Source organism: Mus caroli, unplaced genomic scaffold, assembly GCF_978045245.1.
Source record: "Mus caroli unplaced genomic scaffold, Mus_caroli_1 scaffold_3, whole genome shotgun sequence".
NCBI classification, from domain to species: domain Eukaryota; kingdom Metazoa; phylum Chordata; class Mammalia; order Rodentia; family Muridae; genus Mus; species Mus caroli.
Window position 1 is genome coordinate 103,851,725 of NW_028227258.1, and position 144,179 is coordinate 103,995,903.

General features: G+C 39.0%; 1 protein-coding gene and 1 pseudogene across 3 annotated transcripts; both read right to left on the reverse strand.

The window, feature by feature from the left end:
* Positions 1-49,672: 49,672 nt before the first annotated feature.
* On the reverse strand, positions 49,673-96,379 carry Tsc22d2 (TSC22 domain family member 2). 3 transcript variants are annotated; one of them, XM_021158908.3, is made up of 4 exons: positions 93,516-96,373; positions 82,743-82,814; positions 51,912-51,963; positions 49,673-51,267 (listed from the first exon to the last, which is right to left on the reverse strand). In XM_021158908.3, the coding sequence occupies exons 1-4, from the start codon at positions 95,438-95,440 to the stop codon at positions 51,007-51,009; spliced, it is 2,310 nt and encodes a 769-aa protein (XP_021014567.1). In that variant the 5' UTR covers positions 95,441-96,373; the 3' UTR covers positions 49,673-51,006. The 3 variants fall into 3 exon arrangements, 2 of the variants coding, with proteins under 2 accessions (XP_021014567.1, XP_021014565.1); XR_015046742.1 differs by lacking the exon at positions 82,743-82,814 and adding an exon at positions 73,418-73,576 and having other exon boundaries at positions 51,124-51,267; positions 93,516-96,379; XM_021158906.3 differs by lacking the exon at positions 82,743-82,814 and having other exon boundaries at positions 93,516-96,369.
* Positions 96,380-105,563: 9,184 nt separating this feature from the next.
* Positions 105,564-106,060, reverse strand: LOC147005635 (small ribosomal subunit protein uS15 pseudogene; annotated as a pseudogene).
* Between the last annotated feature and the right edge of the window lie 38,119 nt (positions 106,061-144,179).

The following is a 144,179-nucleotide window of genomic DNA, read 5'->3' on the forward strand; positions in this document are numbered from 1 at the left end:
GGCTGCCCTTCCAGAGGATCTGAGTTCAGTTTCCAGCAACCACATGGTGGTTTACAACCATCTGTGACTCTAGTCCCAGCAGATTCTGGTGCAATGAACACATGATGCACATATACATGTAGGCAAAATACCCAAACACATAAAATAAAAATGTCTAAAACGCTTTTTGAGTTTGAATCACCTGAAATTTCTGCATGGCTATGTATTGACTTCATACATAGTAAGGTTTATTTGTTTCATTTAAATTTTGCTTTGAGATTATTTTTCTATGATCCTAAAGAAGAAACATAGTTTTTGTAGCACATGCGCTCTCCCTTTAAGGCTCCTCTCAAGTATTTTCAGTGTATGGTTTGAGGTAAGAGTCTGTTTTTATTCTTCTGTGCGTCAATATCTAGTTTATCCAGTTCAGTTTGTTAAATGATATTTTCCCACACTGAATTGTCTTGGCAATCTTTTGGGACATGAGTTGACCACATATCCATTGATTTGTCTCTAGATTTACATGTCTAACCATTGATCTGTATGTCTGGGTGAATTTTAGTCCACGGTGCCGGATTGCTATGCTTTGTGGTAGGTTTTGAAATCAGGAAGTATACAGAAGGCGTGCAACCCTGTTCTCTTTTTCAAGGTTGTTTTAGCTATTTTGGTTCTCTCGAGTTTCCCTATGAATTTTCAGAACAGCTTTGCCACCTTCTACCAGGAAGCCAACTAGCATGGACACTGTGACTTCTGTAAAGCAATCTGGACTGTGTTGCAATCTTTGCAACATTGTTTCCCAATCAACAAACAAGGCCTTTCTTTTAGTTTATTGAGGTATTCTTTCAACAATGCAGTTTTCCTGAGTTTGCACTTTGGTGAAATTTGCTGTAAAGCACTTTATTCTCTTAAATTTTATTGTAAGTAGTTTTCTTGGTTTCTGCCTGCTCTGAACTAGTGTTCAGATAAGTACACTGTGCCCTGCATCATTGCTTGTCTCTTGCATCTGTCTGCTGGGTACCAGTGTGTAGATAAACATGGTGTGTTGTGTCTCCCTCCTACAGCCTTGCTGAGCTTGTTTGTAAATTTGTTTGTTTTAGTAGATTCTATTTCACATATAAGATTATGTCATTTACAAATAAGGATAACCTGGATTCTTTCACTCCCAATTTGAGTAGCTTTTATTTCATTTCCCTGTCTACTCTCTCTGACTTGTGCAATGTCGGATACAAGTGGCAGCACCAGGCGCCTGTGCTAGGTTCCTCTACTACATGAGATAAGGTGTCTGTTAGCTACTTCTCTAGCCACACCAGTACTAACTCCCCCCACGCCCCCCACTCGCCCCCCACCCCAGTCCCTAGCAACCACTAATATACGTTTTCTTTTGCTCATTTTGACATTTTCATAGAAAGAGAATGATACAATGTGTTGCCTTCTGTGCCTGACCACTTTTCTTGGGAGAATTGTTTCAAGGTTCATTTATTTTACAGTTAGAATCAGCACTGTTTCTTGTTGTTTTTCTACTGTCAGCTGATGGACATCTGGGTTGTTTCTACTTCCAGCTATCATGAGTAATGATACTCCAAGCATCCAAGTACAAGTCTATGTTGAGTGTATGTGCTTCCTTCTCCTGGGTATGCACCATGCAGAGGAACTAAAGGGTTTTAGAGAAATGTCAGCAAGAGTTTCTTTCATTCTCTCTTCATGAGACAGATGGGGAGACAGAACAGATATGGATGTGAATACATAACTATTCATTTTAGAGACAAATGGTAGACTTACACAGATCCTCTTTTTTTCCCATTTGCTTTTCACTGAAAATAGATCCAGATGAGGAAACAAAAGCAAAGCATGCTTATCCTGGTACCAGCCCACACTGGCCACACAGATAGACCACAGACAGACCTCTGGTGGTTTTATACTACATGAGCAGGATGTTTCCTGATTTACTAAACTACCAAGGGTATTTCAGTGACATTTGGGTCACATGTATTACAATAAAACCTAAAAAGTCATCTACATATTATAACTTTATATATATGTGTGTGTGTGTGTATATATACATGTGGATATGTGTATACATATATGTATATATGTATATATGTGTATATATGTGTATTCATATATACATATCTACATACACACATGCAGGTCTCACTGTACTATGTATCCCTGGATGACCTGGAAAACGATATGTATACCAAGCTGACCTTGAATTCACAGAGATGCCTTTCTCTGCCTTCAGAGTGCTGGAATTAAAGGTATGCATAACCATGCCTCTGAATACATTTCTGCTTCTCTATTTGGTATATCCAAGTTCCTAGATACCTTTCTGTCAGGTCCAATGTGTGTGCTATTCTTCGTTGTCAACCTAACTACATCTGGAATTAACTAAAACCCAAAAAATGTAGTGGCACCCCTGTGAAAGATTTTTGCTTAATTTGAAGTGGGAATATCTGCATCTAATCCAGATCTTTGAGGTAGGCAGACACACCGTTAATTCAGATCTTTGGAGCCAAGAAAACCCACCTCTAATCTGGGCCATACCTCCCTCATATACTGAAGTCTAGCTGAGACATTTAGCCTCCTGGACTGTGTAATTACTGAATGGTAGGACCTTCCATTCATAGCAGCAATTATTGTACTAGCTTGATCAAAACGTGTAAATCCCCCTAATAAACCCCCTTTACATATATGTAAATATATGTATTATATGTAAACATACATTATGCATATATACAAATACATATGTGAATATATACATTTGTTCTATAATTTTGTTGCTCTAGAGCACTCCAACTAATACACCCAAATTCCAAAATGCAGAAGAGATATATGAATAACTGTGGTGCCTATTAATATACCAAGGAACATGCTGGCCTTCACCTTCCCTCAATACCACAAACACCTGTTCCACATTTCAAAGTTCACGCTAGCATCCTAGCCCTTCGAACCCTAAAGTCCCTCCAGCTCACAGTCTTCCCTCCCACCAAGCTACTCAAAACCCCACTGTGTTGCAGTAAATCTCCAACCCCATTAAGCCAGTGCAAAGAACACACAACGCAGTTATAATGTTTATAAATGGCATGCCTAGATTGGGCAGATATAACACCACACTACTCTCTTCCCCGCTATGAAATCCCTTGCTACTTGTGGTTCCTCCAGGCCATGTGCTTCTGCTTCATCTTCCTTCTACCTCTTCTTCCTCTGTCCTCCTTTCTCTCCTCAGTCTCCCTTCCTCCTCCCTCTCTTCTTTCTAAGAAAGAAATAGCAGCAGTCACTAAAAGTCTCTCAATCAAAAAAAGCCCAGGACCAGATGGGTTTAGTGCAGAATTCTATCAGACCTACAAAGAAGACCTAATACCAATACTCTTCAAACTGTTCCACAAAATAGAAACAGAAGAAACACTACCCAATTCGTTCTATGAAGCCACAATTACACTTATACCTAAATCACACAAGGATCCAACAAGAAAGAGAACTCAATAAAATTCTTGTAAACCAAATCCAAGAACACATCAAAATGATCATTCACCACAATCAAGTAGGCTTCATCCCAGGGTTGCAGAATATACGTTCAATATATGGAAATCCATAAACATAATTCGCTACATAAACAAACTCAAAGAAAAAAAACTCCACATGATCATTTCATTAGATGCTGAAAAAGCATTTGACAAAATTCAACATCCTTTCGTGTTAAAAGTCTTGGAAAGATCAGGAATTCAAGGCTGTCTTAGTCAGGGTTTCTATTCCTGCACAGACATCATGACCAAGAAGCAAGTTGGGGAGGAAAGGGTTTATTCGGCTTACACTTCCATACTGCTGTTCATCACCAAAGGAAGTCAGGACTGGAACTCAAGCAGGTCAGAAAGCAGGAGCTGATGCAGAAGCCATGGAGGGATATTCTTTACTGGCTTGCTTCCCCTGGCTTGCTCAGCCTGCTCTCTTATAGAACCCAAGACTACCAGCCAGGGATGTCCCACCTACAAGGGGCCTTTCCCCCTTGACCACTAATTGAGAAAATGCCTTACAGTTGGATCTCATGGAGGCATTTCCTCAACTGAAGCTCCTTTTTCTGTGATAACTCCAGCTGTGTCAAGTTGACACAAAACTAGCCAGTACAAAGGCCCATACCTAAACATAGTAAAAGCAAAATACAGCAAACCAGTAGCCAACATCAAACTAAATGGAGAGAAACTTGAAGCAATCCTACTAAAATCAGGGACTAGACAAGGCTGACCCTTCTCTCCCTATCTATTCAATATTATACATGAAGTTCTAGCTAGAGCAATTAGACAAAAAAGGAGGTCAAAGGGGTACAAACTGGAAAGGAAGAAGTCAAGGCAGCCCCTCTTGAGGAAGCCCCTCTCCCTCTCCCTCTCCCTCTCCCTCTCCCTCTCCCTCTCCCTCCCCCTCTCCCTCTCCCTCTCCCTCTCCCTCTCCCTCCCCCTCCCCCTCTCCCTCCCCCTCCCCCTCCCTCTCTCCCTTCCCTCCCTCTCCTTCTCCTCCCCTCCCCTCCTCCTCCCCTCTCTCTCCCCTCTCCCCTCTCCTCCCTCTCCCCTCCCCTCCCTCTCCCCCTCCCTCTCTGCTTGGCTTCTCTCTGCTTCTCCTGCTGGCCATGTTTAGTTTAGTTCTTTCTCTCTTTGCTATGGACTATTCCAGATGCCTTTAACTCTTTCTCATATCTACAGTAAAAACCTTCCCCTTAACTATACCATTGAGTAGTCATGTTGTCAGTTTATATATACTTTCCTTATATAATATTCATTCCAACCTCTAGCAATTCTTTTTTTTATATGTATTTTATTATTATTATTGATATTCAGATTATGGATATTTAATTTTAGAAACATTCTCAAAGGTAAATACTCAAATATATTTATTGAAATATATTTGTACATATATTCATACATAGCGAAAAACACATATTCATCTTGTTTTGGATGAAATATCTTTATGAAATATCTTTTTCTTTCCTGTATGATCAGCTTTTTTGCATCCTTACATTTTAAAAGTTCTAGTTGATTTATGTATAATTAGTAATGTATTGTAGCTGGATTTATTTCTATAATTTTTATTTTCATGTTTATCACATCTTTTAACTATTACTATTGTTACTTTGCTTATTTTAACTTATTTCCACTGGATTGACTGGGATTCAGAACTTCTAGATTTGGCTTGCTTATTGGTTTTGTTTTGTTTCTTGCAATGCTGGGACTTGAGCCCAGACTTTGCACATGCTAGGCAAGCATCCTACCATGGGTAAAATCCCCATTCTGGTTGGTTGTTTAGAGTAGATATATCTCAGCAGCATACGGTTTTCTGTATAGCTTTTAGTTCAGGAACTGAAGATTATATTTTTATTATATCTACTTCCCTCCCCATCTGCAGTTGAGGAATAATTTGGGGAAAGCCTAAAATACCTTAATTTGTAAAAATAGATATGAAGGTTTTTTTGTTTTTAAAAGAGCAGAATCACTTTATTAAAATCTTTTGTTCTCTTAATCCCACCCCTTTGGAGGCAGGGGCAGGTGAATCTCTGTGAAACTTAAGGCCAGCCTGGTCTTCCTAGAGAGCTCCAGGACATCCAAAGGTATTCAGAGACGCAGTCTCAAACCACCACCACAACAAATGAAATAGTTTTATGATACTAATCACTTTTTCTTCCTTTTAATGTACAATTTTTATTAATTCTATGGAAATTTTATGCATGTGTACTTTGGTCATATTCTCCCCATTCCTTTCCTAAGTTCTCCCAGGTCTACCCCACCCCCTTCAAAGAAGATCTGTATATAAGATTATATGTTGCTTTATTGGAAAATACTAAGACGGGAGAGTCAAGGCAGAAAGCTCCTATTGATTCTATTTTTTTTCCTATCATTTAATAAATTTGAAACTGTTTCCAAATAAAAAGCTTTAAAAGTCCATTTGTATCACTGAATTAAAAACTTAAAAACATAATCTCCTAGCTGGGCACTGGGCCACGTGTCTTCAACACTAGCACGTGGGAGGCAGAATTTGCATTACAAATTTTAGGCCAGCCTGGTTTACACAGTGAATTCCTATCCCTCCAGAGCCACACAGTGAGACCTTGTCTCAAACCAAACAAATAAAATAAAAAGATAATCTCTGTGTGTGTAAATTTTCACTTATGCTGCTTCTCAGAAAGTGAATAACTACATTAATATTTTTAATAATGACACATTGCCACCCTGTGTTCAGTTTCTGCAAATACTAATCTTACAGAGCCATCTGTTAGTTACACCTGGAAACAGCAGCAGCAGAAAGGACACACAGCTGAGAATATTCTGAGGAGCAGCCACTCTTTGGAGCTATTCTCAGGGAAAGACATAGAAAAGAATTTCAGGATAAACTAGTGTACTGGCTGGCTTTATGAATCAACCAGACACAAAGTAGAGTCATCAGAGAGGAAGGAGCCTCAGCTGAGAAAAATGCCTTTATGAGATCCAGCTATAAGGCATTTTCACAATTAGTGATCAATGGGGAGAACTCAACCCTCTGTGGTGTCATCCCTGGTTGGTGATCTTCTGTTCTGTAGAAAGCAGGCTAAGCAATCCAAGGAGAACAAGGCAGTAAGCAGCACCCCCTCCATGGCCTCTGCATCTGTTCTTGCCTCCAGATTCCAGACCTGCTTGAGTTCCTGTTCTGACTCTCTTTGATGATTGTGATGGGTTGTATATGTTTGGCCCAGGGAGTGGCACTATTAGAAGTTGTGGCCTTGTTGGAGTAGGTGTGTCACTATGTGTCACTATGGGCATGGACTTTAATACCTTCATCCTAGCAGCCTGGAAGCCAGTCTTCTGCTAGCAGCCTTCAGATGAAGATGTAGAACTCTCAGCTCCTCCAGCTCCATGCCTGCTTGGAAGCTGCTATGCACCCTCTTTGATGAATGGGCCGAACCTCTGAACCGGTAATCCAGCCCCTGTAAACAAATAAATGTTGTCCTTATAAAAGTTGCCTTGGGGGTGGGGAGACTGGAGATATGGCCCAGCATTTAAGAGCACTGACTGCCCTTCCAGAGGTCCTGAGTTCAATTCCCAGCAACTACATGGTGGCTCACAACCATCTGTAATGGGATATGATGCCTTCTTCTGGAGTGTGTCTGAAGACAGCGACAGTGTATTCACATATATAAAATGAATAAAATCTTCAAAAAAAAAAAAGAGTTGCCTTGGTTGTAGTGTCTGTTCACAGCAGTAAAACCCTAGCTAAGACAATGATGACCAACAATATGGAGGTGTAAGCCAAATAAAGCCTTTCTTCCCAACTTGAGTTTTGGTCATGATGTTTTGTTGCACCAGTAGAAAGCCTAAGGCAGCCAGAGTCAAGCAAAGACAAGCAGTTTATTAAGCAAAACTTAGGGACAGTGCATGTTTCAGATTTAAATACGGAAATACACACATGTACATACATGGAAGGGGAGGAGGAAGAGGAGGGGAGAAGGGGGGAATTAACTAACTTGGGAAACAGACATCATACCAGGGCAGGTGCAGACTTCTCAAGAAAATCACTCTTCGGTGTTGTTACTATGGTTATGTATGCCATGAGTCTGTGGCTCTCAAGCTGCAGTCCTCAAAGGAGGTAATTTCCACCAATATTTAAAGATTAAGCAAAGTACAAGTAAAATTTGAAAATTAAATGAAAACATAGGAACCCATATATTTTTTTCTTTTATCTTAAACAATTTCTTTTTGTAAATGAACTTGTAAGGTGGTTTTGGTTTTTGTTAGGCCACAGAGTCCCTACGTGCCTTCCTCTAACTCCCCCAAAATCAAGCCAGACCCTACATCTCTCCCACTCCCCTTCCCCCTTTCTTCATCCCTCCTTCCCTCTCCCTCTATCTCTTTCATTTCTTCCTCTCCTCCTCTTCATCTCCCCCTCCCCACTCTCTCAGGTCCCTGCCTCCCCACCCTCAGAGTTGATAAGAAAAGAGCACAGAGCACAGCTGTGCAGACGCTTTGCAGCCAGGCCAGGCTAGCTCTTGTGGTTTGAAGCTTATCCACCCCCTGAAACTTAGAAGAGTCAGAAGTGCACTTCCTTCCCTGTATTTAAAGGGAAGTCTCTCTCCCTTCAGTGCCCCACCATGCTGCCTTTGGTAGAAGAGACAACCCTTCTATTTCTCTCATCTCTCTAATGCTCTCTCCCACTGAGGCCTGGAGACCCTCCCAATGAAGATCGTTCTGAAGGGTTACATCCAGTCAGCTCTTTTTCACGGCTCTGCTGTTCTGCTCTTTGTTTTGAGTTGTACATTTCATGAAGTGCACTGTTTAGATTTAGGGGTGATGGGGAAGCACTCATATGCTTCAACTCAAGACCCCAAGCAGTCTTGTCCCAGGAAGGCAGAGTTTAGTTGTTGCTTGAGATTTATTAATTAAGGGAAACAAAGATTATCTCTTAGATATAAGAGATAATGTGTGTACATATATGTGTGTACATATGTGTGTATGTGTTTATATGTGTGTACATATGTGTGTGTTTATCTGTGTGTACATATGTATCAGTTGTGTTATTTCACATCTCTCAGTCAGTAGGAAATGCAGACCAGATCCAAGGGGAGGAAATTCCTTGTGTCCCATTTCCCCCTTAATTTTTTCTGTCACTTTATGCTGCCTCAGAAATATCTTTGTGTTGATTTTTTTAGAGTTACAATATGAGATTATGAGGGGCTGGAGAGATGGCTCAGTGGTTAAGAGCACTGACTGCTCTTCTGAAGATCCTGAGTTCAAATCCCAGCAACCACATGGTGGCTCACAACCATCCTTATGAGATTTGATGCCCTCTTCTGATGTGTCTGAAGACAGCTACACTATACTTACATATACTTAATAAATCTTAAAAAAAATATGAGATTATGAGAAGAAGCATGCGATGTCAAAATCAGTTAAAAATAACCATAAAACACTAAATGCTGAAAGTAGACCTGCACACTGTAGTATGAAATACATTTTCTCCTTCCTTCAATTTCATAAACATCTTACAGAGGTGTGGAAGTAGCATAGAGAAACAGCCGTCATCAGCACCAGTTAAGTCAACGTTGACTGTTTCCTTTCTCTCTAAAATGACTGTACACAAATGTGTTTGTGCATGTAGCCATGTGCGCATGTGTGTGTACATATGTGTGTATATGTGTTTATATGTGTACATATGTGTGTGTTTATCTGTGTGTACATATGTATGAGTATGTGTGCTTGTGTATATGTTTATGTGTGTATTGTGTGTGTTTATGTGTGTGTTTATGTGTGTATGTGTATTGTGTGTGTTTATGTGTGTTTGTGTGTGTATTGTGTGTGTATTGTGTGTATGTGTGTGTTTATGTGTGTTTGTATGTGTATGTGTATTGTGTGTATGTGTGTGTTTATGTGTGTTTGTGTGTGTATTGTGAGTATGTGTATGTGTGTTTATGTATGTTTGTGTGTATGTGTTTATGTGTGAGTGTTTGTGTGTGTGTTTATGTATGTGTGTTTATATGTGTCTATGTGTATATTTGTGTATGGGTTTATGTGTGTGTATGTGTGTGTATGTATGTATGAATGAGTGTATGTGTGTATGTATGTGTGCGTTTGTGTTTATGTGTGTGTGTATGTGTGTTTGTGCATATGTGTATGCTTAATCCAGTCAACTCCATTACAACAAAAAAAGAAAGTTGGACTTAACATTTGGCTTAAAATAAAAACTTTGAAAAGACATAATAATTGGAAACAAATGTCTTAAAGCAATGCCTTTAACATATTTTACTCATTCTGATAATCATTTAGTGTCCCCACAGATTACAGACATGATCCAAATTGTACAGCAATCCTCAAAAACGTAGAAAATGTCAAGTTCAGTGATGACTTCCTCAGTTATCTCTAACCCAGTCAGTTCTGGGGTTTGGAACCATCTTCAGGAACAATGCAACCTGCTTCTGATTGCCCAGATGTTTGGTACTGACCTTAAGGAGGCCAGCTTTATAAGCAATACAATACTGTATAGAATTATGTGAGAATTGCTTACAAGTCATCTCAAGTGTTAAGCTAAATCCATTTCCAGTTCGTTTTGAATATTTCAAAATATTGTTACTCCTAGTTTTCCATTCCCCAACAAGGGATCACCTGAAATTGACCCTCACACACTAAGAATGGGCGACTTCAATATGCCACTCTCACAATAGACAGGTCATCCAATAAAAACAAAACAGAAATGGTGGGGTAAACAGAATAAGTCAAATGGACCTAACAGATATTTACAGAACATTTTACTCAGACACAAAATGATAGACCTGCTGCTCTGCACCTCATGGAACTTCCCCCCAACCAACCACATATTCAGAACAAAGCAAATCCCAACAGATACAAGAAAATTGAAATAATACTCCACATCCTATCAGACCCTTATGGTTTAAAGCTAGATGTCAACAAGAACAGAAACCTTACAAACTCATGAAAACTGAACAACACTCTATAGAATGAAGAGTGAGCCAAGACACAAATTAAGGAAAAAAAAAAAACAAAAAACAAAAAACAGACTGTCTAGAATTGAACAAAAATGAACACACACACCCAAACTTCTGAGACACAATGAAAGTGGCTCTCAGAGGCAAGTTCATAGAGCTCTAAGTGCCTACATAATGACATTGGAGAGATCTCATGCTAGCTGCTTAACATGTGGCACACCTGAAAGTTCTAGAACAAAAAGAAGAAATCACACCCAGAAGGAGTAGATGGCAAAAAAATAATCAAATCTAGGACTGAAGTTGATAAAGTAGAAAAAATTATAATACAAAGAATCAATGAAATAAAGAGTTGGTTCTTTGAGAAAATCAATAGGATTGACAAACCCTTATCCAAGTTAACTAAAAGGCAGAGAGAGAAAATCCAAATTAGCAAAATTAGAAATGAAAGGGGAATACAAAAATAGATATCTAGGAAATCTGGAGGATCATAAGGGTATACCTTAAAAATCTGTACTCCCCCAAACTGGAAAATCTAAAAGAAATGGATTATTTTATAGGGAGGTACCACTTACCAAACCTAAATCAAAATCAGATAAGCATTTTTTTATAAGGTTTTTCGAGGCAGGGTTTTTCTGTATAGCTCTGGCTGTCCTGGAACTCACTTTGTAGACCAGGCTGGCCTCAAACTCAGAAATCCACCTGCCTCTGCCTCCCAAGTGCTGGGATTAAAGTCGTGCGCCACCACGCCCGGCCTTCAGATAAGCATTTTTAGGCAGACCATAATGCCCAATGAAATGAAACAGTCATTAAAAGACTCACAACAACAACAAAAAAGCCCAGGGTCAGATGGCTTTAGCACCAAATTCTACTAGACTTTCAAAGAAGAGTTAATACCAACGCTCAATTATTCCACAAAACAGAGACAGAAGGAACATTGCCCAATTAATTTTATGAGGCCATAGTTACCCTGATACAGTTCAGAAAGATTCAACAAAGAAAGAGAATTACAGACCAGTTACCCTTATGAACATAGATGCGAAAATACTCAATAAGCAACTGCAAACCAAATTCAAGAACACCACCATGGTCAAGTAGGCTTCATCGCAGAGATGCAGGGATGGTTCAAAAACCACAAAAATCAATACATCCAATCTACCATGTAAACAAACAAACACAAAAACCACATGATGATATCATCAGATATGGAAAAGGCTGTTGCCAAAATCCAACAACCCTTCATGATAAAAGTCCTACAGAAAGTAGATATGCAATGGGCATACCTCAATATAATCAAGGCAGCTTACAGAAAACCCATGTCCAGTATCAACTTAAATGGAGAAAAACCCAAAGCAATTTCACTAAAATCAGAAAGAAGACAAGGCTGTTCACTCTCTCCATACCAACTCAACCTAGCACTTTAGCTCTTAGCTAGAACAATAAGACAACCTAAGAAGATGAAGGGGATATAAATCAGACAGGAAGATGTTCAAGTATCTTTATTTGCAGATGGTACAATAGTATCATAAATGACCTAAAAATTTCTACCAGGAAACTCCTACAGCTAATAAACCTTTCAGCAAAGTAAATGGATACAAAATTGACTCACAAAAATTAGTAGCTTTCATAAGTATAAATGAAAATGGACTGAGAAAGAAATCAGGGAAACAATACCTATCACAATAGAATTAAATAATATAAAATACTTTGGGGATACTGCTAATCAAACATAAAAGTCTTTTTTTAAAGATTTATTTATTTACTTACTTATTTATGTAAGTTCTCTCTCTCTCTCTCTCTCTGTCTCTGTCTTTCTGTCTCTCTCTCTCAGATTTATTTATTTATTTATTTCATATATGTGGATACACTGTCGCTGCTTCAGACACACCAGAAGAGGGCATCGGATCCCATTACAGATGGTTGTGAGCCATCATGTGGTTGCTGGGATTGAACTCAGGACCTCTGGAAGAGCAGTCAGTGCTCTTAACTGCTGAGCCATCTCGCCAGCCCTCAAATAAAAGATTTATATGATAGAAACTTAAAGTCTTTGAAGAAGTAAACTAAAGAAGATATCAGAAGATCAAAAGATCTCCCACGCTCAGAGATTGGTGTGATTAACAGGAAAAATGGCCACCCTACCAAAAGCAATCTACAGATTCAATAAAATCACAATCAGAATGCCAATACAATTCTTCACAGATCCTGAAAGGAGAATTCCTGGATTTACATGGAAACACACACACACAAAATTGAGATTAGCTAAAACAACCCTGAACAATAAAAGAAATGCTGGAGATATCACTACATCTGACACCAAGTTGTACTACAAAAGTATAGTAATAAAAACCAGCCAGCATGGTACTGTCATAAAATCAGACATTTTGATCAATGGAATCAAATTGAAGACTCAGATATAAACCAATTTACTCATTGACACCTGATTTTTGATAAAGAAGTCAGAAATGTTACACTGGATAAAAGATAGCATCTTCAGTTAATGCGGTTGGTCACACTGGAGGTCTGAATGTAGGAGAATGCAAATAATCAATCCATGCTTGTCACACTGTACAAAACTCAACTCCAAATGAATCAAAGACCAACATAACACTAGGTGCATTCAACGTGATAGAAGAGAAAGTGGGGGATAGGCTTGAAATCAATGGCACAGTGGAAGACATTCTGAACAGAACACTATTAGGCTCTGAGATCAACAACTAATAAATGGGACCCCATAAAACAGAGAAGCTTCTGCATGGCAAGGGGCACAGTCATCCAGGAAGAGTAGCAGCCTACAAAATGAGAAAAGATTTCTATCACCTACACATTCGACCCAGGGCTAACATCCAAAATATATAAAGAGCTCACAAAACTATATCTATATCTATATCTATATCTATATCTATATCTATATCTATATCTATATCTATATCTATATCTATATCTATACAATCCAATTAAAAATGGGGTACAGACCTAAACAGAGAATTCTCAGTAGAGGAAACTGAGATCACTTAAAGTAATATTTGACATCCTTAACTCTCAGCAGACTGAAAATCAAATCATTTTGAGAGTCCATCTTGTACCTGTCAGAATGGCTAAGATCAATAATACAAGTGACAGCTCATGCTGGCAAGGGTGTGGAATAACAGGAACACTTATCCATTGAGGATGGGAGCACAAACTCGTAGAGTCCCTAAGGAAATAAGTGTGGTGGTTCCTGAGAGATGGAAATTGTCTACCTCTAGATCCAGCTATACCTCTCATGGGCATATACCTAAAGGATGCTTTATAAAATGACAAGGACACTTGCTGAAGCATGTTCATTGCTGCTCTACTCATAATAGCTAGGAATTGAAAACAACTGAGATGTCCTTCAACAGAAGAATGGATACAGAAAATGTGGCACATTAACACAATGGAGTATTACTCAGATGTTAAAAAAAAATCACGGGGGTGGAGGGGGAGGGTATGGGGGACTTTTGGGATAGCATTGGAAATGTAAATGAGGAAAATACCTATAAAAAATTTTTAAAAATCACATCATGAAACTAGCAGGTAAACAGATGGACGTAGAGAAAAAAATCATCCTAAGTGAGGTACCCTGACCCAGAAAGATAACTATGGTATGTATCCACTTATATGTGGATATTAGCCACTAAGTAAATGATAGCAAGCTACGATTTGTAGGGTCAGAGGGGATGGCACTAGGAGGAGACACATGGATCTTTCTGGGAGAGGAAATAGGGTAGATTTTATGGATGGACTGGGACCAGGGTTGAAGTAATCTGAAGTGAGAGGATGAGGTGGGAGGGCACAGAGGGCTGAGAAAGGGAATATGGGGAGAAGCAGCTAGACCTGAAGAGCATGTGATGGGTATATGGAAACCTCATTCAGCCAAAGTTTCCCAAAATACATGAAGGTAACCCTAATGAAGTGGCCAAATAATGAGGATGACAAAGTCACAACTGGTCACCTCTTCTCACCCAGTGACGCTTCCAGTACTGTGACTGGGCTACATCCGCTTGAGTTGCTGGCCAAAGAGGTTTCATGGAAATCCCCAAACAACCCAGGTTGTTGCCAGCACTGTAGGTTTTTCTCCACAAACTGACAGCAAGGACCCATGGCTGAAGAAAAAACCTGCACAACCCATTGAGCATGGAGGAGTCAAGCTACGACCTACATGGAGCCTTTACCCCTCTGTTCTAGTGTCTTTGGTATAGGAAGATACTTTGTAAGCTACCAAAAAAAAAAAAACCAAAAAAACCAAAAAACAAAACAAAACAAAAAAAAACCATAAACACCAACCCAGCCTCTGATCTACAATGTTGTCCTGCCTGCAAAATGTGGCACAAAGCTTGTGGGAGTGACCAACCCACGTCTGATTTGACTTAGGGCCACTACAGAGATGGAACTCATACCTGACACTGCTTGGGTGACCTAAAACCAGAGACTAGATAGCCTAGACTAGGGTAATACCAAATACTACTGGTGCTGAAAAAAAAAGTTGTTATAAACGACTCCTACTAATATTCTGCTATACTCATAGATGAGTGCCTTACTCAGCCATCATCAGAGAAGTTTCTTCCTGACATAGATGGAAAAAATAAAGACCCACAGCCAGACATTTACACACACACACACACACACACACACACACACACACACACACAGAGAGAGAGAGAGAGAGAGAGAGAGAGAGAGAGAGAGAGAGAGAGAGAGAGAAAGAGAGAGAGAGAGAGGAGACAGAGAGTGTAGGAGCCAAGGGTGTTGAAGGACACCAGGAGAACAAGCCCCTCTATAAGCTGAGCAAAGCTCGTATGAACTCACAGAGATTGACACACCATGCACAGAGCCTACACAGGCCTGCACCAGGTGGGGTGTGTGTGTGTGTATAGGCTTTCAGTGTAGTGTTTTTGTGTGTCTCCTGGGTGTATGAATGAGAGGGTCTCTGATTCTTGAGTCTTCTCTTTGGCTCTTTTCCTTTTGTCTGTTTACTTTATTCAATTTTGATATGTAATGTTTTTCTTTATCTTATGATATGATGTGATGTGATATTATTATCCCATAGAAGCCTGTTCATTTTTCTAATGAGGCAGAAAGGAACTGGATGGAAAGTGGAAGGGAGGGGAGGAGTATGGTAAGGGAAAACTGTAATCAGGGTATAATATATGAGAAAAGTATCTATTTTCAACAAAAGGGGAAACAAATTTGTACAGATTTTTTAAAATAATACATTTCATTTGGGATTTAAAAATTTTTAAATATATTCATTTATTTTTATCATATGTTTATGCATGCACACCTAGTGTCTGTATGTGTAACAAGTAAATAGCTGGTGACTTCAGAGAGCAGAAGATGGCATTGAGTCCCCCAGAACTGGAATTACAGATGGTTGTGAACCTCTATGTAGGTTTTGGAAATTAAACATAGGTCTTCTGCAAGAACTGCAAGTGCTCTTAACCACTGAGACATACTTTCTTCTTTTCATTCAGTCTGAGGCCCCAGCCCAAGGAATGCAGCTACCCAGAATTAGACTGGATCTTTTTACCTTGGTCAACCCAATCTAGAACCTCTCTAGAAAAGCCAAGAAGCTACAAGGCCTAACTATGCTTTCCACCCTGACCCAGTTTATCCAAGGGATCTGTGCTCCTAACGCCCCCTAAAGCCCCTATTCAAGGAGCCATCTTTAGAAACCTTACAAAGAGACTCCAGGGAATCCTTGGGCTATTGGTACACATTTGTAGGTCATGTCTGAGTAGGTTTCCTGCCTTGACTCTTTCCTTCTTCCTGGCAGCCTCTGGAATAGGTTTTTGCCTTTGTGCTGTCTTCTCTAATGGGTAAACTTTCATGCCAGACTTGCTACTTTCCTTACAGCCCAAAGTCTAGAATTCACAAGTCTAGAAGTCTAGATCTCCAAGAACTCTTGAAAGTGTCAGAATGGTTGAGTTCATGTACAGCAGTTTCTGCTTGAAGGCCCTAGGTTTGCTACTGATTTTTAGTTTGTTTTCATTTTGGGATTTTTTCAGCTGGGCCTTGTACATCCATGGCTGGTCTTGAACTTGTGGTTTGGTTAGGGATGGCTGAAACCTCTCGATTCTCTTGTTTCCACCTCCCAAACGCTGAGTCTCAGGCTCGAGCATCTGGTGATAGGCAGAATTCTAAAACAAATGTTTTGTTGAGATTGTCCCTGGTTGCCTTCTGTGCTGGAGCTACTCACTGCCATCTGTTCATGTCCTGCTCTGGTTTTCTACATTTTTAACCCATGGTCAAGTTTTTTTCTTCCATGACTCAACAGTTCTACCCCCATTTGATGTTTCAACAAGACTTTTTCCTATCACCATCAGAAGCCCTACTTCTCAAGTCCCTTGGACCAGGAAGCAACAGGTCATTTCCCCAAATCACCCTGAAGTGTGGTTCTCTTTTCATGGCACTCCATGGAACCCACTCCAGGGAACACACAAAAGCTGCTACATCATCCCTTCTCAGCTCAGAGGAGCTATCAGAGAAGAGACCGCCAGCCTCTCACCCACCATAGGATTGTTACTCTCTCCAGAGGAAGTGTGTGGTGAAGGTTGTGATTCAGACACCAGAAAGGAAGCAGACCCTAAAGGCAAGTCTAGCTCAGGGGCATCCTTAGACAGAAAACCAATAAGAACCACAACAGCAACAATAAAAAATGGCTCTGTTTCTCCAAACTGTGAAAGAGCACAACAGCAGAAATAGCCACCATCTCATACCAATCAGAGTTGCCTACACCCCAATGGTAAACATGCCAGGAAATTGCATGCGAAGTTTGCTCTAAACTTCTTTTTTTTAATTTTTAATATTTTTTATTACATATTTTCCTCAATTACATTTCCAATGCTATCCCAAAAGTCCCCCATAGCGCCCCCCACTTCCCTACCCACCCATTCCCATTCTTTTGGCCCTGGCATTCCCCTATATTGGGGCATATAAAGTTTGCAAGTCCAATGGGCCTCTCTTTCCATTGATGGCCGACTAGGCCATCTTTCGATACATATGCAGCTAGAGACAAGAGCTCCGGGGTACTGGTTAGTTCATCATGTTGTTCCAACTATAGGGTTGCAGATCCCTTTAGCTCCTTGGGTACTTTCTCTAGCTTCTCCATTGGGAGCCCTGTGATACATCCAATAGGTGACTGTGAGCATCCACTCCTGTGTTTGCTAGGCCCCGGCATTGTCTCACAAGAGACAGCTATATTTGGGTCCTTTCAGCAAAATCTTGCTAGTGTATGCAATGGTGTCAGCGTTTAGAAGCTGATTATGGGATGGATCCCTGGATACGGCAGTCTCTAGATGGTCCATCCTTTCATCTCAGCTCCAAACTTTGTCTCTGTAACTCCTTCCATGGGAGTTTTGTTCCCAATTCTAAGAAGGGGCACAGTGTCCACATTTTGGTCTTCATTCTTCTTGAGTTTCATGCGTTTAGCAAATGCCGGACCTAAAGCTTTACTACAGAGCAATTGTGATAAAAACTGCATGGTACTGGTATAGTGACAGACAAATAGACCAATGGAATAGAATTGAAGACCCAGAAATGAACCCACACACCTACGGTCACTTGATCTTCAACAAGTGAGCTAAAAACATCCAGTGGAAGAAAGACAGCATTTTCAACAAATGGTGCTGGCACAACTGGTTGTTAACATGTAGAAGAATGCGAATCGATCCATTCCTATCTCCTTGTACTAAGGTCAAGTCTAAGTGGATCAAGGAACTTCACATAAAACCAGAGACACTGAAACTTATAGAGGAGAAAGTGGGGAAAAGCCTTGAAGATATGGGCACAGGGGAAAAATTCTTGAATAGAACAGCAATGGCTTGTGCTGTAAGATCGAGAATTGACAAGTGGGACCTCATGAAACTGCAAAGCTTCTGCAAGGCAAAAGACACCATCAATAAGACAAAAAAACCACCAACAGATTGGGAAAGGATCTTTACCTATCCTAAATCAGATAAGGGACTAATATCCAATATATATAAAGAACTCAAGAAGGTGGACTCCAGAAAGTCAAATAACCCCATTAAAAAATGGGGCTCAGAACTGAACAAAGAATTCTCACCTGAAAAATACCGAATGGCAGAGAAGCACCTGAAAAAATGTTCAACATCCTTAATCATCAGGGAAATGCAAATCAAAACAACCCTGAGATTCCACCTCACACCAGTCAGAATGGCTAAGATCAAAAATTCAGGTGACAGCAGATGCTGGCGAGGATGTGGAGAAAGAGGAACACTCCTCCATTGTTGGTGGGATTGCAAGCTTATACAGCCACTCTGGAAATCAGTCTGGTGGTTCCTCAGAAAATTGGACATAGTACTACCGGAGGATCCAGCAATACCTCTCCTGGGCATATATCCAGAAGATGTCCCAACCGGTAAGAAGGACACATGCTCCACTATGTTCATAGCAGCCCTATTTATAATAGCCAGAAGCTGGAAAGAACCCAGATGTCCCTCAACAGAGGAATGGATACAGAAATTATGGTACATTTACACAATGGAGTACTACTCAGCTATGAAAAAGAATGAATTTATGAAATTCCTAGCCAAATGGATGGACCTGGAGGGCATCATCTTGAGTGAGGTAACACAATCACAAAGGAACTCACACAATATGCATTCACTGATAAGTGGATATTAGCCCAAAACTTAGGATACCCAAGATATAAGATACAATTTGCTCTAAACTTCTAAGAAAGCGTCCTTTTAAAGACAGACCTCTGGGGCCGGTGAGATGGCTCAGCAGGGTAAGAGCACTGATTGTTCTTCCAAAGGTCCTGAGTTCAAATCCCAGCAACCACATGGTGGCTCACAACCACCGGTAATGAGATCTGACACCCTCTTCTGGTGTGTCTGAAGACAGCTACAGTGCACTTATTTATAATAATAAATAAATCTTTGAGATAGAGGGAGAGGGGCCGATTGGAGAGAGCAGAGGTCCTAAATTCAATTCCCAACAACCAGATGAAGGCTTACAACTATCTGTACAGCTACAGTGTGTACTCATATACATAAAATAAATAAATCTTAAAAAAAAAGACAGACCTCTGACAGCCCATCTCCATAAACAAGTAGATCTCATGGTATTTTCACACCTTCTATGTTTCTTGTAGCATACTAAATAAATTGTCTTCCTTCTACTCTGGCCTAAAGGGTGATTTCTTTCACTGACTTTAGTCTTATCACTCTAACACCAAACCCCTAGCCTGCAACCCATCCTTCAAATGGTCTTGGCTTCTTGCTATTTCTTTCATAGTTCAATTTCTTCCTTTTAATAAAATGACTCACTGCTTAAAAAAAATAAACAAACAAAAATCAAAAAACAACAGCAACAAACTCCCTCTCTACCTAGATACTGCCATCTGCCTTAATTCCTCAGGTGCCCTCCTCCAATATTCAACCAATGCCTAGCACTATCTTCCAGCTAATTAAACCAACACCTACGTCTTTGCCTTTATTGTTCCCAGTATTCAAGTTGCCCCTGACAACCAACCTTTCCTTGATACGGTTCTCAGTTGGACTAGACATTATGATGGACATAGATACAAAATAAGTGGGCTGAGATTGGCTGCCTTTGCTTGTTATGATGCAATGGTCCTGGCATATCAAAAGGTGAATCAACCTTTGTGGGGGTGTTTATCTCCTGGCCAATGACCGACAGGTCCAGCTCCTTTAAATCTTAAGGGATGAGACAATAAAAAATAGTCTGTAATGCTCTGATCTCTAGAACAGGTAAGTGTCAGAGGTAGAATTCAGGTTTTATTCTTTTCACCAGGAGGATATAGCTTCTCCTTCGTGGGCCTCAGCAAAATTCTGATATTTCCATCTTTTCCTTCAGTACTTTGAATTCTAAGAAAGGGCATTTGTCAAGTCTCTCTTTCCAGTGTTACCAGGAAAGTAGGAGACGTTGTCTTAGAGTTACTTCACTGAAGGCCTGCTCTTGGGCTGGAAAGATGGCTCATGGGTTAAGAACCAATTCTGCTCTTGTAGAGAACCAGACTTCTATCTCTTCCTCCCATGTCTGATGACTCACAAGAGCCTGTAACTCCAGATCCAAGGGATCTGATGTCTCCCTTGGGCAAATGCACACGGCCCCCACACAGGCCAGTATGGATAAAGATAATCAAAATAGAAACACATCTTCAACCGTCTAGCACTATGTAAACGGACATCATCATCATATCTATTCTTTTCAGAGGGGAAAGAGGTGGGGTGTGGCATCCCGTGCCTTTCACCTATACTCTTATATAGCAGAGGCAGGTATATATCTGTGAGTTTCAGGCTATCCTGCTCTACATTGTGAGTTCCAGGACCGTCAGGGTTATCTAGAGTGACTCTGTTTCCAAAAACAAAAAAATATCGTGCTGCCTATTACAGCATGATAATGTCTCAGCTGTAGTCTTTATGCAATAATTAGCTACACTGGGCTCTGATTGCTTTGACAATTTGTTCATCTGTTTTTGAGGTATTGGATAATACCTTAAAATTTATTCAGGTGAATTTCTCTGGATGTAATAATCCAGGATTTCTCAAACTTCACAGAGTATACACAGTGTCTGGGAATTTTGTTAAAAATGCAAACTGTGATTCAATAGATCTGTGATAGACTTGGAAAGCTAGTAAGTTCCCAGGTGATGCTGATGCTGTTTATTGTAAAGCAGCTGGAGAGTAGGAGGGTGACAGGCAATCCTTTCCATTCATCTCTTCCAGTGTGGAAACACCAACCGAAGAGTTTATTAGACATTACAGCACGTACCTGTGATCCAGGCACTTAGGCCATTTCCAGTCTAGTAGGAGGATTGTTGAGAGCCTGTGAGGCCAGCCTGGATCACATAAGTATCAGGCCAGCATGCCTTCCGAGCAAGACCTGGTTGCAAACCCCAGCCCTCCCCAACAAGGACAACAAAAAAGATCTCCAGAGGAACTGAAACGAGGGCTGTGTTCTGATTTGTAACCACCAGGTGGAGACCACACAAAACAAAAGCATTTCCTGCATTTTGTGTGTGGTGCTGAGTTTGAACACCGTAATCGACATTCGGAATTCTCCTAAGTGCCCTCATCGTGCTGACCGCATAGTACCACACACTTCATAGATTTCAGACCACCTACAACTCAAGGCAGACGAGAATCATAGCACGATCGAGTCAATGACCTTAAAACTAAAACTGAGCTAGAGGTAACACACTGCCGTGCTTTGAAAGCTGAGGCAAGAGTAGTGATGGAGGCTGATGCAAAACACGTGCAGGGCCGGGTGCAGGGCCGTGTGCAGGGCGGCACTGAAAGACTGGGTTTAAAAAAAAATGGGGGGCTGGTGAGATGACTCAGTGGGTAAGAGCACCCGACTGCTCTTCCAAAGGTCCAGAGTTCAAATCCCAGCAACCACATGGTGGCTAACAACCATCCGTAACGAGATCTGGCGCCCTCTTCTGGAGTGTCTGAAGACAGCTACAGTGTACTTACATATAATAAATAAATAAATAAATAAATAAAATGAGTAAAACCCAACCGAACAAAACAAAAACTCTAACATTAAAGTTGAGATACATGTACACTCTGAGCCAAACCAAGTAAGAATATTTCCATGTTACGTTACCATCACTTACGGTGTGTATAAAATGAACAGCAACAGTGGGAGGAGGGGAGGAAGAAGGTGGTGGAGGGTGAAGGGAAGGAAGAAACATGGGGTGGGGCAGGGAAAAGGAAGGGAAGGAAGGAGGAGGAGCTTTTGGTTCCACCAAAATTGAAGGATTGTCTCACCCCGGGGAAGCTACCTTTTCTTTGTAACTTTAGCCTAGCTGTCTTTTGAAGTGAGATATTCAATATTCACAGTCAGGTTACCTTCCTTGATAGATTCTTTTCAGGTAGGGGTTTCTTCCTACACAATATATGGAGGTTATAATAATCAAGCAGCCATATAATCACTCCGAACTTTATTACCAGTTAAGCTTATTGTCCGTGTGGGTGTGCTGGCGTCTGTCTCATGCCTGCGTGTCGGTGTGCTGGCGTCTGTCTCATGCCTGTGTGTCTAATGAGCCTTGTGAAGATGTTCTACTGACCATTTCTCTCCACAGAACATAGACAGAATTTCCCCTGTGGGAATCACTCGGTAACAGCAGATTCTGCTCTCTGATTCTAAAGAGATCTAAAGGTTCAGCCATGTTGGCTCATCAAGTGGTTATGTCTGACGCTCACTTCTCTGTCAGGAGTTGGATACCGTGCAGCTCAGCACTAAGACAAAGGTCTCCCTGAAGCTCTTATCACTTACAGGTCCCCTTCATGCCATCGGAGGTAGAAGTAACTGAGGTGTTGGGAGCAACCTTAGGAAAGACCCACCTTGTAGGGATTGCGAATTGCTGCCGTCGTTGACGTGTCTATGAGCTCGTGTCATACGAACGTTGGTAGCCCTTTTGACAAAAATCGTGAGTTTAAAAAGTGGAGAATAAGAAGGAAGGAGCTGCCCGGCGGCGATGGCACGCGCCTTTAATCCCAGCACTTGGGAGGTAGAGGCACGCAGATTTCTGAGTTCGAGGCCAGCCTGGTCTACAAAGTGAGTTCCAGGACAGCCAGAGCTATACAGAGAAATCCTGTCTTGAGAAAAAAACTTATGCAACTGTGGACCACTTATTCAATCTAAATGTCCAAGTCTCAGAGATACAGCATACAGCCAGAGGGTGTGTGAACAGTGATTCTTCAGGGAGCTGGAAGAAATACCAGGAATTTTATTTACTTTTTCCATCTGAAATGTTGGAAACTGTACATGGGTCCTGCAACAAGTGTTCTTAGCCCTTGAGTCACCTTCCTAGCTCCCCAAACAGATTTTTTTAAAAAAAGAGGTCTGGAGAGATGGCTCAGTGGTTAAGAGCACTGACTGACTGCTCTTCTGGAGGTCCTGAGTTCAATTCCCAGCAACCACATAGTGACTCACAACCATCTGTAATGAGATCTGACGCCCTCTTCTGGTGTGTCTGAAGACATTGTACTTAGATATAATAATAAATAAACCTTTAAAAAAAAACAAGGTAAGAAAAATTACTGACTTTCACTAGTGTTTGATAGATTAGTGACAGAATATAAGCTTATAATTTGTCATTGTACAATTATAGGGGTAACCCAAGTGAAAATACTTCCCTCTTTGGCATATGATGACTGATGAACACTTACAGTTTCCACGTGCACTGCAGTGCTGTGAACCAGAGACATAACGTTGATCAGCAGGTTTCTCAAACTAACCCACACAACTGAATGGTTCTCTCTCTCTCTCTCTCTCTCTCTCTCTCTCTCTCTCTCTCTCTCTCTCTCTCTGTCTTCTCCTCCCTCCCTCCCTCCTTCCCTCCCTCCCTCCCTCCCTCCCTCCCTCCCTCCCTCCCTCCCTCCCTTCCTTCCTTCCTTCCTTCCTTCCTTCCTTCCTTCCTTCACCTTCCTTCTTTTTTGGAGCTGAGTATAAAATGTGGCTTTGCATACGCTAGGCAAACCATCTCCCAGACCTGTGTCCTCAGCCTGCAGAACTGAAATTCTGCAGCACCGACCTGCAGCTCTGTTGGCTCCCGTTTGCCCTAGCTCCTGATAACGGCCCTTCGACTTTTGGATTGGCTTCCTTCCATCCTCCACTGCACTGGAATCATGAGGCATCTTCTTCTCTGATTGGCTTCTTTCTCAGTATGACCTCCTCTAGTTTAATTTATGCTGTCACATTGTTCCGAAGACACTTTTTGTTTAAAGCTAAATGTTTCTTTTTCTCCACTCATTTGTGGATTGCTGATGAATATATTGGTTGTTTCCATAGTGTGAAATACAGAAATAATATTGCACTAAAGATGGGATTCCTGAAATTTCTATGAGGTCTTGATTAATTTTGGATGTATACATGACAGTAAAGTCTACAGTTCATATAATAGTTCTACTTTTAATTTAAAGATTTATTTACTGTGTATACAGTGTTCTGCCTACATGTATATATGCCTGCTTACCAGAAGAGGGCACACTAGATCTCATCATAGATGGTTGTGAGCCACAATGCAGTTACTGGGAATTGAACTCTGGACCCCTAGAAGAGCAGCCAGTGCTCTTAACCTCTGAGCCATCTCTCCAGCTCCTCTATTTTTAATTTTTGAGACATTGTCTTTTTGTTTTTCTCACAAAGGTTCTATCAATAATCTCAATAGGTAATGTATAAGAGCCCTAATTTCTCGAATTCTTGCCAATATTTATTATCATAAAAAGTATTAATTTTTTAAAAATTGTATTAGGTATTTTCTCTATTTTCTCCATTTACATTTCCAATGCTATCCCAAAAGTCCCCCATTCCCTCCCCCCACTCTCCTTCCCCCCACTCCCACTTTTGGCCCTGGCGTTCCCCTGTACTTAGGCATATAAAGTTTGCAAGACCAATGGGCCTCTCTTTCCACTTATGGTCCACTAGGCCATCTTCTGCTACATATGCAGCTAGAGACACGAGCTCTGGAGGTACTGGTTAGTTCATATTGTTGTTCCACCTATAGGGTTGCAGATCCCTTTAGCTCCTTGGGTACTTTCTCTAGCTCCTCCAATGGGGGCCCTGTGATTCATCCAATAGCTGACTGTGAGCATCCACTTCTGTGTTTGCTAGGCCCCAGCATTGTCTCACAAGAGACAGCTATATCACGGTCCTTTCAGCAAAATCTTGCTAGTGTATGCAATGGTGTCAGCGTTTGGAGGCTGATTATGGGATGGATCCCCGGGTATGGCAGTCTCTAGATGGTCCATCCTTTCATCTCAGCTCCAAACTTTGTCTCTGTAACTCCTAGTATTATTATTTTTTTAAATTATGTATATAACCGGGTATGCAGTTGCACTCAGATGCCAGAAGAGGGCGGAGTCCCTTGAAGTTGAAGTTACAGGCCATGTGTGCCTTCAGTGTGAGCACTGGGAACCAAACTGGTCCTCTGCAAGAGCAGTACACAATGTTAACTGCTGAGCCAACTCTCTGGTCCCCTCTAAGTAAATGACACTTTATTTTGACTTGAATCTGCAGTCATCTAAGGTGGTGGTTCTTAAGCTGTGAGTTTCAATGCCATTGTAGGTACAATGATGCTTTCACAGGGAATAGCTTAGCAGATATCCCACATATCAGATATTTACATTATAATTCATAGCACTAACAAAATTACAAGTATGAAGTACCAACAAAATAATTTTATGTTTGGAAGTCACCACAACATGAGGAAGTGTATTAAAGGGTCTCAGAATTAAGAAGGTTGAGAACTACTGTCTAATGTTTAGCTGAGCAACCTATCAGCCATCCGTTTGTCTTTGGAGAAATTCCTTTTCAGGTTCTTTGCCTACTTATAAAAATAGTGGTGCCATTTTCTAATTCTTCAGAACAATAGGGAGTCCATACATTTCTGTGTTATATGTGTAGTCAGTTCTTCTAAATGCAATCAGATTTTAAGTATTTAACTTCATGTTTTCAAAATGTATTAGAACACTTAAAACTAGGATGTTTTGGTTGCATATCTCTACCCATAGGTAGGTAATGTACATTTGCTTAAAGGAGACAACTAAGAAATGACAACAGAATTAATTACTACTGTAAGAAAATCTTTAAAGATTTAACATATTTCAAAGTTGCTATTTTTTTTTAAAGATTTATTTATTTATTATATGTAAGTACACTGTAGCTGTCCTCAGACACTCCAGAAGAGGGCGCCAGATATCGTTACGGATGGTTGTGAGCCACCATGTGGTTGCTGGGATTTGAACTCTGGACCTCTGGAAGAGCAGTCGGGTGCTCTTACCCACTGAGCCCGCTATTTTTGTTAAGATGTATACTTTTATTGTCTTTGGAGTGCTAATTTCAATTCTGTGTCTCAAGCCTGATTGGTCCACAAAGTATTCAAGTTAGAAGACAGATCCTTGTCATTTATTAATATTTATGCTGTGTCCGTCCACCTTCATTTGCCTTAGAGCTATCCCAACATTGCTGGAAAATTGTACCAGAATCTCATTTTTTTTCATTACCTTTTGATAAAGGTATTATTTCACAGAACCAAATGATGTCACTCCATTCCCCGTTAAAGTCCTTCATCTGTTACCTTCTGCCAACAGAATCAATTTGGAGCTGTTTGGCTTGTTCATAATCTCTGACAGGAAAGGTAATAAACCAAACAGTGAAACCTCCACAGTCCTCCTCAGTGCAGAGCATATTTGTTTTACATAAAACTATTAATGTGACATAGAAGCACACCCATACCAACCATGTTATCACCTTGCCTCATGGCCCTCAAGGGATTCATCGCCCTCTTCTGGCGTCTGAGTGCAACTGCACTCACTCATTTGCACAAAGCCATACCCAGTTCATCAGGCTCGGTACATGTTGTCTTATACATAACGGCACTCTCTAGAGAAAACTTCCATCTATTTATGACTATGAGACCATGATAGCAAAGGACGGAAGACCATGATAGACCTACAGGCATTTTAGGGTCTTCATACATTTCTGACTTAAGAGTTCCAAAAATTGTTAATTGTATATGCTTTTAAAGCTCTCTGTTGATTTTTTTCCTCTAGAAAACATAAGCAAAAGCATTAAAATTTTTTTTTTATTTACATTCCAGTTGATGCCCCCTCCCAACCTTCCCCCCACACAATTTCTCATCCCCCTTACCTCCAATAGGCTCTTCCCCATAGGGCCTCCCACTTCTCTGGGGCCTGGTCAGTGTATGCTCTTGGTTGGTGGCTTAGTCTCTGGGAGTTCCCTGGGGTCTTCCTATGGGGTTGCCCTCCCCTTCAGCTTCTTCAGTCCTTCACCTAATTCAACCACAGGGGTCCCCAACTTCAGCCCAATGGTTGGATGTAAGTATCTGCATCTGTCTCAGTCAGATGCTGATAGGGCCTCTCAGAGGACAGCCACGCCAGGCTCCCATCTCTAAGCACATCATAGCATCAGTAATAGTGTCAGTCCTTAGTGCCTCCCCATGACGTGGACATCCCAAGTTGAGCCAGTCATTGGGCTACCTTTCCTTCTGTCTCCATTTTTGTCCCTGCAGTTCTTTTAAACAGGAACAATTCTGGGTCAGAAATTTGACTGTGGGTTAGTAACCCAGTCCCTCCACTTGAGGTCCTGTCTATCTACTGGAAGTGGGCTCTTTGAGTTCCCTCTCTCTATTTTGGTTAAGGTCACCACCACTGAGTCCTGACAGTCTCTCACCTCCTGGAACTCTAGTACTTTCTAGAGGACCCCTCCCCCCCCCCCAGCTACTAATTTCCATTTATTGTCCTGGCCCTCTGGGCTTCTCTCCTGTCACCCCTCAATGCCTGACCATGTCCCCCTTTTCATCCCCTCCCCCTCCCAGGTCCCGCCCTCCTTCTGCTTCCTGTAATTAGTTCTCTCCCCCTTCTAAGTGGAATAGAAACATCCTCACTTAGGCCCTTCTGCTTGCTACACTTCTTACAGTCTCTGGGTGGTATCACAGGTGTTCTGTACTCTTTGGCTAATATCCACTTATTAGTGAGTACACGCCATGCATGCCCTTTTGGGTCTGAGTTACCTCACTCAAGATGATATTTTCTAGTTCCATCCATTTCCCTGCAAAATTTATGATATCCTCATTTTTCATAGCTGAGTAGTATTCCATTGTGTAAACGAACCACATTTTCTCTATCCATTCTTCAGTTGAGGGACATGTGAGTTGTTTCCAGCTTCTGGCTATCACAAATAAGGCTGCTATGAACAAAGTGCAACATGTGCCCCTGTGGTATGGTGGAGCATCTTTTGGGTATATGACCAAGAGTGGTACAGCTGGGTCTTCAGGTAGATCTATATCTAATTTTCTTTTTGTTTGTTGGTTTGTTTGTTTGGTTTTTTTGAGAAAGGGTTTCTCTGTATAGCCCTGGCTGTCCTGGAAATCACTCTGTAGACCAGGCTGGCCTCGAACTCAGAAATCCACCTGCCTCTGCCTCCTGAGAGCTGGGATTAAAGGCGTGTGCCACCACGCCCGGCTATTTCTAATTTTCTGAGGAACCTTCTTCAGATTGATTTCCAGAGTGGTTGTACAAGTTTGCAATTCCATCAGCAGTGGAGGAGTGTTCTTTCTCCACATCCTTGCCAACATGTGCTGTCACCAGAGTTTTTGATCTTAGCCATTCTGACTGGTGTGAGGTGGAATCTCAGGGTGGTTTTGCTTTGCATTTCTCTGATGACTAAGGATGCTGAACATTTCTTTAGGTGCTTCTTGGTCATTAGAGATTCTTCTGTTTTGAATTATCTGTTTAGCTCTATATTCCATTTTTAAAATTGGGTTATTTGGGATGGGGGTTGAGGTCAACTTCTTCAGTTCTTTATATATTTTGGATATTAGCCCTCTATCAGATATGGGGTTAGTGAAGTTTTCCCCCCCCAATCTGTAGGTTGCTGATATGTCCTACTGATGATGTCTTTCACCGTACAGAAGCCTTTCAGTTTCACGAGGTCTCATTTATCAATTGTTGATCTTAGACCCTGAGCCATTGGTGTTCTGTTCAGAAAATTTCCCCCATACCAATGAGTTCCAGGCTCTGTCCCACTCTCTCTTCTATTTGACCCAGTGTGTCTGGTTTTACTTTGATGTCCTTGATCCACTTGGACTTCAGCTTTGTGCAAGGTGACAAATATGGGTCTATTTTCACTCTTCTACACACAAACCTCCCGTTAGAGCAGCACCATTTATTGAAGATGCTTTCTTTTTTCCATTGTATGTTTTGGCTTCTTTGTCAAAGATCAAGTGTCCATAGGTGTGTGGGTTTACTTCTGGGTCTTCAATTGTATTCCATTGATCGACCTTTCTGTCTCTGTACCAATACCATGTGGTTTATCACTATTGCTTTGTAAAACAGCTTGAGGTCAGGGATGGTGATTCCCCCAGAAGATCTTTTATTTTTGAGAACTGTTTTGGCTATTATGGATTTTTTTGTTTTCCATATGAAGTTGAGAATTGCTCTTTCCAAGTCTGTGAAGAATTGTGTTGGAATTTTGATGGCGATTGCATTGAATCTGTAGATTGCTTTTGGTTAGATGGCCATTTTTACTATGTTAATCTGACCAATCCATGAGCAAGGGAGATCTTTCCATCTTCTGAGGCCTTCTTCAATTTCTTTCTTCAGGGATTTGAAGTCTTGTCATACAGGTCTTTCACTTGATTGATGAGAGTTACACCAAGATATTTTATACTATTTGTGGCTATTGTGAAAGATATTGCTTCCCTAATTTCTTTCTCAGCTTGTTTACCATTTATATAAAGGAAGGCTACTGATTTGCTTGAGCTAATTTTATATCCTACCACTTTGCTGAAATTGTTTATCAGCTGTAGGAGTTAGTTCTCTGGTGGAATTTTGGGGGTCACTTATGTACACTATCATATCATCTGAAAATAGTGATACTTTGACTTCTTTCTTTCTTTCCAATTTGTATCCCCTTGTTCTCCTTTTGTTGTCTAATTGCTCTAGCTAGAACTTCAAGTACTGTATTGAAGAGAGAGGGAGAGAGTGGGAAACGTTGTCTTGTCCCTGATTTTAGTGGGATTGCTTCTAGTATCTCCCCATTTAATTTAATGCTGGCTCTTGGTTTGTTATACATTACTTTTATTATGTTTAGGTATGTGCCATGAATTCCTGATCTCTCCAAGACTTTTTTTTTTTTTGGCTGTATTTAATGTGTATTAGGTAACACAAAGGATCTTCTGTCCAAAGCACTCAGATGAAGAGAAAATGCATGTCACATAGGAAGTATACACATTTTCTTCAAGACTTTTAATGTGAAAGGGTGTTATATTTTGTCAAAGGCCTTTTCAGCATCCAATGAGATGATCATGTGACCTTTTTGCTTATCTAGTGTATTACATTGATGGACTTTTGTATATTGAACCATCCCTGCACTCTTGGGATGAAGCCTACTTGATCACGGTGAATGATGACCTTGATGTGTTCTTGGATTTGGTTTGTGAGATTTTATTGAATATTTTTGTATCAATATTCATAAAGTGAAATTGGCCTGAAGTTTTCTTTCTTTGTTGGGTCTTTGTGTAGTTTAGGTGTCAGAGTAACTGTGGCTTCATAAAATGAATTAAATAATATTCCTTCTGTTTCTATTTTGTGGGATACTTTGGGGAGTGTTGGTATTAGCTCTTCTTTGAATGTCTGCACAAAACCATCTGGCCCTGGGCCTTTTCTGGTTGGGAGGTTTTTAATGACTATTTCTATGTCTTCAGGGGTTATGGGACTGTGTAGATAGTTTACCTGATCTTGGTTTAACTTTGGTATGTGGTATCTGTCTAGAAAATCATCCATTTCACCTAGATTTTCCAGTTTTGTAGAGTATAGGCTTTTGTAGCAAGTTATCGTGATTTTTAAAATTTCCTTAGTTTCTGTTGTTATGTCTCTTTTTTCTTTTCTTTTTTTTAATGTCTCTCTTTTGATTTCCGATTTTGTTATTTTGGGTACTATCTCTGTGCCCTTTAGTTAGTTTGGCTAAGGGTTTATCTATTTTGTTGATTTTCTCAAAGAAACAGCTCTTGGATTTGTTTATTCTTTGTATCATTCTCTTTGTTTCTAACTTGTTGATCTCAGTCCTAAGTTTGACAATTTCCTGCCTTCTACTCCTCTTGGGTTTGTTTGCTTCTTTCTATTCTAGAGCTTTCAGGTGTGCTGTTAAGCTGCTGGTCTCTCCAGTTTCTTTACGAAGGCACTTAATACTATGAATTTTCCTCTTAACACTGCTTTCATTGTGTCTCATAAGTTTGGGTATGATGAATTTCACTTGAATTCTATAAAGTCTTCGATTTCTTTCTTCATTTCTTCCTGAGCAAGTTATCATTGAGCAGACTTGTTAGGTTTCCACAAGTATGCAGGCTTTCTGTTGTTTTTGTTGTTATTGGAGTCTAGCCTTAGTGTGTGGTGATCTGATAGAATACATGGAATTATTTCAATCTTCTTGTATATGTTGAGGCTAGCTTTTTGTCTTGTCAACATCTAGCACATTGGGCTCCCAAAGGTATTAACAGGACACGGAGTACACAGCTAAGTCAGCCAATGCACAGTTTATTCCAAGTTTCAGCTTCTTTTAAAGGCAAAACATGATAAAGATTTCCCATGGTTTCCAGTTTACACCAGGTCCTGTTTCCCTAGCAATAGCTTATCTTGGTTTGAAGTGATCCAAACCATCCTACAGACTGAGAAATCTGTCAGCAGTCCAACTCTTAGATGTGTTGCTTCTTAGAATTAAAAACAAAGTTACTTTCTCATGAGCAAAGGATCATGAAGGCCACTTCCTCAGGTTTTCAGCTTACTTGGCAGAACACCAGGATTCTCTGCTTGAGAAAGCATGCCTCCTCATTATCTTTGTATGCTAAGATTGACAGGAATCTTTCATTGTCCAGCAGCTAGCAAGCTGAGAGCTGTCTCCTCATGCCATTTCTCCACAGTGCCTGATTCTATGGTCAATTTTGGAGAAGGTTCCATGAGGCACTGAGAAGGTATATTTTCTTGTTTGGGGGAAAAATGTTCTGTAGAAATCTGTTAAATCCACTTGGTTCATAACTTGTGTTAGTTTACCATGTCTCTGTTAAGTTTCTTTTTCAACGACCTGGCCATTGGTGAGAGTGGGATGTTGATGTCTCTCACTGTTATTGTATGAGGTTCAATATATGTTTAGAGCTTTAGTAACAATCTTTTATGAATATGGGTGCTCTTGGATTGGGGGCATAGATATTTTCAGAATTGATACTTCCTCTAGGTGAATTTTTCCTTTGATGAATATTAAATGTCCTTCCCCATCTCATTTGATAACTTTTGGTTGAAAGTCCATTTTATTGGATACTAGAATGGCAACTCCAGCTTGTTTCTTGGAACCATGTGCTTGAAAATTTTTTTCCAGCCTTTTACTCTGAGGTAGTGTCTGTCTTTGTCACTGAGGTGGGTTTCCTGTATGCACCAAAATGCTGGATCCTGTTTACATCTCTGGTCTGTTAGCCTATGTCTTTTTATTGGAGGGATTGAGTTCATTGATGTTGAGGGATATTAAAGACAGATGATTGTTAGGACCCCCCCCTTTTTTTTTTATGGTGGTGGCATTATGTGTGTGTGATTCTCTTCTTTTGGGTTTGTTGTGAAATGTTTAATTTCTTGTGTTTTCTTGGGTTTTGTTACCTCCTTGTGTTGTATATTTCCTTCCAGTATCCTCTGCAGGGCTGGGTTAGTAAAAAGATATTGTTTAAATTTGGTTTTGTCATGAAATATCTTCGTTTCTTCATCTATGGTGATTGAGAATTTTTCTAGGTATAGTATCCTGGGCTATCATTTGTATTCTCTTAGGGTCTGGATGACATCTGTCCAGGACCTTCTCTGGCTTTTAAAGTCTCTGTTGAGAAGTCTGGTGTAATTCTGATAGGTCTGCCTTCATATGTTACTTGGCCTTTTCCCCTAACAGCTTTTAACATTCTTTCTTTGTTCTGTGCACTTAGTGTTTTGATTATGTGATGAAAGGATTTTCATTTCTTGTCCAATCAAATGGGTGTTTTGTAGGCTTCTTGTACATTTATGGCCATCTCTTTCTTTAGGTTAGGGACATTTTCTTCTATGATTTTGTTGAAGATGTTTTCTGGCCCTTTGAGCTGGGAATCTTCACTCTCTTCTATTCCTATTATTCTTAGGTTTGATCTTTTCATTGTGTCCTGAATATTTTGGGTTAGGAGCTTTTTACACTTTGTATTTTCTTTGACCGATGTGTCAATATCTTCTATGGTATCATCTACACCTGTGATTCTTTCTTCTATCTCTTGCATTCTGCTAGTGATGTTTGCTTGCATCTGTAGCTCCTGATCTCTTTCCTGAACCTGGAGGCCCAGGGTTGCCTCCATTTGAGTTTTCTTTATTGTGTCTATTTTCATTTTTAGTTCTTAGACTGTTTTGTTCAATTCCTTCACCTGCTTGATTGTATTTTCCTGTATTCCTTTAAGATAATTATTTATACTTTCTTAAAGGCCTTCATGAGATGGGATTTTAGGCCATTATCTTGTTTTTCGGATGTGTTAGGTTATCCAGGGCTTGCTATGGTGGGGGAACTGAGTTTTGATGGTGCTGAATTGCGCTGGGTTCTGCCACTTATGATATTGTACTTGCCTCAGGCCATCTGATTATTTCTGGTGTTAACTGTCCTGGGTGTCCTGGGTGTCTCTGATTGGAACCAGTCTCCTTGGAGGCAGGCAGTGCTGTCTCTGGTTAGGCCAGCCCTCCTGTATCCCTGGTTACTGCAGATCTCCTGGGAGGCACACAGGTTGGAGGGAATGGGAGGATATCAGGCTAGATTATCTGGCCTGGGTGGGGAAGCAGACCAGAAGGCACAACCATGTATTTTTAAATGTCTAAATGTGTATAATCATATTGTTTTTAAAATTCTGATACTAATTTTGAACTACAAGGTTATTTTTAATTTAAAACACTTCTTTCAGCTTTAGATCCTCAGAGGGGCAGGTGGTGTGAGTGTTTAGTACTCCCACAAGTATCTCATGGTCACATCTGTTCTGTGGCAGCTTTTTTTTTTTTCTATTCAGCCCCCCCCCTCCTAGAATGACGACTCTTGAGGCCAATTATTTATTACTAAATGCCTAGTTGATAAGCTTTGCTCCTTTCCTGCCAGCTTGTAACTTATTTAACCTATTGTATGTTTCCCACATGGTTAGTTACCTCTCCTTCAGTTCTGGCTCAATTCTTCCTTCCAGTCTTCTTCAGAACCTTGCTCAAATCTCCTTGGCATCCTTCTCTATTCTATTCTGAGTTCAGATACCTGCTAGTTTACCTGCCTTTTCTTATTCTCTCTAAGTCTCAGAATCTTCTCTCTTCCTGACAGTGTCCCATCTCCTATTTCCTGCCTCAGCTCATTGGCTATTGTTTGTTGTTGTTGTTGTAGTTGTTGTTGACAGGTGATGCTTATAAGAGATTCCCTCTACAGTCTTACACTTTCCCATGAGGAATTTGTCTCCTTCAGCTTTCTGGCATTCTTTGGCAAGCTTCCTGTTCTCCAGCTTTATAGTTTAATATACAATTGATCTATAGAAAAAGATAACGAACACTAATACAATGAGATAGATTTAACTCCTGAGTTGGCTGTTTTGACATCAAACTCAAAACTCTTAAATATTAATTTATGTATATTTTGTCTGTGAGGTCAGGCATGAATGTACAATTCAGTGTGTATGTTTGGAGGTCAGAGGAGAGCTCAATGTTGGTTCTCACCTGCCACCTTGTGGGCCCTGAGGATCTAATTTGTGTTTGCATGCAAATGACTTAACTCCTACTCTTGAATCTAGGATAGTCCTCCCAAAAGTTTTGCTTGTCTGCTTTTGATACTCCTTCCCTGAGATGTTCGCTCTTACTTAACTCAGTGAATACTAGGCGAAGAGAAGGAAACACTCTCCCATCATTTCAACAACTGTTCTGTGTTTATAGTCTATAGAACCACATTTCTATATATTATTTAACTGAGCCCTTAAAAATTCCTTGGAAAGCCAATCAATGTTCTAGCATAAGGTGGGAAGAAATTCAGAAATCTCATTCCTTAACTGAGGCATAGTGGACAGTTGCTGGCTGTGGGAGGGCGAGTCAGTTTCTTAAAAGATATGGCTTTTGGTATATTGATCATCCAAGAGGGATAGAAGTCTGGTCCTTTACAAGTGCAGAATTGGTTCTTAACCCATGAGCCATCTTTCTAGCTCCACAGTGGGCCTTCAGAGAACACTTTTAAGGCAACATTTCCTATTTTCCTAGTGACACTGGAAAGAGAGACTTGACAAATGCCTTTTCTTAGAATTCAAAGTACTGAAGGAAAAGATGGAAATATCAGAATTTTGCTGAGGCCCATGAAGGATAAGCTATATCCTCCTGGTGAGAAGAATAAAACCTGAATTCTACTTCTGACACTTACCTGTTCTAGAGATCAGAGCATTACAGACTATTTTTTATTGTCTCATCCCTTAAGATTTAAGGGAGCTGGACCTGTCGGTCATTGGCCAGAAGATAAAGACCACCGCCCATGAAGGCTGATTCACCTTTTGATATGCCAGGACCATTGATTGCATCATAATAAGCAAAGGCAGTCAATCTCAGCTCACTTATTTGGTATCTATGTCCATCATAATGTCTAGTCCAACTGAAAACCGTATCAAGGAAAGGTTGGTTGTCAGAGGCAACTTGGATATTGGAAGCAAGAAAGGTAATTTCATGGGTGTTTATTTAATTAGCTGGAAGACAGTGCTAGGCATTGGTTGCATATAGGAGGAGGGCACCTGAGGAATTAAGGCAGATGACAGTATCTACGTGGTTAGAGTTTTTGTTGTTACTGCTGTTGTTTAGTTTTTAAAAAAGTAGTTTTTTTGTTTTTTGTTTTTGTTTTTGTTTTTTTGAAAAAGAGGAATGTGAGTCATGAAAGAAATAGCAAGAAGCCAAGACCATCTGAAGGACTGTTTGATGTTTAGGGGTTTAGTATTAGGATTAAAAGCCTAAGGTCAGTGAAAGAATCTGCTCTTTCGACCAGAGTAGAAAGATGACAACTTATTTAGTATGCTGCAAGAAATATAGCAGGTATGAAAATACATAGCAGGTGTAATGGGCATAGGAGATCTGCCGTTGGAAGGAGGCCTGTTTAGAAGTATAGCGCAAACTTCTTTGTGTGCTATTTCCTGGCATTGCCTACCATTCGGATGGAGGCAACTCTTTTTGATATGAAGTTATGGTTATTTCTGCTGTTGTGCTAGTTCACAGTTTGGTGAAACAGAGCTGTTGCTGTTGTTCTTGCTCTTGTTTTTTTGTTTTCCTTAGAGCACGTTCTGTAAGGCTGGATTTATAGACATGGCTTAAATTTGGTTTTATCGTGGATTGTTTCATTTTTTCCATATAAGTTGACTGAATGTTTTGCAGGGTATAGTAGTCTGGGGTGACATTTGTTTTCTCTTAGCATCTACAGCACATCTTTCTAGGCTCTTCTGGCTTTTAGTGTCTCCACTGAGAAATCAGGTTTAATTCTAATGGGTCTGCCTTTATATATTAGTTGGTCTTTTTCCCTCACAGCTTTTATTGGTCTTTCTTTGTTCTGTACAATCAGTGTTTTGATTATTATGTTCTGAGGCAACTCTTTTCTCTGGCCTAGTCTCTTTGATGTTCTGTATGCTTTTTGTACCTTTATAGACATTTTGGTAGAAGTTAGGGAACCTTTTGTCTATAATTTTGTTGAAAATATTTTCTGTGCTTTTGGCCTCTGTTTCTTATTCTTCCTCTAAGCCTATTTCTTAAATTTTATCTTTTCACAGTGGCCCCAGATTTTCTGGATGGTTTTGTACCAGGAATTTTTGTTTTAACATTTTCTTTCATTGGCATATCCATCTTTTCTATTGTGTCTTCAATGCCCGAGGTTCTCTCTTCCATGTTGTATTCTGGTGATGAACCTTGTCTCGGTAGTTCCTGTTTGAATCGTGAAGATTTTCATTTCCAGAATCCTCTCAGTTTGTGTTTTCTTTATAGATTCTATTTCCATTTTCAGGTCTTTAGTTATGTTATTCGCTCTCATCCATTCTTCGTGTTTTCCTGGATTTCTTTAGCAGTTTCCTTCATTTCCCTTCACTGTTTGTGTTTTCATCAATTTCTTTATGGGATTTATTCATTTCTTCTTTAAAGACTTCTATCGTGTTCATAAAGTCTGTTTTAAGGTCCCTTTCTTGTGCTTCAGCTGTGTTGGCATATTCAGATCCTGCTCAGAAGGTTTTCTGGGCTCTAGTAGAGAAGGCATTCTGTCCTGGCTGTTACTGTGTTTTTAGGCTTGTGTCTAGACACCTGGTATTAGGCAGATTACATATAGTCCTGGGTGCTGATAATCTGCTCTTGTCTTTGTTGGATGGGTGTTTTGTTCCATGGTTTCTGTTTCTTCTCTGGTTTTTAGAAGAGTATAATAGGTATGCGTTGCCTGCTAGGAAGTTCTTCTGTGGACATATAGGTGTTGGCCTCTTGCAGTTCCAGGTAAAATGTGATTCTGGCTATTGGGAGCTAACACCTGGGAATGGGCATAGGCTGGATCTGAGGGGATTCACAGGAGGGAAGAAAGCAGAACCTGCTTACTTTGTCTCCTTGGACTTGGACTTGGGACAGAGAGTGAAGAGAGGTCACCCCATAAGCTCTGCTATAGATCTTGGGACAAACCTAAAGAATTAGATCTGGAAAAGCAAAGGTGAAGATCTACAGTCAACCTAACTGCTTCTTTAGCAGGAGTGGCCTTTGGATGAGCACTGGGTGTCTCCCGGAGTTGTGGGCTGGGATAAAGCACTGAGTAGGTGGAGGGAGATTGTGAGGAGAAGGTATTCGAGATCCACAGGAGATATTGTCTAGGGGCTAGGAAGGGTGCAAAAGCTAGGGATGTTGCAGAGCTAGTGATGAGACTGGATGGGTAGATAAGATGGGAGAGAAGTAGGCAGGGAGTGGTAAAGGTTAGCTTATCTGTTACTCTGGGCTGCTCAGCTGATGTGTTCCCAAGGAATCCCTCCTGGTACTGGAGCCTGGGATCCTGGGAAGAGTTGGGAAAGGGAAGATAGATAAGATTTTTGTAATTCCTTGGTTGTGAGATCAGAGAGGATAGGTAGACCTTAACAGGTATTCTGCTATAGAGCTGGGAGGAGAGTTGAGTATCTGGGGTCAGTCTACCTCGTACCTTGGCAGGAGTCTAGATATCTTTTTAAAATAGACTCATCTTTGGTTTTTGTGTTTTACATAGGTGTATTTTCACAGTTAATTTTATATTTGTTGTATGAAGTACAAGGATTTTACAAAGGGGCCAGGAAAGTATCCTCTTACACAAACAGCCTTCGGGTCTTCTTGACACACATTTGCACCAGAATGCATTCTTCCTTACTCCTCATCCTGATCTTACTGTGTAGCCTTGCCATGAGGTATAAAAATGTCTGGGGCTCAAACCCAGGGATAACTGAAAGCACCAGTTTAGGTTAATTGTGTGGGTAAGAACTCCTTTTCCTAAGCAGAACCTCTGACCTCCATGAGCACACTACTGCAACGGTAAGATATCCCCCTCCCATGTCCACACAAGAGAAATACAATGTAAAAAGGGAATTTAGTTTAATAAGTAATTTGAAAGGAAGGCCTTATCAGTCATGGCTAAACAGCAATCCGATATTGTATACCTGCTGCTGTGAAGAAGAGAAAGGCTCCAAGCCCTGTGTTGGACTCTTCTTCTGGCTAGGTGGACTTAGGATTTAAGGAGGTCTCTAGAAGTCACCCCTATTTCTAGGTTATAGGGTATGAGCGGGAGAAGGAAAGCTTAAACAAAGTGGAGAGCTGTGGTCATACCTGTAGTCCTAACACGTGGGAGGCTGAGACAGAATGCTTGTAGAGAAAATGAGGTCAGTCTTGGATACATAGCAAGACTTTAAATTAAACAAACCAAAACAACACAACACATGGAGGGAGGGAGGGAGGGAGGGAGGGAGGGAGGTAGGAAGGGAGGGAGGAAGAATAGGTTAGGGGAGAATAACATTTGAGTTGGGAAGCTGGGATTTACTTGACAATAATAGGGTAAATAAGTAAAACGAATATCTATTGGTTTCCACAGACAGATTACCCACCTCCGTTCTAAGAGCCAAAGGCACAGCATCAGTAGACCTGTGTCTCCTCTAAGACTGGAAGCAAAACTGATTTCCTGCTTCTTTTTGCTTTTGGTTAGGTGTGCCATAGCTCTTGACCAGAAATAGAAGAGAACTTACCCCCTGTGATAAAGGTTTCCTTAGTAGAAGCCCATAGCTAACAAGATGCTTAATGGTGAGAGACTGTATAAGGCAATGAGGTGTACTCTTTCTTTTATAGTCAACATTGTACTAAGATTCCCATCTGTGTCATAAAGAAAATATCACTAATTAATTAGCTAACTACATTTAGATAAGAGAGGAAGATGTAAAATAAATTGACAGTTTATGCATTCCTCCTAATTTCTGAATAGGAACCCTTTCCCAGACTAGACTCGTGGGTGCCACCAGAATAAGAAATGGACACAGCATCTACCCCCAGCCAGTCAGTGTGTGTGTGTGTGAGTGAGTGAGTGTGTGTGTGTGTGTGACAGAGAGAGAGAGAGAGAGAGAGAGAGAGAGAGAGAATGAGAGAATGAATCAGGGATTAAAAAATAGGAGCTTGCTCACTCATGCTGGGCTGGACATCCCTGATATTTTTGTTTTTGTTTTTTATCTTGACATAGGTCTGCCTAAGATGTGCAGGTGGGCTTTGTAGCCCAAGCAGGCCTAGAAGCTGTGACCCTCTTGTCCTAGGCTCTTCAGTAGCTAGATTTCAGACCTATGCCACCAGGCCTGGCAAATGTGCCCTTATGAAAGGCATGAGATTCTTTCTATATTGTATGTCTGTTTTCCTTTGTTGAATAGCAACTTTTTAATTTCTTTTTTGCATAGCCTTGGTCTTATCCAAAGATGTTATCTTTCTGTCTAAGAGTTCCTAGCAATTTAATGAGTATATTTTGTCTACTTTGTTATCTTTTAGCTTAGCAGCATGACCCAATTTTCTTTCTTAGATCTAGTATAGAACTGTACACAATCCCTTGGAGGAAGAAATATTAAGTGAAATTGTCCCTTTATATTTTTCTTAAAGGTCAAGTCTGATGCTGTGTATAAAAAGAGAGTAAGCTGTTCTTTGTAACTTAGATGAAGCAGCTACCAGCCTTGCAGCAGGGCAATTCACAAACACTGTGTGGATGACAACATTTATTCTAACTGGAATTGCTGACTGGTAGGGCTGAGCCTATCCTGTGTTGTTTGGTGTACTGATGAGTCCCTTATAACCTTTACAAGAAGTGAAACTGTCATTTAAAAAAAAAGGGGGGGGGGAGTATGCACTACTTGTTAAAAAAATATTTTAATAGTCTTTTCCTTTTTTGGGTCTCATTTTGTAGCCCAAGCTGGCATAGACTTACTAGATAGACCAGCCTGGCCTCAACTTGCAATCCTTTCTCAGCATCCCAAATGCTGAGATTATAGGTGTGAGCTACCACACTTGGCTTGACAATCCACATTCCTGACAGAGGAGCAATCGCACTGATTTCAGAGAGCTGAATGAAAGCTGCTTGAGGGGAGGGTGTGTTGTTCTGTGTTATCGGTATTCTGTTCATCCTGAATGGCCAGCTGTTAAACACAGAGCCCAAGGTTTATAGATGTCATGACCCGAACAAGCCAGGTACACATCTTCAACATGTTTGTTCCAGAAAATATGCTTTCATCCCTTTGATTCTGAGCCCATGTAAGCACAGTGGGAGAAACATGGAATAGCAGGTCTCTTACACTATAGCTGTACCTCTGGTCAAATCTGAGATCTTGGGCAGATTACAAGCTCCTAAACATGTCTCTATACTTGTCAAATAAGCAAATTCTTGCTGTCATTAGCCATTGGGTAGTTGTGCTGTTCTAAAAGGGTAAGGAGGAAATTTTTTTTCAAAAGGGTTATAAATTTCCCAGTCTTTCTCCAGAGCCTCTGGTCAAAACTTGATAAAGAAAAAGATCATGGCTTTAACCAGGTGCCCAGAAAGTGGTAAAACAGAAAAGCAGAAGCCAGCACAAGGAGTCATGTCCTACACGAAGCCTACGAGTAAGTTATTACCCTGATACTTAATGATTAATAACAAAAAGTACAAGAATCATGTGGATCTTCATTCACTCCTTTAATAATCTGAGTAATTAGTGCCAGAACATACAACTGTAAATATGAAAGCAGGATCCCTTTCAGAGACTGCAGCACTGAGGCCAGTGGATACAGAGGGCTATCAAAGGGCAAAGGGGACTTTTCATTTAACATCATACTGCTCAGCTTCTGTCTTTAAGTATTGATGCTCTCCTGCCCAGAGTCTAAGCTGTTCATTTTAAATTTCTGTAAGTCGCAGACATGATGTCGTCTCCTTTTCCCTGTGCCTCTCCAACCCCAGGCTGGCGGTCAGGACCCAGAGGGCAGAAGCTTGTTTGAGGGTGTGATTATCTGAGAAGAGAATGCTTCCAGGAAGCTGTGTTTCTGGATGAGTCAGCTAGCATCAGAGCCATTACTGAACGCTGAACTGGGTAGATTCCGGAAGTTAAGTCAGTAGTAAAAAAGCCGAGACTCACAGGCTTGGAACCCCACTTATTCCCTCTCTCTAGAGAATACGACAGGGCAGTCTTTAAGGGGCCCATTTTCATTCTATAAAGGGACTTCTTTACAGCTTTTCTCAGTGATTGTCTTTGCAACAGCTGGCTCTTAGGGGCAGGAGGGGAGAGCTGAGAAAAAGGAAACCTGTAACAACTAAGATTGGTGGATGAGAGGAGGACCACACAGGCCTAGGCTCTTGCACAATCTTGCACAAGATTATTAAGCTAATGCTTCAACACTAAGTCCTTGTCCTGAGTCACTTTCCTGTGTCTGGAGAAAGTCCAAAAGGATGATAAATTGGTCTTTGTGGAGGCATGTTGAACTAATACAGCAGACTCCATGGGTACCAGTGTTGCTGAGCAAACTATTAGACATAGTTTGTACATGCTGAAGGCCACTCACCCACTGCCGTATCTCTTAGTAAGCATTCTGGCTCATGGGCTTATATGGAAGTATGTTCAGTAACCACATGGTAGAGGTTGAGCATGTACGAGTGGACTCCTTGTCTGTGTAATGACTCCCTGGGTCCTTGAACAGCTTCTACTGCTCTGTTTCTAGCTGCTACTGTTACTCTCAAAGTATCGTCAGTTGTGCCTAGATATGGGCTTCCCATCCTGTCTTAGTTACTTCTCTGTTACTGTGATAAAACACCAATCCAAGGCAACTCATTGATGGAAAACTGGGTTGATTTTGGGATTAGGGTTCCAGAGGGATGAGAGCCCATCATCATGACAGCAGGTAAATCTGGCACCAGGTAGGCATCATGGCAGGAATAGTGGAAAGCTCACATCTCAGAGCCACAAGTAACAAGCTAAGATATCCCCAACTGGGAATGATCCAAGACTTTTGAAACTCAAAGTCTGCCCTTAGTGATGTACTTCCTCCAGCAAGGCCATATTTTCTAAACCTCCCAAAATAGTGTCACCCACTGGGGACCAAATACTCCAAATGCCAGAAGTTATGGTAGACATTTCAGACATTTCATTCAAACCACCATATATCCCTACCCCACAATATATATATATATATATATATATATATATATATATATATATATATATATTCTTTTTGAGAGTCCGATTCTGTAATCTGGGTTAGCCTTCAACTCATGGCAATCCTCCTGTTTCAAAATGTTCTTGACTCAGAAGTTGCTCTGTGACTGAGCAGTAGAGACCAGTTGTTTTCAATCACCAACTTCTGTCTTTTTTGTTCCTTCCTGGCTCTCCCTACAAAGCACCAGAGGTTTGGTATCCCAAATGAACTCACTTCATTTTCCCATAGAACAAGATATTAGTTCCTTACATACTTATTTTTGTTCATTTTTAGAACTCAATGTATTAGTTTGAAACTGGAAGTAAAAGGAAGAAATAAAGCCCCCACCTTTCTTAGATGACTAGGTAAGAGCAAGGCAGTTTCTCTTTAGAGGAGTGTCCTTCGAGAGTGAGAGAAAGTGTAACAGAATGCATAGGCACATGGAATAATGATCAGTGATGGTAATATCACAAGAGTAGAGGCAATCAGACAGAAGCATTCAGCAAACATGGTGTTTGAATCAATTCTGACGAAATATAAAGTTGAAGCTTCAAGATCTGATTTAGAAATAGAGAACTCTACAAGAATGAAACCAGGGAAACAAGCTCCAGGAATAGCCACAGGAAAAATAGCACAGATTACTAGAGTATTTCAAGGGGTAGGGAGAGAGACACACACACACACACACACACACGCATGGACCCTTTAGGTGAAGAGATTTCAAGGTATGTCAACCATTTAAAATGTGCCATCAGTCCTTCCTTTGGTGCAGATTCAAAGAAACTGTAAACGTGACAGAAGGGAGATGTGACTGTCAGTGAACGCTGACTAGATTTCCTGTGAGACAAATGGATTGCTCATTTTGAGGTTGTGCAATGGTTTGCTTACAAAAAAAATATGTTTGTGAATGGACATCTCAGGTTTTCTTCAAAAATAATCTGGAAGATCATGGGAGTAGACAATAGAAACATTAGTAATATAAGATTGGCCATGAGCAGATATAGTTTAAATTGGGTTGTGAATACATGGGCATTTACTAGACTTTTTTTTTTTTTTTTTTTTTTTTGCATATGATTGGGGATCGCCACAACTTAGTGACAAAGATGATGGTAAAATAAACACTAGTGTGAGTGGACATGGGATGTATAACTTTCCAACAATAAAAGGGTAAGAAGTGAAAAACACTATTAGTTGAATAAGTCAAAAGAGGGGCGAATGAGGAAGTTCCCAGAAAGTATATTAAAGAGAAAGCACAAAATTACATGGCAGAAATAGCCTAGAGATGCCAGCAATGATGATACATGGTAATGGATTAACTCACTTGTTAAAAGACAGATTGAGTTACGAACAGAAAACTATCAGCTATATGCTTTAAGAGACACTAAGGACAGTGAGGAAAATTGAAAGTGAAGAAATGGAAAATGACATCTCATCTCAATAAAATGATAATGAAAAATTAGGCATAACACTCCAATAAGAACACTGTGGTTGACTAGCATCAAAGGAGCATTGGTGGCCTTGACAAGAACAGCTCTAGTGGCTCTGTGGACCAAGGCCAGTTGGCACCACTGTGACAGCCCAGGAGAGCAGGGAAAGCAAAGGAGAAAGCTGGAAGCAAGGAGTGGCAGGGGTAACAAGACTTTGTTAGGGGAGAAGTGTTACATTTTATTATTTATTATATACTTACATGGATAATCCAGAGGAGAGGAGATATACAAGAAGTTGGGGGGGGGGAAGGACAGGGGGAGAATGGAAAACATTCCTGGGACAGTAGTCAAGTGGGGAGGCTGAAGGAGATATTAGCAGTAGACAAGAAGAAAACACTTTCTATTTCATTTTATTTCTAATTTATTAATGTCACTACAGAAACAGTACATGAGTGCAAATTCACAGACATCAAATATTACACTTTAAGCTAACGCACACCGCCAGACTACTGTAAACAGCTGGGTTAGTATCCTTCCAAACTCTCTATTTATATTGTACACACATAGTTATTTGCAGAAGTACACTATACAGTATTGTGTATGGCATGTTTTTTTTTAAACGTCAACAGTATCATGTGTATTACATGTATTTCCCCCCAAACTTTTAACAAATTTAACATTGCATCCTAGAGATCTGTCAGCATTCAGTCCTTCATTCTTTTTCACTGATACCTACCACTTTATAGCATCTAGCATATTCCATTATCTTGTTAGATTTTTATTTTTCCAATTTTATATTAGAAGCTGCCTTGTGAATATGTGTTTCTTTAGGGAGATACTAAAAAGTGGGTCCATTGGGTCACAGGGCACCTAAAATTTCAATTTTACTGGACATTAACCAGCTGCCTTTAGAAGTGGCTATGCAAACTTTACGACATCAGATTTCTGTTTTTCCATATTTGTCAGCTCTTAATCCTTGTGTCTTATGTTCACCAACTGGATCTGAGATAGCGTGTGTTTCATGTGCACTTTGCTTTGCTGAGGCTAAGCATCTCTTCACAATTTATTTGTAAAACTATGCACTTTCATGCATTATCAATGTTTTGAATTTCACAAAGTAGAAGACTCACTTCTAGTGTAGCTGGAATTTTTAATTTTTGTGAGAGCTAAGTTTACTTTCTTCAAAGGGTACACAGTCTCAATATTGCCTGTTGACTTAGCCATTCCTTTTCCACTGATCTGAACGGTAAGGCTTACCACTTACCTAGCATACAGCCTTGTATATTTCTCAGAGTTCTCAGTCCTACTGGAGATTCATTTTTGGCATCAGGTACCTGAGTTATTAACTTCATTCATTAAATAGCTGATTAGGACAGCCAAAATGCATGTTGCTTATGAGACGAGACAATATAATTCATGACATGGAAATTCTAGTCAAATTAGGTTAAATTAGATCAATTATCTACAAACTGAGAGTATTAAAAATGTGTAAACTTCTCTCTGAGATTAGTTCTTTTGGGGGTGACCTCCCAGGCTCAGTATAGGTGTGAAATCTTTTGTCTGGTCTCCTCTTTCCAGAAGGATTATTTGATGCTAAAGCTTTCTGACGATTTAAGTTATTTCCTGGCAATGGCAAAGGATTTCACATAACACAGCAAATTATTACTTAGAGAACCTTCCTCCACTGAACAAGCAAGGTCTATAAACTGTACTTATTGTGGATAAGCAACATGGAACTTCACCTTCTACTTTCACATTGGATGCTGAGATCCTGGGGTTGAAGAGGGGGCAAAGATCATGTCCTAAACAGCTTTCTCTCCTCAAACATTCAGTATGGGGTTAAGCACCTAAGTTAAGGTAAAATCAAACTGCTTTCCAACATTTCTAGGAAATAAAAATACAAATAAAGCCCAAATATTTCCCCAAACATCAACATACTTATCTGTGAAGACTACTGCCTTATTAAGGGATTTATATATTTTTTCAGTGAGCTAGAATTAGACACTGGCCTTGTATTTATTATATATGCCAAGTGTGGGAGATGTTTCCTTGTCTGCAGTCTTCTTTGGGTTTACCTATCAATATACTAATTGTAAGATGACAGAAACTATCATCTGGAAGACATTTTGAATTGCAGTGGGCAAGAGCACTTTGTGGTTGTTTTATGGAAATAATGAAAGCATGCAAATAATTGGCACTACAAGTAACCTTAACTTTTAATATGGGAAAGCTGAAGTGTGTCATTTAGCTTGTCTTAATCTCCAACCATTTTTTTTTCTAAAGTTAGCAATTTCCTTTCCTTCCTTCTTTCAGAGGAACATTATGGCTTCTGTGGGCAGGTCCTAGTCTGTAAACATACGGACTCTGGATCTCTGAAAGGCAGTAAGGAAACACTCCAAACTGCCTAATTTATCAGTTTCCCTGGCAAGAAAAGGAAACATTAAAGCTAACTCACTATCTAATCATGTTGAACAAGTTTAGTTTCCAAGTAAACTGTGCCATCACAAAATAAGAGCTTATCTTGCCATTACTATCACCGGTCCCTCAAACAAGAGAGAAAAGAAAAAGTGCAGGTCTGTGAACTTTAAATTTGCATTCTATAGTACTCACTTAGCAATTCTTCCATTTGAACATGTCAGACCAATATAGACCACTAAGGGAACTCTTGTATAATAACCCTTCACATATATAAGAAAAACATGCATGAAAAGAGATTGAAAGAGAAATTTGTAACCTATTATGGAAATAGGAGACAGGGATGTACCCTGAAAGATCAAATGGTGGGCCAATTGGTGCAAACATCAGAGGATATTAGTATTAGAAAATTGAAACACAAATTATTAGGGGGTCTTGAAGCAGGGGGCAGGAGAGGTCCGTTACTGTATTAGCAGTCTTGAAGAGCTGACCGACCTATGAAAGGTAAAGGAAAACCTATTCTTAAGGTGTATCTGCAAACTGGAGTCAGAATCCATACTATCTCTTCAGAAAGCAAGAGACTGGAAAGGTTTTGGAATTATGGCGGCCAGTCATTGGAGGAAAATTCAATTGTTTACCACTGGGCTAAGGATACAGAGGCCTAAAGTGACCAAATTCCTGTTTGCCCGACTCTTCGGTCAGATTCTTGCAATTCCTTCGACAGGAAACAAAGACCTTAATTTTCTAGAGATGCATGGCTCCTGGTATGAGACTGACTAAACTTAAAATTATTGGCTGAGGTGCTTTTTTTTTTTTTTTTTCTAAAGGGGGGAGGGGGGAGAGGGAGGGAGGGAAGAGAGAGAGAGAGAATATTGTACTGATTCTGGAAGTAGAATATTCAATAAACTTCAATTTGTCCCATGGAAATGCTGTCTCACCACTTTTTTGCATTTTTCTAAACTGTCTCCAGTTTCTACCCACCACTCTACCAAAGAACTGAATTGAGATTCTCCCACTGTCATCCAATGAATCATTCTTGTTAATGCCAAACTACAAACACTGATGGGGCAGTTATTTCTAGCTTCCCTCCCACAAAATTCTTTGCTTCTTAGGAGGCCTGTGTATGCTTTCAGAGCTTTGATTAGGCTTTTGTGTTTGGAACACACCTTTCCTCTTGTGACCTTCAAGAATTAAATGTCACCATTTCAGGAACCCCCTGAGAAAGACACCCTTTACTGCATTTGTCATTGGTTGGTTTGTGTAGCCTCAATTCAATTGTGAATCCTGGGGACTGGCCTTTCACCTTTCAACAGAATCACTGAAGAGAAACGAAATGCATCCATCATAAAGGACATGTCTTCAAGGCCTAATAGCTTCATCTAACAGTTTAAAATAGCAAAATGTTAATTCTCCAGCTCCCTGTGCTTTTTTGTTTTGTTGGATAGATCTTAAATTTATATTAGGACTACCTAAAAATAATTTCCTTTGGGCAAAGTGACTTTTCAACTGTACATGCAGTACTGTATTGGAAAATTAAACCAACATAAAGCTTATGTATTAGCACCTGGTCTATAGGTTGAGACAGAAAATTAAAGGTAGATGACATTCTTATAAGACTTTCCTCACAAATTGGAATTTCAACTAGTCGACAGTCTAGGTATTTGAAGACTTTAACCCCAACAAAAAACTAATCTAAATGAAGATCCTTAACAAACCTATTGAAATTTCTATAAGAAATTATTCAAATATGTCCAAATAAAAGCACAATACCTGGCTCACCTTTGTTCCTGACTCTGGAGTTTAGTGTGTCTCATGGGAATGGGAAACAGGTTTGGATGTAAACTTCATTACACAACTTTAGGTAGGGGACAAGGTAAGGAATCAAACTTTTGTATCCTAGGAAGGAATGAATATATAGGATAGGCACTCAATTGCATTTTTTTGAACACTGTTCCTTACGTATCACTGAGCTTCTTTATTAATATTTAAAGCTCTTAATATACACTGCCAATTTTCTTTCTGGAGAAAAACCCACCACACTACATTAATTCCTACTATTTAAAAGATTAACTGATTAAAGTGGTTTGCGTTTCTTAGTTTATCAGAAGTCAATTCTTTTGGAATCTTTTTTATTAACCATTTACTAGGAGTTTTGCTCCTTTTAAAAAGATACAAGTAGCAGCAATTGCTGTCACCATTTTTAACCTTAGAATATTAATGATTTCCTTGGTGGATACTATTATATTTTGCTTGTTTTTATATCCCTAGAATAAAAACTCATTTCTTGTTTTCACAAAAAACCCCTTTAAGTGCCAGGCATCAAATAGAATCTTGTGCATTCTTGGGCAGCCATCTGCCATTTAACCGTCTCCTTCTGAAACCCTTTTCTAACATTCTTTGTATGAAGCACCACACTATTAAAATGGAGGGCATGGAGTTCTCTTTAGGTTTATATTCCAACAACAGTTTCACATCCTATCTTGCCCATAGTGGCTCTACTAGAATCTCACTCTGAATCCGTACGGTTATTACATATTCAAGTCTACATACTTACCTAGTTCTTTTAAGTATTTCTAATATTACTATTAACATGAAAATTTTGTTTATTGAACATTATTTCTTGTAACACAACTAGAATATAAAATATTTGGTAATCTCATGTATGTTTCAATTTTATGCCTTCTGTTTGAAGCTAGAACGTTTCAAATAGATAAAGAACATTTAATCTCTTCTAACATGGAAAGCTAACTACTGTTTCTCATTAAGACTTAATTAGCTAGTGGGCTACCCATACAGGACATGTTAATTTCTACAGGCACCTTTCTGAATTCAAGTAAAAGTTTTGGTAGACGAGGATTTCCTATTTATATTGTTAACATAATATGAATATTAAGTACAAATATTGCTCACCATTCTTGTGTTCTTTAAATTATTTTACTTTGAAAATTTAAGAACTATCATTTTCATTAACATCATGGGTGTTCACTTAAGGAATATTTTGAACTGTGAAAATACAAATCTAGTCAAATTCTGAACACATATAGAGCCAAATATTTGAACAAAACTGTAGTTTAATTTCAGAAAATGTGTTAAAATATATATTTTTACATCAATTTCTGACATACACTTAATGTGTTAGTATACACAAAATGATGCTTTCTCTTGAAACTGTATTTATGAAATGTACATTTTAATTTAAATACTCAGTATACACTGCACTTAATCTGCATGTTGCATTTATTAAATACATTAAAATCTGCAATGTAACAAAACGTTTTCTGCATATGAAATTCAAAACACCATTTTAAATGAACAAAAGATGGCTCACTTCATTTTTGTTTCTGTACAACTGGTGCATTGTACACTAGCTCAGCTCCACCATACGCCCTGTTCGTTCTTTTTTATTTGACATTGTTCACAGACTAGTACACAGTACAATAAGAGTGCTGGATAAAAACATGAGGTACGAAAGTGGTTCAAAGATTACAGGCCATGCAGATCATGCTAGACAGCAAAGAAAATTGTGACCAAGAAAACACTAAATAAAAATACATAAAGAATGTGCATTATAAAACAAAACAAAACTCCATTACACAGCTTTGCTTCTTTGGTTACAAAGTAGGTTGAACAATTTCACAGCTTTTTTTATTCCCACCCAAAAAAAAAAAAAAAAAAAATCATACGAAATGTTGAAAAGCAGAGGAATCGTGGCAATTTCTATTAGAAAGTAGAAACAAATGAACAAAGTTTTCTTCATGAAAAATAGCCCAATTATTTATTATATCACAATAACTGGTGACTACCTGTACAGGTGCACTGTGTTTTTCATACTTACAACTATACAAAATTTACATTCAAGCTGGATCTTTTGAAAATAAATACCAACGGTAAATTGCCATTAGTGTTAGAAATATGCCAGGATTCTTTTGTTCAATTATTGCCTAAACGTTTTTATTTTTTAAATGTAATCCTGTCGTTCAATTCCTTTACTGATACTTATAATTATTCAAGAAAATTAAAAAAGTTCTGTGACATTGTTCATGTACAATATGAAAATAGCAGCCCTGTAATAAATAAAACACAAAATAAATGAAAACTTATGTAGGCAAATGTTATTGATATTGAAAGAAAAGTGGCTCTTTAGATGAACTGTTATTTATAACGTGACAGGAAGGCTCAAGGTACATCCATGGGTGGTAAGAAACATGGGAGAGCCACCAAAACTTTTAAAGATCCCACTCATGCGCACATGTAGAATGCAGACTCTCCTTGCTTTACTAAACCCCATCTAGTATTCTCCTCGTGTACTGATGACACACAAGTGGACAGCAACAGTGCTGCATGACATCTTAGAGGGAAAGCTCCTGTAGAACGATTGTCTAATACTGAAAAGGCCAAGCACACAGCCGAAGCATGGCTACTTGCTTTCTATAAAGTGGAAAGAACACCAGTGGCACACAAGGAAAGATTGCTTTCAGTTTTTTCCTTAACGAGGCTTAAGAAAGCTTTATGCTGAGGAGACATTCGGCTGCTGTGGAGGTTGCGTTGGCTGAGGAGGCTGTGCTATCATTGCTTGTTGTTGAGAAGTGCTACCAGGATTGGCCTGTTGGGCTGGGAGTTGGGACAACTGATCATTGTTTGAAAGAGATTTTAACAGTGCATTTTCTCGTTCAAGTAAAGAGTTTCTTTCCACTAATTCTTTTATTTGCTCCTTTAGAACTTCCACTTCTTCTCTTACTGCATACATCAAATGGCTTTTCACCAGATCCTGTGAAGAACAAAATTAGGAATGTCAAAAAAGAGTTGAGAAGAGTTAAGAGCTACTTAGTTCTAGACTATTTGGGTGCCTCATAAACACTAAATAGCTTCTATATTTTGCTTTTTAAAAGCAGTTTTCTCCTCTTGGTCTTTAATGTTTCTGTGATATCTTAACAGGGCCTGTGGGAGATGGGGTGGAAAAAGTCTCTTTTCCAGCTAGTATAGAAAGTGCTCCCAAAGTTTAGAGTGAGCATTTTAAGATGCAGAATAAAGACAGCAGAGAAGTAATATTCCAATGCAAAGCTCTATGATAATAAACTAGTCACAGGCGTATTTTAGAGTCTGAAGTGCCATATAGCCTCCACTTTAAATGAACAAAAGGCTGAAGCTTTTCAGATGAGCACATACTATACTGAATTAGGTCTTTCCCTCTTATGGTCTGGATCCATGGTGTGGCACAAAGTATGACGTGCTCAGACAGACGGACATCTGGTATGTGTGGATTAGAAACTTTCTGTGTCCTAGCATTTTTAAAATTTGATACTGAGAGGGAACTTTGGGCTTAAAGAAATTAAGGTTTCTGCTCTCTGGCTCTGGAAGATGCAGTCAGCCTGACCAACAGTGAGGTGAAAGGACAGCTGGGAACCTACTTACCATTGCTTGTTCTATTTTGTTGTCAATGGCTACAACACCGCCCCCAGATGCACTGGAAAAAATTAGAATATTTCATTAAATTATCCTTAACACTTTAACCATCCAACTCTTAAAATAATGTATAAGATATTTGTGTTTACCCAATACCAAATGTGATAGCCTTAAATATAATTTATTAACTTTTTTACATGAGGATCTTGGTACATGGCAGTCTTCTAAAAATAATTTATAGTCCCAATATTTACAATTTGTCTATGGCATGTATATGCCATTTTAAAACTCCCAATTTTCATTAGGAGTTTTTTCTCTGATGGTCTTAATACATTAAAATTCAGATGACTTCTTTCTATCAAGTTTATATTTTAACATTTGTTTTTTAAGTGTGTAGGAAGGTCTTCTAAAAAGAATTCAAGAGGATTTTGGAAAAGCTGGTTAAAATGGAATTCAGTATTCTGGTAGACCTATGTACTTTGATTATAGGTTACCTGCTGGCAGACAATCACCTAAGAAAAGCATGTTTTTCCTGAGAATAATCAGTTGTCTGGCTATTAGAGATCCCAAATTCAAAAAGTACCTGAGCACTTATGACACAGAAGATTAAATAATTGTTTTCTATGATTTATATCCTCCCATTGTTTAAGTAGTAAGCGTAGCAATAATCTATACATATACTCACTCGTTAGTATTTTTATAGATTTTTGAAAGGCAGAATTAGTTTAAACTTTTTGTTTTGAAATAGTCTCTTAAAAGAAATCTGATACTTCTTTGAGTTAACATGAGATCTTTAAATATAATTTTGGAATAAAACATTACTTACAAAGTATACTATAGCTGACAAGAGTTTGGGATGTAAAATATGAAGACTACTCTTCTTTGAATGGTATGGACTATTAGAAATATGCCAGGTTGAGGTTCAGAACCATTCTTTTCCATGTACCTCTGAGATTATAATCCAAGGAGGCCTGGCTGTCATGCCAGGGTCTGCTACTCACTCATGTATTTAATGTCTCTGGACCTCAGTTTCCCTCTCTGTAAAATGAATGAGGTCAGTCCCTACGCTTCAATGGACTTGCCACTTTGGTACTTTCAGCCAACATATAGAAAATGCACTTAGTAACTAGTGTACTAGTTAACTTTTTGCTGCTGCTAAGATGAACAGGTACTGTATACTTAAGATCTTGAAAGGATATTCACTAACCAACACTGTTTATACACTGGACTTTCAGTCACTGGAGAAATATGTGCAAATATAAATAAGATTACATGTAACTAAATTACTGACCAACTATATAACCTATAAGGCTTTGGTGTAAAAAAAAAATCACCACAAATAAAGATGGTGACAGGTATTTAAACTAGCACTTGCTTGAGAATCCTAGTTTACCTTTTCTGTATTATTACTTTTACCAAGAAAGACTTTTACTTTAAGTCCTTTCATGGTGTGAAGACATCCTATTCCTTTGATACATGTGGCTTAAATAGACTACTTTAAAATGTTACTAACCAGTTTTATACATTAGCAGTTTAAAAAATTAAAGAAGGAGTTTATTATTTCCTTTCCTTCTTAATTAAAAGGAGTCAATAAGTTTCCAAGTCATTACTACAACTAAGCAATAGTAACGAGCTTGCAACACTTTGAATGCTGACCTAACAAATTCTTGTCCTGACTCTGATCTCATTGCAGCAAGGAAGAAATGGATTTACAAGCTATAGAATGATCATGCTAAAGAAAAGTGGTCTGTTAGGTCTCAACATTTCAATTTTGTTAAGCACTGTGCTCTAATAAGATCAATCACACATACAATTACTATTTTAATGATATTCAACAATTTATACTAATTAAAGTTTCTCAAACTAGTATACACCAGTCTCTAGGAGTCTAGTATAAACAGACTGCTGATCCTGTTGCCTAACTGTTTTAAGAACCACTGGCTTACAGTGAATAAATGTTATAGGAGAAAGAGTAAACAAAAACAAACAAAAACCCCAATCCTATTGGGGTAGGTAGGGGGTGGCAGTTAACAGGGTCTTACTATGTAACCCTGGCTGACCTGAAACTATGTGGACCAGGCTGGCCTCAAACTCAAGAGATTTATCTGTCGCTGGCTTCCCAGTGTTTTTATCAAAGGTATACACCATCACGCACAGCAACCAATCCTACTTTTAAAGCAATTTAATATATGAAATTCTTCATGACTTTGACCTTTGCTGTAGATGGTCTCTTATCCCTTTTATGTGCTCTGGTCTTATGTAATATTTATAATCTGATACATATGTTTTCTTGTGTTTCCTTCACTTTGCAGAAACTTCTCTGGATGGAGATACCTGTAGTTCTAATTTATGTGGCTTTAACTTGTTCTTTAAGGAGTGCAGGGCCATCTCTTTTTGTGATATCTTTTACTGTCCTATAGTATAATCCATTATTCTATTCCAGCAATATGTGTGCTTTAAATTTTAAATAGTGCAGGAAGATACCACAGCACCATACCAAATTCTTGCTCCTTAATATACTCATTGAATTCTGGAAAATTAGTATAGATTTTTTTTTCTCTACCTCAAATAGGCATTTTATGTCCTAATCCTCTGAGGATTAAATGAGTTTAAGTATTATTTTGCATAGTTCCTGGCACAACGAATGATCAATGCAAAGTAACTGTTTTTACTATATTAATAGAACTACAGTTGATTTTATGAGATTGAAGTTCTTGAGGGAAGTTCAATTAGCTTTAGAGAAGAACAGTGCCTTGACACATAAGAGCTCAAATGCATTCTGACAGTAATTAGAGATAACAATAATTTGATTTCAAACACTAATGGCTTGTATTAGGAAGCGATGAAAATTCTTTGGATTCAAATTCGTTTTCAAAGTGAAGTTAATCTTAACCAGTATTAACTGGTTAATACTGCATCAACGCTATCTGGGAACTTACTAGAAGTGGATATATATGGATCTGCCCTAGAACTACTGAGTCAGCCAGACACTCCTGGAGGACAGTTAATGAATTTAATAACCCCTGTGAGTGATTCTGATAGAAACTTAGGTTTTGGGAACCACCATTTTAAATGGCCAGATTTATAATGAAGGTACCAACACTGTTAAGTTTTAAGTAGTTTCAAATGAGGTGAATGTTCTCTGCAGTGCTGAGGCCAGAGATTCTGCTTCCTTTAAAATGAGACTGACGAATGAAACAAAGTATTTTTCCCTTCGATTTTTCTTCATCTAATGTTGATTTATACCTTGATTATTTTCTTACTACAATCACCATATTTTGAACAGTTTCAAGTTCTAAACACCTCAAGGTAATATTTTGTCTTTTTGACTTTTTTTTTGCAATCTGTTCATATGGTTTATCTATCCATTATACAATTAGGTACCCCTAAATATAGTGTTGGAATAAATGCAGTGTAAGAATAAACCATGTGTTTTAGATTATGGGGTGGTGTGTGCGCACGCACGCGCACACACACACTCAAACTTAAGTCCATTTTATAAATCAAGTGCTATTATTACTACCAGAAATACAGGGAAAAATGACAAGCTCAGAATCTTCTTGCTTTAAGCTATTATTATAAACTAGAAGTGTAAAATGAAGCCAAAAGTTAATTTTCAAATATGGGCAACATCTTTTAGGGAAAAAAAAATCCTGATTAGCATTTATTAACAAGTTAAAAGTGCTAACAGAGTCAATGAACAAAAATACAGGATATTGAAAGATAAGAACTATTGAGCTACATGCCTAGCCCTGAATTTAATGTTTCAATAAAGCTAATTACAAATCTTGTCAAAGAAAGCAGAAGTCAAAGTAACCATGCTCCATTAGGTAGTGTGCCTTCTCGTCTGTATCATCACAGCTGGCTCCTACGAGCTGCTTTTCTTCCTAGGTTTTTCTTACTCTTTAGCACCTGGTCATGATCAAGTATGTGTAGCTTTACCAAGAAGATAAGAAGGCAGAAAGAAACTTGGACTTTACAAGTGAAGACAAGGTCATCCAAGTTGATTTCATTTTTTAAATGACATGAGAGGTAACCCTTTGCATAATCTATAATAAAGTAGACTGGCTTGGAATAGTTTCCTGTCTGAAATAAGTACAGAAACAATAGAAGAAAAATGCAAACATATTTCTCCAAGTGGACATAGTGCTTTGACATTTAAGAGCTCAAATGCATTCTGACAGTAATTTGGTTTCAAACACTAATGACTTATACTGAGAAGCCATGAAAATTCTCTTTAGTTCAGATAAACTAGTTTTCAAAGTGAGGTTCCTTTCAACATTACCTGAGAACTTGCTAGCAGTGGATATATCTGGATCTGCCCTAGTGCTACTGAGTTAAAACACTCCTGGAATGAGGACAGTTAATGTATTTTAATAACCTCTCCAGTCTCCTGTCTTTTCTCTATCTAAATGCTAATGAACAAAATGATAAAGCAGAGGAAGTTTATGACAATTCCATTTTATGGCAGGCCTATAATTATCAATAAGCCTGGGCAATATTCACATTGTATAAGTAAGGAAACTAACATGGACCTAATGTTAAATAAAATCTACGACTTTTTCCTGAGAAAGACTATGAAAGAAAGCACCTATCTATAGTGACTTAAATAAATCTTGAGCTGTGTGTATTAAAGAATGCTTAAAATAAGCACTAAATGTTAGCTGTGAAACTGAGCATGGATCCAAAGATTAAACAGTGTTCATAACATGTTATTTATCTTATCTAGCACATTCCCGGAAGTAGTTCCACTCGCAGAATTAGGGAGGCAACTTCTTAGAAAAGGCATTTATTTATGTGCTCAATGATCTTTGGACAACCAGCATAGTCTGCTTATTTGCTAGGAACTAAAAAATGTTCTTGCCTGTCAGAGTTAATATATTAAAATTCTATGTGTCTATAAATCAAAAAATATAGAAAAGTTACCTTGTTTTTACTCAAAGATCCTTTAAATTTTCTGTCCAGTCACATTCATAGTGACACAAATACAGTAAAGACATTTTCTTAAATTACAGAATTAAATCTTCTGTAAGAAGAGTCAGTTACTTTGAGTAGGCCATTCTGATTCTTTATCCGTAAGCTACCTTCTGCAAACCAGGTAAAAGTGACTTCACCAATCATGACAGGAGCTAAGTCCTATACCCCTCAGAAATCATACGCTGCTTACAGTAGGTTATTTATCAACTTTATTCCTACCATTCTCAATAGAAGAGATATAATAATAGCATTATTACTAAAACATTAATTGAAACCCAGGTAGCATTTTGCCAGTCTTTTAAGAAATGCAGTTATTTACAAGACTGTAAGTTGCTGATTGAAGACTAAATCTAATCAACATAAAGTTCTACAAAACTGAAGGTTAAATATATTTAAATACTTAAAAATTATTTAAGATTATAATTACACCATTTCCTCCTTCCTTTTCTTCCCTTTGAAGTCTCCCTTTCCCTCTCTCTTTGCTGTCTTTCAAATTCATGGCCTCTTTTTTATTTTGTTGTTGTTGCTGTTGTCTTTCTTTTCTTTTCTCTTTCTTTTTCTTTCTGTTGTCTTTCTTTTCTTTTCTCTCTTTCTTTCTTTCGTTTTTGTTTTGGTTTTGGTTTTTGTTTTTTTTTTTTTGAGACATGGTTTCGCTGTATAGCCTTGGCTGTCCTGGAACTCACTTTGTAGACCAGACTGTGCTCGAACTCAGAAATCCACCTGCCTCTGCCTCCTGAGTGTTGGGATTAAAGGCGTGTGCCACCACCCCCTGCTGCTGTTGTTTTTCAAGACAGGGTTTTCTCTATTTAGCCCTGGCTGTCCTCTACCTAACTCTTGCCTCTTGAGTGCTGGGATTAAAGCCACGGCCAGCTTAATCATGGCCTTAAAAAAATGTTACATACAAAGATGCGGACACACAAACAATTCTAAGCACAACCTTTGTAGCCCATATAGTTTTGCTTGGATGCAGGTTTTCAAGGCTATCTGGTAGTGGGTAATTAGTCGTGTGATCTTCTCTGGAGAAGACTATTTTCTCCAAACTTACAGAGGCCTAAAATACTTATAATTTAACAGTTAAAAACAATTAATTCTCCCCTCCCCTGAAAGGACCAAAGAAAATTCACACAGAACCAATCTCTAGGCAAATGCAACTCTTCATCTCCTGTCTTAAGAAGAAAATATTATGGCTAAGTGATTACAGTGCTTGTTTAACCTATGTGAAGTCCTTGGTTTATCCCTAGGAAAACAAGACAGGGAGAGCATGCACATGCGTGTACATGTGTGTCGATGAGGCAAATTAGTTAAGCATTCAAATTTTTATGTATTTTGTACTGACAAAGTGATCATAAATTCTACTAATATAAAACTAATAATGTGCTTTAATGATTAAAAATTTCCAGAAAAATGTTCAATTGAGATTTCCATTAGTAGTAACCTAAAGTAAGAAAAGGGGCAAGAATTTTAATATGGTCTCACTATGCATCCCAAACTGACTTCAAACTTATGATTCTCTTCCCTAGGTCTTATAGATACTGGGATTACAAATATGCGCACTCATGCCTGGATCACAGTGATTTTTTTTAATGGCTATTATTTATCTTGAGCAAGCAGATATGAAGGCTATTATAAGATTAGGTGTTATTACTTTCTAAAGTAACCACAGTTAACAAAGATGTAAAAAAGGTTTTCACAAGGAAGCTTTGAAAACTGAGGTAAGTACTTATGCAAAGACTGATATTCACCGTTAGCACTTTCTATAAAAAATTTGTTCACTAATCCTTCAATATCTTTTTTTTTAGAAAATTCATCAGCTAATTTTTCGGTCAAATTCCTGGCCAGAAAAGCAAATGTTTAAAAGGAGAAAAGAAAACATGTGGATTGTATGTACCTATGTCAGGTTCCTAGTTTAGATATTAAATACAGTCATAGAAGATTATCCATGGAAGACATTGGTGAGTTAACAAGTTTTCTATTTATATGTGTGTGTTTATGTGAGATTTCTTATATTAAAAAAATTAAAGACATGCACATGGTAAGAAAATAAATCATATACATATATACATACATATACATACATACATGTGTGTGTATGTATGCATGCATGTATGTATATGCAATCAATTCAATGTTCCTTTCCTAATTTGGCCCTCTTTTGTCTAAAGTCAACTATGTAATTTATATCAAGGGGTTCAAAAAAAATTAAGAACAGTCTACTTATGTCTGAAACAAAGCAAAAAAAGTCTTTTATAATTTTCATACACACACACACACACACACACACACACACACACAGAGCTATCTAAAAGACTCCAAACCTAACAGAAATAGAAAAGAATTCACACAGCTTACAAAAATATTTGAAAAGGCCAGACTGATCTACATGATTCTGTTTCCCCAAACAAAATACACACACACCAAAATAAGACATGAAAATCATAATAAATCATAATATATAAATTAAAACTATAACATTTTTCAATTTAGATATTCAATCCAACTTTCCCTTTCCTTTATTTACTCTTTATTTATCCACTCTTTGAACCAATAATCCTATATCTAAGAATTTATCTCTTAGGTACACATACAGCATATTTACATGGCCACTCATTACAGCACTGTATGTATGTATGTATTTGATATTTTATGTTTATTTTATGTGTATGAGTATTTTGCCTGAATGTATGTCTGTGCACTGTGTATGTACAGTGCTCCTGGAGGCCCAAAGAGGGTGTCAGATCCCTGGGACTGGAGTTACAGATGTTGTGAACTACCATGTAGGTCCTGGGAATTAAACTAAGGCCCTCTGGAAGAGTAGCCAGTGCTCTTAATGTCATGCTATTTCTCCAGCCACAATTGTACTGTTTTAACAGCAAGAGTTCTATCAATGGAAAAGTGGTTAAATAACAGCTGAATGGTATGCATCTCTAAAAAAGCAAACACAAAGACAGTTTGTCTCACAGCATAGCAATATATTTAACTGAACATATCTCTGGGTCAGGGGGTGCTTTATTTACTGAGGAGGGGTCAATGTACAGAACATCTTTAAAATTATTGTCTGCACAATATATTACCATATACACAAATACACAAAGGAGTAATATATCTTGTATATGCTGTGCCAATGTACAAAGAAACCAAATAAACATACATAAAACCTAAGAAGGAGAATGTTTGGAAAGGTGGGCAAAGAGAACATAGGTGACTAGTTTCACTGTATGTTCAAGAATATAAAAAAAAAAAAAAAAAAAAAAACCAACACTCAAAAATGACTTAAGTTACCCTGTGCAGCATAAACTTAAGACATGTGTCTATGGCTGCAGAAAAAACTAACAGGAAAAGGGGAAATGATAGAAGTAAAGGAGGAGCTAGATTCCATTGCCCCTAGGGATTACTTCATCATGCAAAATAGAGCTTTTTCTTTTTACCTTTCCACTTAATAAACGTGTGTATATGTGCATATACCAATGCCAGTCAGAGGACAACTTGAGAGAGTATGTTCCCTCCTTCTGCATGTGGTTCCCAGAGATCAAATTCAGGTTCTTAAGTTTGGTGGCAGCACCCATATTCCTTGAGCCACTACCATCAGGCATTTAAATTTTTATTTATTATTGTTATTATATGAGTGAGGGCAGGAGCACATGTGAAGACAAGACAACTGAGAAAATAGAATCTCCTCCTCCTGACTAAGTTATAGCGATGGAACTAAAATTTTAGGTTTACAAGGCAAACACTTGTACCCACTGAGCCATCTCACTAGTCCAGAATAAGCCACCTTATTAAATATATGAAACAGAAGTTACTGTGACATCTATAATTGGCAAAACTACGATCCCTAAGTTTAGGAGAGCTGAACATATTTAAGAACATAGCTTATTACTGTTAGCTCTGTCTATCCAGTCTATATTTACACAACTAAAATAGCTGAATTGTAAAGACAAAACCGGATTAATAGTATCTATCTGTTTGGTTTCTCTCTCCAATTCCATACTTGGGGGTGGTAGAGTCATCCTTGTATCTGTCAGTAAAATTCTGATATAGTTCTTCTGTGGCGTGCTTTGTCCCAGTGGATAGAAGGGCAGAACCAACTACAAGTTCTCTGACCTCCACAGGTCATGTCCATGGCACATGTGTATTCACACACAAAATAAGTGTAAATAAACTAGTGGAACTAATTTTTTTTTTAATTAAAAACAGAGTATGTGTGAATTATACCTGGAATAACTGAAAATGATATAAAGTGATACTTAAGTATCTGTATCCAAATATTTCAAATAAGTGAAAGGGGTTAATATCTTATTACTCGAAGTTAAATAATTTGCTATTATAAGAACATGGGCGAGTAAAAATATATATATAAAAAAAAAAGAACATGGGCTATCTACTCAAGATGAATGATGTTATTCACTACCATACTCCCTCCCCAAGCCCCTTCCTTTCTTTCCACATGTAGTTAGGGATAGTGTCGAATTCCCAATCCTCCTGCTTCCACCTCCCAGAGCTAGGACTACATGGCATACACCATGATGCCAATTTATGTTGCACCAGGGGATAAGCTCAGAACTCTGGCAAGTACCCTACCAACTGAACCCTCTACTTGCTTCTTACCCCACTAACATCATGAAAGATCCAAGAAGGCTTAAAGATTACTTCATCCTTCTGAATCAGACTGAAACAAGGAAGGATGTGAGAAAGGGGCAGGAGGAGAGTGGCAGTTTCACTAACGCTGGGGTGCTTACATTTAAAAAGGCTTTCCTGATTTCATTATACTTTTTGCACAGCAGCAATTAAGTAATCTGATGATATACTACTAGTAAGAAGTGAATGCTACACACCAAGGGGCTTAAACTCAAAAAAAAAAAAAAATTAGCGCTATAGTGATGAGTAGGTCTGTATTTTAATAACATCATCCTTTAGTTTGTTAGGGTAGCTGGCTTCTAAGAATATTGGTAAACCTTAAAAGCAAAAACCAAGTAAAACCTTTTCCATTTACTCAAAGGTACTAATTATATAAATGACATAAGCCCAATTGTAAAAAAATCTTATATATCAAAAACATGTAAGGAGTTAAAAGATTTCAGCTGGGAAATGAATAAACATTAAGAGTCAGGCATTTTATAGTAGAGATCAATCCTCCTCCTCTCATAGGTTTTTTCCCCCCTTAAGTGAGAGGAAATGATAGTATTCTTTCATTACCTAGTGTTCATGGAAGTTTTCATGGTATGCCATGGTAATTCAGGTTATGTGAATAGAACCCGAGAAGAACTATGTCAGAAAGTGTAGAAATAAAAACATACAAATGTATGTTCATCCCAATTCCTGTTCCATTTTAGAAACCATGAACAGCAAAAATTTCAAACAGTAGTGGGACATAAAAATAATCTTCTGCAAATAGCCATATCCATTTAACATTAGCTTGGGAATTCTCAGCAATAACAAAAAGATGCCTCCTCTCCCTGCAAAAGGAACTAGGCTATTAATAGAAGCCCCTTAGATTAATTTCAAAAGGTAACTATTTATTTATTTATTTATTTATTTATTTATTTATTTATTTGTAGCAGCTCATTAGTTGAGGCTGGATTTGGCCTCTTTTATGTTCACGCTGAGGTCAAAGGACAACTTGGGGTTGCCGGTTCTCTCCTACTAAGTAATTGCAGGATATAGAACTCAGGTCATCTGGCTTGGCCTTTATCTGGTAAACTGTCTCACCATCCCAACTTTGAACTTTTTATATTTTATATGTAGGGGTGTTTTGCCTACATGTATGTTTATGCACCACATGCATGCAATGCTCAAGAAGGTCAGAAGAGGGTGCCAGATCCCCCTGGAGCCAGAGTTAGAGGCTGGTTTCGCGTTACCATGTGGGGGTTGGCAACTCAATCCTAGTCTTCTGGAAGAGCAACCACTTCTCTGTACCAGTGTGCTCACTGCCCAGCCCCTAGCTGTCAATTCTCTTGATCCTCCTGCTTCTACATCTACAGTGCTAGATCACAGAAATGAACTACTTTGTTTTTTCCTAAACCCATTTCAAATACCATTCAAATTTCAAACTGCAAATTCTTCATTTCATTATACACTCTCCAAGGTTCCTTTACTCCTTTTTTTTTTTTTTTTTTTTTTTTTTTTTAAATGATGCTGAGGCTGGGGCCCAGTGTCTTCTGCACGCCTGGCAAGGGCTCTATTATCCTTTTTTTCCAGCATCTTTGCTTATCTCTTTCTTCCCAAGTACTTCTGGGATAATTTTTTTCCCCTCTCAGCTCAAGTTTTCTCTTATTTAAAGGTTTAATTAAAAAAAAAATTGTATACTTAAATCCCGTGTCACTTGCTGTGCTAATTGTGAGGCCTCTTTTCTCTTTTTATACAAAGTGTTTCCTACATTTACTGTGTTTCTTTATGGTGATTCTTCCTAGATAGTGGACACTGACAATTTTACACTCAGAATAAATCAATTTGGAAATAGCTCTGAATCTCATTCCTCATTTTTTAGTTTGTAGCTAAATACTTGCCATTTTAAAATTTTACATTGATTTCACATGCATTCATATATTCATACACACAAAATAAAAATAAGTAAATCTTAAAAGGGGGGACAGGAGAGATGGTTCAGTTGTTAAGAAACACTTCCTGCTCTTGCAGAGGACCCAGGTTTGATTCCCAGTATTCACATGGCAGCTCACGTCTGTCAGCAACTCCAGTCCCAGGGATTTGATATCTTTTGACCTCCATGGTAATCAGGCATTCATATGGTACAGATACAAATATAACAAGTGAAAATATTTTTAAATCTTTAATTACATTGATTTGTTTATTTTCTGCCCGTGAGGAGACTACAATGGTTTATGGTCAAGGTGAAAAGACAACTTTATGAGATAATGCATACTCTGCCTTTTCTATACCAAGGATGCCAGCCAAAGAACATTGGTTATAAGAAAATTTAGCAGCATCTAGGGGTGGTAGGATCACTAGATATGGAATTAGTAGATATAGTGTAGCCTGGCTTTACCTCAAGTCATTTGTCCTTTGGCAAATTACTCTTATTAGACATTCCTTTATCAATTGGTTTTAGAGGTTTATGAAATAGTATTACCAAGTAAATATTGTTTCTTTCCCTCTCTGTGCAGGAACTGGTAATAAGGTGGTAGAAGAAAAAAAGAAGAGAGGAGCAGAAGCAGATAGATTCATAGGTATAAAACAGTACTATGTACTTAAGGTTAAAAAGGGGTTTTACAACTGAAGCATAGAAAACATGAGAGAGCAAACAGATGAAGAGGGAAAGGGACTCTACCATAAAGAAATGCAAGGAGGAAGGGGACAGGGACTAGGACAATCTGGAATTGGATAATGATAATGGAGGCAGCTAGATTTTTAGGTAAAGTAGGAAAGGGATTAAATGAGTTTGTTTCACCTGAAATATGAACCCTGCAGAGAAATACAGAAAGAAGACACAGGAAGTAGGTACCTAGAACTCCAGGAGTCTCGGGACAAGAGCTCTAGATCTAAGAGTTGTTAGAAGAAAATGAGCATGCTTAAAGTTAAAAGATAAAATGGGAAGCACACTGGGAAAGGTTAGAGTAAGATGGGCTTGAGAAAGCATGTATAGTTTTTTAGAAATACTATTTAATCAATAGCCTCAAACTATCTCCTCTCTCAAGAACCTAACATACTGCTTCTTACACCTTAACAGACATTTGTGAACAGATCCTCTCAATCCCATTTCTACATGAGACTTGATCAAAATGAAAATCAAACTATTCCTCTGTAAACTTAAGTAAAATTCAAATATAGCAATGAGTACATAGTTCTTACCCATTTTATAGCTATTTTCAGTTATGCTCACTTCTTCATAGAAAAGATATTTAAACCTGCATTCTAGAAAAACTCTATGGACAATACAAATGAAAAAAATAAGTTTTAAGATTAGCCACTAAGATCCCACAGCTAAACCACATTCAAAGGTTACTAATTTTTCTTTACTATTTTATGTTCCTTCACTCATAATCTACCCTCATCCATGGTAGTAATAAATAAAAATGTCCAGGGTAGTAATAATTTAAAATGAAGGTTGTCAAGGGATTGTTTTAAAACTGGACTAAACCCAGAAGCTATAAGAGAATATCTTGAGGTTTCTGAATAGGTAATTGCTTGCTTCTTGTTTGGATTAAAGTAATAACACCAAACAGTCATTGTTCCTTAAGGAAATAAAGAGTATTCTTTATTGAGGAAATATCTGCTTGCTTTATTTTGCTTAGGATTTCATCATGTAGTACAGGCTGGTCTAAAACTTGCAACCCTACCCCCTTCTTCCTCTGGAGTGCTGTGATTTCTGGTGTGTATCAATACATTGTGTTTTAATAAATCAATTTGGCTTTTAATAAACCAATCAATGTTTTACAGTTGAGATGTGTAAAAATTACAATCTTAACTCTGAATAAACGAACACCTTTAACAAATAAAAGACAGCACAGATTAAGCACAATGCTGTTTAGGCCATCATTTCATTAAAGTCCCCTTTGCTCTGTTTCATGGTGATGTAGCCATTTTGGGAGGTAAAACATCTTACCTACCTGTCATCTGTTGTCTAAGTCAAAAATTGAATTCTCAAAGAATATTACATTTTTAAGAGCATAAACTTTTGGATTAGAAAGTTTTTGTTGTTGTTGCTGTTCAAGATAGGACCTCGCTACATAACCCAGGTTAGCTTCAAACATGTAATTTTCCTGTTTCAGCTTCCAGTTGTTTTTACATCTAACTTCTATCCAATTTACTAGAAGGTGTATCCTATAGAGTTAACATACTATGACCAGCCTCATCTGTAAGGTTGGGGGGGGGGGGGTCACAGTTATTGCATGCTAATGGAAGCCTGTCAAAAGGTCTTATGAAAACACAAGATTCGATGAGTTCATTCTACTGTTTGAAACAGTTACCTAGTCTTCTGACCCTGTAAGGTCAGCCTTTTAAAATTATCTTAAAGTACAAATTAAGAATTAAGGTCCTGAGGCCATGAAATAGTAAGAAATTAATTATGCTTAGTTATTAAAAACATGTTTACTGCTATTCCAAAGAATTTTAAACAATTCTAATTATATCCTACTAGATTTACTTTTTTTTTTGTTCTGTTAGTCAAATTTTAAGACTTCATAAAATTCTAAAATAGGTACAATTAATTTGAGATTGAAACTGGTATTAAGGCTTAAGAAACAGCATTTATGTAGACTACACAGTAATAAATCTATCTAAATTCTTAGATCGTCAGAGCTTAACAGTATAAAATATAATTAAATATAATAGTAAAATATAATATATAATAATATAAATATATAATAATAAAATATAATAGTTACTGTAGAAAAAAATTAACAATTGCTATTGGAATGTAACAGAATCAATTTAACATAAAATTTATAACAAAGTATAACTCAAAATATTCCGGGCCTTTTTTTAGTGTTATGTGAAACTAACAATAAATATTACAAAATGATAACAATAACAAAACAACCCAGAAACACTGGGATACAGTGCTGTTTTGCTTAAACCATTTATTATCCTAGTCTTTTACTGCTTTAGACTTTCAGTTAAGAGTCTGGTGCAGAATAAAGGCACTAGGAAAGTAGCACTAGGAAAATATACAAGGGTTTCAGATTTTGTTTTTCCATTAAAGAAGAATGGTAAAAAGAGTGGCACATGATCAGCTTTTAACAACTTTCTAGTTTAAAGGTGAATCATATTTCCGAATTGATATTGAATTATATTGTAGGTAACAGTGAAATTTAAATGGAAGAATGTCACAATAATTGTTTACCTCAGCTTATGTAAAACCTTTAAAAGCTTTTTCAAAATTTATTTTATGCATATGAGTACACTGTAGTTGTCTTCAAACACACCAGAAGGCATCAGATCCCATTATAGATGGTTATAAGCCATCATGTGGTTGCTGGGACTTGAACTCAGTACCACTGGAAAAGCAGTCAGTGCCCTTAAGCGCTGAACCATCTCTCCAGCCCCTTTCTACCATAAGTGAGACCAATAAATGTTTGTTATTTAAAAAAAATTTTTTTTCTAAAAATTACATTTAATGTATTGTGTGGGATGTATCTATACGGAAGTCAGATGACAACTTGTGAGATTTGGAGTTGATTTGTTTTCTTTCTAGGAATCGTCAAGTATGGTGGCAGGTACCTTTATTCACTGAACCACCCTATGGGCCTCAGTTTTATATAAAGTCTTTATGAGGAATTCGAAATTTCTATCATGGCCTGATATATTTGTTATATTAATTTAGATAAGACATCTGTTCCTTTCAGGCCTTCATTAGCCGCCTCTGTCTTGTCAATAGTCTTCTGATTCCTTCACCATTCAATTCTGTTTGCTCTCTTTATCAAATGTAGCCTTAGTGTAAACCTTGACAGCAGGAACTATCCATCTCAGGGGTCTTCTTATATATTCTGAATATGACTAATATTTAACATATTTACAAAGAAAATGATGAAACACAGCTTGTAATGTTTAATATATTATCTAGTTACAATTGTAAAGATCAGTTTGAAATTGGCACTATGTTGTGCATGCCAGGACAAAGATGTAGAAACTTATCAGGTATTTAAATGATTAAAAATGACTATAAGAGTCTCAAAGGAACAGTTAGTAGGAGCAGCTCTCCCAAATAAGGTTAGTGAAAGTCAAGCCAATAAGTACAGCACTTCCTATCCTTTTTTTGGTTGTGAACCTAGCCTTTAATGCGTACTCATTCTAAAATGTTCTTTACATTTGTTTTTATTTATTTTATTTTCTATTGGTTGCTGGCTATTGCATGATGAAACACAGCAGTTCTATCCTGAGCATGATGATAAAGAAAGATTTCACAAAAAAAACTTGGACTTTCTAAACTCCCAATCTTTCAGATAATGAAGATTTTTCACGTTACAATTATTAGGTTCAGAGATCAAATCCAGTGAAAATATGAATTCCATATTCATATTTCAGAAATACCTATCTATGAATTCCTTTCAACTGACCAATCCCTTTGACAATTTGATCAGAAATGAGTCTAAAAGGAAGTAAAAGAAGCCAAGTTATTCTGAAGATGAGCAGAGCAGGACAAGGATTTGAAGATTTAGATAGATGAGATAAAGATGATTCATAATGCATTTAAAATGCCTAATAATTAGTGGGAGTTCTTAGTAAATGAGATTTTGGAGCACGAAGAAATTCCAAGACATTTTATTCTTTTTAGTATTAATAGATTTGAGTACAAATAACCCTAAGAGGTTATCGACAACTAAGACAACTATTATCTAAGAGGTAAATAACAACTCCAAAGAAAAGACATCTTTGTAATTTCTAAAATTAAAATTGTGATTTCTTTTAAGCAATACCTCCTTACCATTTTGGAACTATGGTTATATTAGTACTATAACTTATATGACCACAAATGGAGGCCTACACTTATAATTAGGACAGCTATAAGAATAGCTAACTAGACCATATACATTCTTCGGTATTTCATGTGTTATGTGGTAGTAATCATCTTTTTGGTATCATCTAAGTGATGCTGGCTTTCTAGCCATACATAACTTAAACACGGAGAAGCCATAGAAACTTCCACTGATATCCAAAGGAAGTCTTGAAAGCCATGCAATGTGTGGCAAGATTAGAATCCCTGTGGGAACCCTGGAAAAGTCAATTATGTGAAGTTGTAAAAGTTATCCTTAAGCTGACATGAAGATTCCAGAAAGTCAGAGATGACAAAAACACAGGGTATTTTCCAAGGAAAGCCATAGGCAATGAACAGAGCCAGCCCAGTAGAGAGGTCATGTATGCTGCAACCAGCAAGGCCAGAGGAGTAAGGGCTGGCTAAGTGTGTAAGAGTGCATAGAGTGCATATCATGCCACTGTATGTAGCAGATGCCACATAAGGAGCTAGAGGATTTATTGTCTATTCTCCTGGGGCTTGGTTTTGTTTTGGTTCAATTCTTCATGTCTATGTCTCCTTTACCATTGGAATGGCAATGTTTATCCTGTGGGCAAACTGGAAGTATATAACTTGTTTTTGTTTTTAATGCAGGCTAATAGGTATGAATTTGTTGGAGTCTTAGAGGGACTTTCCCTGTGGAACAATGCTGGAACTTTGATGTTTACTGAATGAATTTTGCATTAAAGACAACTGTAAATTTTTGGAGGCTGAGGCAGAGTAATGCAGTTTGGATATGAAGTTTCTCTGGCTTGGTCCCTGCTGAGGTGGTGACTATATCATGAGGGTGCTAATGGGCTCGCTCTTAGGAGTTAGAAATCTAGTTGGAAGAAGTAGATCATAGGATATGCTTTTGATGAGTATGTTATGTGTGCAAGACCCTTCCTTTCATACTTTCCACTATGATGTTGTACCTCTCTCTACATCCAAAAGCAAAACTTGGATTGAGGTCTATGAAGCTATGAGCCAAAATAAACCCTTCCCTTAAATTACTCTCTCAAGTGTTTTGTCACAATAGCAAAACGAAGTTTACTATCACATACAAGTTTTACTTTATATTAGCTTAAAAAGTACATGTGTATCACCATGCTCAGCTTTAAGTCATATTCAGCACACAAAACTTTAAATGTTTAAAAAGTACTGAAAAATTTTACAGTTACCATTATTAGTACACACACTCATTATGTGTTCATATGTGTATGTGCATGTATGCACGTGTGTATTTATGCATGTAACTCAAAAGTCTAAAGGGAAATATATAAAAACTGGGACAGTAATTGTGGTAGAAAGTTAGATTAGGTAACTTTTTCTTCTTTTTTGTCTAAACTTTCCACAGTTTTATTTTTGAAAACATAAAAGTATTACTACTAAAGAAGATGAGGTATAAATGTATTCTCAAAAATAATACTTTAAAGATTTTCATATTCTGATTACATATCTTTTAATTGTGGCATTGAATAGTTTCTTTTTCTGCAAACAATGTGAATGTATCTGCAAACTCTTAGTATTTTTGACTTGAACTTGTTTTAAACAGTACCATTTTGGATTAAACTTTACCATCCCTCTCTCTTCCCATTTATTATGTGCTGATGTAGACTGAACCCAAAACACTGTACATTTAAGGCAATCAATGTATCATGAAACTATATCAACAGCTCTACTGTTTTGAGACGGGGTCTCATCAAATTTGACTATCTTCAAACCCTTCAATTCTCCTGCCTCCACTTTCTAAGTGCTAGAATTAGAGGTGTGTATCACCATGCTCAGCTTTAGGTCATATTCAGCACACAAAACTTTAAATGTTTAATTGTTCTCTATATTTAAAATTTAAATAAAATGTTGTAAGGCTTGGAACTCAATGAGATATAAAATTAAAACCAAAAAGATATATGCAAATCACATAAAATGGTTAAAGGCTCATGTACCTAGAAGAAATTTTGCTTAATGTTTCAAAAGTAAAAATAAATGTGATTTCTCCATGGAATTATTTATAACAAAGTAAAAATTCACAAAGAAATTCTTATAATGAATTTAGTAGAGTTTGACTATCCTAGAAAATATATGCAATTAGACTTTTAAAACAGCCTCCTTATTGTTTGCTATTTATAAAACTTGACTATTAAAGGGTAAATTTCACAATAATTTCATTTAATACTATTCTAATTGGAACTAAGACTTTAGTGTTTTGCATTATTTATTTAATTTAGTGTTTGTGTACATGCACACACATGCACATGCCATGACGTGCACATGAAGGTCAGAGGACAACTTGTGGGAGTTGGTTTTCTCCTTTCCACCCTTACATGAATCATGGAGATTGAAATGGGGTCATTGGAATTCGGTATCAAACACCTTCAACCTCTCTATCTTGTGGGCTAAAGACTTTTTTGAAAAAAAAAAAAAAGTATTACAATAGATATTTATTTGCTGACAATCAGAAGCATTAAACTTGAACAAAATGTTTCCTAATGCAAAAATTAATTTTGGACGCTATACAATTTATGGCATGTATTTTGGAAATACTTTATGAATTAAAGGGTGATTTTCTAATAGAGAATGACACATTAAACTCTAATTCAATGAGAATTAAAATTATGTATTTTGTGTTTTTGAATAATATAAACTTATCTACCATGGTCTCTAGGGTTACTCTCCATGCCAGCATACTGAGAGCATATATATATATATCCAATGAAAACTAAATATGACTCCTAGTGCCACCACTTAATGGCTATATAATGCATTATTTAATCTCTCCATGCTTCAATTTCCTTCTCTGCAAAACAAGAAAATTTGATAGGAATGGTAATATAATAGCATTCTGGAGGCAGAAAGGAGGAGCCTTTTTGAATCCAAGGCTACCCAGTCTACACAAGTTCCACGCACCCTGCCACAAACCAAACTCCAAAAAACCCAAAACAAAACAAACTATCAGGGTTACTGATAGATGATTTATATAATTCTGATTTAGAAAAACTAAGTGAGATATGTCTAACAGCAGCAGAAATACAACTAGCTTGTAGAAAATCTGAATCAAAACTTAAACAAGGATTGACAGTGTAAGAATTCCTGGGGGCCTGGAGAGATGGCTCAGCGGATGACTGCTCTTCCAGAGGTCCTGAGTTCAATTCCCAGCAACCACATGGTGGTTCTCAACCATCTGTAATGGGATCTAATGCCCTCTTCTGGTGTGTCTGGCTGAAGACAGCTACAGTGTTTTCATACACATAAAATAAATAATTCTGAAAGAAAAGAAAAGAAAAGAAAAGAAAAGAAAAGAAAAGAAAAGAAAAGAAAAGAAAAGAAAAGAAAAGAAAAGAAAAGAAGGAAGGAAATCCTAACCCTCCCCTAGGCCCACCACTAAACAAAAAGATAGGATTTCTCTGTCATTCTGGCTTTCCAGGAGCTTGATTCTTGGAGCAGGCTGGCCTTGAACTCAGATATCTGCCTAACTCTTCCTCCCAAGTGCTGGGATTAAAGGCATGTGCCACCACACCTAACAGCATGAAAATTTAAAACTAGAGCAGCTAGGCTCTGATTTGTTCTATCCTTCTCTGTTAAGATCAATTATTAGTGAAAATCAGTAGGATCAATGGACTTGTTAAAAATTCCTGTTGCAAATCATACACCTGGGTGACTAACAAGACTTGCCTTTTAAAACAAAACCTACTCACTTTGTTTGCTTGTTATTTTTCAGAGAAGGTCTCACTATATAGTCCCAGCTGTCCTAGAGCTTGCTATGTAGACCAGGATGAACTCCAGAGATCCTCTACCTCTTACTCTGGAGTGCTAGGATTAAAGGCACATGCCACCAAGCAGAGCCAAATAGTCAGTATTGATATTAACTACTCTTAAAGATCTGATCAATGCTCTTAACATTTTACGTATGACTGCACTATTCTACTTTAAGTTCCTATATTTACAATTTTCTGAAGCCTTTAACTATTAAACATACACTAGACAAACTAGATATTCTCTTTGTTGGGTTATGAAGATTTGTTATAGAAAACTGAAGAAACAAGAAGTCTATAGAATAATAAAGAATTTGATGGTTTATTTTATTTCCACACTCACAATCACTACTTGAAGGAATTTAAGCTACAGAGTAGTTATAAAAACCACACGAGAAACAACTGAGGATTTTATTGAGAAGACAGTGTAGGCATGAATGTGGCTAAGGGGACACCGGACAAAGACCTATGTCTGCTTGAGTATAAAGTTGCAACGGCTACAGTGGCTTGCTTAGTATCACCCACACCTTTTAGCTTTCTTAGAAAGTAACCCCAAATAGTTCTTGATAGCTTTGTAGTTTTTATATAATACCTTAATAAGAACATTAGTTCTATAACTATATACAACTTAGCCCATCCTTTTTTCTTCATTTTCAAAATATGAAAAATAAAGATCTTACTTATCCTCACCTAAATCCTAGTAAGAGTCCAATTTATTAAAACACAGCTTCAGAAAACAAGCCAAGGAAGGTACATAAAACAAGTTGTTTTCTAAGGAGAGAATTCTGAGAGAAATTAATTTTCAAGATATAAAAACAAGTATATTGACATCTAATATACTGTTTTCACGTGACACTGCCATGGTAAGTATTCTCAACATTAAAATTGGAAAAAACTGGCTGTGTTTAGAAACAAAGATGGCCTTTATGAAGAAAGTAATAACCCTCCAAAGAAATAAAATTAATTTATACAATATGTTATGAAGAAAATGGATATATTTCTTTAAAAAAATTATTTCTCAAATATTTCCTGGAAAAATAGCTGCAAAGTATTTTGGGCTTTCACTAAACTGTAAGCATCTATAACAGATGCAATAAAAATATTTAATGTTACTATCATATAGGATTTCACTTTCTTTTTTAAACTGCGTTGTTTAATACTACAGAGACAGAGGCTTGTGCTTTGTGAGACTTTGAAATAATTACATAATCAAGTAGTTAAAATTCTAACTTTAACTTATATTTTATACTATTAATTACACAACGTGCTCATTTTGTTCATATAGTCATCTCAATACAACAACATCAGGTATAATACATAAAATCTAATCCATTAAGTCTTACCAATTTATGACCTGATGAGACACTCTTGTGGACAACATTCAGTCCTTAGAAGCTAGAATAACCCTCCAACCATGTGAGGGCATCACAACTTTTAAACTTTCGGCTTTCGATCATTATTATGTCACATTCCTCCTCCGATGCTGAATTCTAAAAAAAATTCTAGCAAAGAGTTTAAGTAAATAAGTGCTGTAATCAAATAGCCTTTAAAATTGTTTATAGCAAAGGTTCATGTTTTACCATGATCACACAACTGATATTTTTAGATGTAAAATAATTTGAAATACTTGATTTGATTAAAACTTAAAATCCAACATGGAGTTCCAGGCCACCAGAATACTTGTCAGTGAAGAGTCAAATAGAAATGGAACCATTAAAGTTTAAGATCATGATCCAGAAATTCTGATTTAATACCATACAACCGGATATAGACAGTTTTTATTGAACACTACAGAATGCACTGGAGCACTACTCTCTAGCCCAAGTCCATGGATGTCTCTAATCCAGTATAGTTGGCAAGATCATAAAATCTGCATGGATCACTTCAACAAATAAGACAGCAGCATTCCATGTGTCTGTCTATGCTCCCAATTTTTAAAGTAGCTATGTTGGTAAGAACAAACTTCATCACATGCTTACAAAAATAGTATATCCTGGATTATTCAACAGTGGTCCTGGAAACTGGGGAAATATTTAAAAATGGCCAAAACTACTTGTAAAGAGTATCTTCTTAAATTATTAATTTTTTTGCTAGAAAGTTTCTTAATGAGCATCTATTTCAATCCCTAAAGAATGACATCATTAAAAACATATCCTGTCGTATAATTCATATTTTATTTTTAGTTGTCAGAGATCCACAGCCAAGGCAAAAGTTGTGGATACAGTTTTACCTAAATAATCCTCTAAATAAAATTATTTAATGAGTAGATGGTAGGAGCAAAGAGGAGGGAGAAAGAGAGAGACCCACTACTGAGGAAGATCAGTATGTTCAGAACTGCAGACCGTCTTGGAAGGAAACTCTGCAGCTATCTAAGGTGTCTGACCTAAGTGTATGAGGTGCATTACACCACCACAGATTTACCTTTGAATGCAACTTTTCTATCATATGTGGCTATTTACAAATACAATCTTTCCAAATGTAATCTCACAACGCACTTGACTTCATTAAAATCATGTGAATTGGATTTTTTCCTCTGAACACATAAGTTTAAAATGAAATCACCTGGTGAAGGCAAAAATCCATATTTATCCAAAGCTGTGACTGCTTTATCAACTATCACCAAATGTCTTTGAAAATGTTTAGTTATAATCCTAGCAATCAAAACACTCAATATTTTTAAAGTGTCTAATTTTGATGATTTACTCTGTTATGGGAAAAATCTCACAAGAAAATAAAATATATAGTCCTATTTAATAAGCTAAATGCTTCTTGAAATGCGTATTGATAGCATTGGTAACTTGCTTGTTTAGAAGGCCTGAATGAATTGGCCATTTAACGAGCAATCTGACTTTTTGTTAAAGTCTGCTAACTAACACAGTATTACAGTAAGTGCCTAGGAAGGCTTTGGAAGATAGAATTAAATTAGCCATATATAAGGCAATTTCTGTTATTATACTGATAAGCTTATAGGAAAAAATAAATACATATGTATTATGCAAATATAATCTCAGAGTTTAAAAACTATGTTTAAGAAATACAAAACTTCCATTTCAATTTTTTCCTTTAGCACACATTTTAAAGAATTAGTTATTATATAGAACAGGGTAGTATTTGAAGAGTTACTTCAAGTTACTTCAAACTTAAGTTCCAAATCGTAGGAAAGTCTAATTCTAAAATAAATTAGCTGAAGTACTTATAGATGAATAAAGATTAATCAGATGATTTTTGAAATTTTAACATTATCAACCATGATCTAACAATATTTCTATTGTTAGGAAGAGAAATCCCACTTAACTGACAAAGTGCTTTTGAAAGTTTCAAGTTAAGAACTAAGTTTATATTTACCATAACTTAGCTCAGTTTTCTTTATGAAAAATAAAACAGAACAAAACAATGAGTACGAGGGCACAGATGAACGGCTTAAAATTTCCAAATATTAATTTGAAAGTGATACTCAATAATAAGCTTGTTAAGATTTCCCAAATAACTTTCTGTGAAAAATCGCTTGACAAACGAGGTGCCAGGACTTTGAATAGGTGAATGCTCTACCACTGACAGGCAAATCCCTAACCTTTTTGTCACTTGAATGAGTATCTTTAGAGTCAAACACAATTCCATGTTTAAAGTATTCTAAAAATTCTATACAACTACCCATAAATATGTAGATATAATTGCACGGCTATTCAAAGTTCCCTACACTTTTACACATAGTTTTTCCATAGATTATGTATTAGAAAGATGAACTTAAACATCTAAGATAAGCAATTAACCTACATAGTCCTGATAGAATAAGCACGGGAAGACCACATGTTCCCAGAAATTGACATAGAAACTACAACAAATGTTAGACCTAATATATTATGACACAGTAAAAAGCCTCTACATGCTGACATATATTTTTTATTTTTGGGTCAACATGTATATATGTGTTATATGTGTCAAGGAATAGATAAGGAGACCAAAAGTTAACATCAAGTGTCTTCCTCCATCAGTTCTCCACCTTAGATTCTGAACTAGGGTCTTCTCATTGGCTTAACCTTTAAAGGCCCATGGATCCTCTCCAGTGCTGGAATTGAACAGGTGTGTATTGCTCTTGCTGTTTTTTTCTCCACCCCCTTCAAAACGTACATGCCGAGAATCAACCTAAGATCCTCAAGCTTGTGTGGCAAAGATTAACCACTGAGTCATTTCCCTTGCCCACCCTCCTTCTATTTCTTTTTCAGTGATAAGGCTTGTGTCCAGAACCTCACATATATTAGACGCAAACTCATCATTAACACTAAGTCACATCACTCAGCCCTATATACATTTATAAATTTACAAAGGGTGTGTAATATCAAAATAAAAAAATTGAAATTGGATAAAATGGAATAACAAAGTAAATGGAAGCCAGTTATATACTATTCATGAATATGTAAAGAAATCCTCATACTTTCTTAATGGGAAACTACATATTCAACTCTGAATTGTTGACTTTCTTTGAGACAGGGTTCCTCTGTGTAGTTCTGGTAGTCCTGGAAGTTGCTGACCATAAACTCAGAACCATCATCCTTTGCCTCCTGAATGCTGTTATTAAAGGCCCATGCCACCATGTCTGATACAATATACACTGACAAGTATATTATATACTTATATAAGTATAAATAACTAACTATAGACAGTGACAGTCATACTGCCCGCACACATACTTTAATATATTGAGGATACCACTATTTCTGACTCAAAAACTATAGAATTAAAAAGCCCCCCACCAAAAAAACCCCAAAACAACAAAAAAGTTGCATTCTCCAAATCTTTTCATATTTATAATGAATCTTCAAGTTTTGAAAAGATAAACTGTCATAACAAAGATACTATTTTTAACGATATTTAGTAAAGGATAATAAACACTGTAATTCGTTTCTTCTATTAAAATGTATTTCTTCTAAATAAAACAAATATTTTAGAAGTAGCCAACTAAAAGTCCAAACATAGAAACTGATTTTTGGTAATCCATAGCATTTATTTAAAAGTTCTCTTTATCGATCACCAAAACCAAAATATTCGATGATTTTTTTTTTTTTTTTTAGCATGAGCATGGATCAGGCACACAAAGAACACCAGCTATAGTTTAAATCTCTCCCACTGCTCCAAATCTTAAAAATAATTACAATTTCATCTGATATTTCTTCTCAAAAGGCTACAAACCATACATGAGTTTAAATATATTGAAGTATGAACCTAAACTTTAAGCAGTTGATGAATATAATGGAAAAACAAAATAACAAAAGACACCCTGTTTGTTTTACTTTAGTAATTTTAGGGTGCATTTAAATTTTCTCTTATTCTGAGCCAGGCTAATAAACGACTTCTCTTAACAAATATTTCCTATGAAGTGATAGGTTATTGAATTAATTTAGAATTTTCTGCTATTTAAAGCTCTGGTTCTCTGAGAACCAGAGAATTTAGTGAGAAATATATATATAATACCTTCTTAATTCATCTAAAATTTCACACTGAACATAATTACCATGCTCTCTCTAAGTAGGATGGATGATTTAGGTGGAGTACTTTAAACAACAAAAACAGGTGGTAAAGGAAGAAACACAACCATTTAGCCTGGTTAAGTTGCTAAACTATTTCTGATTGTCAATTCTGAAATCTATCGATGGGCAGAAAACAGGTATATCGAGTGTTCTGAATGAACTATAGAAAAACTAAAAGAGTTATTATCTAGGAACCAACGCAAAGAGTAAGCTTCAGACTATGGTTCAAACTCCAGCAAGCAGACAATCTGCCTAAGAGCAGATGCAAACATTCTTTTCTTTTTTGTTAAGAAGCAATATCCCCAGAGTGTCCCCATTTCTAAAACACTTTTCACACTATCTCAATTCTGGTCTCTAAATGTTAGGTGGTGCTGCTTACAGTTCTGGTTTGATCCATATCCTACTTATGTTACTTGTTACTCTTATCCTAGTCTGTTCCTTGGGATTCTGGCCTCTTCTGAAGTTTGGACTTTACAGAAAAAGAAAAAAACCCAAAACCTTCTAATCTTATTTCTCTATGCAATTGCATACCTGGATCATTTCTAATTGTCTGTCAACTAATCCATAAAACAGCTAAAACCATAAACCTCATCAATATATGTTCGCTTTTCTAAACTAATTCTTTTGCTAATGCAACCTATAATATAAGCATTTCCTCAGTCAACTGGGTTTTTGACACTTTGGAGTTCTTTGGATGCTTAAAATCTATGAGCTGTAAAATTTTACTAATTGATTCCTACTTTCAGACAATCATATTTTTTCTCTGTTCAATCAAGCTCTTCTCTGTTGCTTTTATATACGTAAGTCAAATCTAATTATTCTTATTATACTAACCCACACAAATACATAAGATATACCTATCTGCACACTGATCCACAGTATGGTTTCTCTAACTGGAATGCTCCTTTTCCTCAGTTCTCTTAACTCTGTAATAACAAACTCTATCTACTTTTCAAATAAGAAAGCTACCTTCTGAAGTAGCTTTGACCAATGGCTCCAACTCTCCTTGTGAAGTTGAAACTGCTTGCATATTATAAAGGAGCCATCATTTTTAATTATGTAGGTCATGTATCTGGTTATCTTTCTTCATGAAGACAAAACATTCCAAGTGCTTATCCCTAAGGCAAATTTTTATAAGCAGTCTGATTTTCTCCCTTTAGTCTAAATGTCCTTTTCTCTAGCACTCCTTTATCTTCCTGATATGCCATTAAGAGATGGTAAAACTGTCTACTATAATTCCTACACTAAACTTTCATAGATAAAACCTCTTAATGATGTTTGATTCTCAATGATTATTGAAACAGGCTTCTAAACTAATTCTGAAAACAAAACAAAACAAAAAGAACCCAGGTAGACCAAAGAAATCTAAGAATGAGCACAATTTTTAAAAGGTAATCAAAATTTAATATCACTAAAATGCTAGTATGTGAGGATATCACAGAAAATTGACTTCACAAGTATATTACTTCCTACCTAGAAAGCTAATTATATAAGCTACATTATTATGAACAGAGCTTAGGAAAGGGTTGCATTATTTTGGGGCTATAGTATCACTCTTTTCATATTTGTAGATACTTTCACCAACTGGCCCTGAGGTCTCTGCAAAACCAACAAGTAAGGAACACAAACTATAATGGTACCTATGAAATGATGAAAAGGAAGGGTTCAATTTAAGTACATAAGCAAGAAAAACACTAGACACCTCAGAAAAGATCTGAATATAGACAAAGGCAATCTGACTATTTTAAAAGTCTCTCAAATTGTTAATTCTAACTTAAATACAGGAAGCAACAAAGGAGAACTGGTAAGCTAATATGTAATAGCATATTAGTTATTCCTATTGATTGTAAAGACTTGGCAAATTGATAGTATCCTGTCAGGAAGAAAAAGGTTTCAGTCCTTAAAATTGGGTGTAAGCATGGACCTTCAGATATTCTGGGACAATTATTTAAAGCTAGCTTGAAAGTTGGCTTTTAAAGCTATCCCCAGGACTAGAGAGATGGCTCAGTGGTTAAGAGCTCTTCCAGTTATTCCAGAGGACCCAAGTTTGGTTACTAGCATCCATGATAGCTCACAACCACCTTTACTCCAGATCCAAATTTGATGTCCTTTTCTGGCCTCCATAACACACAAGTAGCATACCTCTGCCTAATACAAATAAATCTTAAAAAGGTTACCTCTACTCAATATCATTCCAAGATTTCAGAAACAGAAGCCTGAAATATGGTATCAGGCAACAAGGATATGAAAATTTATGCTTCAAAATATGTAAATAACATAGATCATATAAAGGACATATGGCCTCCTAAATCAGTGTTTCTCAATCTGTAGATGTGATCCCTTTGGTGGGGGGAGTCACATATCAGATATCCTGTATATCAGGTATTTACTGTTATGATTCATTACAGTAGTAAAATTAGTTATGAGTTAGCAACAAAATAGTTTTATGGTTGGGGTTTCTACAATAGGAAGAATTGTATTAAAGGGTCATAGCATTAGGAAGGTTGAAAACCACTGTCTTAAATCTTTGAATGGTTCTACTTATCATTGAATTAATTACCTTTGTAAAACATTTACCTGGCAAATAGAAAGAAAGAAAGAAAGAAAGAAAGAAAGAAAGAAAGAAAGAAAAGAAAAGAAAAGAAAAGAAAAGAAAAGAAAAGAAAAGAAAAGAAAAGAAAAAGAGAAGAGAAGACAAGACAAACTTCCCAATTTACAGTAGTCCAAAATTAGGCTTTTTGGTGAGATCCAAAACAAAGCCAAAAGTTGTAATTACTATTTTAAGCCTAGTATTACAAAAAACTTTAACCCATCTGTTATGAATAAATAGAACCACAATGCTTTCTCAGTGTCCCTTAACAAGCCTATAGGGATGTGCCAAATAAAATTGTATAAACTGTTCTCTATTTTTGTTTAGAACTAATAAAGCTGGTCATTTTCCACTGTCTTGTGTGTCTATGTGTGCACGTATGTGTATAATTACTCTATTACTGAGCCGTATCTCCAGCCCACATTTAATTTTCTTTTCATATAAAAAGTTAAAAGGGGCTGGTGAGATGGCTCAGTGGGTAAGAGCACCCGACTGCTCTTCCGAAGGTCCAGAGTTCAAATCCCAGCAACCACATGGTGGCTCACAACCATCCGTAACGAGATCTGGCGCCCTCTTCTGGAGTGTCTGAAGACAGCTACAGTGTACTTACATATAATAAATAAATAAATCTTAAAAAAAAAAAAAAAGTTAAAAGAAAACTATTCTCCAGTTTCCACTGTGTTTTACCTTGGTACCAATCAGTCCAGCTTACAGAGAAGACTACCTACAATATTAAGCTCTGATTATATTGGCAACAGTACAAATATCCACTAAACTTCTTTAGTTCTAGATAACAGGCTCCAAAAAGAGAAAATACATATTGGGGTATTAAGAGTGTATGTGTGTGTGTAGACCAGAGGTCAACATCAGGTGTCTTACTCTATCCCATCTATTTCAAGACAAGGCCTCTCACTGAATCTTCATCATACTAACTGGCTATATTGGGAAGACCAGCAAGCCAGTAAGATCCTGGGAATGTTCTGTTTCCATAATTCTAGTGTCTGGCTTGCTACATCTGCCTTTTCCCCAGCTCAGAAATAATTTTTAACCAATAAGAAACGATACAGATGCAGCAACTTGCCTCACTTCTGATATGTTAAAAGGATTTGGTATCTATTAAAGAGAACAAGTAAGTATTTCACTGTTAACAACAAATTATGAGCAAGTAACTTCTATGGCTGTCTTATAATGAAACTTAAAAGACCATTTTGATATTAGATCCAAATTATTGAAAATAAAAATCAAACCTCTCAAAAATACAGCATTCATACTGACATGACAGCTTATGAGACAGATATTACAAATAATTAAATAAACTGCATTTAAAGCTACTTTTATTATATTTGAACAGTGTACTATATTTCTTTTGTATTCAGGAAAAGTATAAGGTTCGCCTCAAGTACTATTTGAGTGACTAAAACTTCATGGTATAGTATAGTATTTCATACTATAATCTACTTATGTATTTATTTACTATTAGAGCAAAACTAATTAAAACCTGATTATACATAAACATAATACTACAAATTTTAAAACTTTCTCTTAAAAATTATTTAAAATGATTTTTGGTTAAGTAAGGAACAAATCATCTACAAGATACTTTGTTTAGAAAATAGCTTTAGAGTTATACACATAAATAAATCAAGCCTAAAGATTAAAAGGTTTACCATTTCCCATTAAGCCAATGCAGACCATGTCTTAATAGGACATGTACATGCACTTAGCAACTCTCTTTTCTAATGAAAGAGAGAGAGTTGAGTCTATGAGTGTTATCCAAAAATATGCCAGAAGACACAAATGCGTTGCCAGGCAGAGTTAAAAGAATCTAACAAGCTTTGTGGGAATTTAAAACAAAATAAAACAAAACAAAAACCACTGTACTCAACTCCTATTAATTAAACACTGAATGATAGATTGCTAATAAATATTCAGCCAAATAACTGAACAAAGCATAAACTATTTAAAAATGTGTGTTAAGCAGAAAGATAAACCAAAGTATCTTTTGCCAAAAGTGAAATCAAGTTTTCTTTTAAGTGAAAAATAAGACCTAAACAGTATCTCTGGTTAAAAACAAAACAAAAACTTGTTTTGAGGGCTTACAAATTGTACAGATCTATGAAATTCTAGTAAGCAAACTTCATGACAATTTCTTGTCAAAATTAATGGCATTTTGTTATCCAGGTCTTGTCCCTCCTCCAGTTTTTTAGTTTGCAGTAATATTTTTTGTGTGTGTGTGTTTATAAATTCTATAAAACACAAAAATTAAGACCAATTTAACAGAAAAAAATGTTTTGTATTAAGATATATTAAGTGACTATTTCAAGACAAAGATGTAAATCCTTAAAAAAGATAGATATAATATGGACAGGATGCAGTAAAATAAAAAGCACATTTACACTTTATAGAAAATAGTCTTTTGGTTTATTTTGCTGCTTTGTCCCATGCTAGATACCATGTAACTCATCCCCCTTCAAGATAGCAAAGATCAGTTTTATGCAAAGCAATTCATGCATACACTTTTGCATGTATGCATTCCATATCAAGTAATCATACCTATCCCAGAGGCTCTTTGATTCCTGAAACGTGTTCAAATGGAACGCTTGGTAGAAAGCAGTTGAAGGATTCCTGTGAGATCCAAGAATCAAATGGAAATGAAGTTGAGAATGTACAGTATAATCAGAAATTACAAAAAAAAAAATGGAAGATTTTAGATTCCTACACAGTGTAACCACTTAAACTTGAAAAAGGAAAAAGAAAATGATTATTGTTTATAAACAATACTTTGGAGACAGACAGACACACGCTCCAGAACCCACAGTAATTCAGGATCAAAGTTCTAAAAGAAAGAATAGCAGATAAAGTTAAATACTAATATTCAATTGTGTGCATATATATATATCGATAGATCGATGTGACTGTTCAGAGCCTATCAACACCAAGTTGTATCAGATGCCTTAACAATAGTCTATGATTTTAGCTGTTAAGTTGTTCTCTAGTAGTGTATACAGATACAACACTAAGCTATAGCTTTCTAGTATTTGTTAAAAGTAAGACAGTTAATGTTAATAATGTAAAATCCTTCCTGGTTTGCTCATGATATAGTTCCATTGTAAGTTTTGTGTGCAGTTTCTCTGGGTTAGTATATGTATGGGGGGGGCAATTGTAGGAGAGTGTTCTAATTTCTATCCTTAGGGTCAACATAACAGAACTGTAAGTAAGTAAGTAACTGATGAGCTGATGCAGGTAAACTCCAATATATACAACTGACTATGATAGGAATAGTTTCCTAACAGTTTTCTGTCATTAAGCATAATTCTAATGTCTTCTTCACCATCTACCCATACTTTATGGGAGTTAACAAGTACCTGTTACATCACTTTAAAATCCCTGAGTTGGAGCTAAAGAGGGCCACCCTAGTTCAGAGCACATTAAGTGCTGTTGCTAAGGGCCCAAGGATCCTCTCATAACTGCATGGGACTCCCAACTCCCTGGAATCTTATGTCAAATCAATCACCCACCAACTCAATCAATCTTTCTTCTAGGTCCATAAGAAAACAAAAAACAACTTTGATCCATGCTTTAGTACAAGACTAGCAGCTAACAACATGCTTGCTATATACCAGACGCTATTCACACTACTTTACACTTACTGACTCAATTTCCACAACAATTCTAACAGGGCTCCGATTTACTGTTTCTACCTCACTGATCAGAAATGGGTCACACAAAAGTAACTTCCAAAATACTGAGGAGGTAGCAATCAATCTGGCTCTCAGTTCCTATCACAGATGTCAGTTGGATCACAACAATTCACTGTTAACTCCAGTTCTAGGAGATCCAACACCCTCTTGTGGCCTACATGGGCACTGGCAGGCACATAGTATACATTCACACACACATTCATATACACATAAATGAAAATTTAAAACAAAACAAAACAAAAAAAACCCTTAGAACTATTTACAAAGTTGTCTGCATTAGCAATCAAATATCAATGATCATCAAACTAAAAACAAAATCGTGACTTCAAAACCAGAACTGTGTCAAACTGTATGCTGTATACACGATCACGCTTTAGAAAACTGTTTAGATCTTAACCAACAGGTACCCCTTTTGATAAACCAGGAAAGGCACACTGACACTGGATAACAGAGAATAGTTGTTGGATTAATTAGGACTCTTAATGTAGTTCTTACTGCTTTCCCTACTCTCTTATTTCCTTTCTATTCTTTGAATCCTTTCATCAGAAGCACAGATTAGATCTTCCAACAAGAAAACTTAAGAGGATTCCAACCTTTTCCAACTTTTGTTAAGCTACTTTTTTTCCTCACTGTGCTTCAAAATCAAGTCACTAAGATAGAAAGGAAATGATCTGAAAAACCTAATTTGGCTCCTCCTACCACCAACTAAATCAGGCCTGCCCAGGACCATATAAGAACTGGTTTGCTTTTGTTTAGAAACTTCAACTTTAATGAAATAACTAACTCTAAGAAGAAGGCAGAGGGAGAGGAAAATAACTTTGAAGCTAGTGCCCAATTTGGAATTAAAGCTTCTTTATAAAGAGTATTTGAAATTAAATCTACTCAGAGAGATGACATTTAAAAAAAAAAAAAACAAAAAAGAAACCTCAGGTATGTTGACTTTGGAAATACCTACATTTAATTTGAAGCAAATTCACCCTCTAAGCAAATTGGTGTCCAAGTCACGTAACTTATGTTATAAGATGCTACCATTTTTCAATGTAATGATATATTTCTTATAAATCAAATATAAAATTAAAAAATTATCTACAGTTAACAGTAAACATTAGGGTATGAAAAGGTCCTATGCAATAAAGTACAATAAGGGGAGGAAAGGATAGATTTTTATCAATGGTTTTGAAAAATGTTTCATTTAAAAACTGCAATAAATTCAATATAAACTACATCTCATTCTTATAAGAATTGCTTTATCACCCCTCAATAGTAGTAGTTTATATTCACTTTAAGAAAGTTGTTAGAAAACTGGTTTTGAATGTAATTTCTTGCAGAAGAAAATACACAGTCGAAAATGCACAAACGTTTAATAGCATTTCAGTTACATCTTTGTGCTATTTTCATTTAGCATTTAAATAATCTTATTAATAGAGCTTTCCTTAGGCCCTTAGTCCCCTCAATCTTTATGTCATTTCAAAGTAATTGTTTAATTGTGCCTATTGGTATTTACAATGGCTTTTTCTTTCTCTAGTCCCTGGCTTCATACACTAGTCTGTCACTTTAATTTCCCAGTTCATGAAAAGTGGTATGTCAGAAAGTAACAAAATCCATATAACAAATATCCACTTGCTTTAGCAAGATATTCTATTTGTAAGTTACTGTAGTAGGGAAAAGAAACACACATATGCATATCCCACATCTAAAAGCCATAAAGTTGGTGAAGCTTAAAATATGTCAAAACTCAACTTTCAAGATTACGTAGAAACCAACCAACCAACCAAACAAACAAAAAATCATTAAGGGCCATTCCAATCTTACAAGTGGACTAAGCACTTGTAAATACCCTTCAGGTCAAAACATAACCAATTATTGTGGTTACCGTAACTTTGCTTTCTTCCCATTCATTGTTTGCTAAGTAATAAAGAAAGGAATACTGGCTTCTGAGTGTCATTCCTAAGTGTTCATGTTTTCTTAATCCACAAAAGAGAATAAAACACTTGTTTACAGGTTATTGAAGAGACTAAGTAAGATTATGTTTATATAGGGTTTGACAGAATTAAGCTTAATTTTATGTTGTACAAAATGCAAATTTTGGTACAGAATCTTGACATGCATCAAGTGTTTCATCATCATCATCAAGGTAATGTTGAAGCAAAAAGAATAATTTAAAATGTAGAGTTAGGTACATGAAAACTATTTAGTTTATTTGCCAAGTAACAGCTCTGACTTTTGGGCTTCAGTGCAACGCCCCCACCCCCAGCCCCCATAAGTTTATCACATTTTAACGTATAATACAATAACCACTGAAATAAATACTGAAGTAAGTTGTAAGAGAAACACTAATTTAGCAATAAAAGTTTCAAAAAATACTGTTAAATAGCAACTGGAAAGTAAGAATCTAAATTTACTATGGTATTAAGCCCTTCACTCTTCTTGTCAATTAATCAAGTATGACAAAGCTGCTACTACTTCTCTGAGCTTAGCAAATCACCTCTTATCAGTGATCTAATGTGGATGGCCTTTTAAATTAAAACTCAGCTCAAGAGTTAGCCTCAGAAAATGTACAAATATTGGGTTGATTCTGAAAACAGAAAACTGGAGAACCAGAGGTAAGAAGTTTTTGATTTATCCTGGTTTTGGTATTTTAAGTTCTGAACTACAAATATACATACATATGTACATACATACATATATACATACTTGAAGACAATGTCTAAACAGAAGTTAGCCTGTATTAAGAAAACACATTTCTTAAACCATTCCCCACTAACAATATACTATTTACTCCATCAACACCTAACACATGTATCATAGATAACCTAATCATATAAGATGCCACCTTAGAAGAAATAGAATCTCATTTCTGTACCCTATGTTTACAACTTGGAGAATCAACAAAAACTGAATGACTGGTATATTGTTCCTTTAGCTATTTATTTTGCATTCAATTTACTTCTGGAGTATTTGGTTGGGTAAAGAAGCTCCATTTTCTTCCAAGCAACCAATCACACAATGGTAATAGCAAAAAAAAAAAAAAAAAAAAAGTGGTGGAGGATTTTGACAAAAGGTTCTTCCCAATTTCTTCTTTAATGGGCTCAATAGAATTAGACAGAACTTTAAAATACAACTAAGACCCAAATTCTAACTTTACAAATGGAAGGGGGGAATAAAAGCTGAGGGGAATTAAATGACTTGATCAATTAAATCAGCAAAGTAGTTGAAGAATCAAGATTAGAACACAATTTGCTATAACTCTTATTACATCATGACTAAAGCAGTATTCTCCTTTTCCATGGGCATCAGCAGGTACACACACATGCAGGTAAAACATCTTTCCATATCAGTCTTATACTTGTATATCAAAACTGAAGACTTTGAAAAATGTATACTATTTCAAGGGATAATCTGTAGTGGAGATGGGAATACTTACTCAAATTTATGTTATAGGCTATTCACATAAAATTTAATATTAGGCCAGCAATTCTCAACTTGTGGCGTGACAAATGACTCTTTCACTGGGTCACATATCAGATATCCTGCATATCAGATATTTATATTACCATTCATAACAGTAGCAAAATTACAGCTATAAAATAGCAAAGAAAATAATTCCATGGTTGGAGGTCACCATAACACGAGGAACTGTAATAAAGAGTCCCAGAATTAAGACTGAGATTTCCAAGGCAGGTATCCTCATTTTTTACATAAAGAAGCAGAAATTACACAGGGCTAAGTGACTGGCTTAAAGTCCAATATCCCAAATATACAGCAACAGATTTTAATTCAATAGTCTGTGGAGTCATGTTCATTCATATGTTAATACACAAACATATTATGGATTGTATTTAACCAAAAGAAAACCCTTTTTCATTTTCGCTTGTTTCCATGGCAGAGGTAAACTATAAAAAGGATTTGTTTGGTGTAATATACATAACCTCCAAAATGGTAAAACTATAACTCTCTTTAAAAACTAATGGGCCTTCAAACTTGCTTTTAAAATCCTTTATTACATATTAAACCTTTTACCTGTTAATATAAAGTAACTGCCTAAAACATTCAAAATAGATTTAAAATATTCCAATATTCTTTATAATTGATATATTTGCCAGAAAAAGCTTATCTTTTATAGTGTAAAACTCCAACCAAATTTTAGTGAATACTTATGAACAAGGAGACTGTCCATGATTTAAACTAACAATCAGATTTCACTTGCTTGCCTTGCCTAGTCTAACAAATAGTAAATACTAGGTAGATAGCAATAAAATCAGTAACTTGCATACTGATTTTGCACACACACACAGACACACAGTTTGTTTGATTTGGAGTTTTGAACTTGAAATTTGAAATTGAATTTGAGAGGGGAGGGGACTGGAGAAATGGCTCAGTAGTTTAGAGCAAATGCTCCTCTTACAGAGTGGGTTTGACTCCAAGCACCCACATGGCAGCCCATACCATCTGTTAATCTAGTTCCAAAGGACTTGGTATCTTCTGGTCTCCACTGGTATCAGCAAACACATGTGATACACATACATACATGCAGTCAAAACATTCATACAAATAAAATAAAATGAAGCTAATTTTAATTTGAAAGATTCAGAGCAACATACATGAAGCCAATTTATGTATCTTCAATATTATCATTCAAGTTTGAACTATACACATTAAAGTGTATTTTATTAATGCCATAACATGATAAGGCAAGCTGGTAAATCTTCATGGGAGGCATATAATTCTGATTTTTGAGATGGTGTCTCAATCACGTAGCCCTGGCTAGCCTTACTATGTTAAACCAGGCTGGCCTTGAAATTGCAGAGTCTGCCTCTGCCTCCCAAGAAGGCAACTTTTTTTTTTTTTTTAAGCAATGCTAGACTAATAAGAAAGAACATGCAAATATTGAATAATTAGTATGTCTTTGATTTGTACATTTTTTTGTAGATGTACCTCATCAGGATTGTGCTACCTAAAATAATTTTAAACTAGTTGAATATTAAAAAAAAACAACAACCTTAAAGGTTTTTCCAATTCATGAGTTTTGCTGTGTAACATCCCACAAACAATACTAATAATTAAAATTTCTAATTTTTAAAAAAATCTTGTGCCAGGCGTGGTGGCGCACACCTTTAATCCCAGCACTCGGGAGGCAGAGGCAGGCGGATTTCTGAGTTCAAGGCCAACCTGGTCTACAAAGTGAGTTCCAGGACAGCCAGGGCTATACAGAGAAACCCTGTCTCAAAAAACCAAAAAAAAAAAAAAAAAAAAAAAAAAAAAAAAAAAATCTTTTATCTTCTGCATAAGAATCAAGGGGTCAACATTTAGAGGACATTTAACAAGACAGACTGGCTTTTATAAAGCCCCTTCTCCTTATAGTAAAGAATAATTAGTAAATACTACCTAAATGGTCTAAAACAATTATAAACAAGTATAAAGTTATGAAAAACCAGACTATTAGTCCATCCTCATTATTGAAAAGTTCACTTCTTCTAAGACCAAACTGGATGATACTCTTATTATAATATTTTCTTTCATCTTGGTTATTTGCCATCACTCAATATAATACTTTCCTACACCTACGTTCAGGCCATCATGGGAAATGAAAAATTAAAACTTCTTTTTTACTTTCCTCACATCCAGTTCCTCTATCAAGAAAACTGAGTGTGAGAGCATTTGTTTAATGGATCATCAGAGGATATCTGCATCTAACCTCTCCTTGTGCAAAAAAAGATAAATTCCACTCCAAAGTATTACAACCAAATCCTTAATCCCAGTGTCATACCAATTACAAATGAATGCTGTCAGAGCCTTAAAGAATAGACGGATGGCCTTAAAGAATAGACGGATGGTGTATTTATGCTCAGACATACAGATCATCTATTTCTAATACTATGTAAAATTACTTCTCACAAAGGTGATTTAGTATATTTATGATTCCATACCCTTCTTTCACCTACCTGAAAAAAACCTGTACTAAAATAGTTACTTGGAATGTGTTTCATTCATATACACATAAGCATGTATTTTCTTTAAAATAATAAACATTTGGTCCATAGTAACTATTTCTAAATTTAAAAAAGGTATGTTCCCATGAATATAAGAGGTCAAGATCCTGATAGCTGTAGGAATTTCAGCTTCTTTGGAAAATCTGTAAATTCAGATATATTTTATTTACATCTATGTTTGAAACTATTGTATATTTTAGCAACTAGGTATTTCTAATGACTGTACCACTATCAGTTTTTATACAAAATATAATGTTATGTACACATCTAATTTTATACTTTGACTACCAACCAACTCCTGGGTAGGAATACATTCCCAAAGTCTTAGCTTGGCATAAGACAGTATCTTGCTGGTGATTTACTCTTTAATTGTAAAGCTGGAAAAGCAAAATTACCTCCATGATGCAATCGATTTAAAAAAAAAAAAAAAAAGAGTTAAGTTAAGATTCAAATAAGAAGGGTTCATATTTTTAAATTTATACACAGGAAGATCAAGGAGACCTTTCTGTAACATAGCTCTTAAAAGGGGGTCAATACATTTTACACCAAGAGGACAGTGTTGTTCCTGGTATATATTTAAATAAATCCTCACTTAAACTTCAAGTTTTAGAGAGAGGTCCATTAAATGTATGTGAAATCCATTAATATATATGGACAAATTTGTTACAGCACATACCAACATGTGCCATTAGCAAACTATTCAAATTAAACTAACAATACTAAGTAATGTGTCACTAAGGGATCCTTACAATAATCAGGTTTTCAACTTTCAGACAGTTGACAGTTCACAATTATAGCCATTCATGAGTTCCTGGAATGCTACCTTCTGAGTTCACACTGGTCAGTAATTTATGGAAAACAATCTGTACTGTGCTCCATTTAGGGCCAGTGATAGTTTACATGTCCTCTCATTTACAGTAAAAAGCAGACTGTTAAACGTACATGCAGTTTAAGCAAAGTTTGTAATGTTCACTATAAAAGTGGCTTCATAATTCTATTATCAATCATCATTATAATCACCAGTTTATACAAATTCAATGTGAGAAGTCTTAATGTGTAGCCATAAGTTTTTCTAATCAAAATGGCTGGAAAAATCTCACTCTTTGATTACTTAATAATATAGAGTCAACAGACAATGATAAGGACTCCGCATTAGCCTTTATATGGAATCAAACCGTGATAAGACTTCCAATGTAGGAACCTAAAACCCACCTTTTGTTAACTTCCCATCTTCTTTCATTTTGTTTAAAAACAAAAGAACTAAAACCTTTTTACTAAATTTGGAATTTTAACAAAAAATGAGTATTTACAACTATTTCCTTAGGATCTAAATGTGTTAACCTATTCAGAAAGTTTAAGATATTAATTCCTCAAGAATTCTTCAATTTATATTTTATTTGAAATATTATAAATGATACTACAGATTTTAAGAAAGTTAACCTCAAATTATATTGTTAGTATTGTTTCTATTAAGTTATTCATCTGGGTAATTTAAACATGTGCCTGGAAAACTATTATTCCCATGTGTAAACTCCAGAATGCCCTCTTTACACAGACCTTCCTTTAAAACAAACAAGTAAACAAAACCAAACCCTATTTCTAATTAATGGATTAATTCCTTCACCAGGTGTGTTGGTCTAGTGACAAAACATCAAGTGTGTAAGATTACATCTTGGAAACTAGCATGTTAAAAAAATGGAAAAACCGATAAATATGCAATGCAGAATTTAAGACTGGGGTAAAGTGGCACATTTAAAGTGGGACTACCACAATCAAACCCTTGAAAAGGATCAACTGATGCAAGAACAATGACATAGCACTATCTGGAGTGAAAACATTCATATTTGGAAGAAAGATTTCTGAAATTACTAACTTTTCCTACAGTAAGGAAAAATGTATGCATCTGTAGAAATATTCAACAGGAATATGTTTCAGAGTTTCCATTTGCCAACAGATTTCTGTTTCAATAACATATAATTATCCTTTTAAGTTCTGAAGACTGTAACTGTAGATGTTGTAAACTGTAAAGTGCGTGAAGAGGAAAGATGTACTTTCCATTCATAGTCATAGGTTTTATGTGTAAAAGAAGAGATTGGGGAAAAGTCATAATTGAAGAGAGACAGGACAGTGTATAGATCAAAGAGGGTAAGTGAAAGATAACTTACTTAGAAAATATAGGTTGCTGCTAGCTAGAAAAGATAAGGTACTATTGACCACCATCAAAGGTAAACTCCACCTTCCTGTTATATGTGGCCCTACCCTTGAAAATAGGAGCAACTAGAGAACAGAGGGGATTTTGTTGTTGTTGTTTTGAGTTGCTTATGAAGTCAGTTTTCTTTCTATTTTTTTTTTTAACTTTGTAATCCCACTAAATGTTTCAGTGACTGGCTGGCTGACTAGCACACTTATGAACACTGAGTTCTCAAGTGCAACAGATTTCCCACAATTTGACTACAAAAATCATGAATTCTGAATCACAAAAAACAGTGATGAATGAATTCCATTCAGCATTTTTAAACTAGCAGAAATATATATAAAATAAAACAAGGATAACTGGAAGTCAAAAGTTAAGGCTGTGTGAGTGTAAAATATTGAAGAGAAGCTTTATGATTTCATGCAGTCTTCTACATAACTAATGATTCTAGATCATACCAAATTTTCACCCTTTTAGCTCCTAAAATTAACCTCTCTCAAAAACATACAATGTAAGAAGATACCCAACTCTTTCCCTGTAATTTTTAATGTAGTGTTAAACTGCAATTAAGTTTTTAACAAGGTTGGAATTATGTAATGTCAAAGATCTATGTGACAGCTCCTAAAAAGCAAACCAAAAAACCCCCTACAATTCCTAAGTAGGCCACAACCAAACACCACCACTATTGAATAGTGTAGTAATACACTAATTTTTACCTAAACTATTAAAAAAGCAATCCTTACACTCTAGGTAGAGGTAGTTGGTTACAGACATTTCAAAACTATAGTTTTTACTACTGTTTAAGCATTTCACACCTCCCTTTCCTACACTAAAGACTGATAGGAGAACATCCATTTTCCCAGTACTTTTTCTTTGCTTTTTTTCTATTTTGCTTAAACAAAAATAGTATCTTTGAGAAGTTACTGGGAATTCTCACGATCCCCTTCTATTAAAAGACTGACTTAGGGATTGTCAAAGCTAGACTTCACATTTTATCATTCTCTCCAGTCTTCCAAATTCACTGATGGAGACTGCTTCTATTCCATCACTTCCCTGCCCCCAGGAAAAGGCTTTCTGGTTTTCAGTCTTTCTTACTCAGGCAAAACTCTACCATAAACACTAAAAAGTAATTTACTACCTTAGAAAGGAACCCTCTTTCTTACTGAAGGGTGGGGGCAATACCAGCTCTCATCTTCAAACTGTTAAGCTAAAATATATCAATCACGTTGAATCACTATCCATTTAATTGCTTAAAAAGAAAACAAAAACAAAACAACAACAACAAAAATCCCGTGACTTTTGTCTCCTTACTTCAAAACTTTGATTTTTACCAAATTTAAGTTTTAAAAATAAAGACCTTAAGTGGAAACAAACTCCTCAAACTGCATCTTAAGATATTTGGGGCAAGCAACTCTACCAAAAAAAAAAAAAATGTACATACCTGTCTTCATCACCATCTACAGGAATAGCTATGCTGAATACAGAGGTGGCCAGACTGTTCATAGGTGTTAACTGAAGAGGGTTTGCCAGGGCATCTGCAACTGGAGGCTTCACAACAGGCTTACTTTCAGCAATGAGAGAAAGTGGTGCTTGAGGTAGGGGTTCTGATTTTCTTCTAGTATCGTCAACTTGCCCGACTAAAGGCTGGGTCTGAGTCTGAAACTGGCTTAGGTCAGACTGTGGTAGACTTGTTGGTGCACTGTGGGTGCCTTGAGCTAAGGGTGAACCAACTTGCTGGATGACACTGCTGCTCCGGCTGACTGGCGTATGGCTGCTCAGCTGCTGAGACTGGCCCAGAGGCCCGGGTACATTTGGCATAGTAACAGAAGTGGTGGGCACACTAGGCACGCTTGGAACGGGTACCGCTGCAGGCACGTTTGGAACTCCGGGCACCACGGTGTGAGGACCACCAGGCACGGCTGGCAGCTGACCACTGCCACCCATCTGCTGCGGAGGCTGCACAGGCTGGGGCTGCCCAACCCCAGTAAGCCCGGAGCCTGGCTGCACCACGCCTCCTAGAGCAGCTGGGGCCACTCCGGCCTGCTGACAAGGAGCGGCCTGGCCCACAGGAACCGGACCCGGGGCCACAGCTTCACTGGGCTGGGCGGAGGCGCCCATCATCTGGGCACCCAAGGAGGAGACGCTCTGGCCAGACCCCAGAGGAAAGCTGGCCGCGGAAGCAGAGGTGGCGCTAGCGCTGGTAGACAAGGGCTGCGCAGGGCTTGGCGGCTGCAGGGCCACGTGCGGCGGCAGGTACTCACTCTGGCCCGATGGCTGCATCGGCAACAAATGCCCGGGTGGTATCTGAGGCTGGGGATAGGCGAACTGCTGCGACAACGAGGAGCCGCCGGCCGGGCCAGGCTGAGCTGCCAGGGCCACAGGCTGCGCCAGGTTGACATTCGGCGGCGGCGGCAGCCCCTGACCGACAGGCCCGGAGAGGGCGCCGCCGGCCACGGCTCCCTGGAGCTGGGCTGGCTGAACGGCTGCTGTCATTGGCTGCGGCCCGGTCGCCGCTCCCGGGAACGGCGGCAGCGACGCCGAACTTGGAGCCACAGCCCCACCTACGGGCGGTGGAGGCTGCGGCTGCCCGACGCTGAAACTCTGCGGCTGGGCGAGAGTGGGCTGGCTCATTTTCTCCGACGGGGGTAGCTGTGACACAGCAGTCAAGGAGCTGTCAGTTCCCGAGTCCAGCCCGTGCGCCCCCTGCATGGAGGCCACCACCACCACCACCGACCCTCCGGTGGCGCCCAGGCCGCTGTCCCGCTCCGCAGTCTGCTCCAAAGTATTGCTGTGTCTAATGCAATCCCCAGACCTGGTGAGGACGCTGCTATCCGAATCCCGCTCGTAGTATTCCATACACGTCCATCGGCCGCGCCGGTACGGCTCCCCGCTCCCGTGGTCTAGTTTGATCACGCGGAAACGCGAACTACAAGTGGCAGGGGGCTGAGATGGAGTTGCACTACTCGGCCCAGGAGTGGACACCGAAGCGGCAGCCGCCGCAAGGGTCTGGGCGAGGGCCCCCGCCACGCTCCGGGCCGACACGCCACCGCCGCCTCCGTTGGCGGGCGCAGCTGAAGCGGCTGCCAGCTGCCCATCCAGGATAAGGTTCGGGGACACGGTCCCGGGAGTTTCCGCATCCCCGACATTGTTGAGCGTCTCTTCCGAGGAGCTGCGCTCACACACCTCCTCCGGGCCGTAATCCGTGGCCCGGGAAACGTCGAAGATCTCGGAGGACACGTCCTCCGTGCGCGACTCGTCCGGGTCGTCCAGGCTCTCGGTGTCCTCGGTGATGCTGGTGGCCACCTGAGCCGTGGTGACACTGGTGATCTGGAAGCAGCTCTTCTTCTTGGCCGGCATCTTGGACATGGTGGAAGAGGCTGGAGGGCAGAGGCTCCTCTGGGACCCCACCGGAAACCGAGAAGGGCCGAGCACGGGCCCCCAAAGACAAAGTCCGAGTTCGCGCCTGGGTCTACGGCCCACGCCGCCAAGTCACGGGCTGCTCTGGGCGCCGGCGTCTCGGCGCGACATCCTCCTCCTCCTCCCTCCTCACCTCCCGCGGCAGGGGTGCCTCAATTCAACTCGTCAGCGACGGCCCGAGCGTGGTCCAGGGGCGGGCCGGCTGCTCCAACAGCTCAGCCTCCGCGGTCAGTCCAGCCCGGCGCTCGGCGCGGTCAGCAGGCCCGGCTGGGGGTGGAGCGCAGGGCGCAGGAGGCGGCGGCGGCGGCGTGAGGGGCGGTTCTGCCCCGCTCGGGCTCTCCTGGCCGGGTCCCGCGGCTGCTCCCGCGCGGCGACGCGGAGGAAGAAGGCGGAGCGGCGAGGCCGGGACCGGCGCTTCCTGACGGACGGGGCTGGAGGTCCGCGGCGGGAGGCAGCCCTCCGTCCCGGTCTCTAGCCCGAGCGCAGTCCGGGGGCCATGCCGGCGGTGGCAGCGGAAGCCCGCTCGGGGGCGGGGAAGGCCGGCAGTCTGGCCTCCCTCAGGGAGCCACCCGCGGCGGCGGCGGGCCCGGCCTCCTCGCGGCTCTGAGGCGCGTGAGGGGCGGCGGCGGCGGCTGAGGGAACGGCAAGCGAGCGGAGGTGCTCGGCGGCGTGAGGGGAACCGGTGGCGGCGCCTTCCGCTTCTCCTCGGCGCGGCCGGCTCGGAGACTCCGGAGAAAAAACAAAACAAAACAGAAATTCAAACTGCTGAAGCAGCGGCTGCAGCTCCCTCCACTCGGCCAAGATGGGGCTGAAATGGCCGCGCCAGGGATGCTGGGAGGAGCAGCAGCCCCGCAGCCGCTGCCGCCGCAGACTAAAATGCCGCCGCTGCCGCAGCCACCGCCAGCGCCGCAGCCGCCGCCGTTCCGTGACGCGCCGGCGTCGTGACGTCACCGCCCCGCCCCCTCCGGTTTCCTGCGGCTTCGCGTGGAGGCTTGAGGGGGGGGTTCGTGGGCGGGGCCAAGGGGGTAGAGAAAAGGGAGCGGGTTCTTTTATTTAAAAATTTTTTAAATTTAAATTTCCACGCTGCAGGTTCACTAGGAGAGGAGAAGCCAGAAGACGGTTTTAATTTGTAAGCCTGGAGCATCGCACGGCGTAGGGCCGGCGTGTGGCGATCCTGGATGACTGGAGGTCATGTGCTGGGTCTAATGTTTAGCATAGTCTTAGAGGAACCTGGGCGATAGGGGAAAAAAGTAGGACGACCCAGCTGCCGAAGAGGTGCATAGCTGGAGAAAGCGAACCGGGTTAAAAGTCCTGAAAATATATGTTAACTAGGATAGTGGGAGAAGTGAGATTCAAGAGAAACGAGGGTGACTAACACAGAACATCAAGCTAGACTGAGTTAGAAAGATGATCTTTCAGACAGAAATTCTGTCTATAAAAAGCGGCGGCGACAGGGATGGTTACTTGCCCAAAGTAAAGTCGGTTTCGAAAAAGATTAGGAGTTAATAACATATTCCAAATTTTCACTTGTAGTTCAAGGCTGGAAGAGCTCATTTAAACTTTCGAGACGTTGAACATGAAATCTGCTTATAGGTTCCAACGTTGAAAAGCCTACAGTGTTAAATAAGTGTAGCTCTTTTGATTGTTCTAAGGCTCCTGTTAGAGCCATGTTGTTCTTTGGTTTGCTTTGGATCATGCACAATAAGAGAATACCTTTTTCTTCCACTACTAAGTCAGACAGCAGCTCTGAAAGTGCCACTGAATTTTCCATCTTGTAGCTACTTCCCAATCAAAATCGAGTCTTCTTGTTATGAGACCTGTTGTAGCCCAGGCTACTTAACTTAAACCAAAGTGGCCTTGAACTTGTAATGAGCTTCCTGCCTCTGCCTCCCAAGTGCTGGCAAATGTCTCCACATTGGGAGAGTGAGGATGTTATTTTAAACACCGACCACTCTTGAACTCTTGACACATGAAAACAACTCTCAGTTAGCTAAAATCTGAGAAGTTTTGCTGGAAATCAAGATGTCAGATTTGTTGCAGCTTTTAGAGACCATATCAGGCTGACTCGTTTAAAGTGGTTTACTCAGTTCTCTAATCTTTGAAGAACTCTTTGATTCAAACAAAACAAATTCTTTGACTGAAAATTAAAATTTACACAACGCTTTTTAGGTATTTAGCTGTAATGTATGGAGATAGGTATTTTAAACTCAATAGAAACTGTCCTTCATACCCAAGTGACAGAGGTCAGTATATAAACCAATACCTCACAATAACATCCCTGCTTCTTGAGGGGGCAGAAGAAAAAAAGGAAATAAGTGTTACATGCTGGTGTTATTGTGGCCAAGATAGCTGAGGGAATGCTTCGTTTCTAAATCTATAATTTCAGTAATTTCTCAAGACAGTAAGTAGAAATAATTGGCTTGTTAATCCAGTGTGAATTTATAAGAGATTATTTTAATGCTGATGTTAAAGTTGATTATCAGTGGGCATTGTTGACCTTATGAGTTTTAGAAAAATAAAAACCATATGCTTGATCGTGACATTACGTTATCTTATATAAACTTCCTTTTCTGATTATTAGGGTGGTATTCTTCAGCTACACATTAAAGGGGGAAGAGTAATATGTAAGTGTTCATTCTAACAACAGGTGGGATCTACTATGACATGTAAGTAAACATAAAACTAATTTGAAGAAATGGGAGCCGAGCGTGGTGGTGCACACCTTTAATCCCATCACTTGGGAGGCAGAGGCAGGCAGATTTCTGAGTTCAAGGCCAGCCTGGTCTACAAAAGTGAGTTCCAGGAGGGCTATACAGAGAAACCCTGTCTCAAAAGAACCAAAAAAAAAAAAAAAAAAAAAAAAAAAAAAAAAAGAGAGAGAGAGAGAGAGAGAGAGAAAGAAAGAAATGGGAGCAACATTTCTGCTACAAAGGGAGTAGAAAATGTTAAAAGGGCATTTTAGAATTATAAAGTTAAAATATTTAGATGTTCCATGAAATGTGTGTATGTGCTTAACTGTTTTCTTGAAAATAGCATTTTCCAAACATTTAAAGATCCTACTTTTGTATATTTTCCCTTTAAAAAAAAATGTAGAACTCGTGAAGCTGAGACAGATGGATCACTTGAGCCCGGGAAGTTCAGGCCAGTCACCTCTCCACCTCATTGATGCCCTGTTTCTTAATAAGCAAGCAAACCCTAGGTAAAAAAAAAAAGGAAAAGAAAAATGAAGAGAATTTTATACTTTAGACTGTTGGGAAGAAATGAAAAGAATTCTAGATGTAGGAAGTTTGAAATCTATGTACAAAGGAGAAACGAAACTATTCCCAAACTACAAAAAGTATATAATTGATATAGTTGTTCACGAGGAACCAGAAGTCTACAAATGCAGGCAGTGGTGGCGCACGCCTTTAATCCCAGCACGTGGGAGGCAGAGGCAGGCAGATTTTTGAATTTGAGGCCAGCCTGGTCTACAGAGTGAGTTCCAGTAAAGCCAGGGCTACACAGAGAAACCCTGTCTCAAGAACCAACCAACCAACCAACCAACCAACCAAAACAAAACAAAACAAAACAAGTCTACAAATAACAACAAAAATGACAGTAATAAATAAATAAATAAAATCAATAAAAAATAAATCAATAAATAGACTCCAGACTATTCATGTAAGTATCTTTGCTAATGTGTAGAGTTGTTAATAAGTAACCTGGCAGCCCTCTTTGGGATTGGAGAGGTCCCTGGAGAGCCAGACTTAAAGGCTTTAATGCAGTTATCCTGGCTCCATGCCTGCACCCACAAACCATGCAGTGGAGGCTGTGGGAGCCCTTGATTACTGCTCTCTTAGCCCCCACCTTGACCATTTGACTTACATCTGGTACTTCCCCAAAGACTTCAGTTGGCAGCAGGGTACGGGAAGTATATTTAGAAAGAACCAGGATGGGGAAAAAAAAAACAACCCGAGGAACTAAGGCCCTATTTCACTGATGAAAAAAACTGCCAAAATGTAAGCTTTTCATTACTTATAAACCACATAACTTCTGCTAGGCCATTGTCTTACAGATCAGTGTACTGTTGGATCACTTCATAGTCATCAGATGGTAGACGGTGAGCCACAGGTTCTCAAGAAAGCCTGACATCGCCTGACATCTCCCAGTGAATAATGGCCTGTGAAAGACTCAGAAGAAATATATAATGTTTTCAGTAGAAATTAAGCAACTATCTACATTAAGGAAAATAACTTTAGTAGTGATACCAAACCCAGTGGTATTTGCTGTCCATTGGACAGCCTATATTCCAGCCACCAAGTTGATTCTGGGATTTAGAAAGAGTTCATGCTTGTTTTCTATGTTTCTAATCACCAAATTATCTGAAAAGACACAAAATGAAGGAGTGTTTTTCAGCTTTTAAAAGGAATCAATAAAAACACAGTCGTGTAAGTAAGCAAGCACTCTGGATTTTTACTAAGGTTTTCCTGGCACTCCATTTCTGAGGCAGTATCACATTAAGTGAGACTATTGTATTCAAAAAGGAAGAAAAGAAATACAGTGCAGAGGGACTAAGCTAACAGAAGTCCCTGACTAGTTTACTAATAGAAAACTCAGTCTTAAAGTGTACCAGTCTTGAGAATAGATGATTAAAATCTTCACAAGTAAGAAAGTGACTATTAGACTTGCCAAGGATTCGATGCACTGTGAAACAATAAAGACCCTTTTCGTCATGGTGAAAACCTCCTTGAGTCCCAAATATCTTTGAAGTTAAGGTGTAATGTAGGCAGTTTGCATTTTGAAATAATGAATGTGGTATCCTAGTGGTTGAATGCCTTATCTCATTGTTGGATTTACAGTGTAATCTTGGTGAGCTAAAATGGTGTCTCTGTAGCTCTACTGTTTACTTTAAACGCTCCAGTGTAGCACTGCAAGGAGGAAGCGGTTAATGACTGTATTACTTTACTCTTCCATGTTATATGTGGCCACTGGAAATAACACGAATAACATGTATGTTATCTGATTGGAGACACCAAGAATGAGTTCGGTTTTGCCATAAAATTGTTTTATAACTGCCAATAAACCTCTTAATCCCTCAGTTTCCCTCTTCTGAGAAGAAATGTCTAGCAGCAAGGAGTCACACTACAGAAAGCCATGAAAGAGTGTGTGGAATTAGATACCAGGGTAATGACAGCACCTCAGGGGGCTGCGATTGGCAGTAGCATTTCTTAGATCCAATACCATTAATTAAAAAGTAATAAAAAGAAAGGAAGTAGTGAGGCTGGGGAGGTGGCTCAGTGGTTAAGATGACTCAGGTTCAATTCTCAGCACCCACATGGTGACTCACCACCTTTCATAACTCCAGTCCCAGTGTATCTGAACCCCACTTCTGGCCTCCATGGGCACTGCATGCACATGGTACCCAAACTTATGTACACTCACACCAATAAAAAAAAGAGAGAGAGAGAAAGAAAGTACTAGATATACAAGATTTTTTAAAGGAGTCACATTCTGTCATAGATGAGCTAGCTTATTTGGTAACATTTAATAGCTATTTTTTAATAAATTGAAACATTTGCTGAATCTTTCATATATGTGTGTGCCTCTGTGTGTGTGTATATGTGTGTGAACTAGGTGTATGTATAAGTATAATTATGTGCTGCTTAAAATAATAAGTTGTAACTTCAGCACTCATAAAACATTGAAACATATTGCTAGTTTATAGGCTTCTAGCTTATCTCCCTACTAATATAAATACTATTATACTATTATTAATAGTAATTAATAGCATTAATTACTATTGTCAACTTACAATGGTTTTTTCTTTTTAAAAATATGTTTGAGTGTAGAAACTTGTATAAATTGGATTTTAATATAAAAGATGTTTCAGCTGTTGTTCTTATACTTTAAAAAAAAAGTGCTTTCATACATTGCTGAGACAAAGCTCAAGCCTTGCACGTGGTAGGCAAGCTCTCTATCCCGAGACAAGCCTGGAGCCCCAGATGTTATTCCTGAGTGGTAGTCTGAAGCTCCTTCATTCTCGCCTGCCTGATTGTGCCACCTTTAGTAGGTAGATGCAAGAGGCCGAGAAGCATGGGCAGGTCTTGAGTACCTTGTACTCCCAGTTGTGATTTAATTAAAAATAATTAGATCTTTAGTCACCAGCAGCAAACCATCTTTAACATTTAACGTTTTAATGCTTAAAATCCTACTTTGAAAATATTACTTATTGAAATTGTAATTCATGATCCATGATCACATAAAACTTGAGTGTTACTTAAAATGGCCATATAATGAGCTGCTTGTTGGCAAATTAACATCTGCTTCTTTACCTGCCTCTAACTTTGGATATTTAGAAGACAGAGGAGTTACAAAATGGAAGATATTAGAGGCAAATACAAAATCAAAATTGAAGCTGACTAGAACATCAGTCCAATTTGGGCCATTAAGTCCCTGGATACAAATAATAAATATATTTTCTTCAAATGATGGGAAATTTTTACCTTTTTTCTAGATTTCACTAGTAATCTCTTTTGAATCTTCTATATTTAATCAACAACTTACATAACTTTAGATTTTTTTAAATTAAAAATATTCTTTTGTATTGGAACTTCATCAATCAGATGGTTCTACCTTTTGTGATTGTTAATGTTGTCAACTTGACAGAATCCAGAGTCACCTAGGAGACAAACCCTGTGTATATCTGAGAAGGAGTTTCTAGAGTAGGTTGGTGAGGCAGGAAGTCCTACACAGAATGGGAGCGGCACCTGGTCCATGGGGTTCCCGACTGAATGAAGAGAGAAAGGAAGCTGAGCTTAATCAATCTCTCTCCCACTGCTTCCTGACTGCAGATGTAGCATCGTCTCCCCTCTGGTAGGCCAAGCCCTCAGACTCTTTCCACCTTAGTTATTCTTTGTCTCTCACAGCAAAAAGGAAATTAAATAATACACCCTCTGTAAGAAAAAATATTAACCTCTCCCAGAAAAATATGTGTTTTCAAGAAAGATAAATCATGTGGTAATTATATTATTAAAGTATTTACCACTGAATTTGTTTTTTAATTTTAGCTAACTATTATGTTTACAATGATCTTAAGTATCAGCATTTCTCTTCCCGCTTTGTCTTTTTCAAGACAGGGGCTCACTATGTAAACCAGGCTGGCCTTGAACTCAGAGACATCTGCCTGCCTCTGCTTCCTGAGTGCTGGGATTAAGGGCATGTGCCACCAAAGATATAAAGAAATGTAGTAATTCAAATATCAATGTCACATTCAGGCTCTGATGGAGCCAGCTGGCCTAGGTATTTCCTTCACTTTTTATCTTCTTCCAGTTTCAGTCCTACATGAATGAAGGTTAAATCTCTTTCTCTCCCCTACTGCTGAGTGGTGTTTAGTCTGGCCCTGACCTTGCGATATTCCTGCCTTAATCTCTTCATATTTGTTCTTACCGAGAACAAAACCCCAAGAAAAGGAACCATCCTTGGGTAGGGATGATTGAGAGTGTGGTGCTTTCCCTGGAACACATAGGCGATCCCTTTTTCAAGTAGGATACAAGAGGGAAATATTTGTTTTATTAGAGTGTGCAATATAAATGTGAACAGATTGGAATAAATTCCAAACAAAAATGAGAAATTTATTAAATCTCTTCAATACTTCTGAAATTATGATAACTGTTTGATCAATTCAGTGCTTCATCGATACTACTATAAAGCATTGAGGTTTAAAAAAAATGAAAAAGGTAAGCCACACCTTTAATCCCAGCGCTAATTAGGCACAAGCAGGCAGGTCTCTGAGTTCAGGACCAGCCTGGTCTATGGAGGAAGTTCCAGGACATCCAGGGCTATGTACAGAGAAAGCCTGTCTTGAAACAACAACAAAACCAAAACCAAACAACCAAACAACCTCCCCCTCCCCCTCAAAACTTTATAAAATGGACAAAACACACTAAAATGGATTAGCTCAGGATGGCGAGGAGTATCGCTTGACTTATTTATCCTGTATGTCAATAGTGTCTATCATTGAGACTGGCACATTAGACTCTATAGAAGAATTTTGGAATACACTGGCCTTCCATTTATAACAGCCTAATATTTTCATTCAACATTCTGAGAGTGAGAAAATCAGGGTGGTCAGAATCGTAGAACATCAGTATGCTGGGGAATGTCTGCAAAGATGGAATGATGTCTGCAAAGATAGAATGATGTCTGCAAAGACAGAACTTTTTTCTTTTAAAGAAATAAACCACTGGACAGTGGTGGCGCACACCTGTAATCCCAGCACTTGGGAGGCAGAGGCAGGCGGATTTCTGAGTTCGAGGCCAGCCTGGTCTACAAAGTGAGTTCCAGGACAGCCAGCGCAAAACAGAGAAACCCTGTCTCGAAAAACCCAAAAAATAAAAAATAAAAAGAAATAAACCAATTTTCTACTAGACAAGAGAAGTTACTTTATCTTTTTATTGAAGCATCTCATTCTTTTGAAAACATTTTTAAAAATATACATGTGCATATTGGAGTCTGTTGAAATCTGAGAATATAGCATCATTAGTATTTTACAGAAAAAACATAAAATTTTGATCAGGAAAACACCCTATAGCCATTTATTTTATTTTATTTTTAATTGAATATAGATTTTTTCATACAGTGTATTCTGATTATGATTTTCCCTCCCCGGATTCCTCCCAGATCCCCTCTTCTTCCTCACCCACTCAAATTCACACTTTCTCTCATTAGAACACAGGCAAATTAATAATAATAATAAATATAAATAAGTTAATATAAAAACAAACTAGAGTAGGACAAAACAAAGAAGCAGAAAACCAAAGGGCCAAAGAAAAAGCACAGGACATGCATAAAAATTCTGAGATACACAGAAAACTTATAAAAACAAAATCAGGAACCATAGTATAAATGGAAAAGATAGAAGGGGGAGGGAGAGGAGGAGGAGGCAGTGGCCCAGAAAAAAATTATGAGACAAAAAAACTCCCAAGATACCAGTTAGTTCATTTTTGTGTTGGCCATCTACTGTTAGGCATGGGGCCTGCTCTTAAGTATGGTTTAAGACCGCACTGGAGAAAATGAAGTTTTTCTCTGTGAGTGGTTATCAACTGGAGATAACCTCAGGGTTAGAGACGGGTTTGTGTCTGCTTCTGCACTCAGCACTGGGACCCTCTTTGGCTTAGCCCCATGTAAGCTCTGTGCATGTTGTGCCAGTCTTTGTGAGTTCTTATGTTGTTCAGTCCTGTTAGGTCTAGAAGGCCCTGTTTCCTTGTGTCTTTCATCTCCTCTGGCTCTTAAATCTTCCTGCCTCCTCTTCTGCAGAGTTCCCTGAACCCTGAGGGAAGGAATTTGATAGGGACGCCTCATTTTGGACTGAGTTTTCTAAGGTATCTCACTCTCTGCATAATATCTGGATGTGAGTCCTCTGATGGTGGCTGAACAAGACACTGATCTATGAGTATAGGAGAATGTCATTACAGTTATTTTGTTGCTATGATCCTTCAGCAGACCAGTAGTATTTTGCTTTCCCTGAAGACCATGGCCTATCTAGTCTCAGGTCCTTGGCCACCTGGGCTTTATGGGGCATGGGTTCCATGCTATGGACTGGGCCTTGATTCCAAGCAGTCAGTGGTTGGTGACTCCCACAACTCTTTTGTTTTTTTGTTGTTGTTTTTTTTTTTTTTTTTTTTTTTTTGAGACAGGGTTTCTCTGTATGGCCCTGGCTGTCCTGGAATTCACTTTGTAGACCAGGCTGGCTTTGAACTCAGAAATCCACCTGTCTCTGCCTCCCAAGTGCTGGAATTAAAGGCGTGTGCCACCACGCCCGGCGACTCCCACAACTTTTATGCCACTATCACACCTGTGCACCTTGCAGGCAGGTCACCATTGTAGATTTCAGGGTTTGTAACTAGCTTGGTGTTTACCTTTCTCCTCTGGGAGTGAGCAGAGTACCTTGAACACTAGTCAGTAGGGGTGAAAGGCTCTAGATAGTTACCACCTGATCAACTTCTCTATGTTCAGCGAGTTAATGTAGGCAGTGCCTACAGCAATAGGGCTTTATTATCAGTGTATGGAGAACAATCAATAGCCTTGTTGATACCTATTGCTTGGGGATTTCTATGGACGACTCATATTTCCAACTGGGTGGGAGCACCGTAGTATCAAGCCAACTGGTAAATTCTGCTATCTATCAGAATCAGGCATCCTTATCCTTTCTGTTTCTCTCAATGTGCTTTCGGACAGCAACTCCTTTCTTAGATCAAATGGTAGAGATCCCCTGGGAGGGGCAAGGCCTTTGCATGGAAGGATTCTCAAAATTTTATTTCTAGTCACAAAAAACGGACCTGTGCCACCATGTGAGTCCCTCAGGATCACACCTATCTGGAAGGGAGTCAGGCCTTTCTTGGCCAGTTTGTAAATCTGTTCCTTTACATTGTCAGACGTCAGCTTGAGCCACGTGGGGATGATATGGCTGGCCAACTGGGACTGGCCCTTCTTGGGAGCATGCATGTGAACCATGATGGCAGAGGTCTGGCAGCAAAGAGAAAACGAGATAGGAAAACACCTTTAATCCTAGGAGACAAAGCCAAACAGATCTCCGAGTTCAAGGCCAGCATGGGACAAAGCAGGTTCTAGGTGAAGAAAAGCTTAAATCCAGGCCTGGTGGTGCACACTTCTAATCCCAGCATTACTGAAGACAGAGCCTTGCAGATCTCTGAGTTCAAGGTCAATCTACAAAGCAAATCCCAGGCAGAGAGGGAGTTGGAAAACAGAAAGCTGGTAATAGAGTAAGGGGGTGGAGGGGGGAGAAGGGGGTATGTTCCAGCCTTAGCAAGCAGCAGAACTTTGGCCATGTGGCTCTGGTTTTAGAGTGAAAAATAGAAAGGACTACTAGGGACAATTGATGCTGGTTAGCTGGAGCTAAGAAATTAGTGGTGATTAAGAAGAGACCAACGAGCCAGGCGTGGTGGCACATGCCTTTAATCCCAGAACTCGGGAGGCAGAGGCAGGCAGATTTCTGAGTTAGAGGCCAGCCTGGTCTACAAAGTGAGTTCCAGGACAGCCAGGGCTACACAGAGAAACCCTGTCTCGAAAAACCAAAAAACAAACAAACAAAACAAAGAAACCAACAAAACCAACCAACAACAAAAAACGAAGAGACCAACGCCAGGCAGTGGTGGTACATGCCTTTAATCCCAGCACTTGGGAGGCAGAGGCAGGCAGATTTCCGAGTTTGAGGCCAGCCTGGTCTACAAAGTGAGTTCCAGGACAGCCAGGGCTATACAGAGAAACCCTGTCTTGAAAAACCAAAAAACAAACAAACAAAAAACAAAACAACCAACCAACCACAAAAAACGAAGAGACCAATGCCAGGCAGTGGTGGTACATGCCTTTAATCCCAGCAACTCGGGAAGCAGAGGCAGGCAGATTTCTGAGTTTGAGGCCAGCCTGGTCTACAGAGTGAGTTCCAGGACAGTCTTGAAAAAACAAACAAACAAACAAACAAAAACCAAACAAAGAAAAAAAAAGGGGGACCAACATCACTGACATGAAATCTGGGAAGTGTTTTCTGAGAGCACAAAGAAGCTGTGTTCCAGAGATAGCCAAGGTTGTACCTTGTGCTGCAGCTGTACTTGGTAATGTGTAAGAGTCACCCAGGTGGTACTGGTTTTAAAGGCATGAAGGTGTCATGAAGAACAGCTGAGGCTTGGCACCATGAAAGGCCGTGGAAGGCCATTGAAGAAGGTGCAGCCTTAGTAGTAGTTAACGGCTCAGGACTGAAGGGGCTATGTATGCAAAAGATTTGAGGCTTGGCACCATGAAGAGAGCCTATGAGGGACTATTGGTGAAGCCTAGTCGCAGTGGAAGACCCAAGCATATTGGAGATGCCAGCTCCATGAGATGATCACCAAAAACAGCAGCAGCAGTGGAGTGGAATCAACCAGAATCTAGAGTGCTACAGAGGGTAGAGTGAAGATGTGACCCAAGCCCTTTGGAGGAGCCCAGAAGATCTCAGACATTGAAACAAGGAACTGTGAATCTGAAGTTGACTTGGAGATCCCAAGATGTTCAAGAAATAAGAGCTGTGGGATACCTGCAGAGGAAAGCTGCTAGCAAGGAGTGGAACCAGCCTAAGAGAAAGAATTTGTTGCATTCAACAAAGATGAAAAAGGAGTGGAGATCTGAACACCACTTTGGCATCAGACATGGAGATGTTTAGAGTTTGTCCAGCTGGTTTTCTGTCTTGCCTTGGGGATTCTGGTTAAATGATTGGATGAATCTCAGAAGAGACTTTGAACTTTGGACTTTTAACACTGTTGAACTGCTATATACTATGGGGACTTTGGAAGTTGGACTAAACGTCATTTTTTATTATGCCATGGCTAGATATAGCCCCCATAGTCTCATGTGTTTGAGCAAGTCTATGGGGGCCAGGGAGTGGAATGTCATGGTTGGAATATGCTTGGCCAAGGGAGTGGAACTATTTGAAGGCCTTGTTGGAATAGGTGTGTCATTGTGGTTGTGGGCTTTAAGACCCTTACCTTAGCTGCCTGGAAGTCAGTCTTCTACTAATAGCCTTCAGATGAAAATGTAGAACTCGGGCTGGTGAGATGGCTCAGTGGGTAAGAGCACCCGACTGCTCTTCCAAAGGTCCGAAGTTCAAATCCCAGCAACCACATGGTGGCTCACAACCACCCATAATGAGATCTGATGCCCTCTTCTGGTGCGTCTGAAGACAGCTACAGTGTACTTACATATAATAAATAAATAAAATAAATCTAAAAAAAAAAAAGAAAGAAAATGTAGAACTCTCAGCTCTGCCTGCTCCATGCCTGCCTGGATGCTGCCATGCTTCCACCTTGATGATAATGGACTAAACCTCTGAACCTGTAAGCTAGCTCCAATTAAATGTTGTCCTTTATAAGACTTGTCTTGGTCATGGTGTCTGCTCACAGCAGTATAACCCTAAGACAACCTCTTTCATATATGTATATATTTTAAGAAGACTTTACTGGTTAAGTTTCCATATAGCCCCTTAAATAGTCTGTAGTGTTAGCAGAATTCCTTCCCTCGCTGCATTCTTTCTTCCCCCTCCTTTTTGAACATCCGGTTCTAGCCACTCCCCCACTCCACCCCAGCCCTGCCCTGCCCACCCTTTACTATCTGTTCTATTTCTTCTTCCTAGAGCAATCCTTCCTCCCCATCCCAGTGTGGTTATATAGATTGTAGCCTACTTATTGAAGACATAGCAGCTACCACCCTCATATAAGCAAATACATGCCATACTTTTGACAGTCATTTTTAATTGTATTTGGTTCAAAGAACACTGAACTATTTAAAATATTTGGTATAATTGAAAGTTTAAATTTTTTTTTCCTCTGCACAGAAAAAAAATCAAACAAATGGAATTACTGTAAGGATAAAAAGTTCTTAGTTATCATGCTAGAACAACTAACTATTGGTAAAATTTTCTGAATTCACAGATTAGTAAATACCTAGGTTTTATTAAAAAAAAAGAAGAAGAAGAAGACTCCTTGGGATTCTTTTTCTTCATCTGTTTGGTTTGGCTGTTCCTATTTAAATAGTAGTTCTCATTAGGGTTTGGATTTAGTGCTGGCCTTGATCTGTAGCAAGAGCAAATGTCTTGCCCTGTGATACTAACTTTTCATTGCATCCCGAATCATTTGCATTCCCAGAGGCAGAATTGATGGTTGCTACAGAAGAGGTAGAACCATCACATAAACGAAGCCAAATCTGAAAATATTTTTCCTTGGTGCTAGTGCAGTTTCAGTATGATGAGAACCCAGAATCATCAGCTAATGACCAAAGATGAATCATAGTTGAAACACTTTTTTTGGCATAAAATACCCAATGTTTCTAGTTGGTTGATAATTTTCATAGCAACCATGAAATTTGGCATGTCTTAAACACTTTTTATTAGATACAGACCCCTTTGAAGCTGCTTATTATGTTCCAAAGTTGTCATGAGAATCAGGGAGGAAGATGCATGGGCTCTACCGAGCTGTAGCTCTTCAGAGCAGCGTGTAGCACTGTTTAAAGTGTGCCACAGACTTCCTCTGTGTTCGCCAGCCACATAGGAAGCTGAGCTGAGCAGATGCAGCAGGAGAGGCTCAAAAACACTGAGCCAACCCAAAGTTAGAGTTTGGTCAAAACTGTGAACAATTTCTTTATAAACGTACTTATTCTTTGGAAAGACAGTGAAGAAGTATGCAATATTAATAGGAATAGGAAAAATTCATAATAGAGTGAGTTCCCTGAATTGTGAATTCGTTAAAAAAGATATTACACTTACAGAGTTTTGTAAATGTGTAATAACATTGACCTCAAGAAATACACTAGTGTCTTTACAACGTTGACATGTAGTCTAGCTAAGAAATATGCGATTCTATACAAAGGGCAAAATGTCGCCTCACTAGCACAAGATAGTACTTTCTTATTTTAAGTTTTATTTTTTTGAAAACTTCATACATGACTGCTGCACCTATATCATCCCTGGTTATTATTCCATCCCAGAATAAAGCTTTTTAAAGAATATGAGAAGATATTTATTTTTGAACCATGGACTCACTAAATTTTATTTCATGAGATTAGCTATAATGTTTGCCAGTTGCTGAACATATCAGGCTACCTATGACAACTGAAAACAAGAAATTTGTTTAAAAACCAGTTCAGAGATGACTGAATCCAAAGTTATTATGCATTACCTAAACTAGAGAAAGAAAGTAGGCAATAGTTTTGGTTTTTTGTTTTTGTTTTTGTTTTTGTTTTTTTTTTCGAGAGAGGGTTTCTCTGTATAGCTCTGGCTGTCCTGGAACTCACTTTATAGACCAGGCTGGCCTCAAACTCAGAAATCCGCCTGCCTCTGCCTCCCAAGTGCTGGGATTAAAGGCCTGTGCCACCACGTCTGGCTCCAATAGTTTGTTAAAACAATGTGTTTTTATGTTTGTTTGTTTAAATATCTGCACTCAGAGTATAGCATAAGTTGAAGTTAAAATGTTAGCCTTGCCATTAATATTATTTCAGGAAGCTTCTGTATTAGAAGAAAGCCTCCTGAAGATAGTGGATATTTTATAAATTACCTCATCTTGAATAAAACATCATTCCCTGTCTTTGGAATGACTGTGACTTAAATTTTTTTCATCTGAGTAGACATGATTTTATTTATAAATTTATATTTACTAATGGGTTTGTTTGTTTGACTGACTGACTGCACTGGGTCTCACAAATGTTATGCATGGACTCTGCCACCAAGCTATGTCTCGAGCACCTGTTAAGTTTTTATTCATTTTGGGACAGAGTTTGACTCCGTTGTCCATTTTGAACTCAGTTGGTTTTGAACTCACTCTGTAGCAGGCTGGCCTGAGCTTAGCATTCTTCTGACCCAGTTTCCCAAGAAGTTAGGCTTATAGGCCTACACCACCAAGCCTAGCACTAACCATTGGTTTGTGAACAAAACCTGTTCATTTTACAATGAATGTTAAGGGAATGTTAAATACAAATAAAAGTAGAGACAGATGCATAGTGAATTACAATACTGGTATGTTTAACCACACTTTGGGGTTTTGAAGGCTACTCTTCAATTCACCATCCTCCTGCTAAGCCTCTGAGTTCTCACACTCAGCATAGTCTACCGCACCTGCTTATTTAATGTGTGGGGATGTGTGTGTCCATGTGCTACAGCTCATGTGTGAGGGTCAGGTGACAACTTGCTGGACAGCTTTGTTCCTTTGACCAAGTGGGTCCCAGGGATTTAACTGAGATCATCAGTTTTGACAGGAAGCACATTCCCCCGCTAAGCCATCTCACCAGCCCTATAAACTGTGGTGTTTGCTTTTTAAGGAAAAACATGAACAGCAGGGAGAGATGGAAATGAAGAGTCTGATGGGGATGAGTATGGATCATGAGGTGCTTTATAAGTATGCTTTAATTTGGTGTTTGCTACATCAACACAGAAAAGTGTTATTATCTACATACAATTTAGAGCAGCGGTTCTCAGCCTGTGTGTCGTGACCCCTGACATTTCTCTATCTCCAAAGCTATCACATTATGATTCATAATAACAGTGGCAAAACTACAGTTATGAAATAGAATGAAAATAATGGTGCTGCGGGTAACAGCACTGACTATGGATCCAAAGGTCCCCGATCCAAATCCCAGCTCCTGCTAGGTGGTGGCACACACCTTTAATACCAGCACTTGGGAGGCAGAGGCAGGCAGATTTCTGAGTTTGAGGCCAGTCTGGTCTACAGAGTGAGTTCCAGGACAGCCATGGCTATACAGAGAAACCCTGTCTCGAAAAATAAAACAAAACAAAACAAAAGAAGAAAGAAAAGAAAAGAAAGAAAAGAAAAGAAAAGAATGTTATGGTCAAAGGTCATCACAACATGAAGAACTGTGTTAATAGGTCGAAGTATTAGGAAAGTTGAAAATCACTGATTTAGAGATAAAGAAATTAAGCCTCAGGAATTGAGGTCTTCCACAGTAGTTAGAATCAGAACCACATTGAAATGGATCTAAACAATGGATCTGTGTCCCCTAAATGACTCCAGTTCATAGTTGACAAAGCCCTAAATCACATGATCTATGAAGAGGAACATATTTCTTCCCTGGTTTTGTTTCTTTGGAACCTCATGCTACGGTACCCTGTAGGGACATGGGTGGATGTATGAAAACAGGCTGCTGGAAGTGAGGTTTCTGACCTTGATCAGAAATGAAACAGGCAGGAGGCAGCTCCTTTCGTAAGAAAAAGAAATGGACGAATGCAGGCTTTGGGGCACACCACCTAAACTAGCCAATTGTGTTGGGCATCGGTGCTGTGGTTGGACACAGTTCCTCAAAGAGCTTTTTGTTCCTTTATACAAAGGACTGGAGATGTTATAATACTAGATTAGGAATTTTATTTTTCTGTCCTTAAGGACAGTGGGCATGGTGCAGGTCTGACACTCTATTTCTGTTTAGATGAAGATGGGTCTTGATCTGGAATGTGTGTGTAACTGTCTTGGAATTAGATTCTCTAGGTCAGACTATTTCCACACAGCAGACGAGCAAATTCCCGGGATACCAGGCAGTATTTCGGCGAACCACTGCTGCTTCCTATCTGGGAGAACAAGACACTTTGCTTCTAGCCTCCATTGTAAAATGGTTAGATACCTCACCTCTCTGGACCCCTGTTTTCCTTTCTCTGATAGTAAAAATGCCAGACTAGAAAGTCCTGGACCACTTTCCTTTCTTACAGTTCAGAGGGGGTCACTGGCCATTTAGGAAAGAGAAAGAGCTGTGTCATGGGGGGGGGGGCTGGGGGGGTGGAGGGGGGAGGAAATGGTCACCTTCAATGGTCCAAATATTAAGTGCTCCAAAGATTTGGAAATTCATCAGTTTTTCCAGAAGTGACTCCTTAATATCTCTATTCACCCATCTCACTGTGTTTTAGTATTGTTAAAATTTTTATTTAAGGTGAAACTTTACTAGAAGTTTGATTGCTACTGTTGTTGTCTTTACCTCTTTTTGAAATTTTAGGTGTTCTGTGTCAGTGCTTTCTAAACCACAAATAACTTTGTCTAACAGTCAAAAGGTTAAACCCTACTTTCAAAAGTTATTGTAGAGACAAATGCTATCTGAAATGGAACAGATGAATTTTTTAGCTTGTTTTTGGGGTGCTGGGAACTTCCCAGCGTTAGGGAGCAGAAGCTCCCCAGGGCTGCCCATCACCAGATATGGAGTTAAAGTTATAATTGTTTAATTATTCACCTATGTATACTTTGATGAAAAAGGAAGGCCAAATGAAACTATTTTGCTACTGTACCACCGCATTAAGCTTTTCTAAGAGTAAACTCATAAGTGGTTGCATAATCATAAGAAAGGTCAAGTGTTTTTATTTATATTAAAAACAGATTTATCTTCCTTTGGTGAGTTCTTGCTAACATAAATCCTGCATGTGCCAAAGTTGCCAAGATAAATTGTGTATACTCTGTGGTTCTAGGAAACTCAAAGCTAATAGAAGATGCTTACATCCTATCTGGAAACAAAAGAGAGCTGATAAAGGCTTTTCTACTGTATGATTTCATTTGAAGTCTTTCTTGTCTTTCTCACATTGAAGTACCTGCAGCATGACAGGTACTCAATACATATGTTATATATTGGGTTAGGTAGTAGTTTAAAGGAATATTGGCTCGCATAGATACATTTATAACATTGATTCTCTTATAGTATAACATTCTACTTCTTTTATTATACCTGTTTGGTATTAACTTATGGGTACTTGAGATATGGAAAAAGAATTATGCACATCCCAGACACCCTGAAACACATTCTCAGAAAGGTTATTTTCTTCATGAAGAATGGTCAGGTTACGTATACCAATTCTTATCACAATTTAATATTTGGAGGGATTTTTGAATAGGCCATCCGAAGTGATGGCAGCAAGTCTGAAAGTCTAGACATGTATTTTCAGTTTTATCAGAATTGTGGGTTATATTTGTGAAGGCCACAGAGTATGGCTAATACTACAAGAAGGATTATTAGCACTCAAGAATGCAAGAATGGAATCTAAAATGATCTTGGAAAATTTGAGTTGTGAGTTCTAAATAGAAGCACATGTAGGCATAGGGGACACGTGTGAGGACTGTCTCGTGCAACCACGGCACAAAGAATTTATAGCATGCATGGTGCAATTCACGAATTGCAAGCTAACTCTTGCCTTGCTCTCCTCTGACCATAGTAAAATACTCTGGTCAGTCTTGAGCCTACCAGTTTTAGATATTTGTAACAAAGTAAATGAGACTCAGATTACATACAGAAAAAAAAAGAAAGAAACTTAAGAATGTGAGAACATAGAGAATAAGCTGAATTTCTATCTGTAAGGTGTCAAAGCATTTTACCTCTCACTGCTTCCTAGAAGCTCTTTGGGGACAAGCTCCCCACCCCCCAAGTGAAGGAGGGTGGCAAGAAAGAGGAAGACAGCACATATGTTCAGACAAGGAGAGCTGAAGGAGACGGCACTCTGAGAACAAGTGACCACAGCCACCTGCCTACTCCATTCATCTCTAAGGCATACAGGGAGAGAGGGCCAACACATACACAGCCGAGGACTGCCTGGTCTGGCCTCAGTGAGAGAGGGGGAGCCTAGCCATGGAGAGAATTGAGGCCCTAGGGAGTGGGTGTGGTGGAGACATCCTCTTGGAGTCTGGGGTTGGGGGTGGGGAGGGGGAAGGGGATAAGGAACTGTAGGAGGGCAGACCTGGAGGGGGATAACTACTGGACTATAAAAATAAAGGTGAGAGAGAGAGAGAGAGAGAGAGAGAGAGAGAGAGAGAGAGAGAGAGAGAGAGAGATTGATTTCCTGATGTGTTGAAAAGATTTCAGAAAAAAAACCCTAAAATAGCTGATGTAGAACTGGCAGTTAAAAAAATGTTCAACATCCTTAATCATCAGGGAAATGCAAATCAAAACAACCCCGAGATTCCACCTCACACCAGTCAGAATGGCTAAGGTCAAAAATTCAGGTGACATCAGATGCTGGCTAGGATGTGGAGAAAGAGGAACACTCCTCCATTGTTGGTGGGATTGCAAGCTGGTACAACCACTCTGGAAATCAGTCTGGTGGTTCCTCGGAAAATTAGACATAGTACTACTGGAAGATCCAGCAATTCCTCTCCTGGGCATATACCCAGAAGATGTTCCAACTGGTAATAAGGACACATGCTCCACTATGTTCATAGCAGCCTTATTTATAATAGCCAGAAGCTGGAAAGAACCCAGATGTCCCTCAACAGAGGAATGGGTATAAAAATGTGGTGCATTTACACAATAGAGTAATACTGAGCAATTAAAAACAATAAATCAATGAATTCATGAAATTCTTAGGCAAATGGATGCATCTGGAGGATATCATCCTGAGTCAGATAACCCAATCATAAAAGAACACACATGATATGCACTCACTGATAAGCGGATATTAGCCCAGAAACTTAGAATATCCAAGATATAATTTCCAAAACACTTTCCAAAACACTCAAGAAGAAGACCAAAGTGTAGATACTTTGCTCCTTCTTAGAATGGGGAACAAAATATTCATGGAAGGAGTTACAGAGACAAAGTTCGGTGCTGAGACAGAAGGAAAGATCATCCAGAGACTGCCCCACCCGGGGATCCATCCCATATACAACCACCAAACCCAGACACTATTGTATACGCCAGCAAGATTTTGCTGACAGGACACTGACATAGCTCTCTCTTGTGAGGCTATGCCAGTGCCTGGCAAACACAGAAGTGGATGCTCACAGTCATCTATTGGATGGAACACAGGGCCCCTAATGAAGGAGCTAGAGAAAATACCCAAGGAGCTAAAGGGGTCTGCAACCCTATAGGTGGAACAACATTATGAACTAACCAGTACCCCAGAGCTCGTGTCTCTAGCTGTATATGTAGCAGAGGATGGTCTAGTTGGTCATCAATGGGAGGAGAGACCCTTGGTATTACAAAGATCATATGCCCCAGTACAGGAAGGGGGAGTCAGTGGGTTGGGGAGCAGGGCGGGGGGAGGGCATAGGGGGCTTTGGGGGATAGCATTTGAAATGTAAATGAAGAAAATATCTCATAAAAATGCCTTAAAAAAAAAAAGAACTGGCAGTTAAATTAGTGGTGGGACCTAGAAAACTCAGCAACATCTGAAGCCAGGGAGACACAAAATGTGAGCCCCAAGGAAAAGATGAATTATAATATGCATGCTATAGACCTTAGCTACGGAATATTTGCATTCTTACAATGTAAGTCCCAAGTCGTAACCAAAATCATGCTACAATAAAATTCAGCAGACGGAGAAGTGGGAAGGGCAGGGGGTGACACATGTGAGGAAAAGCATAGCAAGTGGAATGTCCCTTTTACCCCACAGCGAGAAGTTACAGAAAACAGCTACACCAGGAAAACTACCAACAGCATAGTAAGCAGGAGATAGCATAACAGTGCTGTGGGTGCAGACATCCAAAGTACCAGCCTGTCAATCAGACAAATGAGCAAACAAAATAAAATTATGACCATTTGAATGAGATTGCTGTTGGAGTGGAAGAGATGGCTTAGGGGCAGGTTCAAGGAGGCACTATTTTCTCACAGTAATCCTTGTAAATTGAATTCTCTATTTAGATATACTACTTTTGATTACAACAAGAAAATAATAGGAAATAAAATTATTTGGATAAAGTGTAATTACAGGATGACACCAGGCTATCCAGATGTAGGAAGATTTTCACAGGGTGATACCAACTGCTTGTATTGTGAAGTCAAGACTTTGATTTGACTGGAAATTGATGGCTGCTGGATGGGAGAGGGTCAGATTTCTTCCGGGATGCAGGCTGGGAGTGGCTACCCATGGTTCTGTAGATGTCCCTTCACTAATGCACACAACAGGTAGTGATGTTTTAAATGGATTCTGGATGTTGCAGGCAGAGAGAGGGAGAGGAAAAGGGAGAGGGAGAGGAGGAGGGGGAGGGGGAGAGGGGGAGGAGGAGGGGCGGAGAGGAAGAGGGAAAGAATTTGGAAGGGAAAACTGGTGATAGGTAATAGAACAGGAGTTGAAGGGGAAGAGGGGAAGGAATGGAGGATTGAATTTATCCAACCACATTATATGCATGCGTGGATATTAAATAAAATACTTTTGATTCATTGCTGTGTTCTGTGTTCTGTGGAGGCCAAGTCTACAGGAGTTCCTAAACATAGATTATCCTTCCTTTTCTGGAGCTTTGTGGGGCTGGCCATACATACACTCAGCAGGCTGAGTGTGGATGGATTACTGTGTTAGCGCAGCTGGGCTTCCTATGACTCCGTGGGCCTCTGGCGAAGTTGAGATGGGAAGACCGGGCACTGGATTTGCAGGCAGCCAACCTAAGGTTAATTTCCAGCTCAATCGCATGCTATGTATGTGACCTCAGAGAAGTTACCTCACCTTGAATCTTAATTTCCTCATCTGTAAATATGGGCCTACGTGATATCCACCCCATAGCAGTGCTGAGTGATTAATAAAGCTATGCTTATAAAACACTTGACGTATGCTCAAAGCATGTCAGTTCCTTCATCTCTGAGGTGGCAATCTCCCCTTAGGTATAGATCAGGAATTATTTGTATGATGATGTCTGTTTACCTTGAACATAACTCTGTAAGGAATTAAAATGCATGTTTAGGGTACTTGTTTGTCTGTCTGTTTGTTTGTTTGTTTCTGAGGCAGGATCTCACTATTTAGCTCTGGTTGTCCTGGAATTTACTACATAAACCAGACTGGCCATGAACTCACAGATTCAACTGCCTCTGCCTCCTGAGTGCTGGGTTTAAAGATGTGTGCCACCCTGCCTGGCTTTAAAATGTATGTTTAAATATTCACCTGTTTTTACCTTTGTGTGCTGGAAAACAATCACGTCTCCTATCCCGATATGGAAATGTTTTTAAAAGTTTATTTGTTCAGATTTATAGCTATTTGATGTCCCATAGATACAGCATGAGAGCTTATTAGTTACATGTGGCCTAGAACTGTGAGAAAACTTCAGAAATACTCAAGGCCGGTGGGTAATGGAACAGTCAAAACATGCCCCAGCCAACCAGGTCTCCCAAATTGCTACATAAACCTTTGGGATCCTGTGAATCATAGTCTATAAACAACGATTTCATAGATACAGGCATTCCCCCTAGGGCATTGTTTATGTGAAGCTTTGGAAAAGCAACATTTTAATTTTTCAACTATTGACTCTAGGACCCAGCTCAGAAAGGTGGGAGAAGGAGTGGGAAGAATGCTCCTTAAGTAAGTAACAAGGCCCGTGATGGGGAGGGCAGCCAAGCAAAGCCAAATGTTGAAGGGAAGCCCTCCTAAGCTGCCACTTTCCAGCTTTGTCTTGCTGTCTAAAGTGCCCCTCTGCTTGCCATGGCTCAAATCCACTTGAATACAGTTTAGTGCCTTTAACAGGAAGTATTTCACTTTGAAACTCTTCAAATAAAACGATTTTTATATACACATATTTTAAATGCAACAAGTAAATACTTTTTCAGTAATAATCATCCACTGTACAGTAGATTTCTCTCCTTTGATCCAGGGGAAGGAACATGAAATCGCTTTCTACATCCCCTTATCTTCCTGCAGCAGGAGGAACATCCTTTCAGTAATTCAACAGCTGTGTTCACTGGGCTCTTGCACTCAACCCCCTCCGGACACCAAGTCAGTAACCCTGAGAGATCTTACTGGTCTGCTAAGAGCGATGGTGGAAACCTAGTTTAAGATGGATGCAATGGTTGTAAGCAGGGTCCCACCAACACAGAGGAAGGTAAAGTAACTTCAAAGCTGGAACATGCAGAAGGGCCTCTATAGGAGAAGTAAAATCTTAATCTCAAGAGGATTCTTCAGTCCTGTAGAGGATGGTACAGGGCAGAGCTTAGAAACAGATGTGTGCTTGGCCAATGGTGTGCAGCTTCATGTGGCTGGTATGAGGAGTGAGTATGAGAAGGGAATAGGAGCTGAGGAACAGGAAACTAGAGAATACCCCATCATTAACAAGGGTGATGAACTCCCGGAACAACTGAGCAGAGAAACACTGGCAAGGATGGGCAGCAGTGAGCAGAGAGACTAGAGAGTCATCCCGACAATGGGTAAGATCTTGAATTTTGAAATAAGCATGCCAATCCGGGCTGGTCAGTTACTATGAATCTCTTTAAGATCTTTTTTTTTTTTTTTTTAAATCAGATATTTTCTTTATTTACATTTCAAATGTTATTCCCTTTCCTAGTTTCCCCTCCGAAAATCCCCTATCTGCTCCCTCCTCCTCCTGCTCCCCAACCCACCCTGGCCCTGGCATTCTCCCACACTGGGGCATAGTGCCTTCACAGGACCAAGGGTCTCTCCTCCCACTGATGACCAACTAAGCCATCCTCTGCTACATGTGTATCTAGAGCCATGAGTCTCTCCATGTGTTTTCTTTGATTGGTAGTTTAGTCCCAAAGATCTCTGGGGGTACTGGTTAGTTCATAGTGTTGTTCCTCCTATGGGGCTGCAAATCGCTTCAGCTCCTTGGGCACTTTCTCTATCTCCTTCATTGGGGACCCTGTGCTCCGTCCAATAGATGGCTGTGAGCATCCACTTCTGTATCTGTCAGGCACTACCAGAACCTCTCAGGAGACAGCTATATCAGGCTCCTGTCAGCAAGCACTTGTTGGCATCCACAATAGTGACTGGGTTTGGTGGTTGTTTATGGGATGGTTCCCCAGGTGGGGCAGTCTCTGGATGGTCATTCCTTCAGTCTCTGCTCCAAACTTTGTCTCTATAACTCCTTCTCTTTAAGATCTAAAGTACCATGTGAAACTGTAACCCTACTATCTGTTCCTAGTTTTAAGCCTATTGTGATAGCCCACCTGCAACTGAATGAACATTCTTGTGGCCATCCTAAGTCTGCAGTAGGTACATGTTGCCATTGCCAAGGACTCTCATGACTTCCCAGAATTTATTATGAAAGCTATTTTTAGAACAAGCTCTTTTTAGTCTCTTTAAACATCATAAAATAAACTTAGCTAGCCCATTCTGTCCCTGTACATGCCCTAGAAAGACTATTAACTCTGCTTCCAGTTCAAAAGTTAAGGACAGCAAAGTGTTGGTACTAAACACTGGGGACTAAAAACACCTTTCATTTTATAGACAGTTAGTGTGGAAGAGTGAATTGCTGGCTCTGTCCCAGCATTTTTGGCTTTCCTGATCCAGGATACAATGGAATCGAGTACACATTTCTTTCAACTTTCATCTTCAGGGATGTCTGATTAGGTATATAAATGTTCAGTACTGATTTCACATTTTTTACTAAGTACCTATGCTAAACCCATCAAGGAGACAGCTAAGGAAATAATTTCTGGAAGACATTTTACTGCTCCACGGTGCTCCTCAGGCAGGAAATGGCAGGAAACAATGTATTGTGGTGCATCCCCCTTCTCTCCCACGCTAAATGCCCACAGGATTTGGTGTGTCCTTCATTGTGTTAAATTCTGCTTTGCAGCTGCCTGTAGTCCACATTTTTATTCTTGCTTCTCCCTTCAGTATGATTTGATGGACCAGTTTCTCAGACACAGTCTTTTTATTCTCTCAAGATCACTTTTCCCCCAATTGAGGGAGAAATAAAATTTGAAGGGGAAGAAATCAAGTAGCCAAAAGTATTCTGACATATGAACTAGGCATGCTTGCAATATGGAATAGTCATTAGATAATTTCAACAATACCATAGGATAAGTCCTGCCTGCTGGTTCAATAAAAATCAGGTCTGTCAAAACTTTGTTTCACTTTTAAGATGTGGTTAAGGTACAACCTGAAAAGCAAACACCATTTGCAGAAGATCCTTCTTTTTATTATGCATGATCTTTTTTTTTTTTTTAAATCCTATTCTCCCTGCCTTCCTCTTTCTTCTCCACATCCTTTCTTCATTTGAGGGAAACATATTTTCCTCACTCCTAGTAGAATATAATACTCTTTGGGCAGACTTGGTAGTTTCACATTAAACAACTGAGTATTAAAAAAAAAAAAAAAAACAAAACCACTGAGGTAAGGGGTTGTTCAAACCTGTCTGCATATCAGAGATCAGCTAAGAAAATTGTAATGAATATCAATGCACAAACCCCATCCTTAGAATTACCAATTTGACTGGTATGCGGTAACTTGAATGTTCATATTCAAAAACCCCTCCAGACCAAGTCTAATGGATAGCAGAGGTAAGGCCTCTATCTCTAGAGTTCTCTGCAAACATACACCAGATTTCTTTTCAGTCTACAAGACCAAACCTCCCTCTTTCCTACTCAAAAGATTTCTCTTGGGGTAACTGCCAGTCAGTTACCTCCTTCTTTCTTTCCCCCCTCTCCCTGTCCCTCCCTCCCTCCCTCTGTCCCTCCCTCCCTCCGTCCCTCCCTTCCTCCTCCCACTATCTCTCCCTCTCTTTTCTTTTTTCCTCTTTTCCTACCTTGGTGCAAGGTGGAACCCACCATGTGCTAAGCACATGTGCTTTATCACTGAGCATACTCCCAGTCCTAATCCTCATTTTAAAGTCTTATTTTAAATAATGTCTATTTTAAAAAACTGGCAAGCCGGGCGTTGGTGGTGCACGCCTTTAATCCCAGCACTCGGGAGGCAGAGGCAGGCGGATTTCTGAGTTCGAGGTCAGCCTGGTCTACAGAGTGAGCTCCAGGACAGCCAGGGCTACACAGAGAAACCCTGTCTCGAAAAACCAAAAAAAAAAAAAAAAAAAAAACCCAAAAACTAAAACTGGCTATAGTACATGCGATCCATTCAGACAACAAATTCATGGGGGGGGGGGGACAGAACAGAACTCTTTTCCCATTATATAAATCCCCGGATTCTCCGCTTTCAATAAGAATAAGTCAAACATTGGCTTTCTGGTGTGTACTGGTTACTGCAGGCCTATCTAGAGCCAAGTATGAGGTCTTCCAAGATGAGTATCTTCACTACAAAGCTGTTTTTCATGTAACAGTTAATCTTAGAATATAGTCTCTCTGTTTGCTTCTGTGTTCTTTCCAGGGTTCCCGATACAACTTTGTGTCCTAGTCCTTTCTCTTAGTAAAGTTTCTCAACATCGTTCTAAGAGATCTGCCTCCTAAGTGTTGGGATTAAAGGTGTGCTCACCGTGCCTAGCTACTACAGGTTTTTGTTTTTGTTTGTAAAGTACATATAGTATTTGACATACTGTTTGAATGTACTTTAAACTAGCCCAAAGGCAGGCCTGGTACTACAGACCTGTAATACTACCTATTCAAGAGGCCAAGATAGGTAGACTAGAAGTCCAAGGCCAACCTGGTTAATTTATGAAGACCCTGACCCAAAAAGGAAAAGGATGGCTGGGGCTCTGACTCAGTGGTAGAGTGCTTGCCTAGCATGCACAGGCCCTAGGTTCAACTGCCAGGCTGCAAAAACGAATGAGACAAGACAAACACCTGACTTGATATATCTAGTTACAAATATTAAGCAAACAAAAATTCAACCAGTTATGCACACAGAGAGACAGAAACAGAGAGAGACTTAGGGACAGAGGGACAGAGAGAGAGAGAGGAAGCAGATGGAGATTGACTATGACACTTGGCTAGGACTCAGCAACTGTTGGATTAGTGCCCTGGATGCATGAAGGTAAATACTTTTGCTTTTGTATATTTGCATTTTTTGAAAAAAACCTATTTATTTGTGTGTGTGTGTGTGTGTGTGTGTGTGTGTGTGTGTGTGTCCAGGTGAAGACCAAAGGCATTGGGCATTGGCTCCAATGGAGCTAAAGTTATAAATAGTTGTAAGCCACCTGACGTGGGTGCTGAGAACTGAACTCAAGTCCTCTGGAAGAGCAGTAAGTGCTCTTAACAGCTAAGCCATCTCTTTGGTTTCTTATGTTTGATTGTTTTTTTTTTTTTCATATTAAAATGTCTTAAAAAATACTTTGGATCATTTATGGCTCAATTATTTAAAAAAAAACATTAAACATCTAGCTCAACGTAATCAGGATACTGTATACCACAACTTTTGAAGATGAACACTGTGAATCCATTTTAGGAAAGGACTATCCGACTCCTAGGCCCATACCTCTGTCCTCTGCATAGCATCCCTCCCATGTCACAAACCCTCCCCATGTTTATCTCTCCACTGACAAGAATTGTGTTCCTAGAGTTAGCATCCCCTCTGTGGCTTGCATTTCTGGTCATTTCCCAAAGTTTCCCTGACAGCAAAGAGTCCAAGCTATTTCACACCCTAGGCTGCCTGCTAATTTTGCTAGAAGCTGCCCAACAGTCCAGCTCTGGTATGCCGGAAGGGCCAGGAAAACAGTTTACTGCACACTTGCTTGATTGGCCTCTGATAGTGACTCTGGCCTGAGGCAGCATCCTGGATGCTTCTGCTCTGTCACTATCTCCCATGAGGGAATTTCAGACCCTGCAGATGGGAGGAGGTAAACTATCTTCTTAGTTCTACTAGGCCTGAAGACACCACCCATCTCTTAGGCCTCCTTGCTCATCCTGAGAAATGGAAAGTCTACGTGTAGGTGTCGGGGCCTCTGTTAGGGGGCTTTCTAAAATTCATGCTTGGTTTTTGAGCTCTGTATCCTTTTAAAGTAGGTGAACTTCTCTGAAAGTCCCGAAGCAGTTAATCACAGTTGTAATCTTCAGCTGCCTTGGTGACTGTACAACCTTTTACTCCTTTTTGTAACAGGCCCAGCACCTGGTTTGCACTGTAGTGCAGGTGAGAGAGGCCGTTTTTCTTCTCTACTGCATGTTCCATTCCACTGGACAGACTTTGGATGATTGTTTCCTCAAACAGCTTTCTGGACCCCCTGACCTCAGCAGGGCTAGATATTACATCAACACTCCCCTTTCCTCTAGTGCTCTGCAACCCACACGTCAGCATATGGAGAGCAGTGGTCAGTGTGGACAGCAAGTGCTACAGTGTCAGCAGCTGCACTATTTTGACCTATAGTCAGGCGTGGGTTGGATCCTGGAGAACAAGTTCTGGAGCCCTGGGCTGAGAGAAGAAATGGACAATGGCTCCTTGTGTCCTCTCTCTTGCTCTCTCTCTCTCTCTCTCTCCACTTCCAGCTTTAAAGGAGATGAAGGGCAAATCTCTCATCCTTTATGGGTCTCTACTGCAGAAGAATTAAGCATAGGACCGTCACTCTCAGGACTGGGCAGGACTGGGGCTCAGTACAGTAACAGAGGGAGGGTAGGGCAAGAGGGAGAAGAACTGGGGAGAGAGGGAGGCTGGTAGAGACAGAAGCAAGGAAAGAGAACAGAAAGAGAGAGAGCAGTTACCCTTTTACCCACTTTATGAGAGAGATGGGTTATGCTCTGATTTGTTTTATTAGGAGGCACTCACTAAACTTTTAGTGAGGTATTTTAAATGTCTAGCTGGGAGGTGAACTAAGGTCTTACAAGGAAAGCAGAGTGGTCTTCAAGATTTCCTCAGAGAAGTTCCTGATGCTGCAGAGACCATCATTTTTGGCATACTTATTCGAGCTTGTCATGGAGCACCTTGGCAATGTGTTTCTTTTGGGGTGGGGGGTGTCAAGAAAAGGTTTCTCTGTGTAGCCCTGGCTGTCCTGGAACTCACTTTGTAGACCAGGCTGACCTCGAACTCAGAAATCTTCCTGTCTCTGCCTCCCAAGTGCTGGGATTAAAGGTGTGCGCCACCACTGCCCGGCCGGTAATGTATGTCATGGAAGATGTGTTTGCTGTTTGATGTTCTGGTTTAGTTTTCAATGCCTTTCCTAATGATGGTTCAAACAGTTCCCTGTGCTAGGAGTCAACAGCTTCATGTTGAAAGGCTGATTTGCTGTTTTTGTATAAATGCTGGCAGGGACATGGATAATACTAATTTTCTACAGTGATTATATGCTTATTCAAGAAAAATCCAAGAAACACAGAGGAAGTACAAATAAAATAATAGAAAGCATATTTGTCAGGATTTTCTAGAGTAATTGGACTCCATGAATGAATGAATCTGTGTATACAGACAAAGGACTTATTAGAATGACTTACAGGCTGTGGTCCAGCTAATGCAACAATGGCTGCCTATGAACAGAAGGTCTAGGAATCCAGTACTTGCTCAGTCATGTGGCTAGATATCTCAACCGGTCTTTAGTATACACCAGGAACCTGAAGAAGTAGGCTCTAATGTCAATGAAGGAATGGACTTGCCAGCGAGAGCAAGAACAAGCAGGCAAAGAGAGCAAGTTTCCTTCTTCCACTCCCTGTACATAGATTGCCAATAAAAGAAGTGGTCCAAATTAAAGATGGATCATCCCACCTCAAAAGATCTGGATTAAAGCTTTATCTTCCCACCTCAAATATCCAGATCGAAAGTGGGTCTTCCCACTTCAAATGATTAAACTAAGGAGAATAAAAAAAAACCACCACCAACAACAAAAAAACCCTTACAGATGTGACCAGTCATTCAGGTTTTAGTTATTTCCAGATGTAGTCAGGCTGACTACAAACGTAGCCACCATGGAAGGCTTTCCTCTGAGGACCACTAGCCACATTTGGAATGTGTGCATCCCAGTCAGCCTCCCATGCTCACTTTCCCTTTACCAGGGGCATGATAATTATTTCCAGCACTCTTCCCACTTAACACTGTCTTTCGAGCATAGTCCTAGGTGTTCGAGGAAAATGAGTGTCAGAGATGAGGATCACTGTAACCAAACACAGGGAATGACAAAGTGAACACGGCCATGTCATGCTTGTGTCCCAGCAGAGGACCCCAAACACCTCCTCTGTGCTCCCTTCTCGGCATTACCACCATCCTGACTTCCAAAGCCAACATTCTACCCATCTCTAGACCCCAGTTTTACACTTCATATAAGCAATGTCACTCAGAACCCACTATTTTATTTGTCTTCCTTCCCTTTGCTTTATTTAGCTCTCCCTCCCTCTTTCCTTCCCTCCCTCCCTTCTTTCTATAGTACTTCTGTCATCCTATGTGTGAGACTAATTTAGTGTTTTGATGTGGTTTGATGATATTTTTTTCATCATTATATGCCATTCCATTCTATGAAATACATCATCATTTAATTAGTTATTCCAGTTTGGATGTCCTTTGTGTTGCTTGTGACAATGTACCTGATTTCCACTTGCTTCATTTTCAGACATGTAATCCAGGCTGGCCTTGAACACACTTGGTAGCTGGGGAGGAACCCGAACCCTTCCTAATCCTGCTCCTCCCGTATGCTGGGGTTATAGGCATCAATGACGGTGCACCTGGCTGGGAGTTCTATTTATTTTACTTTCTTGGCAACACTTGATATTTTCAGTATAAACAGCCCAGGCCATTCAAGGGAATTACTTGCAGTTCTGTTGTCTATGCAGATAAGGTCTCTGTGCTAATTCTTTTTATGTAGCTTCTCCAGGAACCTGTGGATTTTATTTCCATCACATTGTTGATGTGCTCACATAAAGAAGTGCAGAAAACCCTTTTTACTTCAGTGAGTGGTTACTTAGTCTTTTGTTGGGGCTAGATAGTTTTATCTTATGTGTTGACCAGTCCTTTGGAAAGACTACTTTGTGAAACACCCATTATAATCTTTTCTTTTCTATTGGCTGGGCTGAGTTTTGTATTGATTTATAGGAGTTTTAGGGCACATTCAGCTGAATCATTGGGCAGATATGTGATGGAAATATCTTCTATTCCCTTGCTTGCTTTTTCACTCTTAGTGTGGACTTCTCATGGATAGATGCTCTCAGAGTGTCTCCATGCAGCCCAGCTCGTCTCAAACTGAGGATTCTCCTGCTTCCACCATTCTCCCCAGTGCTGGGATTGTAGGTCTGTATCTCCATACCTGGATGCATAATTAACTTTTATGACTAGTGTGAAATGCAGAATCAAAGTTCTTTCTTTGGTTGTGTTTGAGACAGGGACTCAAGTAGCTCAGGCGGCGTCTGGGCTTCTATTTTCTTTAAAAATGCTTATTATACTTTTTATTTACTCTGTATGTGTGTGTACACACCTCAGTGTGTGTGTGTGTGTGTGTGTTCTCTACTTGTTCCATATGGGTTTTAGGAACAGAACTCAGGTTATCAGACTTGATGGCAAGCGCTTTTCCCAGCTGATTCATTCTGCCAGCCTATTGAACTTCAAGTTGTAATGTAGTCTGAAGCTGTCCTTAAATTCTTTATGCTCCTGCCTTGACCTCCATAATCCTGGGATTATAGGCACTAAACCTGCTCAAAATTCTTTTTCCTCTGGGTATCTAGTTGATCCACTGTCATTTGTTAAAAAGAGCATGTTTTCCATGTTCTGGGTTTTAATGTGCCCCATGATACTCTATTATGAATGTGACATTTAAACAGTTAGGAGATTGTAGTTAATTCATTTTTTAAAATGTATTCTTCCTTGACATTTGGCTTCAAGTGACTTTCGAAAAAAGATATTGCCAGAGTTAGTGTTAAAGTTCTTTATATTACATTAAAAAAGGTATCAAGATGCTAAAAACATGCAAGCATTTGCTAAATTTGATGACATTCTGTTGTAATTCCAAGGTTGCTGTTAGAAGTCAAATAAAAGGTAAACTTTAAAAAGTGAGTGGTGCCTGGAGGCCTTGTGTATTTTCCGTCCCTGCTGTGGTTTGAATGTGAAATGCACGCCACAGGCTCATGTGTTTGAACACTTGGTTCTCACCTGTTGGTGCTCCTTTGGGAGGTTGTGGGAACTTTGGTACACTGGCTCTTAGCTGGCACATGGTGGCCTCTAGGGAGGGACCTCTAAAGGTGACACCTAGTTCTTGGCCAAGCTCTTTCTATTTCCTGATCCACCAAAACAGGAAGAAACTGCAGTGCAATCTCCAGCTGCCTCTGCTGCTATCTTTTCCTCAGTGTGGTTTTGAACCCTGGGCCAAAATAAGGTCTTTTCTCCCATATTATTATAATATTATATATAATTTATATAAGTAGTAATTTTATGAAATTTATTGTATAGTTAGAAAAACTATTTTGTCTAATCAGATTTATTTTGATAAAATATGCACAAAATCAATTTTCCCAGTGGATTTTTAATATAATGATAGCCTGGGATTGGAGGAATTGATTATTCTTATTTCTTAGATACTATGAAAAGTATTCATCATAGTGATTAGCATTTGACATGGAGTTTTGTTCTCTCTTTAGTTACTAGAGTGTAGTGAAATCCAATGTGCCTGCCATTTAATAATTGTTGTCAAAATGAGCCATATGGATTTGTAGTAAGTAAACTTACTTGAATTTGGTTGTGCATTATTATTATTATTGCATGCTGTGCACTCCCATGTTCATGTGTTTATGATTGGGTGTTCATAAATAGGCCAGAGGTCAACCTCATAAATAGGCCAGAGGTCAACCTCCAGTATTGTGTCTCAGAGCTCTGTCCACCTTATTCTTTGAGATAAAGTCTCCCTCACTGGCCTGGAACTCACTGATTAGACACAGCAAGAGGGATCTCCTTGTCTCCACTCCCCCAGCTCTGGGGTTACAAGTGTGAATCACCACAAGGGTTCTGGGGATTAAATTTAGGTCCTTGTGCTTGCATAACAAACCTTTCCCTAGCCCCGAGAGATTGTTTTAAATTTAAAAAGTTGGACTAAAAACTTAGGAGGCAAAGGCAGGAGGAATCCAGAGTTCAAGGTTGTCCTTAGCTTCTTGAGGTTAAGCTGGGCAGCATGAGACTTTGTACCCAAAACCCAAAAATATAACTTATCTACGATGTATGGAATTGTATTTGAAATGAGTTTTAAACTTAACAACTAGATTTCCCCACACTCTTTATACTAGTATTGGTTGATACATGGTTATCTTTATGTGTATTAACTATTTTCAGTTCTGTCAAAATTACTTTAAGGTGAACAAATATAGTGAAATTACAATATAGATTTATTAGAGTGATTGCATCTTCTATTTTAATATGTGAAAACAGAAGTCTGTGTTTTTCTAAAACCCCTACCACATTATTTATTTAATGCTTGCCCTGAACAAAACAGCATTAAAAGCTAGGAATTACCACAGCAAGGTTGTGGAGACTGGTTTAGATGGGAAGTTCCTAAAATGTGTTTCAGAAAAAATGCTAGTTCACAGGATTAAAGGAGTGTTTAGACAAAAGGAACCAGACCAAAAAACAAAAAACAAAACAAACAACCAAAAACCCGTAATCAAACTAGAGCTAGCCAGGTTTCCTAAATGCTGAGACAGTCAGAATCTCTAATATTCTGATTCACTATGGGTGAGTGAGTGCTCGTGGGGTGGGAGTTGGGGGTGCAGTAAAGAATTTCCAAAACTGAGACTTTAGAGCAAGCCCAATGTCTAGCCTAGCTGTTAGGGGAACATTCTTTGAGAAGTGTCTGCTTGGGGAAGCATGCGTCTCCCTAAGGTTACCAGTTCAGCCTAGCTTCCTACTGTCCCTCCCAAAGCAGTATCTAAAACTGATAATTTTGATACTTTTCTCTGCCTTATGTTCCTGGACTGAAACGTTACACTATTCCTGATTTCTCCATGGGAGTTCACTTCCTTGAACTAGATATCAGATGATCTCTTTCTTCCACAAATATTAATGCGTTCTTACACTTCTAGCACGGAACACTCTGATTAGACTATTGTGGTTTTTTTTTACCCCCTTCTCTTATCAGGTTGTACTTAAACTCACTCTATAACCTTGGTGCCAGAATCTGTTACCTCAGTGCTGGAATTACAGGTGTGCATAGTCTACACAGTACTAGGGATTGAACCCAGGACTCCATGGATGTCAGGCAAAGATTCTATCAGCATAGCTACACTGCAATTTTATTGTCATCATCTGAAAATATTGAATTAAGGATAATAGCCATCCGTTAATTGATTCTAGCTCAGAGACGACAGGGTCCTTATCGCCCCTTGTTTCCGTAGGTCCTCCAAGAGAGGCACCCCCATACAGACAAGGTCTTTTAAGATGAACTAGACCTTGGAACTGTGAGCCCAAATACGTTGGGGCAGGAACCTAGAGGCAGGAACTGAAACATAGACCCCAGAGGAATGCTGCTTGCTGGCTTGCTCTCTCTGTTTCTTAGATAACCCAGGACCACCTACCCAGGGGCGACACTACCCATCACAGACTGGGCTCTCCCACAGCAGTTATAAATAAAGAAAATGACCCATAGATTTTCCTGCAGCCAACCCCTTAATTAAATTCCCCCTTCCCAGGTGACTCTGCCATGTCAAGTTGACAAAACAAAACAAAACAAAACTAACCACACAATCTTTTTTTTTTTTCCTTTAAGTTGCTTCCTTTAAAGTATTTAATCATACCCATAGGAAAAGTAACCAGGGCAGAGGGGTAAGGGACAGGAAGGTGGAATCCCATTTGTTGCCAGACCTGCCTGAGGGCAGCAGGATGTTATGAGATCTCCAGGGAGCAACTCTGCAGTCGGTCAGAAGTGGTTACGGCAAGGAGTGTGAAGGAAGACTTCCTCTAGGCAATCTTTGAGCAGAAAGGGTTGAAAAAAGGTCAAGTGAGGGAGCAAAAGACAGGCTCAGGAAAGCAGGTGGCAGAGCAGGGGGTGGGAGCCAAGCCGGGAAACTCAAGGCTGGCTGAAAAGCTTGAAATTGCTGAGGAATTGAGAGCTTACTCTTTGATGGGAAGAAGTATGATCAGAAAGGATGTAACAGTTTTTGAATTAGCATTCTATTTCTGGTATAAAATGGAAGCCAGATTACAGGTGCGGAGGCCAGGGCCAAGCTTTAAAGTCAAATGAATTTATTTATTTATTTATTTATTTATTTGCATTTAAGAGTAATCTTTAAAAAAAAAAAAAAGAGTAATCTTTCCAGCTGGAGAGATAGCTCAGTGGCTAAGAACACAGAGTGCTCTTCCAGAGGTCCTGAGTTCAATCCCCAGCAACCACATGGTGGCTCACAGCCTCCTGTAATAGGATCTGATGCCCTCTTCTGGTGTGTCTGAAGACAGTGACATTGTACTCATATACATACAATAAATAAATCAATCTTTCCCCTTTTCCCACTCTTACACCAAGCCCCGTGAACACACCTCTTTTCTTTCTTTTCTCTGCTCATAGCTGTTGTTTTGGTAGGAAACATATTTTCTTCCATCTCCATATGCTCTTTTGCATTGCTGTCTGCTCCTACCCCCAGCCCCTGTAGTGGTTTTTGTCTGCTTGTGTTTTGTTTTGTACTATGGTGTCTCATGTAGCTCACCTGGCATGGGACTCACAGTATCGCTAACAATGGTCTGGGACCGCAAATCCTCCCTGCCCCTCTCCCTTCCAAGTGTTAGGATTACAGGTGTGTGCCACTGTGCTTGGCTGACATGTTTAAGGTACAGTTTGACCGAATGAATGTAGGCACTGTGGGCTAATAGCAACCGTACACTCCTGGGTCTGTTTCTGTGAGTACACGGAAGGAAAAGATCTTGATCTTTTGTGTAATGGTTCTGGGAAGTTGGGACCACATGGAGTCATTCAATGTTTTGTTGTTTCCTAATTGGCAGACACTATAAAAATGCTGTGTTTCAAAGATGTAATGGCTACTCCTGGTTGTCAACTTAACTCTATCTGGAATGAACCGCAGTCCAGAATTGGAAGGCTCACCTGTGATCCAGATTTTGAGGCTGAGAGACATACAAGTTTCTGACCTGGATCTTGGCATGAAGATCTGAGGCATAGTGGCCATGAAAAGCTTAAGCCCAGGCAAGGCAGTACACACCTTTAATCCCAGGAGACAGAGGCAAGGAGATCTCTGAGTTCAAGTCAGCCTGGGACAATGCAAATCCCAGATCCAGGAGTGGTGGGGTACACATCTTTAATGTGGGCCACACCTTCTGCTGGAGGCCTACATAAGGACATTGGAAGAAGGAAGATTCTCTCTTCTTCATATGCTTACACTTACTTGCCAGCACATCTGTTGGAACCGACTTCTACAGAAGACCAGCTGAAACAACTAGCTTCACGGAACTGAGCAACTACTGGGTTCTTGGACTTCCCATTCACAGATGACTATTGTTGGGTTAGTTGGACTACAGACTGTAAGTCATCACAATAAATTCCCTCAATGTAGAGAGACAGTCCATAAGTTCTGTGACTCTAGAGAACCCTGACTAATACAAAAGATAAGCTATTCATCCCTCACAACTACAGTTATTCATCATGTAGTATCAGGGTTAGTTCTGAGTAACATGGTGCTAGAAGAGTCATTGTTATGTGAACACCAAATCGTATCATTACACAAACTCAAGTAAGTCACTGGAGGTGGCCTCTACATGTGATCATGAGACATTAAACATGAGATTTATAAGGCTCCTACTGATGTGTCATGGCCTACTGTATTACAATAAACCTTTCTTATATAATTAAGAGACATGCACTTTAAAATAAAGATAAAAATAAACATACAAGCCAGGAACACAGTTGTTTATCACCAGCAAGAGCTGTGTGCTGTAATTGTGTTGGCTACAATTTTCTAGGACTGACAAGGTAGTAGGTTTGTTTACACCAACATTACACTGTTTGGTTGTGCCTGAGCATCATGACAGCTATGACATCATTGGGTGATGGATATTTTGAGGTTCATTGTGTTGTTGACGGACTACACACACATCATCTGTCTTTAATGCTTATGTGGAACATAGATGTACCTATATACTAGGTGTGGTTGTTGTTGATGTTGGTTGTCATTTTCTGGAGCAGGAAGTTCTGCTGCTCTGCGGGTACAGTGAGGGTGTCCAGTGGGCACTCCACGGAGTGGAATATGGCAGCCAGAGCCAGGGCACACCACAAGGGCTGCCAGGGCACTTGCTGCTCCCCGGCTCATGCCACTGCTATGATACTGGTGGTTGAAGTAGAGGTTCCTCAGGCCCTAGGTTGTCTTCCAGATCTGCATCCACAGTCAGAGCTGCTCTGGCTGGAACCTAGGTATTGTTATTAACTTTAGATTAACCAAAGCAGAGTTTTGTAAATAAGTTGTTCAAAGTCAAACTACCATTAGCAAAGATTAAAATGAAATCTTAAAAGGTTGACATTAGAACTATAGCATTATCTCGTAAGGGACATTTGACTAAAAGTCAGCTTATAGTTAATAATTCACAGTAAATACATACCCAGCACAACAACTTGGTACAGTAGATCTTGTACACATTTTAATACTGTGGGTTAGAATATTTGTGTTCTTATTAATTAAATTGTTTTTGTAACATTGCAATTTTCTATATATTTATTGGTAAAACCACATAGTTTAGAGTTTGAACCGGGCCAGTATGAATCCAAGGTCAAAGATTTTAACAACTGGAAGCATTCCTCCTCTAGCTCTGGTATCAACTTACTTGCATGGCCTGTGACTTAAGACAGAATATTCATGTGTAAATGACAGAATGCAACATCATGTCCAGGATCCTTTCTGCTCAGCGGGCTCTGACCTAAAAACACCCTGGAACCTTTGTTAGTAGGGAGCCCTGCCTGCCATTCATCGTCACTGCTTTGGTTTGGCTTCACTGCCTCAAAGAGTGAGAAACTCATTAATTAAAAATCATGACTTGTACAGGTAGCTGAAAACATAAACACAGGGCAGAGGAGCGGAAGGCTGGCCCAGAGCCAAAATCTGAAAATGTGAATAGTGTGACTCCATTCAAACCAAGCTCTGCATGTGGGAAGAACGGGGAGGGGACACACTGGAATCTCCCAGGTGGCCAAGAGGACCTGTAAGAACCCTGAGGAACAACAAAGGACAGGCTAGCAATGAGTGTGTGTGCAAGGGTGGTCTAAGGAGAGGCCCAAAGGGAAACTGATGCAGAAATCCAGGACGTGGTGGACTGTCTGTAGCACCACCACTGTGTCGAGAATAATGAACAAGGAAGCAGTGACACCTGACCACGGCAACTTGTCTAAAATGGAAAGATGGCTCAGTGGTTAAGAGCACTGACTGCTCTTCCAAACCAAGGTCCTGGGTTCAAATCCCAGCAACCACATGGTGGCTCACAATCATCCGTAATGAGATCTGACGCCCTCTTCTGGGGTGTCTTAAGACAGCTACAGTGGGGGCTGGAGAGATGGCTCAGTGGTTAAGAGCACTGACTGCTCTTCCAGAGGTCCTGAGTTCAAATCCCAACCACATGGTGGCTCACAACCATCCGTAACAAGAGCTGACGCCCTCTTCTGGTGCATCTGAAGACAGCTACAGTGTACTTAGATATAATATTAAATAAATCTTAAAAAAAAAAAAGACAGCTACAGTGTACTTACAATATAATAAATAAATAAATCTAAAATAAAAAAGAAATAAAATAAAATGGAAAGATCACATACCATTAAGGGACACTTCCTGAAGAATGTGTCTGCAGAAAGCTCAGTATTGCTGGGAACTCTTTCGGGGGTGTAGGGGTGGGAACCACACGTTGTGTTTATATGGCTAATTATCTTATTTTTACTTGGTCCTTTAAAAGATGCAGTTAGCAATTTACATGCTTGGGGGTTTCATGCCACAGAGACAAGAGTTAAATGATGAAAACAGGAGACGAGTTATGGGGATGAGAAAAGAAAAGGCCTGGCTGGAACAGTCCGAGGAAGAACAGCTCAGGGAAACAGAATCCTTGTTTCTGCATGCAGTGCAACTGCAGTGGCTCAGGACACAGGCCATCCCTGGATCCCACAGGCTGTCCACAATTGCTCAACTGTCTCTGGCTACAATTAGAAAGGAAGACTATAAAGTGAAAGAGTTGTTACAAACCCAGAACATTCTTATACTGGAATGTTTTCCCATATTGTGAATTTGATGGCTATTCAGTTCTTTTGGGAGAGTTAATATATTCAGTTTTTCAAACCCAGAGCCTGGCTTTTAGAGACACCAATTTCACTAGTTTTCTACCTGAAGTTTTTCCACAAGCAATAAGATTCTAATACATGTTAGAGAGACTGACTGCAAGCCAACTGTTGTACAAAATAAAAAACACCAAAAGCATGTTGCCATGCAGAACAAGATATAGAAAAATAAAACATACATTTCTAGGGTACCAAATGTCTTGACGTTTTGAAAATGTGCTTCCAGCATGATGGTGATGTAACATGCCAAACATCCGGTTTTATAATGTAGGGGCCCGTGGAGATAGGAACAGGAGCAATACAGCTCTCTTAGGGCGGTTGCTAGCTTATATAAGGGACTTAACAAGAGGCAAATGCATTAAAAATCAAGTGGGGACTTCAGACAATTCAACGGGTGTTTTTGTATTTGGAAAATATGTAAGCGGTCTTAAGCAAAGGGACTGTGCCTGATACTCAGTGAATTGCAGTAAATCTGTCTTCTAAACCTCCTTTTTTGCTCCTATGCAGTAAACATGAACAAAGAGACACTGTGTGTTGGATTAGACAGAAGGCAAATATATATTGAGAAGCTCCAACTGGGAAGAAAACAGTGTGCGCAGAGCCAGGACAAGCATGTTATAGTTATTAAGTATTTTAGTTTTTATCTGAGATTTCATTTAACACTAACAACCATCCAGTCTCTTACTTTGAAGGTGGGGATGAGGACTAGCGGATCAAATTTATAATTTGGTTGGGGGTGTGTCTCAGGGTTGTGCTTGCCTAGCACGAAGAGGCCCTGTGATCCCAGAACGACAGAGTCACATAGCTGTTAATGTGACAAACATGGACTCATGTCCAATTCAAATGGTACTTTTTCTTAGGCTGTGGTGGGAGGCAGGTGCTCTACAGGGTGAGCTCCTAGCAGATTTGCCTCAAGGGATAACAGAGACATTATTTGCCCCTGCCTCTCTGTGGCTTTTATGTAAAACACTAATGTCCTTATTTTGTTCTTGCAAAGATAAAACAAGTACCATTATAGAACATTCAATTATGTAAACAAATAAAGAGAAAAAAATCATCCCAATTTTGCCACTGAATGATAACAAGGGCTTATATTTTTTTATATTCTTATTATATTCTTAATGCTTTTATAATAATATATACATGCTATGAATATTCAAATATATCTTACAAACATGATCAAGATGTGCTTATTACATTTGAAGAGAGTTCTTGCTTATTTAAATAGATTACATTATGAAAGAAAATTTTATCCCATGAAATTTTTGTTGGACTTAGTGTAATAATATTTTGATACGCAATCCATCTCACTAACAGACGCTTTTGCAATATTTACTAAAGCGATTCAGACAATGAAGTAAAAACTAATAAGAACATTAAACGCTATTTATAACTTCTAAAGTAATAGCCATTCTAGGATGCCTAATATTACATAATTATATATAACCTAATATTACATAAATTTGTTTCCTAATATCAGTGTCAAAAGGAATGTGTGCATGAAGTCTGATCTTTTTGTTTGTTTTTCTTTTGTTTTGAGACTGTGAGTTTTATTATAGGTCTGCAATCAGCAATAAGAATAGAATAGCTTTTCAGATAATAAGAGACTTTACACTACCTGTACAAGCTTGGCTGAGAGAACTATTAAGAACCTTAAAACACATGCCGTTCATCTACCCGTCTAGGGTCTTCCAAGTTCTACTCTTGGATTGGGTAAAGTCTTCCGGTTATATCTTGACACTCATTGATGAGGATCTCTGTAAGAGACAGTTTAAATTACTCATAGGTTTATTATACAAATGCTATTTAGATTGATATCTACCATACCACAAACATTTGCTGTCCTTGGCATTAAAGCTTTTCAAAATAGATTTTACTGGCAGGAGAAATGTGTTGCTGAGAAACTTACATGTTTCTTTCTTCATCATAAAAACAGTAATTGTACTGATTGTGATTCTGAAGTCCTCATCCCAGGGCAGAAAGCTCAGAGTCAAGGCTGACGCTAAATCAGAGAAATTCTGTTTGTCTTGATATTCGAATACTTACTCTTACCTTGGACTGGTTTCTGTTTCTATTTTACTACCATCATCCTTGTGTTTGTAATCAGAAAGACATTTTTTTTCTCATTTTTTTTTAATGTTTGAAAATGAAAACAAACATCTATTTTGTTGAATGACTTAATGTAGAAAGGAGACATGATGCCGGTGACAGGTGTGAGGGAGCACTGGGGTCCACTGTGAAACAGGTGCAGTGTGGTCAGCTGGGTAGTGGGTAGCAGCATGGAATTTACAAAGACACAGACTCAACTCCTAACTTGCTCCCTGGCCGTGGGATCTCTCAGACTCTGAGCTGTGCCAGAGGCCGAGATGAGGAAGGCTTCACTTTCTGGACTTGACCTTCGTGAAGGAGCACCATGGTCCTGTGATGTGGATGAGGACTATGTGTGGGTCAGTGGTCCTGATGGGGCCAGGGACCAGGGGCCAGGTGGTGGCCTGTCTTACGATCTAATGCTATGTGGATGTCAGGTCTGTGCCATGGCCTGGGGCCGTGCTGATTTCCATGGGCCTGTGGTCTTCTTGGGACCCTGTGGATGTGGGTGGTGTGTGCTACCCACCTGAAACTGTGGTGCTGTCTGGGGCCAAGTCTGGCTCCAGGGACCTGCTGCAGCCTGAAGCCATGTTGATATCCACAGTCTACGCTTCCTCCAAGAACCTTGCCTAGGTCCATGGTCCTACTGTATCAGGGCTGTGTTCATGGTCCGTGCTGTTGCCAGAAACCATGGGGAAAAGTCCTTGGTCCAAGCTCCAGCTGACTATAAAGAGCAGGAAAGCTACTTTGTGATGTCGGTAACTGCCGATGCCCAACTGAGAAAGAGGGACATGGAAGGCTTCTGTAATAATCCCTCCGGATGTCTCGATGTAGCAGCCTAATTAGGAACCATCGAAAGAGAACTCTTAAATTAAAATTCACAACTGATGGCTTCTGGAGGGGGGCACAGATGAGAAACTCAATTTTCTTTAGGGGGCAGGCCACTGGGAGTTTAACTATGCTCCAGTTAGTATATGAGCCATACAAATTGGACTTGTTGTTGTTGGAGGAGGTAGAGGAGGAGGAGAAAAGGAGGAAGAAGGCATGGAAGGACTGGGAAGTGAGAGCAATCAGGGTGTACAAAGTGAAATTCTTATGGAATCAATAAAAACACTATTTTGAAAACAATTATTGACTCCCAACAGAAATGCATTTCTTCTGTCACATTGCTCTAAACGTTTCTAAGGCTTTGCTCTCAGTCTTCATAGTTTATAAATTCTTCGGTCATCTGCTGGACTAAGCTTTGAGTAGCCTGCTCTAGGATAATCTGCCTTGATAAGCCCCTCTGCTCCTTCCACCTCACATTCGCAGCTTCTGCTAAGTGCCTGCTTTTGAGTCAGTCACCGTATTACTTTATGCTGTGGACTCCTTCAGGGGCATGTGTGGGAGTCTTTTTAGTCTTTCAGTGACCAGAACCTACCACAATGCCAGGTAAGGATTTGTGTTGTATTAATTTTTAGGAGGGAAAGATGGTGGAGAGTTTCTTTCCTTTTGTGCTTTTCAGAGTTGGTTAGTTAAAAACACACACACACACACATCAGAAATGAGAAAAATGTAAGCATTGTTTTAACAACTGATACTGTAAAACAAGTTGATACCTACCTCCTGTGGCCAGTGACAGAGGTCAGTTTGTGTGAGCAAAAGAAACGAGGCATGGCAGCTCCTGCTCTCACGGAGCAGGGCACAGGCTCCTCTTCCCACTGTCTTTCGACCGGTAAGATCGATCGTCAAGAGGTTAAAATGACTAATTTTAAGAGAGGGGCAAAGTAATTTTGTATAAATGTTCTGTTGAAAATTAAGGCTAGAAAGTGCTCTCTTTCCTACAGCTGTTCGCTTTCTAAGGCCTGGTGTTACTGGAATGTTCAGTGGTCACCTCGATGGCATGATTCAGACACTGCAGTAACTGAATGTGATCATTTAGAGCATAAGGCACGGGCCCTGACTTTTCTGTTCTGACAGTGGTGCTGTTTGCACAGTTGGTTAATCACAGCTCGAAAGTGACTTATCGGTGAGGTGTAATATGACTAAGTGAGCGGCTAAGCAGTTTCATTGTGATCCTGCAGTCACTGGAATTCCTGTCACCTTTCCAACAGTTAAGTCATTTTGCATAACAGCAGGGTGACATCACTGAGTTGCCAGCTTATTGGCTGAAGACAAGAGGGGGGTGGGGGTGAGAATGCTTCCTGGACTGTAAACCTTTCCCAGACCTAAATGAGTGGCTTATGCTGTTTCTGCAGTACACTCCGGAGCTTCGGAGTGTCCTACTGCTCAGGCTGAAGCCCAGCAGGGGATTCAGCAATGTGCCTAACTGTAAAGTCTCTTCCCTCCACAGGGCTGGCCCTTAAGATGAAGGGCCAGAGAAAGGAGACAATGACAATGTTGTTGCCTCTCTCTGGAAGGACTGATTTATAAGACACAGTTCACTGTCTGCTTTACGCGTCCACACTGAAGAAACAGTCAGCTGGGGCCCAGTTGCAAACCGCTTATGGCTGAGAGCCTGACTTATTTCCAGGGGAAATGGTAGTCTAGATTAGTCATCAGAGAGCGCTCAAACTCCCAATTTATTTAACTGCTTAAAATCTCATGCTCTAAAACTACTGATAGAAATGCCCCCTAAACTAGAGATAGGAGGGCAACTTATAATGATAATGTCCAATAATTAGTATTTACTGTGTGCCAGTGTTGTAAGGAATGAGCATATACCAGTGGGTTTAGTCCAACAAAACAGCCACTACTGATGTCTCTAAGCTACTGAGAAGAGAATGGAGATGCTAAGATCTCACAATCAAAGAAGACTGAGGGCAGAGAGCTCAGTAGCAGCTCACCAGTCTTAGCTGTTGCCTCCTGTTGCCTTATTGTGATAACGACAATTCCACTTACTGTTCCTCCGTCCACTGAATGCTTGTAATGTAACCAGCTCTGAACAAGAACCATGCTGTCCCTTCATTAACCCTGCCCGTGAAATGATCCTTATCATCCCTGTATGGGAGATCAGGAACCTGGGGTGGGAAAGTTCTGCCACACAGAGGTAGATGTCGAGGTGTGGTGCCATTCCTGCCTGGATCTAGATTCCATGCATTTAACACAGTGCTGTACTGTTTCAATAGTTGCTGTTTGTTGAGCAACAACTAATGTGCGAACCAGATCGTAGGTATTATTGGCTAGGTTTATAGGTTTATAGGGGCAGAAAACTAAAGTTGTAAGGGGTCAGGCAGTTTGTCAACTTCTGAGTGGCAAAGTCAAAACCCTCCCTCCTCTTCACCTCCCTCAGATCTAGAGCTGTACTGCAGGTCCCATGCCACAGGACAATAGGGAAGTTGAGGGAAGGGATGGTTTCTCAAGAGACTCTGAGATAGTCTGAAGATCTCGCAAGGAGTGGAGGCTGGCAAGAAATGGCCTAGAAACCACCTAGGGTGGTGCTCTGACTAAGAATGTAAATCTAGATGCCCCAAAGCTCCTTCTCTATTTGATGAGTCTGTGTCTGCTGGGTATGGGCAGACATCTCTCTCCCTTCAATTCTCTTTCTTTTCTCACTGGACTCAGCATTTCGAAACAGCACTGCCTCATTCTTCGTTTAGCCCAGAGCTTGGAGTCCCCTCAGTTCTCTTGCCTTGTAAGGGTTTTCTCCCTGCCCCTAGCGCAGCTCTTGCTCCGTAGCACATATTCAGTTCTCTGGAATGCAGCCACACATAAGCATGACACATATTTTCAGAAGGCTTTAGAAATGCATCTGGTAAGTGGATTTAATTTTGTTAAAGGGGAAAACCTATAGGCACTAGGCTATGTAACCTACTAGTTTCATGGAAGGCACCCCTGCCTTTAAAATGCAACCCTTTACAAACACTGAAACCAATAATAAGCACAAGGCAAGCATACGAAGAAACCAACAGGTTGAATACTTCAGAAACATTTCAGAGTTTTCAAAAAGCAAAAGCCTGGGGTAATTTGAAACTCTTACTCTATTAAACAAAAATTAAACACTACCCTTTAATAATTTAAGGAACATTTATTTTGGAGAAGAAGAGAGTGAAAATATGTATGACATATCTTAGTCAATACCATACAGTGAAAAGACTGAAAGATATGGCTGTTCAAACAGGGAGGCAAGTCCTCTATAGGGAACCTTCTGGAAGGAGGAAAGACTTGGCTAGAACTAGAAAGACTGGTGGAATTTTAAGGGTTGACATAGAGGTTAGAGAAAGGACAGTCCACACAGGGAACTAGCATGTGATTAAGAGATAAGACAATGCAGTCATGAATCTTGCTCCAGGGAACACAGTTCTTATGAAATATGAGACTCTTCTATAAAAATCCACAGGGATAATCAAGGATTTGTATTACTTTTAATATGAGAGAATAGAATGTAGAGGAAAAGTATAAGTCTCAGAATTAAAAAGGGGGACATCGCAATTACTGTTCTACCACCATGCGTGGGTTCATGAATGGTCCTTTAACAGAGGTACACTCACCCTTGTGGATCAACCAATGGAAAGCTCTAGATGGAAAGCTAAAGCTCATCTGAAGCTCACTGTCCTAACTCAGTGGGCAGGAAGCCACGCATGTCATCTGGTTTTCCCAACTCTAAGTTTATATTCCTGAATGAAGAAAAGATTCAAAGTGGACGAGTTTACTCACACTGTTTGTGATCCTAATCAGCGTCTAGGGAGATTTTTATAGCCAAGACCTCCTTAAGATAAACGAGTTCTCTTTGGTTTTTTTGATCATTAAGTGCTTTGGGACGTGGTCTGAAGAAGTTCACTTCATTTATTCAGACATTGAGGGAGTTCCTAGGGTGGTAGTCTGCCTTCAACTTAGACCCCGATGATCTGTGCTTCCTGCTGTGCCTGTCCTGTGTACTAACCAAATATGGTAAACATAACTGCATGTCATTTCATAGATATGTTTTAACCGACGCTGGGGCTCATTTTGGAAGAAGAACCAAGGTCTGCTAACAGTTGGAGTGGAAGGGAAGGTTTGGATCAACAGTTATGTGAGTTAGATGTCTTGGAAGGAGAAGCAACAGCCCCAAACATGCCTCTTTGTGACTGTAGTCCTGGTTCTTCCCTCCACTGACCTTTGTCAGGACTGCTGACTAACTCTAGGTCCTTCTGCACAGGAGGCCAGTGCTACAGCCAGTAGCACTTGACATTTTGACTTGCACTTAGGAATGATCCTGAGTCACAACTCGGCTAAGGTATGACTGCATTCGTGACACTAAGAAAAGGTGCATAAAAATAAAGGCATCTTGCTTGACACTACTAATAGTTAGGTACTTTATTTTCTAGAAATTAATGATAGACTCATCGTTTGTTAGTTCTTGTGTCAAGAACTCAGAATTAGGTTTTGCTCCCTAGAAACTAATAGTACAAAGGAGAGCAAAGATATAAACAAATACCCCAAATGGAGATGTGGCTGCACCTAATTATAGCACACTACAACAGGGATTTTCTGTGTAGAAAAAAATCTCTGTTCTAGGGAGCTGAAAGTGTAGCGATGAGTTCTACTTGGAGAGAATGGAGATCTGAGAAAAGCTTTACAAACAGATGTCTAGAGATCAGTGCCTGAGAAAGATCAGTACATCTCTAGGTAAAAGAGCATATTCTAAGGCTTACAGGTTAAGAGTCACCGAGTGACTGAAGATGTTCTCATTTCCATGCAGATGTGGTCAGGGATTCATGTAAGGATTTCCTGTCAGGAAAGATGAATTTAGCCTAACAGGTAAAATGACACAGGTAACTTTTAGGTATGAGCTCAACAGTCAGATAGACATTAAAGAGTAGGTATATGCTATGTTACAAGTGTGTGTTCACTCAGAGAACCTGGTACAGCCATTGGGAAGAGATGGAGGCCACAGACAAAAATGCTATACTTCTGTTCAGTAGCTTTCTGTGTTAGAGACATGTGAGCTCCAGACACTGTCTCTATCGCCTATTAATACTTTCATTCTCTAAGTTTCCATTTTAAAATAATTTAGATGTATCAACAATTACAAAAGAAAGCCTCAGGGATATAGCCCAGAAGAACACTGGGTCTTATGGTCTAAACAAAGGCCAAAGAAATTTTGCAAAAAGAATATGAGGAATTTCTATATATTCTTCACACAGCTTCCTCTCATGTTAACATTTTATGTAAATGGAGTGCAGTTTTAACAATTAGAACATTAATGTTGGCAAACTTGAACTAGTTTTCTGACCTTATTCAAATTCACCAGTCACTTGATTGATGTTATTTTTCTGGTCTCTCCTTGGTTTTGCTTATCATATTGCTTTAATCAATCTTCCTTCCTTCCTTCCTTCCTTCCTTCCTTCCTTCCTTCCTTCCTTCCTTCCTTCCTTCCTTCCTTCCTTCCTTTCTTTCTTTCTTTCTTTCTTTCTTTCTTTCTTTCTTTCTTTCTTTCTTTCTTTCTTTCTTCTTTTCTTTCTTTCTTTCTTTCTTTCTTTCTTTCTTTCTTTCTTCCTTCCTTCCTTCCTTCCTTCCTTCCTTCCTTCCTTTCTTTCTTTCTTTCTTTCTTTCTTTCTTTCTTTCTTTCTTCTTTTCTTCCTTTCTTCCTTTCTTCCTTTCTTCCTTTCTTCCTTTCTTTCCTTTTTTCTTTCTTTCAAGATTTATTTATTTTATGTATGTGTGTACAATGTTGCTGTCTTCAGATACACCAGGAGAGGGCATTAGACCCCATTACAGATGGTTGTGAGTCGCCATGTGGTTGCTGGAAATTGAACTCAGGATCTCTGAAAGAGTAGTCAGTGCTCTTAACCTCTGAGCCATCTCTCCAGCCCACTTTAGTTTTCTTTATTCCAGAATAATATCACAGTCCTTCTTTGTTTTTCACAGCCTTCATGCTTTTTTATAGGATGTTCATCAAATTGGGTTCAGCTTATCTGAATATTTCATGATTATATTTAAATTCTGCATTTTTGGTAAGAATAACACTGGAATGGTATTATGCTGGAGACACACACTTTATGATAAGTCTCATTCTTGATGATAATTTTGAGCGTGTGGCAATAGATATTCCTGCTAAGTGTTTCCACAGCAAATTTATGATTGCCCTTGTGACCCATAAGGATTATGGACAAAGATAGTCAAAACCATAAATACTTACTTTTCTCATTAAACTTTTGGTCAGTAATTTTAAAAATAATTAGATTTAAAAAATGATTGCATTAAAATCATTTAATTGATACCGGAAATAATTATTTTGGTATTTTCCAAATGGTGAAAATATTTGAATTATGTTTTCTGATGATTTTAAAACATGTTCCCTGCTGGGCTGGGTGTGGTAGCACTTGCCTTTGATCTCAGCA

Bases quoted from the DNA above. Each gene is read 5' to 3' on its own strand.
- Tsc22d2 (XM_021158908.3), bottom strand. From the start codon at position 95,440: ATGTCCAAGATGCCGGCCAAGAAGAAGAGCTGCTTCCAGATCACCAGT. The intron at 82,815-93,515 runs GTATGTACATTT...TGGATCTCACAG, and splicing joins GTAGATGGTGATGAAGACAG to GAATCCTTCAACTGCTTTCT. The intron at 51,268-51,911 runs GTAAGTAGGTTC...TGTTCTTCACAG, and splicing joins ACAAAATAGAACAAGCAATG to GATCTGGTGAAAAGCCATTT.